Below are 144,179 nucleotides of genomic sequence, written 5' to 3'. Positions count from 1 at the left end.
GCAATGAGATAGGATTCATTGATAACTTTATAGTGAAGACACCCAGAGGTAACGGCAATCATAATATGATTGAATTTGAATTCCGTTTTTAGGAAAGAAAAGTGCATCCAAGTTTAGTATAAGTGCAATTTAAAACAGAGTCAATATGAGGACAGGAAAGAAGAAGCAAAAGGCAGTAAGGGGAAGAATAAAAGGCAGGGGATCAAAAATCAAAAAGGATCACAGTACAGAGTATAGAGACTGTGTAGAACTCAGTGAATGGGGCTAGTAAGGCTCACAGAAATAAAACACAGTTGGTGTGTACAAAATATGACTGGACAAATGATCTGGGAAAGAGAGCAGAGAGCAAGGGAAGTCTAGATTAAACTGCATTTATTTCAATGCAAGAGTCTTGATGGGCAAGGCAGATTGAACTCTTGGTTACAAGGGACTGGGATATTCTTGCTATTACTGTAACAAGGCTAAGGGAGGGGCAGGACTGGCTGCTCAATGTTCCAACACACAAATGCAATAGGAAAGATAGAACAAGAGGTACAAAAGAAGAAGGAATTGTGCTTTTGATTAGGGAGAACGTCACAGCAATACTGAGAGGGGATATTTCTGAGGGTTCGCCAACTGACTCTATATGGATAGAACTGAGAAATAAGAATGGAGAGATTACTTTGATAGGATTGTACTACCAGCCCCAATATAGTCAGCGGAAAATTAAGGAGCAAATATATAAGGAGATTACAGATAACTCCAAGAAAATAGGGTAGTGCAGGCTTTAACTTTCCCAGTGTTGATTGGGGCAGCCATAGCATTAGGGGTTTAAATGGAGAGAAATTTGTTGAGTGTATTCAGGAAGAATTTTTCATTCAGTATGTGGATTGCCCGATTAGAGAGGGGGCAAAACGTATAAGATGATGAATGGGATGGATAGGATAGAGGTGGAGAGACTCTTCCCGCTCAAAAAAGACAGTAGGACTAGGGGGCACAGCCTCAAGATAAAGGGGGGGCGGTTTAGAACGGAGTTGAGGAGGAACTTCTTCACTCAAAGGGTGGTGAATCTCTGGAATTCTCTGCCCGTTGAAGTGGTGGAGGCTGCCTCGCTAAATATTTTTAAGACGCGGGTTGATGGGTTTTTGATAAGAGAGGGGATTAAGGGTTATGGGGAGAGGGCGGGAAGGTGGAACTGAGCCACGACAGATCAGCCATGATCTTATTGAATGGCGGGGCAGGCTCGAAGGGCTAGATGGCCTACTCCTGCTCCTATTTCTTATGTTCTTTCTTATGTTCTTATGTAAAACTTGACCTCCTCTTGGAAAATAAGAAAGGACAGGTGACAAAGTGTTAGTGAGGGATCACTTTAGGACCAGTGACCATAATTCCATTAGTTTTAAGATAGCTATGGAGAATGATAGGTCTGGCCCAAAAGTTAAAATTCTGAGCAGGGACAAGGCCAATTTTGATTGTATCAGGCAGGAACTTTCAAAAATAAATCGGGGGAATCTATTGGCAGGTAAAGAGTGACGTCTGGTAAATGGGAGACTTTCAAAAGTATGTTAACAAAAATTCAGGGTAAGCACATTCCTTTTACAGTGAAGGGCAAGGCTGGTAGAAGCAGGGAACCCTGGATGACTTGGGATATTGAGGTCCTGGGCAAAAAGAAGAAAAAGGCATATGACATATATAGGCAGCTGGAATCAAAGAGAGTTGAGGGAAATCAGGAAGGCAAAAAGCGGCATGAGATTATTTTGGCAAATAAGGCAAAGGAGGATCCAAAGAACTTCTACAAATATATAAAGGGCAAAAGAGTAACAAGGGAGAGAGTAGAGCCTTTTAAGGATCAACAAGGTCATCAATGTGGGGATTTGCAAGAGATGGGTGAGATCCTAAATGAATATTTCTCATCGGTATTTACTGTTGAGAAAGGCATGGATGTTAGGGAACTTGAGAAATAAATAGTGATGTTGTGAGGAGTGTATGCAAAGAATGCAGAGAAGGAGGTTCTGGAAGTCTCAAAGCACATCAAGATAGAAAAATCCCTGGGACCTGAAGAAATGTATCTCAGGATATTGTGGGAGGCTAGGGAGTAAATTGCCAGTCCCCAAGCAGAGATATTTGAATCATTGACAGTCACAGGTGAGGTGCCTTAAGATTGGAGGATAGTAAATGGTGTACCTTTGTTTAAGGAGGGCTGCAGGGAAGAGTCTGAGAACTACAGACCAGTGAGCCTAATGTCTATAGTAGATAAGTTGGTGGAAGGTATTTTGAAAAATAGGATCTACAGGCATTTAGAGAGACTAGGGCTGATTAGGGACAGTCAGCATGGCTTTGTGAGTGGAAAATCATGTCTCACAAATTTGATTGAGTTTTTTGAAGGGGTAACCAAGGAGGTAGATGAGGGCAGTGCAGTTGATATTGTCTACATGGATTTTAGCAAGGCCTTTGACAAGGTACACATTGTACGTTATTGCAAAAGGTTAAATCTCACAGGATCCAGGGTGAGGTAGCCAATTGGATACAAAGTTGGCTTGACAACAGAAAACGGGGAGTGGTTGTAGAGGGTTGTTTTTCAAATTGGAGGCCTGTGATCAGTGGTGTGCCTCAGGGATTGGTGCTGGATCCACTGTTATTTGTTATTTATATTTAGGTGAGAAGTTAGGAGGCACAATTGATAAGGTTGCAGATGATACCAAGATTGGTGGTATAGTGGACAGTGAAGAAGGTTATCTTGGATTGCAACAGGATCTTGATCAATTGGGCCAGTGGGCCGATGAATGGCAGATGCAGCTTAATTTGGATAAATGTGAGCTGATGCATTTTGTTAGATTGAATCAGGGCAGGACTTATTCAATTAATGGTAGAGCATTGGGGAGAGTTATAGAACAAAGAGATCTAGGGGTACAGGTTCATAGCTCCTTGAAAGTGGAGTCACAGGTGGACAGGGTGGTGAAGAAGGTATTCGGCATGCTTGGTTTCATTGGTCAGAACATTGAATACAAGAGTTGGGACGTCTTGTTGAAGTTGTACAAGACATTAGTAAGGCCAAGTTGGAATACTGTGTACAGTTCTGATCATCCCATTTTGGAAAGGATATTCTTAAATTAGAAAGAATGCAGAAAGAATTTACTGGGATGCTACTGGGGCTTGAAGGTTTGAGTTACAAGGAGAGGCTAGAATTTTTTTTCCTAGAGCATAAGAGGCTTAGGGGTGATCTTACAGAGGCCTATAAAATAATGAAGGTCATAGATCAGGTAGATAGTCAACATTTTTTTCCTAAATGTAGGAGAGCCTAAAACTAGAGGGCATAGATTTAAGGTTAGAGGGGAGAGGTACAAAAGGGTAATTTTTTCATGCAGAGGGTGGTGAGTGTCTGGAACAAGCTGCCGGAGGCCGTAATGGAGGCAGTTACAATTTTGCCTCTTAAAAAACATTTAGACAGTTACATGCATAAGGTGTATAGAGAGGGATATGGGCCAAATGCAGACTAGCTTAGTGGTAAAAACTGGATGACATGGACAAACTGGGCCAAAAAGCCTGTTTCCATGCTGTAAACCTCTATAACAAAAGAGTTAGCTAAAGTGAATTGACAAATGGTCTTAAGGGATAGACCACCAGAGAGTCATTGGCAGGAATTTAAAGGATGTTTCAGAAAACACAAAATAACACATTCCAATAGGAAAGAAACATTCCAACGGAAAAGCCCATCATCTGTGGTTAACTAAAAAATTTAAAAATGGTATTAAACTTAAAGAAAAAGCAAATATTTGTGCAAATACAAGTGGCAGGTCAGAAGATTGGAAAGAATATGAAGAACATCAAAGAACAACGAAAAAAATCGATAAGGAGTACTAGAGAAAACTAGCTAGTAATATAAAGATACAAGTAAGAGTTTTTGTAGATATTTAAATAAGAAACGAGTTAACAAAGTGAGCATTGGTCCAAGAGAAAGTGTGTCTGGGAAATTGGTAATAGAAAATAAGGCTTTGGCAAATGAACTTTATCACATATTTTGCATCTATCTTCACTTTGGAGGACACAAGTAACATCCCAGAAACAGCTGTAAATCAGTAAACGGAAGAGAGAGAGGAACTCAGGAAAATTGTAATCACCAGGAAGTGGTAATAATCAAATTGTTGGATCTTAAATCAAAGTGCATGCTATATATTTTGTAATCAGCTTTCCGTTGTGTGAATGAATGGGTGAAGGGTGGACCTGGAAAGCTTACCTTGGGTGGGATTTTCCAGTTTTGTGCGTGAGTGTGGCTGGAAAATCCTCACAGAAATAAACACATTGGACAGAATTTTACCCTCCTCCATTAGTGGGTTTTTAATCAAGGGGGAGCATGAAATTGAAAGGACAGAGTTTCATCTGGCTTACTGCCTGCCTCAATCACACAATGATTTTACATTGGGGTGGTTCAAGTGGGTAACCTTCTCCTAGCTAACTGAAGCTGTAGAGTGGCGAATTTCTGCCCTTTCATTATTAAGGGTTGTTTCCCAACCAAACTCAGGCTCGGACGCTGCGCCCCCACATTTAAAGTCCAGTAGCTCTGGACCTTCTTCCGCCAGCCCCTGGCTACCCTCCTCATTTCCTGCTTCTTAGCCTGAGAACATTGCCAGTCCTTAGTTAAATTTTTAAATAAGGGGTCCAACACACACCTCTGATGCATTTTTCTCATCGCCTGCTATTTTTATTTCAGCATTTTCCCCTGTTTTGAGCTTTCTTTTTACCTGTACACATTCTGGTGGCTTTGTCTCCACCTGTTGGATTATTGCAGGATGTAAATTTTAACCATCTCTGTGTCCACGATCTCTGCAGATTATTCTGGAGTCTCTGGGGACAATACCATGCACCTTATCAGTTCACTCCCAATAATAGATCTACACCTTGCATGGACTCCAATTGCTACCCAATTCCGTAAGTAGCTTACTTTGCAGACACCACCATACATTCCCTTCATCAGTATCTACTCTGCTTTCTGGCGGAAAATCTCCATCTTCTGCCACAAGCAAAGTTTGCAAGCAATGAGTGTCTCAGAATATTTATCACTTTTTCTGGGATTCTGAAAGGAATCTTTAAGCTAAAAGATTTTCTAGCTATCCTGGTCTGTTCCTGTTACTTTGGAACATATACATACAACTTCCATGGCCATAAATATTGTTTTAATTGCAGGGTCGCCTGCTGTTTTACCACTGTAATGTTGGCAGCTGCTGTGACACATCTGGATTTGCCACATTGAAAACAAGTTGAGCAAGTCACTTTTCTTTTCCACACCTCACTTCTTTTTAAAGTTGAAGACTAGTGTTACTATGTCCTTCTCTTTTCAAGCCTATTTTTTGTTCACTTTCTGCCCTTTCATTATAACCACATTTCTTATAATTCTCCCACTTTCTGTCTTTTCTGGACCTCTGAAGGTTATTAGGAAATTAGTTTCCTTGATTTGTATGTCAGTCAATAGACTTCTGCCATTGTAACTGTGTCCTATAACTTCCAACTCTTTGACCCTCAGTATAGGATCTACTATTAGACAGATGGATAGATTCCCTACAATGCAGAAGGAGGCCATTTGACCCATCAAGTCTGCACTGACACATTAGTTGAGATACTGTTTTTAAATTCAGGATTCAGAGATTGGAACACTCCTTTTTAAAGGATGGCCCAATCTCAAAGTTATAGGTCCCCCTCCCCTCCCATGGAGATCGGGACCCCCAGCAGACAAAGGTAATATTCCTCAACCCCCACACACAGATGGATAACGCCCCCTCCCCAAGCATGCAAACATCAGGGCACAGTCTCCCACCCCCCAATACCATAAAGCTGATTGATAATCAATGTGATGCTACAGCAGCACAAATCACAACTGGTTTTCAAAAATGAGAACCAGTCATGATGACCATGCCACGGCACAGAAGTGAGTATAGCACCCAAGTTGCGAGGGACATGGGCTAGGTGGCACCCTGGCGCTGCTCTTGCACTGCCAACCTTACACTGTTAAACTAGCACTGTCGACCTGACACTGCCAATATGGCAGTGCAAGTTGGCACTGCCAGGGTCAGGCCCTCTGGAGCCCTCCATGGTGCAGGTTCCCCATTTGTGTGGGTAGGGTGTGATGGTTGTTGGGGGGGGAGGCATTGGTGGGGGTGGAGATTGTGAAAGGGTGTGGGGGTGATGCCAGTGAGGGGTGGTGCCAGTGACGGGGTGGGAGAGTGCCTTGATGATTGCAAAGGAGTGTGTGGGATAGGAGGCTCATGTCATCCCAATACCCTAATACTCGCATGGTATAGGGGGGTGGGAGACTGTGCCCTGATGCTTGCATGCTTGGGGAGGGGACCTTATCCATCTGTGTGTGGGGGTTGAGGAATATTACCTTTGTCTGCTGGGGGTCCCGATCTCCATGGGAGGGGAGGGGGACCTTTAACTTTGAAATTGGGCCATCCTTTAAGAAGGAGTGTTCCAATCTCTGAATCCTGTCCCACCAAATAATTCCCAACAGAGAGATTGACAAGCACATGAGCAAAAGAGACATACATCCAATTCAGATCACAAGCAGATATTATTGTTATGTTCTTGGTTTTGTCATGATACAAGAAAGCACAGTACAGTAAGAGTAAGATGCTCAAACTACTTATGGGAGTGACCTGTGACTTCTTCTGAGCATGTTCCAGAACTAAGTGGTACGAGCTTCAAATTATAATTAACCTCTATCCCTCAGTATTTTTGCATCTAGCTTATCAGTGATTGAAACATTTTATCGGAAATCAATTTGTGCGCTTTCCTGTCGATATTTTTTAACCAAGTTGGTTCTCTAACTCTGTGTCTTTTTTTTTTAATTTAATCTGAATAAGCTAATAATCCTTAATGCGTCCTAAGTGATATTTCATTACCTCTAATTGCAGCCCATTTTCTCCTTTAAAAAGAAAGAGTGAGTGTGTTCTGCTAACCATTATGCATCAAAGCTGCCAGAAACCATTTCCTTAATGTAGGTGGTTACAGGTGCAGGAAATGTATAACTACATGTTATGAGTTTTCTAAATGTTCTTAGCATGTTTGGCTATGAGTAAATTAATGGCTTCAGGAGCAACATGTGGAAGTGAAGAGTTGTGCTGTACCTCCTCTATATTGCTGGTACAGAGTTGAGGACAAAAGACAAGGTGCTGGAATCAGGGAATACGCTTATTAGATTCTCAACTTGTCCATAACAGTACACATTCTTGGTTAAGTCACTCTAAATCTTCTCATCATTGTTGAATCATCCAGTTCCCAGTACTACAGCGTAGTAATTACTGTATTGTTTTCTCATGGCTTAGAGCTTCTACTTCAGGTTCTGATAAATCTAATTCCAATTCTTCTGATAGGTTTGCCCCATCATCAGGACATGAGGGCTTCCATGGTTTATCAGCACTCCTGCCCCGATTCCAGGGGCGAGTGAGGCTCGGAGAACAGCACCCTCCGTTGGCCTCGGGGGACTTGTACAAACCTCAGGCGGATGTGCCAGTAAAATACCACTCAGGTCAACACAAAACAAACACTATATTACATATGGTGCTAATTTGTTGGACAGTTTTCTGAATTAAACTCATCAAAGTTCTATTCATCTTTTCTCCTGGATTGAGGGTGATTGGCAATATGAAACTTCTGATTGACTGCTAATAGTTTCATAACATTTTGCATAACCAGTGCTGTTAAACTGAGTGTCCTGATCAGGCTCTATGCTTCTTGGGAGGCCAAATTAAATAAACATATGTTGGATTAAAATATTGGCTGTTACTTTGGCAAGTCTACCCTGGACAGGAAAGTTTCCACCTATTTATTAAAGGTGTCTACTCTGATTAGGATATACATATATCCCCCTTGCTTAGTGGCAAAGATCCTTTATAGCCTATCTGGAAATTTGTCCAAAAGCCATTGGCAGCCCTGAATGTCTCAATCCTCCTTTGTTAACATAGCAGTCAGAGTTATCCTGGACACACATTAGGCAATTGTCCACCTAAAGTTTTATATCTTTGTCCATGTTGGGCCACCAACATAGATTTTTGATTCTTTCCGTAGTATTCTCAATTCCTTGATGCCCCTGTAAGTCATGGCATTGGGAGATAATTTCATTTCTATCCTGTGTCGGCCCACATACCTATTATCATTTAGGCCATCATTAATCTGATGTTTTGCTTTCCTCTTATTATACAATAAAGAACAAAGAACAAAAACAGCCCGGGAAACAGGCCCTTCGGCCCAACGAGCCCGCGCCGCCATCTCAACACCACCAGTCCCCCTCTCCACCCACGACCCCTGTCTAATGTTTTATGGCCATCCAGATTGAGGGAAACTAATTTAGGGACAATTTATTCCTGCCAATCAGCCTAACAGCACATCTTTGGGGTGTGGGAGGAAACCGGAGCACCCGGAGAAAACCCACGCAAGCACGGGGAGAATGCGCAAACTCCCACAGACACTGGCCCAAATCCATGTGTCTGCACAGCAATCAGTGATAGTCACTGAGCTGTCGTCTTGCCCAGTATCTGGTCCAGTTTAGGCACACACTAACGACATGAAGCACTAGGCCAATCTTGGACAACCAAGAGCAGCCCCAGTACGACCCATCGCGTGTATGCCCCTCGTTGGACACAAGGCAGACCGACTTAAAACCTGTGAATGAACAGGAAAAAAAAGAATTATTATTGTACCATATCCATTTACCTTACCAGGGACACCCCAATGCTAGTTAAAACAATCTCCTTTATCCACCCATCTCCAACCCACTCATGCGCCTGTCTAAGTTACTCTTAAATGACTCTAGCGTGTTTGCCTCCACCACCTCACTTGGCAGAGCATTCCATATCCCCACTACCCTCTGTGTGAAAAACCTCCCTCTAATATCTGTGTTGTACCTCTCCCCCCTCACCTTAAGTCCATGGCCCCTTGTCCTATGTGTCTCTATCATAGGAAATAGCTTACATCTGTTTACTCTATCTATACCCTTCATAATCTTATATACCTCTATTAGATCCCCCCTCAGTCGGCGTCTTTCAAGGGAAAAGAGCCCCAATTTCTTCAATCTTTCCTCATACCCCAGTCCTTCCATACCAGGCAACATCCTGGTAAAAATTGGCCATGATACTCCCTTTTTAATCTTTTTTAGGTCCTTAAACTTTTGTTTGCTTCTATCAAATCATATGGGTGGCACAGTAGCACAGTGGTTAGCACTGCTGCTTCAGATCCCCAGGGACCTGGGTTTGATTCCCAGCCTGGGTCACTGTCTGTGTGGAGTTTGCATATTCTCCTGGTGTCTGCGTGGGTTTCCTCCGGGTGCTCTAGTTTCCTCTCACAATCCAAAGATGTGTGGGTTAGGTTGATTGGCCATGCTAAAATTGCCCCTTAGTGTCATGAAATGCATAGTTTAGAGGGATTAGCAGGTAAATATGTAGGGATATGGGGTAGGACCTGGGTGGGATTGTGGTCAGTGCAGACTTGAGGGGCCAAATGGCCCCTTTCCGCACTGTAGGGTTTCTATGATTCTATGAAATCCTCAGGTCTAGTCTGACTAACAGTGATGGCGTTATACTGTTCAATTGGTGACTCTTATCCCACTCCATTCTTAGCTCTTAATTTTGTCAATTCATCTGCCTTTTTATTGACCAATGGAGAAGTTTTACTGTGTGATTTAACTTTAACAATCCCATATTGTCTATCTTCAATCAACCTGAAAATGTTTGTCAGCATAGGACCAGGAGGCAGTGATTTACCATCAGATGATACAAAACCTCTAGCTTCCCATAAGGGCAAAAAAATCCATCAACTACTATAGATGTGCATGCTGTCTGTGTAGCTATCAGCTGGGGGTGGAAACCTCCTTTAATGTGCAACCTTCTCTTTTCAATTGCTTACAGATCATAGGAGATGCTTGTTCTATTATTCCTCCTTCAGAGGAAACATTTACTTGGGGACATTTGCAGCATTTCAATGTTAAATAAGTCCTTACCACACGATAATTGCTCAGTAGGCTAGCTTGAAACATGGAATCATGTTTCCTCCACAGCTCTTGTGCTGGTATAATGTTGATTTTTTTTCCCATCATGCTTTAAGATTTTATCAGTTAGCCATATGGCAACACAGATCATTAGCCATCTCGGAGGCATGAAAGGTTGGGAGAACTGAGGAATAAATGATATGTCTGTGGTGGATGAAAGGCAGGGAAGGTTCAATAAACTGTAGTGTTTGCTAGTACCTGCAGTCAAAAAATATGGGTTAATGATTATGATCTGAAATTTTTGAATTCAGCCTTGAGTCCAGAGAATTAAAAAGTGCCTAATTGAAAGGTAAGTTGCCATTTTTTGAACCTCCATTGAGATCCATTGGAACAGTGTAGGAAGCTGAGGACATAAATGTTGAAGTTTAAGTGGGACAGAGAATTAATATAACATGCACTTGGAATCTCAAGTCTGCAGATTGATGTTATCAGCAGTGATGACTTTAACACTCATTGACAAAGCATGCCATCTGCCCAACAAGCAGATGTTACAGTACAACTACAAGATTGGCATCTACCCAACAACGTGAAAAATAGATAAAATAGGTATATGCTCTTCACAGAAAGTAGAACAATTCAACCCCAACCAATTACTTCTCCATCAGTCTACTCAATTATCTGGAGCAGGTGAAAGATGTAGGTTGGCTTGCGGGTACAGCAGGCAAAGAAGAAAGCTAATGGCATGCTGGCCTTCATCGCAAGAGGATTTGATTATAGGAGTAAGAATGCCTTGCCACAGCTCTACAGGGCCACACCTTGAGTATTTTGTGTAGTTTTGGTCTCCTAGTCTGAGGAAGGATATTCTTGCTATTGAGGGAGCCCAGTGAAGGTTCATCAGACTAATCGCTGGAATGTCAGGACTGAAACATGACTGGATCACTGGGCTTGTACTCACTGGAATTTAGAAGAATGAGGGGGGATCTCATAGAAACATATAAAATCCTGATGGGACTGGACAGGCTAGATACAAGAAGAATGTTGCCGATGTTGGGGAAATGCAGAACAAAGGGCCACAGAACTAAGGGGCACAACCTCAGGTTAAAGGGTGATCCTTTAAACAGAGATGAGGAGGAATTTCTTCAGCCAGAGAGCAGTGAATCTGTGGAACTCCCTGCCACAGAAGGCTGTGGAGGCCAGGTCATTGAGTGTCTATAAGACAGAGATAGATGGGGTTCTGATTAATAAGGGGATTAGGAATTATGGGGGAAAGGCAGGAGAATATGGATGAGAAAAATATCAGCCATGATTGAATGGCGACGCAGACTCGATGGGCCGAGTGGCCTAATTCTGCCCCTATGTTTTTATGATCTTATTGTCTAAGAATAAGGGATCATTCAGGACTGAGATGAGGAAGAACTTCTTCACTCAGAGTTGTGACCTGTGGAATTCTCTACCACAGAAAGCTGTTGGGGCCAATTTGTTAGATATGTTCAGGAAGGACATGGATGTGGCCATTGTAGCTAAAGGAATCAAGGGGTATGCAGAGAAAGCAGGAGTGGGATACTGAAAGTGCATGATTAATCATGATCATATTGAATGGTGATGTGGGCTTGGAGGGCCGAATGGCCTACTCTTGCACCTATTTTCTATGTTTCTAAGTCACTGACATTGCTTTGAAGCTCCGCTTACTCAGCAATAGGCTTCCCATTCATGCTTAGTTAGGGTTCTATTAAGACAACTCAGCTCCAGACATTGTTACAGCCTTGGTCCAAACTTTTTTGATTTGATTTTGATTTTTGATTTGATTTGATTTATTTTTGTCACAAGTATTAACATTCAGAGAAAAGTATTGTTTCTTGTGTGCTTTACAGACAAAACATACCTTTCATAGAGAAGGAAACGAGAGAGTGCAGAATGTAGTGTTACAGTCATAGGTAGGGTATAGAGAAATATCAACTTAATGCAAGGTAAGTCCATTCAAAAGTCTGATAGCAGCAAGGAAGATGCTGTTCCTGAGTTGGTTGGTATTTGACCTCAGACTTTTGTATCTTTTTCAAGATGGAAAAAGGTGGAAGAGAGAATGTCCGGGGTGGGTGAGGTCCTTAATTATGCTGGCTGCTTTGCCGAGGCAGTAGGAAGTGTAGACAGAGCCAATGAACGGGAGGCTGATTTGCGAGATGGATTGGGCTACATTCATGACCTTTTGTAGTTCCTTGCGGTCTTGGGAAGAGCAGGAACCATTCCAAGCTGTGATACAACCAGGCAGAATGCTTTCTATGGTGCATCTGTAAAAGTTGGTGAGAGTTGTAAGTGATGTGCCAAATTTCCTTAGTCTTCTGAGAAAGTAGAGGCGCTGATGGACTTTCTTAACTATAGAGTTGGCATGGAGGGACCAGACAGGTTGTTGGTGATTTGAACACCTAAAAATTTGAAGTTCTCGTCCCTTTCTATTTTGTCCCCATTGATGTAGACAGGGGCATGTTCTTCCTGAAGTCAATGACAAACTCCTTCATTTTGTTGACATTGAGGAAGAGATTATTGTTGATGCACCAGTTCACCAGATTCTCACTCTCATTGCTGAACTCTGTCTCATCATTGTTTGAGATCCGACCCACTACGGTGGTGTCATCAGCAAACTTGAAAATCGAATTGGAGGGGAATTTGGCCGCACAGTCATAGGTGTATAAGGAGTATAGTAGGGGACTAAGAATGCAGTTTTGTGGGGCACCAGTGTTGAGGATGATCGTGGAGGAGGTTTTGTTGCCTATCCTTACTGATTGTGGTCTGTGAGTTGGGAACTTCGGGATCCAGTCACAGAGGGAGCTGCCAAGGCCCAAGCCGCGGAGTGTGGAGATGAGTTTTGTGGGAATAATAGTGTTGAAGGCTGAGCTGTAGTCAATAAATAGGAGTCTGGCACGGGTGTCCTTGTTATCTAGGTGTTCCAGGGTTGAGTGCAGGGCCAGGGAGATGGCATCTGCTGTGGACCTGTTGTGGCGGTAGGCAAACTGTAGTGGATCCAGGTAGTCTGGGAGACTGGAATTGATTTGTGCCATGTCTAACCTTTCGAAGCACTTCATAATAATGGGTGTCAGAGCCACCGGCTGATAATCATTAAAGCCTGCTGCTTGATTTTTCTTAGGTACCGGGATGAAGGTCATCTTCTTGAAGCAGATAGGGACTTCAGATTGTTGTAAGGAGTGGTTGAAGATGTCTGTGAATACCCCCACCAGCTGATCAGCTCTGGGTACCCATCCGGGCCAATTGCTTTCCGTGGGTTGACCTTCAAGAAAGCTGCTCTGACATCAGTAAGGGTGAGGTGAGGATACCTATCGTTGACATTATCATTTGACCAAAAGTGGTATCAAGGAGTGATAGAAACATTGAAGTCGATGGAAAAACTTGAAGTCATGCTTCACGTAAAGTAGTTGTGGCTGTTGGAAGAGAATCACTTGAACTGCAATAAGTTGTCACAGAAGATCCTCAGGGTAATGTCTTGCGTCCAATCATCTTGAACTGCCTCATCAATGTCCTAACTTTCCTCATAAGGTCAAAGTGGGGATGTTTGCTGTGGATTGCAATTTTCAGTTCAATTCAAAGCTCCTCAGATACTGAAGCAGTTTGTGCCAGCTTTCATCAAGACCTGGATAACATTTCAGGCTTGGGCTGATAAGTGACAAATTACATTCACACCTTCAAGTGTCAGGCAATGACTGTCTCCAAACAAAGACTGTCTAACCAGACCCTTGGATATTCAAAAACATTACCATCATTGAATCCTGGGGGATAACCAGTGATCAGAAACTTAAATGGAGTAGCCACATAAATACAACCTTCCCTAAAAAATAAGTTTGAAATCTGATGGAATAATTTCCCCATGGCTGGGAGGATGCAGCTTGATTAACAACTAAGAAGGTTGACATCATTCAAGACAAAGAAGCCAGCTTGATAGTCTTGCCCCCCATCTTAACTGTTCACTCCCTCCATCAAAAGTACAATGTAACAACAGTGTTTACCCATCTACAGCTTCTTGACAACACTTTCCAAACCCATAACTATTGCCAGCTTGAAGGAATGGGCAGCAGGTATATGAAAACACCACCCTCTCCAAGTTTCTCTCTGAGTCACACAGCATGCTGACTTGGAAAAATAATGCCGTTCCTTCAGCATTGTCAAAATCCTGGAATGCTCTACCTATTTCACAAACCAGCTTCCCATCCATTGATTCTGTCTACACTTCCCGCTGCCTCAGCAAAGCAGCCAGCATACTTAAGGACCCCATGCAGCCCGGACATTCTCTCTTCTACTTTCTTCCGTCAGGAAAAAGATACAAAAGTCTGAGGTCACAGACAACTGACTGAAGAACAGCTTCTTGCCTGCTGCTGTCAGACTTTTGAATGGACTTACCTTGCATTATGTTGCTCTTTCTCTACACCTCTAGCTATGACTGTAATACTACATACTGCACTCTCTCCTTTCTTTCTCTATGAATGGAATGCTTTGTCTGCATAACACACAAAGAAACAATACTTTTCACTGTATGCTAATACATGTGACAATAATAAAGCAAACAAAAACCACACAAATAGCAGTGGTTCAAGAAGAGTCTCATTTCAAATTCTCAAATGCAATTAAGTATGGGAATTAAACGCTGGTCTTGTCAGTGCTGCGTGCAACCCATAAACAAATACAAATTTAAAAGATTAAAATGCTAGTGAGTTACTCTGGTAGTGAGTTCCAACATGTGAGCAGGCTAAAATTCCTGGACGTTTCTTCAGTGCGTTGATCCTTCATTAGGTTCTCAGGCAGTTCTGGAAATTATTATTTACTCATAGCCCAGGAATGAAATAGAAGTTTGGCAATTCTTTGGTCTATTTAGTATAATAGTTCTGAACAAACAGTTACACAGTTCTGGGCTCTTAGTGGTAATAAATGAATTTGGCAATGGACTTGATAAATTGGGACGGCTTCCTCCTTATTCTCTAGAACAATAGCCACATTTTTTATCAAGACTTCAAAACCTTTTTAATTCTCAGCTATAGGTCATGAACTAGCATGAAATCAGAAGATAAAAGAATCAAAAGCTGGAAAATTGGCCTTCTAGCCCATAAAACAGAGGGCAAGATGAGCCTGCACATATTCATAGAATCCCTACAGTGCCGAAAGAGGCCATTTGGCCATCGAGATTACACCAACTTTCCAAAAGAGCTTCATACTCAGACCTTCCTCTCCGTCCTATGCCCATAACCCCATGCATTTACCATGACTAATCCCACTAAATTACACATCTTTGGACAGGAAGACTAAGGGACAACTGAACATGGCCAATCCATCTAACCAGTACATCTTTGGAGAGTGGGAGGAAGCCAGAACACCAAGAGGAAACCCATATAGACGTGGGGAGAGCATAAAACCGCCACACAGGAGTGAGGCAGCAGTGCTAATGACAGTGCCATCGTACCGCAACCATATCAGGAAAGGACAGAAAGCTATTGCACAGCTCTGCCCTGGTTTTGAGCTTTGTGTGTGTTGGTACAGTCATAGCCATGCAAACAAATGGAGAATGTAACATCAAAAGGGCAGATGGTGTTGTAGTGGTAATGTATCTCAAATAAATAATCTAGAAGCTGAAGCTAATGCCCTGGAGACGTAGATTCAAATTGCAATATGGCAGCTGGTGGAATTTACATTCAATTAATACAATCTGGAACATAAAGCGATTCTCAGTAATAGTGACCATGAAAAAATCATTGATTGTCATAAAAACACAGCTGGTTTACTAATTTCCTCCATTTAGGGAAATTAATCTGCCAATCTTACTTGGTCTGACCTGAACCCGCAGCAATTGGCTTGCTTCTTAACCACCTTCTAAAACAGCCTGGTAAGCTATTCATGTTCCACAATAATTCGGGATGGGTAACAAATGCTGGCTTTACTAATGGCATGCACATTCCATGCAAGAATAAAGACTTGCATCAAATTACATTGAATATACAAGACAGAAAAGGTCATTTGAATTAACTGGTCCATCCAGATTCCATTTGAGCCTCATCAACTCTATCAGTTTAACTCCTAGCTCCTCTCTTTTGTGTGCTTATCTAGCTTCCTCTTAATTGCATCTGTACTGTTTGCCTCACTGACCCACCTGCATGCATCTTGTAGATAGTGACACAGGCATTGGAAAGTCAAGAGCTGGGCCTCTCATTGCAGAATACTCAGCCTCCAGATTAATTCATAGCCACAGCTGGCTGAGCCAGTTGAGTTTTTGGTCAATGATAATCTTTAAGATGTTGATCCTGGACCCTGACAACCTCCCTGCTGTAGCACTGAAGATATTTGCTAAGCTGCTTCTGTACAGCCACAACACTGGCACCTATCCTAAAAAAGCAGAAAATTGCCCACCTATGTCCTGTTCACAAAATAAATCCGATCTGGCCAATTACCACCTATCAGTTATCCATTAATCGTTAACAACATGAAAGAAGATGTCTTTGCCTGTGCTTTCACACAGCGCTTACTCAGCATCAACCTGCCCAACAACGCTCAGCTTCAGTTTAGTCAGGCCCATTAGCTCCAAACCTCATTTGGTCCAAACATGGACAAAAGAATTGAACTCAAGAGATGAGGTGAGAATGACTATCCTTGAAATCAAGGCAGCATTTAATCTGAATGTACCAGCAAGGGTCCTTGGCAAAACTGAAGTCAATGGGAATCAGATGGAAAACTCTCCATTAGGTGGAGCCCTGCCTAACACAAAGGAACATGATTGTGGCTGTTGGAGGCCAATCATTTCAGTCCCAGGGAATTATGCAGGACCTCCCCAAGATAGTGTCCTAAATTCAACAATCTTCACCTTCTTCATCAATTATCTCCCTTCTATCATGAGATCAGATGTGGGAATGCTCATTGATGATTACACGGTGTTCAGTATAATTCACAACTCCTGAGACGCAGAAATGGTCCATGAATGCATGCATCAAGACTTGGACAATGTACAAGTTTGGAATAAGAAAATAACATTTATGCCACATAAGTGCCAAGAAATTACTATTTCCAATAAGGAAGAAAATAGTCATCTTCCCTTGACACTCAATGGCTTTTGCCATTCCTTTCAGCATTAACATTGTGGGAGTTACCATTGATCAGAAACTAAACTTAACTAGTTTAGAAAAGTGAGAAGGGATCTCATAGGAATGTATAAAATTCTAACAGGATTAGACAGGGTAGTTTCAGAAAAAAAATGTTCCAGATAATAGGGGTGTCCAGAACTATGGTTCATTGTTTCAGGATAAGGGTAAACCTTTTAGGACTGAGGTGAGAAGAAATTTCTTCACCCAGAGTGGTGAATCTGTGGAATTCACTACCACAGGAAGCAGTTGAGGCCATAATGTTGCGTGATTTCAAGAATAAATTAGATGTAGCTGTTGGGGCTAAAGGGAATCAAGAAATATGGGGAGGAATGTGGGATCAGGTTATTTGATGATCAGCCATGATCAAAATGAATGATGGAGCAGGTTTGAAGGATTGAATGGCCTATTCCTGCTTCTAGTTTCTATGTTTCTACATAAATATTGTGGCTACAAATGCATGCCACAGGCTGGGAATTCTCTGGCATGTAACATATTCCTTGACTGCTCAAAGTTTGCCCACCATCTTGAAGGCACATTTCAAATGTGTGATGGAATACTTTCGACTTAACCTTGTCGGATACAATTCCAGGAACATTCCAGAAGTTTGTCATCATTCAGGAAAGAACAGCCCACTTGGTAGACACCCCATCCATCACCCTAAACATACTCTTCCTCCACAGTGTGTGCCATTCACCAGAAGCAGTGCAAAAACTCACCAAGTTTCCTTTGACAGCATTTCCCAAACCCATTACTTTACCTAGAAGGACAAGGACATACTAGATACGTGGGGATAGCAGCGCCTCCAAATTACACACCATCCTGACATGGAACTTTATTGTCATTCCTTCATTGTTACTGCAAAACCCTGCAGTCCCCTTCTGATTGGTATTGTGAGTGTACCTACACCACAGGAATTTTAGGGGTTCAAGAAGGTACCTCAGCACTACTTCCACAATAGCAATTCTGATTGAGCAACCAATGTTTGCCTTGCAACACTCACATGAGTCAATATATGTATAAAATAATGTCAATGGTGATGCATTTAAATGTTGTGGGGGGATGATTATGGTTCTCTTGTTTGAGGTAGCTATTGGTTGACACTTGTGTGATATGAATATTACTTGGCATGTACCAGGCTGATCTTTGCTATTGTCTATGAATTGATATGCTGACATGGTTTCAACATAGTGAGCGCTGTGAAGAAACATGGCAGACATTAAACTCTATCGTGTTTTAACTCTCAGATCAACTGGTTTCAATTGAGCCTTATGATCCAAAGTTGCTTTTCCATGCTGAATTTTGAAAATAATTTGTACTGGTTAACCATTATCAATTATATCCACACTCTGCTGACATGTGAAAGAGGTAAGAAGTCTCACAATACCAGGTTAAAGTCTAACAAGTTTATTTGGTAGCAAACGCCACTAACTTTGCTACCAAATAAACCTATTGGACTTTAACCTGGTGTTGTGAAATTTCTAATTGTGTTTACCCCAGTCCAACACCGGCATCTCCACATCATGTGAAAGAAACACAGAGAAAGCATTAGATGAAGCATTGTTTTGAACTTCAGCTGAATCCTCTTCAAGAATCTGGTTAGCATTAAGATTGGTGAGTTTAAGACCGAAAATCTTGACTGTGCTAGCTATAGAAATTTGTGTGCTTAAACACAGATTATGTTGCAGAGGCCAAACATCTGCAAAAGTTCTGAGAGAGAACAATGCCAAAGCCTAGTCAGAAACATTCCCAATGACCTATTATGTGACAAAGGATAACAGGGTCTGATAGTGATTATGTTATATAATTTCTTCATTTTGGAAGTGCGGTCACGCTTCATTGTGAACAAAATAAGTTACTTGGTGTGAGAAGCAATTTCTTCTATAGCTCAGAAATAATTTTGTGTACTAAAAATACTTAATTTGATAAGAAACTGATGAGCGTGCAGTAATGAAAACAAGCGTTCAATGTTGCTTTCAAAAGTCACGTTAGTGAATTAAAATCAGGTGAACTAGATATACTTATTAGATTGTTTGGCAAGGTAACTCTGAATGGCTGAGGTTTTGCCATGGAGAGAGCAGCAGGATCTTCAAACTTTCGGGTAATTGAAAAAAAGGCAGAGTATCAAACACACTCAACCACTCTTGATTTACCAATTGTGCAACGCTTATTGAACAAACGCGAGTGCACTAAAAGCTATACCTATCTCCAATTTACAGTTGAGCTTGCATCATGATCATTAATAAACAACATACATTCATAGACAAAGACATATTTTGCACAAAAAAAGGAATATGTTTAAACTTTGGACTTTTAAAAAATTATTCGGAAAGCCCATTTCTTTCTCCAGGACAACACTTTGGTCAACCAGAGTGGATTTGCCAACTCATCAGCACTCTTTTCTCTTATAGTATAAATTGTTGTGATGATTTGAAATTTGGTGTTCTTGTGTTTGTCCTGATGAGTGCAAGACAAAATGCTTTGGCTTTTCTCTTTTCGTCAATAGTTACTATCATAATACTTACTGTCATAATGGAATTCCTGACAGCCAAAAGCGGGTGAAATAACAGTTTAATTATTTATGGTAAAACAACAACACTATCATAACTATTACAGCATGCTTGTCTAGGCCCCAACTGTGGGATTTAAAACCCAGTCCCCAGCTCCAAATCATGCAAGCTGCCATCCCATTGGACAAGGAATTTTGTGGTTCCCGTTGCCAAAATCTCAGACAAAGCACTTGCCTCATCTTTGAGGTTGCTATGACACTTCCTTTCTCTGATTAAACACATTTTCAGATGTATTAATAAAACTGCACCAGGTCTCCACATTAATGAATATCTTTTGATTCAAGGAATAAAATCCATTATGTTGCCTGATTGCAATGGTTATTGGAAGATTTTGCACTTGTGTTTATGCAAATACACTGAACCAGTAATCTATATCAGAAATCCAATGCAATTTCAAGCACAATCTGCACAGGATTGCTGATTGTGCACCAAGTGAAAACTCTACCTTGTATCTGCACCTTATTAATTGGCTTCTATACAATGACCCAATATTTTCATAATATAAATTGGATTTTGTGGCCTTAAAGGAATTAACTCCATCTCATCTCTAGAATAATATATTGAAGAATACTTTTTCCTGAGGGTTCCACTGTAACGTGGAAAGAAGATCTGGGTGTTATGATTCTTTGATTAAACTTTTACTTAATAATACTGAATGTTTGAAAATTGGATGTTACTGACTGGAAATATGACCAACTATAGACAAAGGAGTTAAATTTCCTTGGAGCTTCTCCTGTTCTATTGCCACAACATTGTGGGTGCAAGCTCTGGTTATGGCACAGTAACAAGTTTTCCACGAGATGTCCAGTGAATTTATGATAGCGGAGCAGAAGAAAGCCGTAAGTGGCCAAGATTTCTTTTGTTGTTGCTGTGTTTCCAGTATCATTTTATCACTGTGTTGTTTTAAGTTAGGAATTTTTCGACTTCTCTGAAATTTCCATCAGTCGAAATCCATAAAACTAATTCGCAGAGGAAAATATTTATTCATCATTTGCACAGAATAAATACCCATTGCCTACTTCATAAAATCTTATTTGGCACAATCTGCCAACAGATTGAAATTACTTAAAAACCTTTCCAAAAGTCATTAGCGTTTTTGACCATTTTTGCATTCACATTTCTCTAAGTGATCATCTGCTTTTAAGTTTCATCGACATTACTATTCACAGTCCACCATCTGGATGAAGTTGAAACTTCAATGAGAGCTGCGAAGAATGATGTCTCAGGACAATAGTATAAAATCGACACTCTGCAGTTGTTGATATCATTAGGATAGAGTAGAGAGGAAAATCAGACAAGAATGATTGTATATTGGTAACAAACTGTCCACTTTAACTTCCATTAAAAATAAAGGCATTAATAATCGTGAGAGTTTTATCGTAAATAGGTGTCCAATCCTTTCTGCCAATTTTGATTTCATTTCATTGATTTGTCCAGATGATGTTTAACCCTGAGGCTGTAATATTCTTGCCATTGGCTTCTTCTGCCTACATGGGTGAAACTGCAAGGCATTGCTATTTTATTATGTGACTGTTTGCCAGTACAAATGTTTCTAATCAAATTATAAAGCATTGTTTGGCAGTAAATTGTAAATCGAAAGCTTGTGATATTAGCTGATAGAATCAGAAAGTAGTTGTTATCAATGCACTGTCTGAAGAGTTTGTGAATGTGAACAGACCAATCATTTTCAAAAATAGATTTAAATTTAAAAAGGAAGAATTTCAAGAGCTGAATGGCCTCTTTCTGTGTCGCACTTTTTGTGTGATTGTCACATGGGGCACGATTTTCTGGCTCCTCATGCTGCAAGATCTTGTGGTCCCGCTGATGGCTCACCCCCACCACGAGTTCCCTGATGGCATGGGGTGGAATCAATGGGAAATTCTATAGATAGCGAGAGAACTAGTAGATCCAGCTACTGGACAACAGTGGGCCACCACTTGCCACCAAAAAGAATGCTGCAGAGAGGCCACAGAACCCCAGCGATGTTAAACTGAGGTAAAATGTCAAATATAATATATATACATAAAAAATATATGTACATACATATATATTTCCTTGCATATTCTTCACAGCATGTGGTTATTACTGACTAGGCTAACATTTGTTGCTCATCCCCAATTTTCCTTGAGAAGTTGATGGTGAACTGCCTTTTTGCATCGTTACAGTCTATGTAGAGTAGGTACACCCACAATGCTGTTAGGAAGTTCCAGAAATTTGAGACAGTGATAGGGAAGAACAGTGATATAATTCCAGGTCAGGATGGTGCGTGACTTGGAGGAGAATGTCTAGGTGGTGGTGTTTGCATGTATCTGTTGCCCTTGTCCTTCTAAATAGTAGAGGTTTTGGATTTGGAATGTGTTGTTAAAAAAGCCTTAATCATGCAATGCATCTTGCAGATGATACATGCTGCTGCAACTGCACATTGGTAATGGAGGGAGTAAATGTAAAAGGTGGTAGATTCCGTGTCAATTATGTGGCTGCTTTGTCCTGTAAATGTCAAGAACTTAGAATGTTGTTGGAGATGCACTCATCAAGGCAAGTGAAAAGTATTCCATCACACACCTGACCTGTTCTTTGTAGCATTGATAAGTACTGCATACTGTCAGTAATGGCAATGGGATCCACAAGGGCAATGAACTGCAGATGGGGAACTGAAACCAAATATCACATCAAGATGTGACAGAGTCACTCAATTCATCAGAACCAGAATATCATTGATCTTTAATGTGGAAGGAGAAACGTTTGTTCTATCAGTGGGGAAAGATTTCAAATGTCAGTGTGACTGGAAAAGCACCGAGACACACACACACCCAAGTGAGAGTGTTCTGGTAAACTGACTGTAGAAAGAGTTTTAACCAATGGGTGGCACGGTGGCACAGTGATTAGTACTGCTGCCTCACAGTTCGATTCTTGGCTTGGGTCACTGTTTGTGTGGAGTTTGCATGTTCTCACCGTGTCTGTGTGGTTTTCCTCCGGGTGCTCTGGTTTCCTCCCACAGCCCGAAAAACGTGCTGGTTAGCTGCATTGACCCGAACAGGTGCAGGAGTGTAGCAACTTGGGGATTTCACAGCAACTTGATTGCAGCATTAATGTAAGCCTTAGCTGTGACTAACAAATAAACTTTAAACATTTTAGATATTGGACAGGCTTTGGGAAGTCAGGAGGTGAGTTTCTCGACACAGAATCCCTGCTCGCTAACATGCGCTTGTAGTCACAAGATTAACATGACTATTCTAGTTCAGTTTCTAGTCAATGGTAACCCCCAGGGAAATTGTTAGTGGGGGGTTCAGCGACAGTAATGATCTTTCATGTTATGGGGAGATGTGTTGATTCTCTTTCATGGGAGTTGACCATTGCCTGGCACTTGTGTGACATGAATGTTACTTGCTACTTATTAGTCCAAGCCTGATAATTGTCCAGGTCTTGTGCATGTGAACATGGTGTCTCTCAGTATCCAAGTCATTGCAATGGTACAGACATTATGCAATCATTTATAAGATGACTTGGGATATTGAGGCCTTGGTCAAGAAGAAGAAGAAGGCAATGACATGCCTAGGCAGCTGGAATCAAGTGGATCCTTTGGAGAGCATAGAAGTTATCAGAGTAGAGTTAAGAGAGAAATCAGGAGGGCGAAAAGGAGACATGAGATTGCTTTGGCAGATAAGGCAAAGGAAAATCCAAAGAGATTCTACAAATACATAAAGGGCATAAGAGTAACGAGGGAAAGGGTAGGGCCTCTTAAGGATCAACAAGGTCATCTATGTGCAGATCGACAGGCGATGCTGAATGAATATTTCTCATTAGTATTTGCTGTTGAGAAAGGCATGGATGTTAGGGAACTTGGGGAAATAAACAGTGATGTCTTGAGAAGTGTACTTATAACAGAAAAGGAGGTGCTGGAAGTCTTAGAGCACACTGAGGTACATAATTCCCTGGAACCTAACGAAGCGTATCCCAAGATATTGTGGGAGGCTAGGGGAGGGAATTGCGGATCCCCTAGCCAAGATATTTGTATCATCGATAGTCACAGGTGAAGTGCCTGAAGGTAGGAGGGTGGCAAATGTTGTGCCTGGGAAAAGTCTGGGAACTAAAGGCCAGTGAGCCTCACATCTGTAGTGGTAAGCTGTTAGAAGGTATTCTGAGAGACAGGATCTACAAGCATTTAGAGAGGCAAGAACTGATTAAGGATAGTCAGCATGACTTTGTGATGGAAAATCATGCCTCACAAATTTGATTTTTTTGAAGGGATAATCAAGAAAGTCAATGAGGGCAGTGCAGTTGATGTTGTCTACATGGACTTTAGCAAGTTCTTTGACAAGGTACAGCATGGTAGGTTGTTGCAAAGGTTAAATCTCATGGGAACCAGACCTAAGTTCTGTAGTCCTTTCACATCCAGTCAAGAATGATGGTGGACAATTAAACAAGTCACTGGGGGAGGAAGCTCCACAAATATCCCCATCCTCAATGATGGAGGAGCCCAGCATATTGGTGCAAAAGGTAAGGTTGAAGTATTCGCAGTAATCTTCAGCCAGAAGTTTTGAGTGGATGATCCATCTCGGCCTCCTCCAGTGGTCCCCAACATCTCAGATGCCAGTCTCCAACCAATTCGATTAATTCCACATGATATCAAGAAATGGTTGGAGACACTGGATATTGCAAAGTCAATGGGCACTAATAACATTCCAGCAATAGTACTGAAGACTTGTGCTCCAGAACTTGCCGCTCCCCTAGCCAAGCTCTTCCAGTACAGTTACAACACTGACATCTACCTGACAATGTGGAAAATTGCCCAGATATGTCCTGTACACAAAAAGCAGGACAAATCCAACCCGGTCAATTACCACCCAATCAGTCTACTCTCAATCATCAGTAAAGTGATGGAAGGGGTCATCAACAGTGCTATCAAGCAGCACCTGCTCAGCAATAACCTGCTCAGTGACGCCCAGTTTGGGTTTTGCCAGAGTTACTCACCTCATTACAGCCTTGGTTCAAACATGGGCAAAAGAGCTGAATTCTAGAGGTGAGGTGAGAGTAACAGCCCTTGACATCAAGGCCACATCAAATGTGGCATCAAGGAGCCCCAGCAAAACTGGAATCAATGTATATTAGGGGACAAACTCTCCGCTGATTAGAGTCATACTTGGTGCATAGGAAGATGGTTGTGGTTGTGGAGGGTCAGTCACCTCAACTCCACAACATCCCTGCAGGAGTCCCTTAGGGGAATATCCTAGGCCCAACAATCTTCAGCTGCTTCATCAATGACCTTCTTTCCATCATAAAGTCATAAGGGGGATGTTCAGCAATGATTGTGCAATGTTCAGCACCATTCACGACTCCTCAGATACTAAAGCAGTCTATGTTCAATCTGGACAATATCCAGGCTTGGGCTGACAAGTGGCATTCACGTCACACAGCAGATAAATGGGGACACCACCACCTGCAAGTTCTCCTCCAAGCCACTCACCATTTTTGTGCATGGAATTTATGCCACCCTTTATGGAGCAATCCAGTCAGTCCCATTCCCCAGCTGTACTCCCGTAGCCCTGAAAGTTCATTTCTGAAAAGTGCCCATCTAATTTTCTTTTTAAATCATTGATCATCTTTATGCAGGTTAGGTTGATTGGCCAATGTAAATTGGGGTAACGCCAGCATCTCCACCTCATGGTAAATTGCCCATTAGTGTCAGAAGGATTAGCAGGGTAAATGCATGGGGTTACAGGGAAAGGGCCTGAGGGGTTGTTGTTAGTGCAGGCTCGATGGGCTGAATGGCCTCCGGTTCTATGATTCTATCTTCACGCCATCACCCTTACGGGCAGTGACTTCCATATTATTGACAGTCACGCTATATAAAAAAAACTCCTCAAATCGCCCCTGCAAGTCTTGCCCTAAACATTAAATCAGTATCCTCTACTCCTTGCCAGATTAGCCAATGGGAACAGTTTATCCCTGCTATCTTAACTAAACCAATCATAAACTACATCACTGCTATCAAATTTCTCCTCATTCCCCTTTGTTCCAAGGAGAATATCCCAGCTTCACCAGTCTAACCTTGTAGCTAAAATTCCTCATCCCTCAAACCATTCTGGTAAATCTTTTTTGCAACACTCAAGGATCCTCCCATCCTTTTTAAAATGTGGTGACAAGATTTGGATGCAATACTGAGTGTCCTAACAGTGTTTTAAAATGGGCCAGCATAACCTCTCTACCTATGTCTTCAAAATCTCTATTTACAAAGCCTGACACTCCATATGCTTTGCTAATTAACCTCTCTTAATATGTCCTGCCACATTCAAAACTTTATGCACATACACCTCTAATACCCCATCCCAGGACAATCTTTATAACGGTGACATTAAATCCTATCATTGCTGACAAAATGCACCACTTCACACTTCTTTGTATAAAATCCCATCTGCCACTTATCTGCCCATCCTGATGACTTATCTATGTTCTGTTGAAGCTGATTTCTATCATCTTCACTGTTTGCCAATCCTCCACATTTGTTATCATAAGCCAAATTATTGCCACTGAGAAGCAAAAGTGCACTATAAGTTCTGCAAGCTCTCAGGACATTCAAGGTAAGAACATATTATTTTTGTTGGCAAGTTTTAAGTTCTGAGTTACGTTACAATATAGACTGATTGTCTTAAATTGCTTGTTGGTATGGCTATTGGCACACTCTCAGAAAATGCTGCCTAATCACAGAAAGACAACTAATAGTTTTGGAGTATTTGTAAATGCAGACTTTGTAATATATTTGTATGAATAGACATTAGAAATAAGGTATCATTTTATATAGGTTTAATTTAATGTTCCTGTGCCTGGAAGGGAGTTGTAGTTAGATTTCACACTGAATAAAGTTTTTGTCTGTTTGGGGGCTTAGTTTCAGTTCCAGCTAAGATTCTCTTGTGATAGAGAGAGCTATGGCATGAAGAAAGATAGTTTCTTAGCAACTGGAGGCTCTGTAAGCTAAAACAAACAATTTTCTTTGTTCTTTAGTTTTTAGCTGAAAACTGGCAGCAGTTGCAGACAGTTGGAACTCGGAAGGAGCTAGAAGACAGCTCTCAGCTCTGCTTAAAACTGGAAAAGCTGTGCAATTGAATAAAATGCAAGAAAGTCAACACTCATGGGATTAGTGGACAGTCCAGAGACCCAGGGAACTGTCACAGAAATAAGGTCTCAGAAAACTGAAGTGAAATCAACAGAAACAAAGGTATGGTTCAGAAGAATTCAAGGAAGAGGGGAACAAGTGCTAAGTTATAGAAGCAATTGTATTGAACTAGATTTAAAGTAAGAAGCAGACCTCCAAAGGTAATGGAAACATGTGAAGTAATTTTAATAAGAATCTGAAAGTTAAGCAATTGAAGCCCTTCAAAACCATGAAAACTGGTCAAGGCAGACAAAACCTAAGGGTTTGTTTGAAATCCTGGCACAAATCTACTGCTAAAAGTAGACTCAAAGTCCTGGTCAAAAAGAGTCCTTTGGAAAATGTGAACTGGATTCTGGAATGCAAATCACCAAGTGAATGTTTCTACAAGAGTATTTGGCAGTGGAAGTTAGAAACACTCATATGACAGTCATCTGGGGTATTCTGAGGAGAAATCTGCAATAACTTTATGTGCAAATAAGACCATTAGAGCTTCTAACTTTGCCATCTATGTTAATCCTTAAAACCTGTGTGTATTGGTTAAAGTAAAGGAGGAGTAAAGGATTATTGCATTATAATTCATTTTTTCATGTTTAATAAATGTTTTTTCATGTTGTCAAATTTAATTTATGGTCTACTGACTTAGTTCCTCTATGTTTGAAAAAAAAAGTAAAAGTTACAGTCCTTTGAGCCGGGGTTGTATTGTGGAAATGCCCATTTAGTTATAACATCTATGGTGCATTTGTGAAAGTTGGTGAGAGTTGTAGCTGACATGTCAAATTTCCTTAGTCTCCTGAGAAAGTAGAGGCGTTGGTGGGCTTTCCTAACTAAAGCATCGCAATGGGGGGACCAGGACAGGTTGTTGATGATCTGGACACCTAAAAGCTTGAAGGTCTCAACCATTTCTTTGTCCCCGTTGATGTAGACAGGGGTATGTTCTCCACTAAGTTTCCTGAATTTGATGACAATCTCCTTCATTTTGTTGACTTTGAGGGAGAGATTATTATCGTCGCACCGATTCAACAGATTCTCTATTTCTTTTCTGTACTATGTTTCGTCATTGTTTGAGGTCTGATCCACAAAGGTGGTGTCACTTGAAAATGGAGTTGGAGGGGAATTTGGCCACACAGTCAAAGGTGTATAAGGAGTATAGTAAGGGGCTGAGGACATAGCCTTGCAGAGCACCAGCGTTGAGGATGATTGTGGATGATCATGAACATTTGATTGACTGTGGCATCAAGGAGCCCTAGCAAAATTACAGTTATTGGGAATCTGTGTGTGGGGGGGGGGGGGGCGGGGGCGGCGGCGGCGGTGCCTGGCCAGAGTAAAGGAAAATGGTAATTGAAGGTCAATCATTTCGGTTCCAGGACATCATTGCAAGAGTTCCACAGGACAATGTCTGACGCCCAACTATTTTCAGCTGCTTTATCAATGATGTCCCTTTCATCATAAGATCAAAAGTGGAGATGTTTGACGGTGATGGCACAATGTTTGGCAGCATCCATTCATTCATGACTCCACAGGTACTGAAGAAGTCCAGGTCCAATTGCAGCAAAACCTGGACAATATCCAAGCTCAGGCTGACAAGTGGCAAGTAAATGTACACCACATAAGCTACAAGAAAGAATCTAATCATTGTTCTTGACATTCGATATCATTACCATCACTGAATCCTCCCACTATCAACATCCTGAGGGTTGCCATTGACCAGAAACTGAACTGGACTAGCCATATAAATACTGTGGCTACAAGGACAGGTCAAAGGGTAGGAATACAGTGATGAGAAACTCATGCCCTGATCTCTGCCAAAACTGTCCACCATTTACAAGGCACAAGTCAGGAGTGGAATGGAACACTCTCCACTTGCCTGCATAAGTGCAGCTCCAACAACACTCAAGAAGCTCAACAGCACAAAGCAGCCCCCTTGATTGCTATGCCTTCCACAAACATTCAATCCCTCCACCAACAATGAACAGGAGCAATAGTGTGTACCATCTACAAAATGCACTGCAGGAACTCACCAAATTTCCATAGGCAACACCTTCCAAACCCATGATCACTATCATCTAGAAAGACAAGGACAACAGGTATCTGGGAACATCACCACCTGGAGATTCCCTTCCAAGTCACTCACCATCCTGACTTGGACACATGTCATCGTTCCAACACTATTGCTGGATCAAAATCCTGGAATTCTCTCTTTAACATCGATGGATGTACCTACACAACATGGACTGCGACAGTTCAAGAAGGCATCAGTTCAAAGGTCACTACAGATGGGCAATAGATGCCAGACTAGCTAACTATACCCACATCCCATAAATGAATTTTTAAAAAATATTACAAACAGCTAGAGGAACAAAATGTTTGATTAGGTTAATCCTTGGGATGTACGGTGAGGTACATCCTCTCACTTTTCAGAGTTAAATTCCATCTGCCACTTACCTGCCCATTTGGCCATTCCATCTATATCTTCTTGCAGCTCAAGACACTAAGTCTCATTGTTAACCACCTGCCCAATCTTCGTGTCATCAATGTCATTTATATAAATGACGAATAATAGGGGGCCCAACACAGATCTCTGTGGTATGCTACTGGACACTGGCTTCCAGTCACAAAAGCAGCCCTCTGCCATCACCTGCTGCCCTTTACAACTGAGCCAATTTTGAATCCACTTTGTCAAAGGACCCTGTATCCCATATGAATTTACCTTCTTCATAAATCTGCCATGTGGGACCTTGTCAAAGGCTTTGCTGAAATCCATATAAACTAGATTGACTGCACTACCCTCATCTACACACCTCAAAAAATTCAATCTGACAAAGTATTTTACCTAGGCCCACTCTGCCTGCCCTATCCCTGTAACCCCATACATTTACCGTGGCTAATCCAGCTAATTCACACATCTTCGGACACTAAGGGGCAATTTAGTGTGGCTGATCCACCTCGGTATAGGTAGGGTGGATTCTCGGAGGCTATTTCCCAGGGCTGAAATGGTCGCTACGAAGGGACACAGGTTTACGGTGCTGGGGAGCAGGTACAGAGGAGCTGTTAGGGGTAAGTTTTTCACTCGGAGGGTAGTGAGTGAGTGGAATCAGCTGCCATCAGTGGTAGTAGAGGCGAGCTCGCTGGGGTCTTTTAAGAGACTTCTGGGTGAGTACATGGGATTTAATGGGATTGAGAGTTATAGATAGGCCTGGTTTGGTATGGATATGATCGGCGCAACTTGTGGGCCGAAGGGCCTGTTTGTGCTGTAGTGTTCTATGTTCTATGTTCTAACCTGCACATTTTTGGATTGTGGGAGGAAGCTGGAGTTCCTGGAAGAAACCCATGCAGCCACAGAGAGAACATGCAAGCTCCACGTGGACAGTCATCCAAAGCCAGAATTAAGCCCGGTTCCCTGAGCCTGTGGGCTAGCAGTGCTAACCACAGTGTAACTGTGTCATTTTTGGGTTATTGCAAAGATGGTATTTGAATATGAAACCTTAAATGATTAAATTAGTTTAAATCTTTAATTTCTTTAACAAGTATCACTACAGTGGTAACTTGATTTGATTTATTATTGTCACATGTATTAGTATCCAGTGAAAAGTATTGTTTCTTGCGCACAAGACAGACAAAGCATTCTATACATTGGGAAGGAAAGGAGAGAGTGCAGAATGTAGTGTTACAATCATAGTTAGGTGTAGGGAAAGATCAACTTAATGCGAGGTAAGTCCACTCAATAGTCTGGTGGCAGCAGGAAAGAAGCTGTATTGAGTTGGTTGGGACTTGACCTCAGACTTCTGCATCTTTTCCCGGTGGAAGAAGGTGGAAGAGAAAATGTCCGAAGTGCATGGGGTCCTTGATCATTTAATTAATGTTATCAAAATGTTTTGACTAATTAAAGGAATAAATTGAAGATGTCTCTTTAGAACATTGTCTTAATTTGGGTGAGGATGTTGTTCTTCCAGAGTTTGCTGCCCATATTAACCAAATTTTCTTCTGATTGCTTTGAGCTCACTGGCCAACACTGGCTTGTAAATGAAGTAAAAAGTCTGACAACACCAGGTTTTAGTCCAACCGATTTATTTGATAATAGACTCACAAGCTTTCGGGGTTAGCCCCTTTGTCCGGTGAATGGAGAGTTCTGGCCTCAGACAGAGCATATAAAGCACAGACAGTTTAGAGATTACTGATTAGAATGCGAATCCTTACACCTAACCTGCTGTTCAAGACCTGAAGTGGCTGACAATGTGAGTGGAAGGAGCACTGATCACAGGTTAAAGAGATGTGTATTGTCTCCAGACAGTACAGTAAGTGAGGTTTTGCAAACCCAGGCAAGTCACGGGGGTTACAGATAGTGCGACATGAACCCAAGATCCCTGTTGAGACCGTCCTCATGTGTGCGGAACTTGGCTATCAGTCTCTGTTCAGCGACTCTGTGCTGTCGTGTGTCGTGAAGGCTGCCTTGGAGAATGCTTACCCGAAGGTCAGAGGCGGAATGCCCGTGACCACTGAAGTGTTCGCCAACAAGAAGGGAACAGTCTTGCCTGGTGATTGTCGAGCGATGTTCATTCACCCGTTGTCGTAGCGTCTGCATGGTCTCCCCAACGTACCATGCTTCGGGACATCCTTTCTTGCAATGTATCAGGTAGACAGACAACAGGGATCTTGGGTTCATGTCACACTATCTGTAACCCCCGTGACTTGCCTGGGTTTGCAAAACCTCACTTACTGTACTGTCTGGAGACAATACACATCTCTTTAACCTGTGATCAGTGCTCCTTCCACTCACATTGTCAGCCACTTCAGGTCTTGAACAGCAGGTTAGGTGTAAGGATTCGCATTCTAATCAGTAATCTCTAAACTGTCTGTGCTTTATATGCTCTGTCTGAGGCCAGAACTCTCCATTCACCGGACAAAGGGGCTAACCCCGAAAGCTTGTGAGTCTATTATCAAATAAATCGGTTGGACTAAAACCTGGTGTTGTCAGACTTTTTACTGTGTTTACGCCAGTCCAACGCCGGCATACCCACATCACTTGTAAATGAAGCACAGCTGCTCTAACCACTTAGACTATTTTGCAGGCTTGGCATCCCAGTGTAACAATTTTAAGCATAAGTCTGCTGAATTGGAGATCCCGTATTTTAATCCTGCAAGTACCGTTGCCAAAGCTTAATAGATATCAAACCTAAGAGATGGTGACATTTGTTGGGCAGCATATTAAGAGTAAAACTACAGAAAGAAAATGATATTGATTTAAATGTATTAACCAGAATCAGGATTAAACTAGAGGCCCTTATTTTCTGGTACTAAATTTAATTAGTGCGCTCGATCAAAAATTTGGTCCGATGCTTACAGATTAATGGAAAAAAGAATTAAGACTTAATACTTTAATACTTATGGGTGACATTGAATCATTGTTGAGATGAGCTGATGTTATTTTCAGTTTTTTAAATTAATTTATTGGATGTGCATGTTGCTGGCTGGGCCAGCATTTATTGCCCATTCCTAACTGCCCTTTACTTCAGAGAGCATTTCTGAGTCAACTACATTGCTGTGGATCAGAAGTAACAGCTAGGACTACTAGTCCAGTGACAATACTGTTGTGCCACCACCTCTCCATAGGGTGTTTGTCTAGGTTAAACATCTGAACATTCAGGCTCTAAATTTGCAGTTTTTGTATGCAGACACTACTTTTGTTGGGTTGTTGATCAGACTGGTAGTGGGTGAGGCATAAAACCATAGAATGATACAGCATCAAAGGAGACCATTCAGCCCCTTGTTACTGTATCAGCCCTTTCGCAGATTTATCTAATTAGTGCGCTCCCTTTCTCTTTCCCCAGAGCTTTGCAAATATTTTCCCTTTAAAAGTTTATCGAATTCATTTTTGGATGTTACTACTGAGTTTTCTTCAGCACCCATTCAGAAAACATATTGCAGATCAGAGCTACTCACTGTTTTAAAAAAAAGTTTCCTCGTGTTCCCCTCGTTCTTTTGCCAATCACCTTAAATCTTTCCCATCTTGACCTTGCAAGGTGACCTTGCATTTTCAACCAGTTTATTCCAGTTCATTTCAGGTTGCAAAATTTCCAATCAATTGAATGAAGTTCATATTTTGAAAATTAAACGAGCATAGTTTTGTGACAAATATAACAATAAGTGATTTTTATCGACAAAGCCATTATTTCTTGCCCATTCATAATTGTTCTTGAGAAGGTGGTGCTGAATTGATGCAGTCCATCTAGCATAGCTACACTTAAAGAGCACTCAAGATTCAGGGACTTATAGGTTTTTGACCCAGTAACAGTGAAGGTGTAGTCATAAAGTTCCAAATCAGCATGGCGTGTGACTTACAGAGGATCTTGCAGATGATGGTGTTCCAGTGCGTCTACTACCCTTGCCCTTCTAGATGGTAGTGATCACAGGTTTGGATGGTTCCATCAAAGGAAGCTTGGCAAGTTGACAGAGTAAACAAGGTATAACTGGTTCCTGTGCCATGAATACCAGAGGTCACAGATTTAAGGGGAAGTTGGGAAGCCTGAGGGGATTCCAGAAAGGGCATGGGAAAAATAGAAAGAGATAAAAGGCAGCTGCAGATTTGTAAAAAATGGAACAAGGAATTAACCTGAGATCCACCAGTCACTGCAGTGTTTCTTATAAACCTGGGCACAGTTTTAAAAGTTAGACAAAGAAATGTAGTGCAGCAGAGCTGACAACTCACAACCTTAAAAAAAAGTACGTCTGCCAAGATTTCAAAAATGTGGGAAGATCAACGACAGAGAAAGTGGACAGAATTCAACATAAACAGGACCTGCAGGGAGAAAAAGGAATTCAATGTCCTTACTTTAAATATTGGCAAAGTGGTCCCACGATCATTGGGAAATCAGCCTAAGTCAGAAAGAAGCATAAAAAGAAGAGACACAACTGGCAGAGACAGGTCTTAAAATAGCAATACTTTAAAAGTGGTAAACACAGGAAAGGGAACATAGTCACCACCTATACAAGCAAAGAAAAAAAGACTTACTGCTCATGCATTATGCAGAAGGAACAACCAGTGCAATGAGGTTGCTGAGGATTGGAATCAATATTTTGAGAAGCTCAGTGTGAATTCAATTATTGATAATGACAAACATGAAGTTATCCTGGTGAGCATATGTGGAAGTATCCAAAACCACCTGTAATTATGCAGTGCTTCATGCTCAACACAAGAGTTCATGCTCCAGGAAAATCTATTGCTACCTTTGTGGTGAACAGCTTACCAAATACTGAGATTTTGGAGATGTCTTGAATGATATGTTGGGGTCAGGCTGGTATGTGTGGTGAATAGTGTCTGCTTGCGTTTCCTCTGGATGCTCCAGTTTCCTCTCACAGTCCAAAATGTGCATGTTAGGTGGATTGGCCATGATAAATTGCCCCTTAGTGTCAGGGAGGTTATCAGGGCAAGTACTTGGGGTGATGGGGATATGGCATGGGTGGGATTGGTGCAGACATGATGGGCCAAATGGCCTCCTTCTGCACTGTTGGGATTCTATGATTCTAATATGTGGTGGCTAGTACCAAAATTGGGAGAACTGTGCCATATTCTCGTCATGCAACAATCTGACAGAGTCCTGCTCGTGAAACCATCCTTTACAATATACAGCGCCCCTGGGAATATACTGTCCTAGCAGAGGTGGCATTGATTATTCAATACTCTTCCATAATGAACACAATTTGGAGGAAGCACTGAGGGTAGCAAGGATGCAAAATGTATTCTGATGGAGAGCTTCAATGTCCATCACCAAGAGTGACTCGACAACACCACTACTGAAGTGAGGATGTTCACTGATAATTGCAAAATGTTCAGCATCATTTGTGACTCCTCAGATACTGAACCAGCCCATGTGAAATGCAACAATTCCTGAGCAATATCCAAATTTGAGCTAAGAAGTGGCAAAAAATATTCATGCCATACAAATGCCATGCAATGACCATCTCCAATAAGAGAGAATCTAACAATTGTTCCTTCATGTTTAATGGCATTAGCATCAATTCAGGGGAATGGTAGAATCATCTCCCCTTGCCTGGATGAGAACAGATCCAACAAAACGCAAAGGACATGACAGTCCAGGACAAGGCAATCAATTTGGCATCCCATTCACACACATTCACTCCAGCCATTACCCGGACACAGTAGCAGCAGTGTATACCATCTACAGGATGGATTGCAGGAGCTCAAGTCTCTTTAGACAGCACCTTCCAAATACATGACCAAAAAAGGAAAGCGGACGCATGAATACACCCCGACAAATCATCATATATCACTTTTCCTTTTCTGTAGATGGGTCAAAATCCTGGAATACTCTCCCCATCAGCACTCTGGGTGTACCTGCTCTACAGAGACTGCAGTGGCTCAAGACGGTAGCTCACTACCACCTTCTCAAGGGCACTTAGGGATGCTTTGTAAATGCTGGCCTAGTAAGAAGTCTCACAGCACCAGGTTAAAGTCCAACAGGTTTATTTGTAGCAAACGCCACCAACTTTCAGAATTGCTTGTTCCTTCGTCAGGTGGACGACCTGATGAAGGAACGGCCAGTTCCGAAAGCTAGTGACATTTGCTACAAACAAACCTATTAGACTTTAGCCTGTTGTTGTGAGACTTCTAACTATGTTTACCCCAGTCCAATGCTGGCATCTCCACATCAATGGTGGCCTAGCTGGCAACACCTTACACCCCCGAAATGAATAAAAAAAACAGTCTCCAAGGCTTTGGCATCCTCCCTGATATGTTATGCCGAGTGGTGAATATAACATCCTAATTCAGTGCTTTGAAGTGGCTTAGCAAAAACGTCATTGCTTATGTACTCTGTGCCTCCACCCATGCTTTTTTCACAGCCTTTTCTGTTTGACTTCTTAAAGATCTGTACTGCCAGATGCATCATCAGCCTTAAGAACATTATTTTAATTCCACTTCATTTTTTAAAGTTTGGTGTCACAGTGTCCCTTTAAGGGTCTTTCAATCAGTTAATTTGTTTATATTTCTTTACTGATTTTAAAAGTGCATATACTGTTGCTTCCTTCCATTCCCTTTAGAATTGTACCATTTATTTTGTATTGCCACTTGCATTCTTCCTGCCAAAGCGTATCCTTTAGTTGCTTTGTAAATTAAATTTCGCTTGCCACATGTCCACCCTTTCCTGTCTACGCGTGGATTGAGGATTGGTTATCTAACAGGAAGCAGAGAGTTGGAATCAGTGGATGCTTTTCTGGTTGGTAGTTGGTGACTAGTGGAGTGCTGCAGGGATCAGTGCTGGGGCCTCAACTGTTTACCATTTACATAGACGATCTGGAGGAGGGGGCTGAGTGTAGGGTAACAAAATTTGCTGATGACACAAAGATGAGTGGAAAAGCGAATTGCATGGAGGGCGCAGAATGTCTGCAGAAAGATCTGGATAGGCTGACTGAGTGGGCGAGGACCTGGCAGATGGAGCATAACATTAGCAAATGTGAGGTTATCCACTTTGGTAGAAATAATAGTAGGAGGGATTATTATTTAAAGGGTGAAAAGCTGCAGCATGCTACAGTGCAGAGGGACCTGGGGGTCCTTGTGCATGAGTCGCAAAAACCCAGTCTGCAGGTGCAGCAGGTGATCAAGAAGGCGAATGGAATGTTGGCCTTTATAGCGAGAGGGATTGAATATAAAAGCAGGGAGGTCTTGCTGCAACTGTACAGGGCACTGGTGAGGCCGCAATTGGAATACTGTGTGCAGTTTTGGGCCCCTTATTTGCAAAAGGATGTATTGGTCTTGGAGGGAGTACAGAGAAGTTTCACCAGGCTAATACCGGAGATGAGGGGGTTAGCTTATGAAAAGAGATTGAATAGACTGGGCCTGTACTCATTAGAGTTTAAAAGGCTGAGGGGGGATCTTATAGAGACTTGCAAGATAATGAAGGGGCTAGATAGGGTAGAGGTAGAGAGATTCTTTCCGCTTAGAAAGGAAAACAGAACTAGAGGGCACAGCCTCAAAGTAAGGGGGGGGGCAGTTTAGAATGGAGTTGAGGAGGAACTTCTTCACTCAAAGGGTGGTGAGTCTCTGGAATTCGTTGCCCATTGAAGTGGTGGAGGCTACCACGTTGAATATATTTAAGTTGCGGGTGGATAGATTTCTGATAGACAAGGGAATTAAGGGTTATGGGGAGAAAGAGGGAAAGTGGAACTGATCCTCTTCAGATCAGCCATGATCTTATTGAATGGCAGGGCAGGCTCGAAGGGCTAGATGGCCTACTCCTGCTCCTATTTCTTATGTTCTTACGTTCTTTAATTCTAGCACAGTTCTCAATAATGCCAAGTTTTGTGTCAACAGTAAATTTTGACAATGTGCCCTGCCCTAGTCTAGGTGATTTATATAGGCCAGGAAAAGCAATCCTAATATCAATCTCCGGGGAACCTCACTATAGACCTTCCTCCAGTTCGATAAATTATTATTCACCATTTCCCGTCAATCAACCAAATTTGTATCCATGCTGCCACTGTTCCTTTAATTCTGTAGCTTTGAACTCTGCTGACAAGCCTGTTTTCAAATCTCTTTTGGAATTATTAACTGCATTTTCTTCATAAGCTATGCCTACCACATCAAAAATCAAATATTTAAACACGATTTCCCCTTAACAAATCCATGTTGGCATTCCTTACTTGATCCACATTTGTCCAAGTGACTTAATTTTGTCCAAGAATATTGTTTCTAAAGGCTGGTCAATCACTAATGTTAAATGGACTGGCCCTTAGTTGCTTAGTTTTCCTCACACCCTTGTTAGAGTGAAGGTGCAACATTGTATGATTATTTTATGGCTGTAATTAAACATGTGATTTAAGCCCACAGGCTGCATTCAGTTTATAAAACAAGGTTTGCTTATTCCATTGTTATCAAATAGGTGTCAAACTTCAAGGGAAAATCTAACAACTATTTACAGAGAATATTCACTGTTGATGCTCCAGATCCCTGTACTATTTGCAGCCTTCATTCCCCAAGTCACTCTTCGCTTGTTCAGGCATGTTCTGCTGCTCAGCTCTAGCCTGTGGTCCTGTTCTCTCACAATGACCCTGATTTTGCCGGCATAGCCACCCAAGGCTCATAAGGTCACACCCGAGGCCATCGGTGAATGCCTCTCTGTGAGCCTTGTCTGCCCCGATTTTGGGGCAGCCATGCTGATAAAATCAGGGCCAATGTCTCTTACAAGGCTTCTCAAAGTCTGTGCACTACCTGTTGGTTTGTCTAAATTTCCAATTTCCTTCCTGGCACCTTAGCCACCCATAGGAGCTTCAAACTAATCTAAGCCCCAGCCACACTGCCACTCATCAGCCCTGGTTTAGTCTTTGCTGCTTTGACCCTCCCCTCATGGCATCTGGCTTCACCCCTTCAGCTTGACAAAGACACTGCTCCCTTCAGGGATTGGCCCCAGGGGTCAACAAGATCCCCTGCTTGGTGCTTTCCCCCAACACTGCCACTAGCTAATACATACTTCTCAATTTGAGAGTTGCAGACCTGGCAAATCGATATATCACACAGTGACTGTTTAAGGAGCAATCACATAATTAACATGTTTGATTGAACTATGACTACTAGCATATTAGAGTCTATGCTGGTAGCAGTGTTCCCTACATGTATTACTGATCTGGGAAAAGGATACATATTGGGATGATTTCCAGCATTGCTTGTGATGATCTTCACAATCTCTCTTCCAATCTGGCACTTTCAGCAGCACCCAGGTTGTGTGATAGATCAGCTGCGTTGGAGTCTAGATCATTCATATCTCACAATCGCAGAACTGTTACAGTGCAGAAAGACCATTTGGCCCATCATATCTGCACTGCCTCCAGATACTGTATGGTTAGCAGTACTGGCTAATCCAGTTACAACCTTCTTGTCTGACAACTTGGCATTAACTGTCTTCTCCAACACGTGGTTCCCCATCTGTTCATGAATCGCAGTCAATACTTGACATCGAGCAAGACCATTTACTTCACCTCTTTCCCATTGTCATGAATCAATGATAGAGAATTCCATCCAATCCCTGATCCTTTTCAAGCACCTCAGCACTTTACATATTTGTTTTGATTGCTTCATTAGGCAGTGTTGGTTCACTTAATCTTCCAGTAGAAGAAAAATCTATTGATTTCTTCATTGACCACTTGAAGTGCCTGGGGTTCTCTTTCAAATGGATAGCAAAGGTGACTTAATCTACTCCTCTGAATCAATTACATCATAAGTGCATCAGTGATACTTTGACAGCCCCCTACTTGTGGTATGGGTACGGCATCAGCAGTAACCATCTCTAAATTAACAATAATGGATTGCCTTCCATATTCAGTCTTCCGGCTGAAGACCTCAGCATTCCATTCCCGAACCTATACCTTCTCTGGTGGTGGTATTGTGCTGGATGGTGTTGCCATACCTGGCATCTACAGGGTCTGTGGCTGTTGACGGTGGTCTCATTGCAAGTGCTCAACCCTATTACAATTTCAGCACGTCGTGGAATATCTCTTAGATGTGCTTGGCCATGAGATTTACTGTTGAGAAAGAACAGCAAGTATTGGATTTATTCCACCTGCCTCTTCAGGCTGAGGTCTACATTCCCATTTGTGCTGACAGTCACCGTGCTGAAGGCAGCCTCTTTGCTGGTCTTTGGAGTTCAGTCTTTCTCCAAGATCTGGATGATGGAACCTCATGCGTCAAAGAAGAAAGGTCAGTGTTTGTCACTGCCAACTCTCCTCAAATCCCTTTGGATGTTTTTATCCCTCACTGATACAGCTAGGCAGTATTTCAGTTGTATGTTCCTGGTCAATCCATAAAGGGGGATCCAGGAGGATGAGGTCAACCAACTTCACTGGGTCCATGGATATGGAGATCAGTTCCTCTCCTTTGGCTTGCTTGTACTCATTAACTTTCTGCTACTGTGCTACTGCTGCTCTCAATATGCATGCATGGACCAGAAAGATCTACCGTAAACTTCTTTGAACATTTGTGCCACTTCCCGGAATTTCCCAATGGCCTTTCCTGCACAGATAGTTTATCACAAACGCTACCTGTTCCCTCTTTCCATGACCAGCTTTGTGTCCTTGATCCAGTACTCAATTGTCAGGTTATTGGACATGGAGTCATAGAGGTTTATAGCATGGAAACAGGACCTTCAGTCCAACTTGTCCATGCCGCCCTTTTCTTTAAACTTCTAAGCTAATCTCAATTGCCCATATTTGGCCCATATCCCGCTATACGTATCTTACCCCTATAACTGTCTAAGTGCTTTTTTAAAGACGAAATTGTACCCGCCTCTACTACTACATCTGGCAGCTTGTTTTAGACACCCACCACCCTCTGTTTGAAAAAATTGCCCCTCTGGAGACTTTTGTATCTCTCCCCTCTCTCATTAAATCAATGCCCTCTAGTTTTAGACTTCCCTACCTTTGGGAAAAGATATTGACTATATAGCTGATCTGTGCCCCTCATTATTTTATAGACCTATATAAGATCACCCCTCAGCCTTCTACACTCCAAAGAAAAAAGTCCCAGTCTATCCAGCCTTTCCTTATAACTCAAACCATCAAGTCCCAGTAGCATCCTAGTAAATCTTTTCTGCACAATTTCTAGTTTAATAATGTCCTTTCCATAATAGGGTGACCAAAACTGCACACACTATTCCTGGTATGGCCTTACCAATGTCTTGTACAACTTCAACAAGATGTCTCAACTCCTGTATTCAGTGTTCTGACCAATGAAACCAAACATGTTGAATGCCTTCTTCACCACTCTATCCAACTGTGACTCCACGTTCAAGGAGCTATGAACATGTACCCCTGGATCTCTTTGTTCTGTAACTCTCCCTAACACCCGAACATTAACTGTAAGTTCTGCTCCTGGTTCAATCTACCAAAATGCATCACCTTGCATTTATCTAAATTAAACTCCATCTGCCATTTGTCAGCCCACTGGCCCAATTGATCACGTTGCAATCGGAGATAACTTTCTTCACTGTCCATATCTGTAGTCTTTCCTTAAATCTGTGCAACTTCTTGTCTCTTGGTAGGTAGAATGTCCATGACATGATATTGTGTCCTTCCCCGTTACAGAAAAAGAGGGCAAACTTGAAGCCACTTTCTAGTCACTGCTTTGATTCATAGTTTTAGCCTCCCTTGCTGACTGGGTATATTTTAGTTCTTTCACCTTCCACTCAATCTTGGCCTGGCACTTTTTCCTTTCACATGCATTAACTTGGACTATGGAATCTTTCCAGCTACGCTAAATGTAAGATGCAATTCAAGCACATGGACTGCGTGGAGGTTAAAGAACAAGATTTGTTTCTTCCAAAAGTGGGATCAACTGTCAAGGGAAAGTGAAACTCCAAGCAACAAACTATTTACAGAGAATAGTCATTGCTGATGCTCTGGATCTCAGTTCTTCTCAGTGCCTTGCTCCTGAACACAGTCACGTACTGAAATTGTTCAGGCTGGCCCTGCTGCTCAATTTATAGCTGCAGTCCTGCTCTTTCACTTTCTCTCTCTTTCATGAAGCTTCTCAAACCAAATGGCAGCACCCCAGGGTCTGAATCAGTTTCCAATTCCTTCCTAGTTCCAGAGCCACCATAGACTCCTGCCACTCACAACACTGGACTAACCTTTGATCTTTTTCCCTCATCTAATGGCACCTAACGTGATCCCTCTTAGCTTGCTAAAGACACTTTTCTCTGCAATAAGGAGACCAGAGAGGCCAAGCAGTTCAAATCCTCGGTACTCTCCACCAGCATCACCACCTGCTGTGTGAGGCGCAGCAATAAAATGAATGTTCCTAAATATTGCTCAGAAATATCTGAGTGAATAGCTCTCAAATTCAATATACTCATTTTGAGATTGTTGTTATATTTGCTTCCAAGATTCATTGTTATATCTGGTTTCCATTTCCAGTTTTACTCTGGTATCATTGACTTTGGCATGGCACATAATAAAAAAGCATGAGATTAAATCAGGTATTGTTATTTTAGCAAAAAATTTATTTGAAAGTAGCTTGTCCAATTTTTATATTGGTGGCTCTTAAAGAACCAATTTTAATAGAATGAAAACCGTGAAACCCTTGAAGTGTTATTTTCTCCACTTGGTCGACATATAAAGTAATGCGCAGTGGCTGAAATTGTGCATTTGCTCTAATAATGATTAAGAGCAGCACTTGTATGAGCTGGTGTGTTGATTCAGAAGTCATGCATACAGCACACCAGATAACTTTTGCCAACACTTACAACTGATTCAAGTTATAAACAAGTTGCAGAACAGAAAAACATTCCAAGAGGCCTAAAGCACTCTGACTTGGTTTATGGAATGGATCTTTTTGACTCTGGAAAAACACACTTTGGAGCAACTTGATTGAAATCTTTAACGTATCTGTATTATTAATGTTACTAATTTTTGAGCATTTGGTATTATTACTCAAGGTTATTTAAATAAGATAAATTATGCAGAATGAGGGCAAACATCCAAGTTATACAAGCATAAAATGATGAACAAATGATTTGGAGCTGAAGTTGGCCATTTGGCCCCTTGCGCTTTAGGATTTAATAAGACCATGTTTGTGTTTCGAGTTCTGCATTCCCATCCACCACCCCCCCCAATAAATTTTGATTCTCTTGCCTAACAAGAATCAATCAACTTCTGTCCTAAAAATAATCAGTGACTCCTACCTCCTTGAGAATTCCAAAGTTGCATAACTCTCAAGAGAAAAAATATCTCCTTATCTCTACCCTATAAGGCCAGCATCTAATTTTAAAACAATGCCCCTTGTTCTGTTCTCACCCACAAGAGGAAACATCTTCTCCACATCCATCTTATCAAGACCATTCAGGGTCTTTTTCTTCAATCAAAACTTACCCCTGACTCTTCTAAACTCCAGTGAAAACAAGTCCTGCCTCTCTGAACTGCCAATCGATAAGTTCCCTGGGCCAGATGGAATACGTCCTAGGATACCTTGGGAGGCAAGGGATGAAATTACAGAGTCTTTATCTTTGATCTTTGGGTCCTCACTGTCCACGAGGATTTTGCCAGAGGACTGGAGATGGTGAATGTTGTTCCTCTCTTCAAGAAAGGAAATAGGAATGACCCTGGTAATTATAGGCCAGTTAGTCTTACTTTGGTGGTCAGTAACTTAATGAAAAAGGTCCTGAGGGATAGGATTTATGACCATTTGGAAAGATGCAGCTTAATCTGGGATAGTCAGCACAGGTTCGTGAGGGGTAAGTCTTGCCTGACAAATTTGATTGAATTCTTTGAGGGGGTAACTAAGTGTGTAGATGAAGGTAGAGCAGTTGATGTATACGTGGATTTTAGTAAGGTGTTTGATAAGGTTCCCCATGGTAAGCTCATGAAGAAAGTAAGGAGGTGTAGGATAGAAGGAAATTTGGCCGATTGGATAAGTAACTGGCTATCTCATAGAAGACAGAGGGTAGTGGTGGAGGGAAAGTTTTCAGACTGGAGGCCAGTTACCAGTGATGTACCACAGGGATCAGTGCTGGGTCCTCTGCTATTTGTGATTTTTATCTATAACTTGGAAGAGGGGGCTGAAGGGTGGGTTAGTAAATTTGCTGATGACACCAACATTAGTGGAGTAGTGGATGAGGTGGAGGACTCTTATAGGCTGCAAAGAACCATCGATAGGATGCAGAGCTGGGCTGAAAAGTGGCAGATGGAGTTTAACACTGACAAGTGTGAAGTGATTCATTTTGGTAGATCAAACTTGAATGCAGATTACAGGGTCAACGGCAGGGTTCTGAGGAATGTGGAGGAACAGAGAGATCTTGGGGTTCATATCCACAGATCTCTGAAGGCTGCCACTCAAGTGGATAGAGCCGTGAAGAAGGCCTATAGTGTGTTCATGTTTACTAACAGGGGGTTTCAGTATAAGAGCCATGGGGTTATGCTGCAACTATACAGGACCTTGGTAAGACCACATTTGGAATATTGTGTGCCGTTCTGGCATCCTCACTATAAGAAGGATGTGGAAGCATTGGAGAGAGTGCAGAGGAGATTTACCAGGATGTTGCCTGGTTTGGAGCGTAGGTCTTATGAGGAAAGGTTGAGGAAGCTGGGGCTTTTCTCTTTGGAGCGGAGGAGGATGAGAGGCGACTTAATAAAAGTTTATAAGATGACGAGGGGGATAGATAGAGTGGACATTCAGAGATTATTTCCTCAGGTGGATGTAACTGTTACTAAGGGGTGTAACTTTAAGGTTCATGGCGGGAGATATAGGAGGGAGAACAGACAGCAGAGAACATTTAGGTGATGCTAAAGTCTTAACGATAGCATCATTAAAGAGGCACAGATGGCGAAAACTCCATGGGAGATTTATAGTGAGTTTATTATTTCCAACTGAACTCCTAATGAAGAGTATTATTTTTAAAAACTTTAATACATATAATACTTGTATATTGTATATTTTTCCACACACTACATGGCATCAGTATCGTCCTGTTTCCAACTCTCTTTGACAGGCATTGTAAAAGTACATAGACAACTGCTTACTTTACTACAGTCATACTAGCCATGGCATAGCAACATCAACATATACTGGGGTTGTCCCTTTTTATTAAATTTCATTAATCAGAATATTTGGTAGCCACAATTGATTTTATCATTCACCAATAAACATTTGCGATTTCTGTTTTTATTGCTTTTATATCCTTTGTAGCCTCCTAGTGTCCTATTCACAACTTACTTTCCTACCTTACTTTCTGTCTATCATCAGCAAATGTGGCAACCATCCCTTTATCCAAGTCATTGTTGAAGTCCCTGCACGGATCCAGGTGGTGCACCACTCATTACATCCTGCCAACCTGAAAAAGACCGTAATCTCTATCTCCTGCCAGCCAGCCATTCTTCTATCCATGCCAATATGTTACCTTCATAACACCAGCTTTTATTTTCCACAATAGCCTTTAATGTGACACTTTATCAAATGCCTTCTGGAAATCTATTGGATGTCCTTTACAGCACACTGATGAGTTGGTTAAACACGATTTCCCTTTCATAGAACCATGTTGACTTTGCCTGTTTACCTTGAACTTAGCCAAGTGCCCTGATATAATAGCTTTCTTAATAATAACTCCTAACATTTTCCTATGACAGATATTAAGCTAACTGGACTGTAGTTACCTGCTTTCTGACGCCCTCCCTTTTTGAATAAAAAGCGACATTTGCTGTCTCTCAGTTTAATAGGCCCTTCGCTGAACCTAGGGAGTTTTGAAAAATTAAAACCGGTGCATCAATGATCTCATTAGATACTTATTTTAAGTCTCTAGGATGAAATCCATCAGGACCTGGGCACTTGTACCTAACAGGAATTAATGGGTCTTTTTTGGGTTGGCCACTTGGAACTGTGCTGGGCTTTAACTATTTACAATTTATTTTCTGGCTGTATTGCGCCTGGTGCAGATCCCGCTGAGTCGAGGGAAAGGGCCTGAGTAACATACTCTTTCAAAGGGTCAGTGCAGAGTCGATGGGCTGAATGGCCTCCTTTTGCACTGTGGGAGTTTTTATGATTCCCTGTGCCACCAACGAGTCTGCCTGAGCAAGGATATAGTGCGGCACCTGTGCCATGTCCTTGTGGACCTGGCACTTTGTGAAGCGTATATCCACTCCTGGTGGCCATGAAGGTCACGGAACACAACTTTTTTTACCACCAGGTCACTCCAGGGCTCAAGCAAGGATTTGTGAGCTAAAGATTGTAAGATGCCACACAAGTACATCCAGGAGGCCACAGATGTTCTGTATGCCCGAAGCAGCTGAAATTGTTTGGGCTGAGGACACTAGCCTGATGAACTCATGCAATGATGTCCTGGAGCTGAAATCGTTAACGTCCAATCACCAGAACCAAATTCCTTTGTTCCAGGTCTGACCAGCGGAGAGTTTTCTCCGATTTCCACTAACTCCAATTTTGCTAGGGCACCCTAATGCCACATTCAGTCAAATGCTGCTTTGGGTCAAGGGCAATCACTCTCACTTCACCTCTGGCACTGGGCTCTTTTCTCCATTTTTGAACCAAGGCTGTACTGTGGTCAGGAGCTGAGTAATACTGGCAGAACCCAAATTAAGCATCATGAGTGAGTGTTGTTTGATAGCACCGTTGATGACCCATTCCATCACTTTTCTGATATGCAAGAGTAAACTGATAGAATGGTATTGGTCATGTTGGATTTGTCCTATTTCTTGTACATGGAACGTACCTGGGACAATTTTCCGCATTGCTGGGCAGATGCCTGCTGTACTGAAAAAGTTTAGCTAGGGGCAAGGCAAGTTCTGGAATATTGTCAGAGCTTATAGCCTTCAGTGCCTTCAAAGATTTTTTGATATCATGTGGAATGAATCAAATTGGCTGAAGACTGACATCTGTGATGCTGGGGACATCGAAAGGAGGCCAAGATGGATCATTCACTTGGCAATTCTGGCTGAAGATTGCTGCAAATGCTTCAGCCTTATCTTTTGCACAAATACATTGGGCTCCTTCAACCCTGAGGGTGGGGATATTTGTGCAGCCTCCTTCTCCATATCTACTCTGTCTACTAGCCCCTTCATGATTTTGAAAATGTCTATCAAATCTCTTCACAAAATTATCTTTGAAAAAGAGAAGCACTAACATATTCACAAAACTGAAGATCCTTATCCCTGGAACTATTCTCATGAATATTTTCTTCACTCTCTGCAAGCTTTCATGTCCTCCCTACGTGCATTCAATTAAGGCTAAACCGATGTTTCGTAAAGGTCCAAGACAACCTTTTGCTTTTATACTCAATTCTTCATTAAAGCTCAGGATGTGACTTGTCAACCGCTTTCTTAATCTGCCCTGCCACCTTCTGTGCAATATACTCCCAGGTATCTCTATTCCTGCCATATCTCCTTTAGAATTGCGTCCTTCAATTTAAGTTGCTGCTCTTCTTCGTATCGACCAAAAGTTATTATGTGGGCAGGCATGTGTGTTACATTGTATGTGCCATATGTCCACCCACTTACCAGATACTCTTGAAGGCAACTACCACCCTCCTCATTATATGGTCTGGTTTTATGTCATCTGCAAATTTTGAAACTGTGTCCTGCACACTCAAGTCTAAAGAGGCGATCTTACCAAAAAAATTTGAAAGTGCTGAATGAGTGTGAGCATGGCAGAGTTTCAGACCCATCTTTCTGGCGAGGGAAACATTAGGTTCCTCACACATGTAGGGGAAAAAAATGAGGCAGGGTGTGATTCTTGCCAGTAGGGAGAGTGGAGGGAGTCTACTCATGCTCATAAACTGGCTGATTGCTGGCTAGAGGGCACTATTGCACATGTGCCTGATTTCCCAATGCACTACATACAATAATACATTGTACATTGGGAGATTGTCACACACCCACATCGCACTCTCATCTCTCCAATTGTCCCCTAATCATGACGCTCTAATCACAACCCCCCAATCATAACCACTCCCTGATTCCCACCCTCCTGCCACTGACTGCCTCCCCCATTCACTGTCCCAGCTGATTGCAGTCCTTTATCATCCACCCCCCTAAGTTAATCACTGCCCCCATTCACCACTGCCCCCCCCCCCCCCGATCAATGGTTGCTCTGGCGATCTCCAGTTGCAGAGTGTGCAGCTTTCCTACCTTCCCATTAATGCCCCACCCGCTCCCATTAGGTTGTACCCCAGAGTGCCAGGCTGTAAGTGTTAAGGTGCCCAGTGGGCAGTGCCCAGGGTCCGAGGCTGGCACTGCACAAGGAACATTCCGCCCCTGCCCCAGATCATCCAAGGGCCTCAATAGCCTCCAGTGCCACTGACAAGACCATCACGTTGCTGGAGACCATGCGTGATCCTCACCAGTGAGGACCTACACCAATGAGGATGTTAAGGCTAGTGAGTCCAGATTCTGTCCCGGGATCACTTATAATAGTCAAATTAGGATTTAAGCATTTAAGTCAGCCTAGTGGCCTTCCCGGGTTCATGACTGATTGTGCTGGCAATTCTGTGCTGGTATTATCACAAAAGTGGGAAACAGGGTGCAATCACGTTTTTTTGCCTATTTTGCAATCTTACCAGCTTGCCATGCCTGATAAGCCAGTAAGATCGTCCCCCATAGTCATTAATATAGATCAACAGTGGTCTTAGCATCAACCTTTTGGGGATCCCAGTGCCTTCTAACCTCTCCAGGCCTAAGCATAACTTTTTGTTTCCTGTCATTCAGCTAATTTCATGTCCATGATACTGTGATTCCTTTAATTCTGGGACTTTAACTTTGTGAAACTTTATCAAATGCCTTTTGGAAGTCTATTTGCAAGACATGAATGGTACTACGCTCTGTCATGTTGCAGTAGAGACTAATAACGTTTTTTTTATAATTCAAAATCCAAGCTACATAGTAAAAGAATGATGCCACCAGATTGATGGTTTAAAGCAAAATAATTTTACAGAAAAGTACTAATAACCAAATATTGTCTTAACTAATCAGTTACATGATAAATATTAAAAGTATAATGAACAAAGTTACTTATTATCAAAACCAAATTTCTTAACTCAAATTTCCGCCACATCCATTTGGCTTACCCCAAAACTCAAGTCAGAAAATATCAAGAAATGAGCAATTAATTATTTGGTTTGAGCATTGCTTCAAAGATTTACAAAGAAAGGGTTGATTTTTTTGGGCCTTCCAATTACTTCTGGCAAGGTCATCCATTAAATCTGTTCAAAATATCCTACTGTTGTAGACTTGAAGTTCAAAAGGGATGTTATTAACATTTTAAGCGCAGACACATCACATCAGAACTCCACTGATTCTAATATTCTTTCACTCTGGAGTTTTCCCATCTACAACTCTTTCTCTCTTGCTTCTCAGCACAGTTTACCCTTGAAGTTCAACTCACTGCTAGGGGTCTTTCAGTTAACAAGAGGTTTAAATTATTGTAGCCAATAAACGAAACTTGAACTGAGCTGTGCTTGAAAGAGATGTTTTCTTCAGCAAGCCTGTCCTAAACTAAAAGAAAAATAAAGTATTTCTTGAGACCGGATATATAACCTGTTACTAACTGTTAGCACCACAACAGCTCAGTGACTATCACTGCTAGCTGTGCAGATACATGGATTTGGCCAGTGTCTGTGGGAGTTTGCGCATTCTCCCTGTGGTTGCGTGGGTTTCCTCCGGGTGCTCCGGTTTTCTCCTACACACCAAAGATGTGCTCTTAGGCTGATTGGTGTACCAAATTGACCCTACACTATTCTCCCCTGAATGTGGCTACAGTAGGGGTACCATTTGCATACACACGGGGCAAGGTAGGTGTAGGAAAATGCTTTAAAATGGCGGCGCGGGCTCGTTGGGCTGAAGGGCCTGTTTCCCGTGCCAGGTTGTTCTTTGTTCTTTGTTCTTGTTGACACATTGCCCTTTGTTTCTCTCCCAGGCAACTTGGTCGCATTATCAGTTACAGGGAACCAGTTTCTTGACCAGAAATCATTTCCTAGAGAAATCAAATTCTTAAAGGAACCATCATCCCAATGTAAAATATAGCTCTTCTTCCCAAATGTACACGAGTCGTTTTGTTTTCCCTCTCAAAACAAGAGAAGTTATATTGAAATATAGATATTTTCACAACCCTTTGAAATCTTACAGCTTTTAACATTTTAAAGATTTTAGTAATTATCTTATTACATACAATACACTCAATAATCCCCCACACAAATTTCCATCCAAAGTCAAGTGTCCAGCATCTTGAGACCCCTGGTCATTGATCAAAATCTTGAAAGCACTTTAACAGATGGAGAGCCCATGTCCAAATTTTTTGCATAGAAATAAAACCTGTAAGTCTCCTTTATGCAGTTCTGAGCTATTTTAGTGACTAGTCTTGATAACTTTTGGTAAAATGTTTTTAGTTACATTGCCCAGAATTTTCCAGTTCACTGCATCAGGAACAGAGCCGAAAAATGCAGAGAATCAGCCAAATGTCCATTGATTTCAGCAGAACTGCTAGATCCTGCTAGCAGACGATACTGGAAGATCCTGCTGGTGATGGGACTGGCAGATCCCATCACTCCCTGTAACAATGGTCGTAGCATCAGACTGAATGAAGATTCTTTATCCGGAATTCCTTCAAAACTACTAATAGATTATTAACACAATCTCTCCAGTATTTTCCAAAATGTTTTTTTTTTGAAAAGCCAAGACAAAGCTTAATGCTTCTTCTTCAATTTTTGGGTGCTTTCCATGACTAGAAATAAGTTTATTTTTGTTATTTGCACATGGGATGTAAGAATCGTTGGCAAAACCAGCATTTATTGCCTAATTCCGAATTGCCCTTATGAATGCAAATAGTTTTTCATGCCCTCTCTTTGATTTCCTTATTTCTTTTTTAACATGATCCCTGGACTTTCTATTCACCTCTAAGCTACCTGTCATGTTTTGTGACTATCATAAGCCTTTTTATCTGTTTAATCTTCCCCTGTATTTTTCTAGGCAACCATTGGGCTCTAGGTTTCGCAATACTATTATTTTTGGAGGGGACTTGTCTGCTTTATCCCCGAAGGATCTCACTCATTAGTGCTTCCCATTGGTTTACCACTGGTTTATCCTTTAGCACGCCGCCTCAATCAAATCACTTTTCAATTTTGTAAGATTTCCCTTCCCCCAGATTAAAATGTATACTCCTGATTTACCTCTGTCCTCTGCAGAACAATACTAAATCTAATTGAATTGTGGTCACTATCCTTGATATGGTCACCCACTGTCACTTCACCCAGTTGCCCATTTTCATTTCCCAAGACAAAATTCAGAATTGCGTCTCCTCTCATTGGGCTTGTCAAGTATTGTTTTAAAAAGAATTCCTGGATGCAGTACATGAATTTTCATCCTCAATGCCATTTGTTTGAAATTCAATTAATATTGGGATAGTTGAAGTCTCCTTCTATTATTGCTCTCTTACTCTTACAAGCAGAAATTTGTCAGCATACACGTTCTTCTATCTCCCTCTCACTATTTGGGGTCTGTAGTATATTGTTAGTAGTCTGACTGCCCCTTTTATATTCCTAAACTCAACCCATAAAAACTTAACCCATTTAGTATATCATCCCTTCTCACAATAAAAATTGATTCTTTAACTAATAATGCCCCTCCTTTTTTGTCACCCACTACATGCTCATGCACAGCTCAGTGAATTAACACCATATATATGTTTTTTTAAACAAATGACCCAGCACATATTTGGGAAATCTACCCTAACAAAGAGGAATGGTGGAAATAAGTCAGAAGGTTTCACATTTGGCTGAGAGAGAATAAAATAGGAAATGAGGAAGATAAAATATTATTTTCCCTCACCATGATGGGATCGGATGCTTTCAATGTGCTGTCTCGCCAGTGCTGCCCTTGAGCCCCCACTATGGATTTGCTGGAAGTAATGAAGCTTTGGACTCCTATAATAGAATGACTAAGAATGAAGTTGCACTGAGAGTTGCATTACATCAAAGGAAATAGTTGACAAATGAGACACTTGCAGATTGCAAGTGAATCAAGTGAAAGAAACTCTCTCACCACCATGGGATATGGAACAAATTAGAAATTAACCTTAGGGATGCTTTCGCAGGAGGACTAAAGAACAAAAGGAATCAGGCCAACTTTGTATAAAGTCAAGAAGCTGACATGGCAGGTGACCTGCGATGAAACCACAGCCATGGGAATGGCAGAAAGATATTTTTGCAAATTACAACTATTATGAGGATGCATTCTAAAAAATATTAACTTATAATGAATGTCACTGGCTGGAGATATCTTACTTTGTAATGTCATGAGCTTGAAAAGAGCTCTTTCCCTAAGCAAAATACAGACTTATACAGCTGTTATATTGTATTTGTATAGGATGCAAGGTGCTTACAGTGTCTGTAGAACTCTCAGACAGAGGTCATGTAATCCAGCTTAGAAAATACTGGATTTTGTGTAGTCAGAGACAGAGACTGTCACAGGGGTAACACCCTTATCCTCTTTTTTCTGAAAACTCAAAGCTCAATTGTTCACGATTTGAAAAAAAACCTTATTGCTACAGACTGAGAGTTCTGAAAGGAGAATTCTTAATCAACACCACTGTCTCCAGTGAGAAACCCCAAGATCCAGCAACTACTATAGACCTGAACCTTTCAGCTGTAATTTCTTTGAGTTTTTTTTCTGATTTGCTACTTGGCCAGGTATTTAGGATTTGGCACTCTGCAGAATTGTATTTCTTTTTGTGCATGCTTCAGGAGATTGTGTATGTGTTGCTTTTGCATTAGTTGGTTGTTGGACATATTTATACATTTATACCTTTTGTATTAATTTCAGTACCTTTACCTGTGTAAGGTTTAGCAATAAACTTAAGGAATCAGGATGGCTTATTCCTTGTACAGAGCTATGCAATTAGATATATAGTAAATTGGCTATACCATCTCCCTTTAAAATTCAAACTGTGTTATAACCAACTTAAGACTGGGACAATGAAAAGTAACTTCTGCTAAATTGGCCAGAACACAGGGAAGTTATTTTCCTGAATTGGTAGAGAAGGACCACAGATTTCACTGAGATCAAGGTCAAAGCAGCCAAGTTTAGAGTCTCAGAGTCAGAAATTCAAATGTTACCATTGCTATGATAGCCATATAGGTGGCCCCATTCCAGTCAAGCTTTGTTTGTGGGAAAGTTGATCATATCAGAATGTCAGGCAATAGGACAAAACTCCTCATCGCAGTCAAACTCTAGGTCAACGTCATGATGGATCTAAAGCTATTTCAAAAGTCTAAAAGTCCTTGAATGTGTAAATGACAGTATATAAACAGAAACCAATGTTATCGAGCAGTATCCTACTCAAAATGAGAGCAATAAAAACAGAATGTAGAATTTACATACAAACATTTTTACATATGAATTAGGATCACAGGTAGGCCACTTGGCCCTTCAAGTTTTCTCTGCCATTCAATAAGATCGTGGCTGATTTGATTGTAGCCTTAATCCCACATTCCTGTCTAGCACCAATAAATTATCATCCACCCCTCAACCCTTACCCCGTTTATCAAGAATCTATCTTGCTCTACACAAAAAAATCAAAGCCTGTGCTTCCATCACCTTTCGAAGAAGAGAATTCCAATGACTCACTACCCTCTGACAGAAGATGTTTCTCCTTATTTCTTGTCTTGAATGGGCAACCCCTTATTTTTAAACAGTGATTTCCTGATCCTAGATATTCCCACAAGAAGAAACATCCTTTTCACATCCAACCTGTCAAAATACCTCAAAATCTTTATATGTTTTAATTGAATGATTTTCTAAACTCTGGTAGATACAAGCCTAACTTATCCAACCTTCCCTCATAAGCCCATTCTTCGTATTAGTCTAATAAACATTCTCCGAACTGCCCCTAAAGCATTTATATCTTTCCTTAAATAAGGAGACAATACTGTACACAATTCTCCAGATGTAGTCTCCCCAATGCCCTGGATAAGTAAGGCATGATCTCCCTACTTTTGTAATTAATTCCCTCATAATAAATGAGAACATTCTGTTCGCTCTTCTAATTATTTGCTGTACCTACACACTAAGGTACCCAGATCCCTTTGAATCTCAGAGATCTGTAATCTCTCAGCATTATATATTTTTTAATTCTTCCTGCCAAAATGTAAAATTTCACGTTGTCGAACATTATACTGCATTTGCCAGATCTTCACCCACCTACTTAATCTATCCATGTGGCTCTTCAGAATGATGTGGGTATGCTGGCGTTGGACTGGCGTAAACACAGTAAAAAGTCTGACAACACCAGGTTTTAGTCCAACCGATTTATTTGATAATAGACTCACAAGCTTTCGGGGTTAGCCCCTTCGTCAGGTGAATGGAGAGTTCTGGCCTCAGAACTCTCCATTCACCTGACGAAGAGGGAAACCTCGAAAGCTTGTGAGTCTATTATCAAATAAATCAGTTGGACTAAAACCTGGTGTTGTCAGACTTTTTACTGCTCTTCAGAATATCAGCCTCAGTATGGTTCAGCGTAGACTGTCCAAATGATACAGATCCTTCTTCTCCAGTACTGATTCCAGTGCCCCATGAACTGGAACCCACTTCTCCTATACAGTTAAACAAGCTATTTCTCCAATGGCTCTAAGTAATTTCTCTAATCTTATTTGTCCTATGACAATTTGCACATGGCTCAGGTAATAATCCAGAAATTATCACCTTACAGTTTCTGCTTCTTAATTTGATACCTAACTCCTTGTACTGACAATGCAGAACCTCCTTCACCATCCTGCACATGTTGTTGGTACCTACTTGGACTGCGGCCATTGGATCCTTCCTCTCCCACTGTAAGTTCCTCTGCAGCCCTGGGCAAATATCCCACATCTTGGCACTATGGTGGGAAAAGAACCATAAAGATGGATACCTGGCATAAAAATAGCTGCCCGGCACATGAAGGGTTAAAAGACATTAAGCAGGCACTGACTTTTAATGCAGATAGCTACTTGAAATTTAAAACATACAGGACAGACAGTTATTTGAATTAAACTTACAGGGAACAAATACTGCAGCAAGCCAGGCACCTTAAAAGATAAAGATAGTCCTGGGACAATGGGGTCTGATAGGGAGATTAGCCACAAGTGGGAACAGGAATACATAAATACAGGAAAACCAATTACTGTATGAATAAACCGAAACTAAGTCATTGATAAAGAGGAAATGTATCCATTCATGGAACAATGCAATATTGAAATGCTCATGTCTGTATTTGTCTGTAACGATGTGTTAAACGATCGTTCACCTATTTGATTACAACAATGTGTTAATGATGTCCGGTCCATCTATTGTGTAAAAGGTATAAAGATGGACCGCTCCTATTGTATCATTGAGAGAAGGTAGCTGCCCAGCACTGCGGAGTGCCAGTGCCTTTTCTCCACGAAGCTTCATTAAATAAAACTGTACTGTTGCAGCCCAGTCTGACTCTGAAGTGGTAATTTCCCACAACAGCACTGAGCAGGCAGTAATGCTGTCTGGTGTCTTGCTCCTTGTTGCAAACATCAGTGTCAATTTGCCTTCCTATGTTGTCCTATATTACATTACATTCTTTTGTGTGTCCCTCACTTGAATAGTATCCTGTACCATAGAGCCACCCACTCTGGTCAAAACAATCTAAAAGAACCTCAGACCTTGTTGGAAAATTGCACAGGCTGACACTCCTGCTCCCTGGGTTCCTTTACCTGCTTCAGCTGCCTCCGGTCCCTCACTACCTTCCAAATCAGAAGACCCTATTGTATTGTATGTGACCACCTCGAGTAGCAAAGTATTCAAGTAACACTTTCCCCCCCTGATATGTTACAGTGACTGCAGTTCATCTCCAGCTCAATAGCTCCTCAAGCCACAAACTTACGGTAGATGTGCTTACCCGGGCTCACACTGGTATCAAAGTGCTCCCAGATACTGCAACAATGATACATCTCCTGTCCTGACATATTGATATGTTTTAGTTAATTACTTAATCAGTTTATTCAATTAATTACTTCATATATTTATTAACCTCATGACAAATTCCTTTACTATTTTAAACTTTCAGAACAGAATAGACTTTGCCCACTTACTACATGCTCACCAGATATGAATCAAGCAGTTCGCTTCTTCCTGTGTAGTGAAGCGAGGATCAAATCCAACATCTCAGAAAAATACATTTGATACTCTAGTCACCACCGCTTCAGAACTATACAAGCAGATATAAACAAAGATCTTCAGACAGACACTCTTCTGTCTGTCGAGAAGATTACCTAAAAGTCCAGAAGACTTTTTATAAGATGGAGTATGGGTAGCACAACATTGCAAAACTAGTGTGAATATGCAGAAGTGATTTGCAATCTATGCAGTAATTAGCATACAGAAGTGTGAGGTGAATGAAGCTGCACTAAAGAATGGATTGCAGACACTTTCAACTACTTGGCCAAGTGCCTGACATTAAAAACCTGTGAGAAAACATTTTAAATCCTCAAGGCATGGATATACACTATGTAGAGAAAGCCACCCTAAGACAATAAGGACTGAATAAAGCACAGTAGTATATTTCAGATGGAATAAAATTAAAGTGTATAATATAAACAGGGCCTAGTTTTAAAACTGATAAAATTGGATATCCTAAATTAAAGAATTGGGCATATTAAAATCATAAGAACTTAAGAAATAGGAGCAGGAGTAGGCCATCTGGCCCTTCGAGCCTGCCCTGCCATTCAATAAGATCATGGCTGATCTGAAGTGGATCAGTTCCACTTTCCCGCTTTCTCCCCATAACCCTTAATTCCCTTGTCTGTCAAAAACCTATCTACCCGTGACTTAAATATATTCAGCGAGGTAGCCTCCACCACTTCAACGGGCTAGATCAAATACAGTCAAACCTCGGGCAGGCCAATTGTACAATACACAAACATATCTGGGCCTGCTTCATCAATCACCCATCAAAGGTCGTTGCACCCGACTGATACCTAGCAGGAGATCATTGCACCCCATTGAAATGCACTGTCCTGTTGTTATAAGCCCAGATCGGGCCAGACTTTCTGTCACCACAAGTTCCTGCAGCTGGCTTAATCTGATAACAGGTTACATGTAAGCAGCAGCATGGAGATGGACACCTGGGGGCGGACCCTGGTGTCCTGTCAGGCAGACATCAAGAAACCCACTGGGTATTGGAACCCCTCCTGGGACCTCATTGACCGGAAGCCAGAGAAGTTTCTGGAAAGGCAAGCAGGCAGGGGATAAAGGAGCACATTTTCAGACACACCAGGAGGGAAGACTCAATGAAGGAATCAACCCTTGACCATTTGTAGACTGACCAGAGAAGGAAGGAAGGAAGGAAGAAGCTACCATCGACGTTCACCTTCATAATGACGGACCAGAGGGACTCAGAGAATCAAGCCTGCAGTTTTAACTAAACCATCTTTGCAGATAGTATATATGAATCTGGGGTATCTTCTTGTTTTATGTGAGTAACTTAAGGGTTAGTAGTGTTATTATTAATAAACTTGTTGAACCTTTACTTGTGTTTGTCCTTTGTCCATCTTGCAAATACAGGCACCGGCATGAAACCTTGGAGTAAGCAAACTGGTCGAAAGTATCTGAGAATTAACAGCTACAACAAGTGAAACATAGAAACATAGAAAATGAGAGCAAAAGTAGGCCATTATGTCCTTCCAGCCTGCTCCACCATTCATTGTGAACATGGCTGATCATCCAACTCAATAGCCTGATCCCAGCTTCCCCCCATACCTTTTGATCCCCTTCACCCTGTGAGCTATATCTAACTCCTTGAAAACATACAACTTTTTGGCTTCACCTGCCTCCTGTGGTAGCAAATTCCACAGGCTTGTCACTCTTAGTGAAGAAATTTCTCCTAATTTCAATGCCAAAAGGTTTACTCCTTATCCTTAGCCAATGGACTCCCCCATCATCTGAAACATCCTTCCTGCATCTACCCACTCTAGTCCTGTTAAAATTTTGTAGGTTTCTATAAGAATGGACTGCACAGTAGCACAGTGGTTAGCACTGCTGCTTCACAGCTCCAGGGACCTGGGTTTGATTCCTGGCTTGGGTTGCTGTCTGTGTGGATTTTACACTGGGTGCTCTGATTTCCTCCTACAGTCCAAAGATGTGCAGGTTAGGTTCATTGGCCATGCTAAAATTGCCCCTTAGTGTCCTGAGATGCATAGGTTAGAGGGATTAGCTGGTGGATATCGAGGTAGGGCCTAGTGGGATTGTGCCAGTGCAGTCTTGATAGGCCAAATGGCCTCTTTCCGCACTGTAGGGTTTCTATGATTTTCTAAGATTCCCCTGCAATCTTCTGAACTCCAGTGAATACTGTCCTAACTGACTCAATATCTCCTCATATATTAGTCCCATCATCCCAGGAATCAGTCTGACTGCATTCCCTTTATAGCAAGAACATCCTTCCTCAAATAAGGAGACCAAAACTGCACACAACATTCCAGGTGAAAGAGAGCAATGGAATCCTCATTTAGAAAATACTCACAAAGTGGATGCAGAGGGCTGGAGAATCTTTAATGTCCATGTGTGACCTTGTGTTTGAATCACATGTATTTGTAACATGACAATAATTTAGAATTTGCTGAGATAATCTGCAAGTGGGGAAGGCAAACCAAATTTGGTGGTTACCTCATTTTACTGCAAAAACTTTTCTATTTATTTGTTTATGTTAATGGTTTTTATAATTCTTGCAACTCAGCATGATATCGGTGTTTGATCAGGAAATCAGGGGAAAAGTTTTGAAATAATCTCGCCACCTCAAAATAAGTTGTGAGAAGGAACTATTTTCTTTGCAAAGGGGACAACACTAAGAAATCACAGTATAATAACTACATAAAATCCTATGCAATGCATTAAATATTATAATAGCTCTCTCTCTGATAAGGAAAACATGCCTTCCTAGGCTGATAAATGCAAGACACAGTAAAGGCCAACACCTCTGTCTTTAGTATGTCTCTAGCCCAAACACTGAAACAAGACATTGCCAATCCTATTGGGGATTGGGAGGTGACTTCATGATCCATATGTAAATCAATTATATAACGATTAAACAGAGCATCCTAACAAGCAATGCACCACAAGATCCCTTCATCGACTGCTTTTAGTGAAGAGGTTAAAAATAAATTTGACAGAAGTATTCAAACTTGTGTGTGGTCAGGACAGGGAGAAATAGTTTCAACTTGTAGATGGATTGAGAACAAAAGGGCACAGTCTTAAAGAGGTAGTGACGGGCAAGTTAATGGGGGCGGGGGGGGGGGTGGTGGCTAAAGGTAGACAAGTCTCCTGGTCCTGATGGAATGCATCCCAGGGTAATAAAAGAGATTGTGGGAGAAATAGTAAATGCACCAGTGGTAATTTACCAAAATTTTTTGGACTCTGGGGTAGTTCCCGCAGATTGGAAAACAGCAAATGTGACGCCATTGTTTAAAAAAGGAGGTATACAAAAGAAAGATAACAACAGGTTGGTTAGCTTAACTTCTGTAGTAGGGAAAATGCTTGGCTCTAATGTCAAAGAAGAAATAGCGAAATATCTGGATATAAATTATCCCATTGGAAAGACACAACATGGGTTCATGAAGGGAAGGTCATTTTTGACTAATTTGGTGGAATTCTTTGAGAACTTTACATGTGCAGTGGACAATGGGGAACCTGTGGATGTGGTGCATCTGGATTTCCAGAAGGCATTTGACAAGGTGCTGCACCAAAGACTGCTACATAAGATAAAGGTGCACAATGTTACGAGTAATGTATTAGCATGAATACAGGATTGGTTAACTATCAGAAAGCAAAGAGTGGGGGTGAATGGATGTTTTTCTGGTTGGCGATCAGTGACTAGTGGTGTGTCTCAGGGATCAGTGTTGGGACTGCAATTGTTTATGACTTACAATGACCAAGTGTAGTGTGTCAAAATTCGCAGGTGACACTAGGATAAGTGGCAGAGCAAAGTGTGAAGAGGATGCTGAATGTCTGCAAAGGGATAGAGATAGTCTACGTGAGTGGGTGAGGGTCTGGCAGATAGAGTACAACGCTGGTAAATTTGAAGTCATCCATTTTGGTAGGAATAACAGCAAAATGGACTTTTATTTAAATGGTAAAAAATTACAGAATGCTGCTGTGCAGAGGGACCTGGGTGTCCTTGTGCAAGATTCTCAAGGAATTAGTTTGCAGATGCAGCAGGTAATTAAGAAGGTAAACGGAATTTTGTCCTTCATTGCTACAGGGATGGAGTTTAAAAACAGTGAGATTATACTATATAAGGTGCTGGTGAAGCCACAGCTGGAATACTGTGTACAGTTTTGGTCTCCTTACTTGCGGAAGGATATACTGGCACTGGAGGGGCTGCAGAGGAGATTCATTAGGTTGATTTCCAGAGTTGAGAGGGTTGGCTTATGAAGACAGACTGAGTAGAATGGGACTATACTCTTTGGAATTCTGAAGAATGAGGGGAGATCTTATAGAAACATGGAAGATTATGAAGGGAATAGATAAGACAGAAGCAGGGAAGTCATTTCCACTGGCAAGTAAAACTAGAACTAGGGGGCGTAGCCTCAAAATAAGGGGAAGTAGATTTAGGATTGAGTTGAGGAGGAACTTCTTCCCACAAAGGGTTGTGAATCTGTGGAATTCCCTGTCCAGTGAAGCAGTTGGGGTTACGTCATTGAATGTCTTTAAGGCAGGGATAGATAAATTTTTGAACAGTAAAGGAATTAAGGGTTATGTTGAGCTGACGGGTAAGTGGAACTGAGTCCACAAAGAGATCAGCTATGATTGCGGATAAATGTGTAGTGGTCCATTTTGGCAGGGCCAATGGGATGAAGGAGTACAATATCAAGGGTAGGGCTCTTAGCAGTGTTGAGGAGCAGAAGGACCTTGGGGTCCGGGTCCATAGGACTCTTAAATCGGCCTTGCAGGTGGAGGATGTGGTAAAGAAGGCGTATGGTGTGCTAGCCTTCATTAATCGAGGGATTGAGTTTAAGAGTCAGGAGGTAATGCTGCAACTTTATAAGACCCTTGTCAGACCCACTTGGAGCTCTGGTCGCCTCACTACAAGAAGGACGTGGAAGCTATTGAGACAGTCCGGAGGAGATTTACAAGCATGTTGCCTGGATTGGGAGGCATGCCTTAGGAGGATAGGTTAAGGGAGCTAGGTCTCTTCTCCCTGGAGAGACAAGGGTTGAGAGGCGACCTGATAGAGGTTTATAAGATGTTGAGAGGTTTTGATAGGGTGGATTCTCGAAGGCTATTTCCCAGGGCTGAAATGGTCGCTATGAGAGGACACAGGTTTAAGCTGCTGGGGAGCAGGTACAGAAGAGATGCCAGGGGTACGTTTTTCACTCAGAGGGTGGTAAGTGAGTGGAATTGGCTGCCATCGGTGGTGGTAGAGGCAAGCTCACTGGGGTCTTTTAAGAGACTTCTGGATGAGTACATGGGATTTAATGGGATTGAGAGTTATAGATAGGCATGATAGGTATGGATATGATCGGCGCATCTTGTGGGCCGAAGGCCCTGTTTGTACTGTAGTCTTCTACGTTCTATGTTATTGAATAGCAGAGTAGGCTCAAGGGGCCAGATGTCCTAGTCCTGCTCCTAGTTCTTATAAATAATTTGCAAAAAGTGCAAAAGCAACACAAGAAAAAGCATTTCCTTTCAGGGAATGATTAAAATCTGAAAAGCACTGCTTGAGTGTGTGGTGGAGGTAGGTTCAATCATGGCATTCAAAAGGGAATTGAATTAGACTGTTACCAGAAAAGGAAGAGGTACAGGGTTACAGGGAAAAGGCAAGAGAATGACACTAGGTAAATTATTCATTTGCAGAGGCAGTGCACACACAGTGGGCTGAAAGGCCTCCTTAAGCACTTCAATAATTCTTTGCTTCTGTGATTGTCATTTGGTTGTACCAAGTGCAATGAATCTGGATGAACTTCTCCTAGGACTTGAAATTGATATCAAAACTTCTAAGAGCAGCATTTGTAATACTTCCTCTGACCACCATGAGAGCACTGTCTTAACCCAAGCTCTCCACCGAAGATTTGCCACAAATATAGAATACCAGAAAGTATTATTCATTATTACTATAATTTATTCCATGAACTGCTCTGTAGTATTCCAGTCTTTTGCATTATCTACATCATTTGCAACATTTTACATAAGTGCCAGTACCTATGGAAATACATAATAACTACAAGATACTATTTTAAAGCATGGTATATTTTGAGCCTAAATTTTCAAGGTGCAGTACATTGTATCAGAACATCAGAACTAAATTATCAAACCAATATTTTGGAAGAATGAGTAAGGGATAATGTTCATTTTACAGCTCCTAAAGAAAGTGAATTGCATTGCATTCAAGATCAGTGCAAATAATGAAAACAAGTCTAAACAAAATTGTAGAGGTATCATACAACGACATACGTCATTGTAAAATAATCACCACATCATATTGGCCCATTTCAAATTGTGAAAAATCTTCAAATTTTATAATACAATAATCAAACACTGACTACCTGTGGTGCAGAATGCTCTCAATCAGCAGCATGAACACATGTCACTGAAAAAGGATAAACTCTTGACACTAACTGGGGAAAATGGAAAGTCTTCATCCAGTGACCTTTTGCTGTGCTAACAACTGTACCTTCATCTCAGTTGACCTCCACAAGTTCTGGGATTCACACAGGTCTCTTTCTTACACAAAAAAAACTGAACAATGATCTATACCTTCAAAAGTACCATGCTTGTTGGCACTTTTGTTAACTAACAGGACTGCTGATATTGGAACTTCACTGCTTTGGTCCATTGCTAGCGTTTTTTTTTAGAAGTCACAACAATAAAATGAGAATCTATAAAGGCTACTGCTTCATATAACAGAGATTTTCTGTATTGTTTACAATAGTTCATCAGTGCAGATCATTATATACAAAGTATTTCAATAAATAATTGGTCTATTTGAATTCTATATGAAATTATAAATCAAAGATATGTTTAATTAACGCAAAAAGTGGAATGTTTCACACACATATGAAAATAAAAAGCATTCAGTAATTAAAACAAACAATGCTGTAAACCAAAACAATATTAGCTATAATTTGGATCCATCTTGGGAAAATTCTCAAGGCACTTTCTAGGCAAATCACATTTCCATCTTCAACGACTTGGGTCTGCAAGAAAATTAAAATTAATATTTAGAGACTAAAATGCAACAAGGTCTGAGCGACATAAAGAACTTATTCACCATATACATTTACTGCAATTTGATTTGTTACAGTTTAACTGAGGTCTGTGAACTCAGGTGGAAACCCCACTGGGGATGAATTTGGACATTTCAATACCCACTACATTTTGCCAATATTTTCTTATTTCCAACCTGCCGCATTTCTATTTTATTGCTTTTACCCTTAGGTTGACTCTCCCATGTAGTTACATCATCTCCTATACTTGCCAGTTCTTTTATTCTTTTCATGGCTTTCCATCCTCTCCCCTTAGGCCTTTCATGTTACCCAATAACTTTTTGGAAAGCAATTTGTCGGTCATTCAACCCATAAACCTGAGCCTGGAGTGCTGACAATCCTTTTTGTGTTCCTCCTTTCCTTACTGTGTTCCAACCTAATTATTCTGATATAGAGCTAAAATAAGTAAATACATATGTGATTCTCATACAGAATAGAGCAACATTGGTGAGGAGAAACTAGATTGACAATGGATGCCGGTGCAGAGTAGCCTGCAGGCCCAGAATGCATGCCAAAGGCAAAAGCCTAAAAGTTCCTCGAAATTGGGCTTTGAATCTAATCAACGTAATACCAATGAATTGCAGAGATACTCAGGGTCATCAGTCACGACCATCACAATATTTGCCAGCTCTAATGCTGAGTAAACCCATAGAGCAGTGCTGGGGAAGCAGAGACAAACCGGATCTGGCCCAGTAGCACAGTGGTTAGAACTGCTGCCTCACAGCGCCAGGGGCCTGGGTTTGATTCCTGGCTTGGGTCACTGTCTGTGTGGAGTTTGCACTTCTCCCCATGTCTGCATGGGTTTCTTCCGGGTACTCCGGTTTTCTCCCACATTCTGATAGATGTGCTGGTTAGGTGCATTGACCCGGACAGGCATCAGACTGTGGCAACTAGGGGAATTTCACAGTAATTTCATTGCAGTGTTGATGTAAGCCTTACTTGTGATTAATAAATAAACTTCACTTTTATTGGTAGCAAACTGGTATTATCACTGGATCGGTCTGTTCAGCCACACAAGGACTACAGAACCCATGATAAATAACACAAAGTTTCTTAAGTGCACAATCATATTTGTTAGCGAATGATTGCTAAAGATTATCTCTGGACTAGTAAACCACAGACCCAAGTTAATGCCCTAGGGACCAGGGTTCAAATCCCGCCAAGGCAGGGGCGGAAATTTGAATCCAGTAAAAAATCTGGTATTAAAAGTCTAACAATGAGTGTTGTTGTTGTAAAAACCCATCTAGTGATTCACTAATGAAGGAAGGAAATCTGTCATCCTAATCAGGCCTGGCCTATATGTAACTCCAGATCACAGCAACATGGTTGACTCTTAACTGCCTCTGAAATGGCTTCACTAGTCACTCAGTTCGAGGGCAATTAGGAATAAGTAATAAATGCTGACCCAACCAGCGACACTCGTATCCCATAAATGAACAAAAACATCTTTGAATTACCAAAAATGTGCCTTTAGCAAAGATCTGTTTGAACATATTCTTAATTTATAAATTGACAACAGGCAGTTTGTAATCCTACGAACATTCTTCTGGAAATATATTAGCTCAAAAAACAGAACACTGCAGGCAGAAACACTTGGGGCCAGGAATCATTTTACAGCAGACATAACTATTAATACAACATTTTTAGGCTGGCCTGTGCTTTTATTACAACAATTACAGTAATCATAGAATCCTTACAGTGCAGGAGGAGGCCATTCAGCCCGCTGAGTCTGCACCGACCACAATCCCACCCAGGCCCTATCTCTGCATCCCCACATGTTTACTCCGCTAATCCCCTGATACTAGGGTCAATTTAGCATGTCAATCAACCTCACCCACACATCTTTGAAGTGTGGGAGCAAACCGGAGCACCTGGAGAAAACTCATACAGACATAGGGAGAATGTGCAAACTCCATACTGTCTGCCAAGACAGGGATTGAACCCAGGTTCTTGGCACTGTGAGGCAGTAGAGCTAACTACTACACCATTGTGCATTGTGCATTAATGCATTACAACAAAGCAGGTGGTGATTTGGGGAGAGAGATCTTACCAGAATTTGGCAAAGTGTCTGTGTTCCAGTGAGAAAAATGGAGTGAATCCTGCTGATAGCTCTGGCGTAATTTCTGACCGGATCTTAAGACTCTCTGACAAAAGCTTTATGGACATAAGACGCCTCCCTCTAATTCGCCTGCCACTTCTAAACTTAATTGCACCAATTATTGTATCGAGTTTCCATTGGTGCTTGCAGCCCTTGCACTGGTGTCATCAGCCACCTCTGAGTGGTTACCCCTCGTTCCCGAAGAGCCATTCCTCCGGCCCCTGCTTTCTCTCAAAGACAGCTGAGATTTACGAGCAGCCCAAAATGTAACTATCATGGGCATTCCCTGGGAAATGGGTACACACCTTCATGAACCATATTGTGTGGTTGCTGATGAGTTCTGGCTTGCCTGCTTCTGGTCAAAGTTGATAAACCCTGGCATAAAAAGCAAATGTCATCTCCCTAATACATTTGTGTCTGTGCCGCCCTGGAATGAGCCGCTAACATAAAAGTTCAGAGAGGCTATGAGTTTAAGGGCCACAGGTATTGGATGTCCTTTAGCTCGTGCAGGATGTGGCAGACACGGCCCAATGTCCCCCAGGGACAGTTGCAATCTTCTCCAGTACTGAAGCTTGGACATCTCAAAGTAGAAATATCAACACCAAGAGATTCTTAGCTAGTACTGTCTCCAACATTGCTCCTCCGTGTGTGACCTGCTCCCTGAACAGCTGTAGGACGCTGGTCCTGGCCACATGCATCAGCATGTCATTTTCTTTACTGCTGGGCAATCCTAATCAGTAGAAAAGACAACTTAACTGAATCATGCATTGACAGAGTGAGAACAGCAGCGTGAGCACTGAATAGTCCTAACAGAGCTCTGACCCTCATCACTCCATGCATCTGTGACTTCCATCCCAGTGCTTCCCATTAGGTGTGTGAATTTCTGCTTTCCTTCACATCACCCATTCTGACACATTTGCCACATCTGCACATAGTTTCTTCTGTATTCCAAAAGGATGAATACTGGTAAGCCTCTATTGTCTCATGACATCTGACCCATACATTCTCCCGCACCGTCAAATGACGTAGGCCCTGGCCTTGCATAGAGCTAAAGTGTATTAGAGAGAATGAATGACAATGAGGTCTGTATTCTGACAGGGCGCATCCAAAATGGTGCTAGACATGATATTGAGCAGGGGTAGTGGTGCTAGCTATCACCATTTTACTTTGTCTGGAGGTTCTCCACAGTGCAAGCTGTGCACTGCTAGACTCAAATTGAAAGACACGTTGACGTTCTTTGGGGTCTTAATGTTCCAAACAGTTAACCTTTGTCCCCAGACTGTGCAACTCGATTTAGCTTTGGATACTAAACCAGCATGTTGGACTATGCAAAAAATCATCAGATGGTCGCTCGACAACAACATTCATCTTGATGAGACGCACCTGAGTCTTAAGAAGTACGCAATTAGCTTTTCAAGCAATTTCCTAGACACAGCCTCATTCGTTGAGGTTTTTAATGCTGCGCAGTTAAACAGCCTTAATTGAGAGCCAGAAATGCCCTCAGGATACTGTTTCTGAGTGTCAGGGTTTGCACAGAAGTGGATTTGAACTTCATTGATACCCCACACTTCCCTTGCAGCCTGGTCTCTTCCAAAGCAGGACTCCAGGACCTCACAGTTGCACCCAGTACTGAACCTTCCACAAGGTTTGCAGTTCCAACAAGGAAGGGCACCCACTCAATTACTGCTTGAAGAGTAACCAGCCTGGAGGAACTGGGCAGCGATGCCTGCTTGGCAGTCAGCACATCCCCTTGGAGCAAGGGGCACCTGATATGAAGGGAAGGTAAGGGCTCTGAGCTGTCCACCTATGCCCCCAACGCTCAACTGCCCATCCCCACCATTCGATGGTGACAGTGACCCTCAGCCCCAGCCCCAGCCCCACTTTTGTGCATCCACAGCCTTCGTCCTGGTGCTCCTTGAGTGTTGGACTGCACAAGAAATAATGGCCACCTGAGCACTCATCTCTGATATCCCCCTCGGAGATGATGGTGCCAGGTTCACACCATGGACAGCTGTTGGAAATGGCACTAACATGATGTCATGCCAGCGGCAACTGAGTATTTACTGCAGTCCCAATATCTGGCATGATTGCTGACTAATACCGGGTATGATTGCTGATACATTCAAATTAGGTTCCCGCTCTTCCTCGGCGTGTTCCACATCATTCCGCTGGCGAGGTTCATTCAAAAGCAAAAGGCACCATGATGCCATTGAGAAACACGTTTTTTGGAACTCTCCACATTTTGAGCCACCATCACCAGACGGAGATGGAGAGAGTGGGCTCAAGATCCCACCCGTTTTTATCATCAGGAAAGTAATGCTTATTTCTGTGAGAATGCAGAAATATAACATTTACCGATATTTGATTTGATTTGATTTGATTTATAAAGTCCTGGCCAGAAATTTCCTCAGAGCTGGTCATGCAACTGCACCTTCAATTTTGCCAGAGGAAGAGCGAAATCCTAGTTTACTGATATACTTTTCCTACTCTTTGGCAAATAAAATATTCCATTAACAATGTGTGAAATAATGGTAAGTTATCCCCTGTTAAATATTCCATGAATAGCTACTTGAATATTCTTGGATATAATCTTCTCAGCACTGAATCAAGTTTACAGCATAAAAACCAAGACCATTTGGCCCAACTAATTTCTGCTATACACAAGCTCCTCCCACCCTACTTCATCTAAGCCCCCCATTAAACTAACTGACGGAGTGATGTTGTGTGAGTGCGTTGAATTCCCATCTACTAACATGGCCAACAATAACAAGCTGCCTCCAAGTAAAATGACAAAAAGATAATGGAGGCAAAATTAGACAATCCCTAAAAACAAGCGCAGGGATTGTGAAGTGGGAATTTAGCCACGGTTGTTACAGACAGTGGGCCAAATTTGGGCTGCCTGCTAATTTGTATGATCATTGCGTGCACTCAGCTCCAATCATGCTGGAGGCCCATTTTCATGTGAGGCTACTACATTTTAGATCAGGCTTGTCCAAAGTATGGCGCACAAAGCCCCTCAATGTAGTTTCTGGAGCCAGTTTTGAAAATGCTGGTCAAAAAGGTAAGTTGGAAAATTAGAGAGTGAGCCTATCAACATCAAACACTGGGATAAACAATCTACATTCAGAAAAACAGTGGACACCAGTGGCACTGAGTTTGGGCCTATGGAAACAATGTGCTGGAGAGTGAGGCTGGGGAGTGGGACAGGGCAGTGGGGCAGAGAGGGTACAAGGGACCTGGGCCAGAGAGTTTAATGTTTGAGGCAGTGAGCAGTGGTGGACTAACTACCACCCGGACCCCCTAGGCTGAACTTTAGTAAGGCCCACTGACCTTGCCCCCCTGCCCCACCCTTCGTTGAATAGAATAAAGTGGCGTTGTGACGTTAGATAACTTATATCATTATACTATGTATAATGTACTACATGTATAATATCATAAAGTTATATAAATCAATTACAGCCCTTTTATTCATTATTTTGTATTTGCATGTAGTACAAGTCTGGGGGTAAGCTCCTCTATTCATAGCTGTTTGTCACATTAATTCATCCACGGGGCATACTTATGAAAATTTATTCACGCTGTAAAAGGTTAAACCATATTTTTTCTCCCCCCACCCCTCCCTTCTGGGCCCCTGGGCTTAAGCCTACTCAACCTAATGGTTAATTCCGCCATTGGCAGTGAGAGTGTGTGTGTGTGTGAGAATGAGTAAGGGGTATAAGTGTATGTATCAGAGTGGGAAGGAGAGAGGGGGTCTACATATGTGTGTGTGTGTGTGTAAGAGAGAGTGAGGGGCTGAGTACCTGTGTCTAAGAGAAGTGTTGAGTGTGTGTGAGAGAAAGAGGGGTGTGTGTGTATGTGAGGATTGGCCTGTTTGTATGTGAAAGAGAGGGTGAGTGTGTCTCTGTATGAGAGAAGACAGTGTGTGATGAGTGTGAGGGAAGTGTGTGTATCTCTGTGTGACAGAAGGCAGTGTAAGTGTGAGGGAGAGAGTAAGTGTATGTGTGTGTGAGAGAAGGCAGTGTGTGCATGAGTGTGAGGAAGAGGGTGAGCATGTGTGTGAGAGGGAGTGAGAGTGAGGGGATTGCTTTTTTTCAATTTTTATTCCAATTCAATCCCTTCAAATCCAATTCAGTCTCAACAAGTTGAGACATTTCCAATCCAAGCTGACAAGACAGGGCTCTCACCTCCTGTCTTGGGCTTGATCTACATGATTCAAGCTGATTGGAGGAGGTGTAGCTCCTCCTCCAAGGCTTGATCTCATTTGCATCTTAGCCAAAAGGCTGAGTTGCCGCTTTTAAAAATTGCTTCAAATGAAGCTAAAATGTAACCTAATGACTTCAACTAAGTACAGCATGTCGATACCACATTTGATCTTAGCTTAAAGGCCGAGGGGATTTTTTTAATATATACTTTATTCCAATTCAATCCAATCAAATCAAATCCAATTCAGAGTCCCAACAAGTTGAGACATTCCCGATCCAAGCTGACAAGACAGGGCTCTCACCTCCTGTCTTGGGCTTGATCTACATAATCCAAGCTGATTGGAGTAGGTGTAGCTCCTCCTCCAAGGCTTGATCTCATTTGCATATTAACCAAAAGGCCAAGATGCCGCTTTAAAAAATTGCTTCAAATGAAGCTAAAATGTAACCCAATGACTTCAACCAAGTACAGCATGTTGAGATTGCACTTGATCTTAGCCAAAAGGCCAAGGGGATTACTTATGCCTACTTTACTCCCAATTGCAGGGTTCTCGTCCACCCACACACCCACAGACATTCTTACTCACTCACACCATGGTGAGGGTGACCACACTGAGACTGGGAATGATCTGGATACATTCTCTCATCATTGAATGGTTGTCTTAATTTAAAAATAGAGTGTTAAGTAGTCGGTTTCCTGTTGTGTTTTTTTTATCCTTGTCATATGTCAGCTTTTAAAATAAAATCATGTTTAATGTTGTGCCAAACCTTATTTTCTTTAAATGTTCACAACATTTCCCCTAAGAATGAAAAAAATTGAAACATGGCTTTCCCATGTGAAAAGGTTTGACAAGCCTGTCTTAAATCTATCCTGTATTAAGTAAAGACAACCTCCTAAAGGGCCAGCACATTCTGGATACTCGACGTGTCTGGGCCACAGAGTGTGAATGGGAACAAGAGTGAATTGTGGTGAAGTAGGAGAGAGAGTATGTTTCCACATTCTCTTATTCAGCACTGGATGCCTTGGTGGAGGAGATATTCTTAACCACAATTGGCCAGTAGGCCTCCAGACAACCTTTCTGTAATATCTTAGAAAGATGACCACGAAGTAGAATAACAAAATAACTATTACCAGAAACAACTATTTACAGAGAATGAGAAAAATACTACCAAATTTTTCAAATCCAGTCTCTAGACTACCTGGGAGAGCACACACTCAACCCCAGTATTCACATGATTTGGTCACATTGGCCAAATCATAGAATGATAGAACCATACAGTACAGAAGGAGGGCATTTGGCACCGAGTCTGCACCAACCAAAATCCCACTCAGGCCCTATCCTTGTAACTCCATGTATTTACCCTACGGGTCCCCCTGACACGAGTGGCAATTTACTATGGCCAATCAACTGCATATCTTTGGACTGTGGGGGGAAACAGGCGCACCCGAAGGAAACTCACACAGACACAGGGAGAATGTGCAAACTCCATACAGACAGTCACCTGAGTCCAGAATTGAACCCGGGTCCCTGATGCTGTGAGGCAGCAGTGCTAACCACTGTGTCACTGTGGGGTCACATGATCCTCCAAAACCTCACCTCCTTAAATGGGCTCACTACTACACTTTCCAAAGGCAATAGGATTAGATAGCCATGGCAATCAATGCTGGAAATCTAGGCCAAATTGCCCAGATGCAGCATTGTGAAATATTTTCAATGATTTCACAAGAGTGGCCGAGGTTAGCGAATACAACTTCAGCTGTCAAATCCTACCAACTGAACCATCAGCCCCACACCACACTCCCAATACTAATCTACATGCACAATTTTTATCAATTGTGATTCACATGCCTCACATTCATAACAGCACAGCACTTTCACACACATAGAATGCTGCAAACCTCACAGACAAATCTCACAGTTTGAGCACACTCAGGTATTCAACCTTTTTTCACTCTTTCATGGGATGTGGGCATTACTGGCTAGACCTGTATTTATTGCCCATAACTAGTTGTCCTGAATGCCTTCTTGAGCTGCTGCAGTCCATGTGTTGCAGGTACATCCACAGTGTTGTTAAGGAGGGATTTCCAGGATTTTGACCCAATGACAGTGAAGGAACTGTGATATATTTCCAATTCAGGATGGGGAGTGGCTTAGAGGGCAACTTGCAGTTGGTGGTGTTCCCATGCATCCGCTGCCCTTGTACTTCTAGGAGGTAGTGGTCATGATTTGGAAGGTGGTGTTGAAGGAGCCTGGGTGAGTTCCTGCAATGCATCTTGTAAATGGTACACACTGTTACTACTGTGTGTCAGTGGTGGAAAGACAGTCGATGGAATGCCAATCGAGCAGGCTACTTTATTCTGGACTCAACAGGCTATACTCAACAGGCAAGTGGAGAGTATTCCACTACGGTCTCAATTTGTGTAGTGTCGATGATGGGCAGGCTTTGGGGAATCAGATAGGGAAGTTACTCACTGCAGAATTTCCAGCCTCTGACCTGCTCTTGTAGGCATCGTAATTATATGGCTAATTCAGTTCGGTTTCTGGCCAATGATAACCTCCAGCATGTTGATAGTGGGAAATGCAGTGCTGGTAATGCCATTGAATGCCAAAGGAAGAAGGTTAGATTCTCCCTTTGTTGGAGATGGTCATTGCCTGGCACTTGTGTGGCACAAATATTACTTGCTTCTTTTCAGCTCAAGCGTGAATGTTGCCAAGGTCCTGTTGCACATGGGCATAAAGTGCTTCAAGATCGAAGGAATCATGAATAGTATTGAACATTGTGGGGTCATCAGTTAACACACCCACTTCTGATATTATCATTGACAGAAGTTAATTGGTAAGCAGCTGAAGATGGTTGAGCCTGAGGAACTCCTGCAGTGATGTCCTGGAACTGAGATAATTGACTTCCAACAACCACATTCATCTTCGTTTGTGCAAGGTATGTCTCCAACCAGTGGAGAGTTTTCTCCCTGATTCCATTGACTGCATTTCTGCTTGGGCTCTTCGATGTCACATTTGGTCAATGTTGCCTTAATGTCAAGCACACGATTATACTCACATCACCCAAATATTTACATCACATTCACTAACAATGGGGAACAGGCATGGCTACATGGTTGAAACTATAAAAAATTATCGTAAATTCATACCTAATCCACCTGGTCACATTCTGCATACCCCTCATTCACAATCTCTCCTGATTTACAAGCTTCAGATGGTGTAAACAAGCACCCATTGTTTCCTCCTTTCTTCTTCACACAACCCAATCCTTGTGCCTTCATCCTTGCACATCTCCAAAAGCACCACTTAGGCAGGCAGTGGTAGAACAGCAAGAGCAGGGAGAACAGAAGGATACCGATGAAGAAGAAATTTTATCATCTACTCCAACACTTGCAGCCAACAGCACTGATATGAGAATGTACATACTTTGGAGGGTTAACCACAGGGGGATCTGTGTAGACTGAGACACCACTAGGCTATAGCCAGAGCAGGAGGAAAGGACAGAGTGGGTACTGCAGGGTGAAATCCCAAATGAGTTGTGTTACTGAGGACACAAATGAGTGGTGGAGTGGTCAACCAAAGACTGATGGGTATGCAAGATGTAATGTTTGGTACATTGGCAGGTATATCTGAAATGCTGTTGTCAATATCAAGAAGCACAGCAGATTCAGCATCAACATTACACAAGGCTTTGGCAGAGTTTGGATTCCATCCTTTCCACCCTGGAAATCCATTAGCCCACTTATCAGGCTGAACCATAAATTCAGAGTCTGATGTCCACTGTCCCAGCATCCAGTGCAGCCGCGGTGAAATCTCAGACTTCTGCAACAACAGGTCAACTTGCTTTTACACTGGCTCTGGCTGCCCACCTGAAGGTTAAACTTGTTGCTGTTCAATCTGCTATTTTTGTCAGAAATCCTGGGTACCAGCAACCTTAGGCACTCTTAGTTGACTCTTTGTACAAAAAATGCTAGACGCCATACATCCAATGCATGGCCTTTAATGGCTTGTGCACAAAGTATGCAAGTGGTTCTGACATTACAGAAAAACAACTTAGCAATTATCATCAATTACAGCAAATGAGAAGCAAGCAATTTTCAAATCCTTCATTGGCATACATATTTGCCAATTAAATCCTGGCTTTTCACCCTTTCTCATTCGTTGACTTTTGCTAATCCCCACATCTCACTTTTGGTATTTGTTATGGAAAAATCTGGTCTTGCTCACTCTCTGGTGAAAGTCGAAAAGCAGAATGTTATGGGGTCTTTGCAAGTTAAGATTAGCCTGTTCAAGCTGAAATTGCAGACACTGACTCCCTTGAAGGTCTGCAACTGCTTAACATTTTTACTAGCTGTTACAGAGCTGTTACAGAGAAGACATGAATTTTTTAATCTGAGCATTTTAACTTCCACACTTTCAAGGCTGCAGGCATAGCAAACAGGGCTCCTCCATCAGATTATTAACAGCTGCCATTCCAGAAAGGGTCAGTGACTTTGTGGAACACAAACCTGCTGCACTCTCTTTGGATCGCAAAATTTGTCCTTTCATCAATGTTACTCTGCCAGCGCTCTTGTTGTTTCTCAGCCAGCCCAGACTGCTCCTTCCCATGCTGGATGGTGCAGTGAGGCCAGGCTGGGCCTCCTCTGGCCAGTGCTGCTCGAGTTCATCCTCAGGCAGCGTGCAAGCTCACCCACTGAAAGTCAGTAGCCATTCACCAGCCAGCTGTGCCACAACCACTGGAGTAGCACTAAATCAGAGCACCAGTGAGACAAAGATACATAGCACACAGGCGCGAAAGGAATTCACAACAGTGATTATTTGACAATTGTATGCAGCACTCGGGAGCTTGGTTTATAGGATTGTTTTGGAATATTTGTGCGTTGGCCTTTATTTTGCATTGTTGTCAAGTAGACACTGTGACGGTATTGACAAGTGGAAGGAAAAATGCACTTCACAGTAATTTTATGTATATTTTAAGTAGAAAAATGATACAACACTGTTGAACAATTAAAAAAAAATTGGGGGATCATCACTGGCAGACATGTCGATACCAGTTATCTATCACAACTGAAAGAACTTAGTTTTTCGGAATTGCCTGCTGCTGCTTATGGTCACAGCTGCAAATAATTGTGAAAGAGCTAAGTGCTTCCAATTTTCTTCTCCAATTCCTCTTGTGGTTTGGAACAATGGTGGGGATAATTGAGATGCATTCAAGTGTGAAGGGAAAGGTAAATAAAAATAGCTGACTGCACGCTGAGTAAAAACCATTAAGCTGTCAAACAAATAAAGTTTATTTATTAGTCTCAAGTATGGCTTACATTAACATTACAATGACATTACTATGAAATTCCCCTAGTCACCACATTCCAGCATCTGTTTAGCTCAATGCACCTAACCAGCATGTCCCTCAGACTGTGGGAGGAAACTGGAGCACCCGGAGGGAAACCCACATGGACATGGGAGGGATGTGCAAACTCCATGCAGAAGTGACCCAAGCCAGAAATTGAACCTGGATCACTGGCACTGTGAGCCAGCACTGCTAACCACTGTGCTGCTGAGTCACCCCACAGCAAATGAGTTAAAAGAACTAGAACCAAAGGGTTTAAAGGTATTTCAAAGGCTCTTGGCATTCAGAATGAGAATCTTAAAATAAATGCTATGTTACAACACCAGGGCTAAGTGAACAGCTGTGGAGAAGGGAATTCCATGTTAAAGTGAATGACTTTTGTCAGTCAGAGGACTTGAAAGAGATCTTTTCACACCTGCAGCTTGCTAAACAGACAAAGGAGAGTCCCTTCTTTAGAATGGAGTGTTGCTGTAATTTGGAAGCCTGCCAGCTGTCCTGAAGGCATGGAGGTTAAAGTGGACAGCAAAGGTCTCAGAGAATATCCACAATAGTGAATATCTTACCCCAGGATGGTATCCACATTAACCATCCTCAAATTGAACATATCTTTTCCAGGACTAGAATGGGCAATCCAGCCATGGGACCACCATCCTGGGGGACAGTGGCAAGGTCAGCCCTTTGCCTCAAGCTCACCCAACCGCCAGGACCCTAACAGCCTGCAGCAGCAGAGCAGCACGTGAGCACAGGAGCTACCTCCTCGCCCTTACTCACTCCCCCTGCCCCTTGAGGTCCAAGGCATCAGACCAAGGTGTCTGCACATTGGCACTGCCAGGGGGCGGGGTCTGAAGGGGGGCCCGAAGATCAGGTAACCTTCATCCCTACGTGATGTGGAGGTGGGGCAGGGGTGACCTGTTATTTGAATGTTGAGGGTGAGGGAGGATATCCCTCTTTTCTGAGGGGTTGGGAGTGCTCTCTTTGGTTGCAGTGGAGGGGGGGAGGGGTCACCATTTCTGTTTTTGGGTGAAGGGGACTTGTCTGCAAACATTATGTTGAGGAGCTGAAGATGTTGGTTAGCTTTTCTGAAAAGTGGGGTTGGCCAATGTGATTCCTGAGATGCATTAATTTGCGATTATCAGGTGGGTGATAATTATCAGGAGCTGCCAGTGCCAGGGGAAACACTCCGCTTTCCCCTCTGGCATGGACACTTTGTGCCGACTCAGGAGAATTGCAGCCAACATCTTCAGCCCCTCATCTCTTTTGAAGGGTGCCTATTTCTAAAGTTAGTTCTAGCTTCAAACAACCTTCCTAACTTTGTTCCCTTCCCAAGAAGTTTCAAGCATCTTCATTCCTCTAGTGCAGCATTATCCTTTAGCCAGAGTTGCAGTTACAGCAAGTCTGTTTTTACCACATCCACTAATTTTAGTAGGACCCATGTTCTGCACACTCAGACAATAGAGACAATCTGAGTGTAGTTTGTCTGCAATTTTTAATTAAAAACTCATACCGCAAGAGAGAGAGTAAACGAGGAAATACAGCACTTGCAAAAATGAAGAAACAGTTGCAACTGTTTGTATATTTTCTTCCCAGCCTTCTGCAAATTTATAAATAAGGTTTAAGTTTATATATATGCACTACATGAACAAGTATTGAGTTTATGAGTAACATGGCTGTGAGTTCTTATTTTGTCAATTCAATTTTCAATTCAATGGTTAACACTACTGCCTCACAGCTCCAGCAACCTGAGTTTGATTCCCAGCTTGGGTCACTGTCTGTGTGGAGTTTGCACATTCTCCTTGTGTCTGTATGGGTTTCCTCTAGGTGCTCTGGTTTCCTCCCACAGTTCAAAGATGTGCTGGTTAGGTTGATTGGCCGTGCTAAAATTGCCCCTTAGTGTCCTGAGATGCATAGGTTAGAGGGATTAGTGGGTAAAATATGTAGGGATATGGGGTACAGCTTGGGTGGGATTGTGGTCGATGCAGACTCAATGGGCTGAATGGCCTCTTTCTGTACTGTAGGGGTTTCTATGATTGTTCTCTGATTTGTTAATCAGAAATCAGTTAATAAGCCATATCTGGATTGCCAACTCACCACGTCTGGCTAATGCTTATCTTTTTGGAGAACATTGTTCCAGTAAACATCCAAAGTGTGACCATGGTAAAGTTGGCACCTCTCAGAATTATTCAAATAAACTGATCTTATGTGACTCCGAATGTTCTGGCATGGTTATCTGTGGGACATCCAGTTCACTGTGCTCACATAACAGAACGAAGGAATTTCATCACATAAAGCTAGGATCATTTTATGCATATACTGTATACTTACATGGCAAATATTTAATGTTGTGTACACAAAGGGCTCACAGCTAATCTTGTTAGCAACCTTGCACATCTTTTATAGTCTGAAACAGAAAGCACACAATGGATTTTTGTAATTAAATATTTAGAGAATAATTACTTCTGTTAACAATTTTATTCAAAATGTGGAGAAAATTCTTGATGATTTTAATAAATTACTAAACTTCATTGTTAAAAACAGAGCCTAGTCCAGAAATTTAAACTCCAAACGAAATTGTGATTGTCCTTCACTGATCTGCCTCCAATAGAATATTCAATAAAGCACCATGATTTAGGAAGCATGCAAAGATTTTGGATAATGCTTGGAAAAGATTGATGGGAATGGTTCTCAGGGATGTGACTTCAGTTGTGAGGCTGAATTAGAGAAGTTGAGATTTTTCTCTGGAGAGAGGAGAAGGTGGAAAGGATATTTGAAGAAGACATCAACATCATCAGGAATCTAGACAGAACAGATATATACTGTTCCCATTGGCATAACAGTCAAAAATTAGAAGATGGATGCAGATAGAACCAAAGGCAGCATTAGGAAAATCTTTTTTACAGAGTGAATGGTTACAATTTAAAATGCTATGACTGAGTGAGTGGTCAAGGCAGATTTAGAAATTGGATAAGCACGCAAAATAAAAAAAATTGCAATGGAACGGAAAAGAGTCAGGGAGTGGAACTAACTAAACTGTTCTTCCAAAGAATCAGCACACGTTTTTCTGATCAAATGGCCTGTTTCTGTGCTTTAGCTATTCCATGATTCTGTGAGGAAATTAAACTAAGATTTCTTATTTTATTGAAATAAGGGGACACAAGTATAAAAAATGAACTTTTTTTTTAGCAAAATCAAGGTTACAAAAAGATTTGGCTTCAAGTTGCAATTTTCACATTCCCAGAATGTCCCAAATGCTTATTTTTGAAGTATTTTTCAGATGTAATAGTGTATCATTAAATTAGCGAGTACAATTCCCCACATTAATTACAATTATACTGCCATGGGAGAAATGCATCTCCCACCAATTTCCAGTGCAAAATGTGTGTCGGCCATAAAGATGCCAGCCTCAAGCTCAACCAGAAAATGGGCCTTAGGTTTCATTTGTAAGAAAGTAGAGAATTTCAGACACTAGTTGTGTGTCTTCTAGCCTTTTGGGACCTGGCCAACTCCAGCCAGCTCAGTTACCAAACTCAGTATGTTTAAGGAGGGGTGAGGAGAGGATGCAGTGGCAAATGGGAAGATATCTGGCAGATGTCAAAGTATTTTGCAAAGCTAGTCTGCGCATTCCTGTTCCTCCTGGCTCCATTCAATGAACATGTTTTAAAACAATTTCCAGGGATAGGATTTTCTGGCCGTGCTCATCCCAAAACCGGAAAATCCCACCCGAGGTCAACAGACCTTTGTAGGGTCTGTGTGTCGCCTGCTATGATTCCCAGACCAGGTGTTTCACAGCGATTCTCACAGCACATTTAGGAAAGACGGGTTAATCCACTGAAAATCTGGATGGAATACCTTAAACCTAAGCTGTGGCCATCTGTTTACCAACTTCAGTCTGCATCCTACATTCTCATTTATGGGGTCCTAATCAGCCAACTCAAGCAACCATGCTGCATTCCCAGAGGTCACCAGCATCCAATTTGGTAGTCAGTGCATTTCTGGGAAGGAATTAGCATGAAGATGATAACCCAAAATTTGACACCCTCATCTTTCAGTTTTGTCCAAAAAATGGAGAAACAGAATTAAAATTCTCTCTTTGTGATTTCAACCCTCACCTCACACTTTCATTTCCAGAAGCTTAATGCTGTTGGACAAAGATTGAAAATGCGATAAGAACATTGAAATTGTAACTTGCTACCTTTGAAAATTGATCATTTTAAATTTTTGATGGAATATTTCATTTTGTTTCTTGATTCAGAGACTACCCAAGGGACAGCAGATGTTAATGAACTTGGCATCCTTGACACAATGACATTCACACAGTGGAATTGGTATCTCAAGATTATAGAAAAATAATTTACAAAACACTCCAATAAAATTATACATTAAAGTATATATTATGAACTGACAGTGGATAATTGTAAAACCCTAAAGAATCAAGAGTGCAGGCATTCACAGAAAGCCACCAGCTAAAATTGGCAGATCAAAAAGTGTACTATTTTCATTATTCAACACCACTAGACTTGTTTTTCTCCTGGGGAAACTCTTTTATTTCAAAACAGATGAAATGTCAACACTGCACAGTGACGGAAAAAAGCAGCTTCAAAATCTGAGGCATTGGGAAAGAATGAGTTGGAGTGGGAGAAAGAGCAATAAATCTTGATTTCAACATTGTGAGGTGTGGTGCATAAGAATGCATGGCAGCAGATTTGGCAAAACACAACAGAGAAGCTCAATGATGCTGTCCCATATTTGACCTGTAAAAGCTCAGAAAGGAAGTGTCTTTCAAAGTTTTTTTGTTCTGTTCAGACTGCAAGTGAAGTATTAAACAATCAGAATTGCATTATCCTTTCTGTTAGTGGTCTAATGAATATTTTGACATGGTGCAAAGATGTGAGTGGCACAGTGCCACAGTGCACTGTGCCACTCATTGTGTCGCACAGTGCGAGGAACCCTGGTTTCAATTCTGGTTTTGGTTGACTGTCTATGTGGAGTTTGCATGTTCTCCCCATGTCTGTGTGGGTTTCCTCCGGTTTCCTTGCACAGTCCAAAGATGTGCAGGTTGGGTGAATTGGCCATGTTAAGTTGCCCCTTAGTACTCTAAAATGTATAAGTGAGGGGGATTGGCTGGATAAATGCATTGGGTTACAGGAATGAAGTGGGCCTAGGTAAGATGCTCTGCTGGAAAGTCAGTGCAGACTCAATGGGTCAAACAGCCTCCTTCTCTACTATAGGGACTCTATGAATGCTGCTGTTACACCACAGGTACTGCTTTGACAGCTGGCACTTTGGCACAATTTCATGGGTCCCTGCTGGCAGTAATCATGAGGGGAGTGGGAAGGAAACCTGGGAGAGGGAGGGTCTTAAGTCTCCAATGGTGTCCAGGGGAACATTCTGACCCCCCAGGAAAACTGCATTATCGCCTCCACCTCCACCATCTCTATCCTCTTTTAAGCTTGTCCATGATGTTAGATTCGCAGGTGACACCAGCATCAGATCTTGTAAGACAAGCGCAAAGTCAAAATTATATCAGGATCTCACTGACATCATCACACCATGACTTTCAAATTTAAAAGGGTCCACGATTGTTCCTGGCCTGCTTAAACAGGTTTCCTAAAATAAGAGTGGAAGAGTGGAATCTTCCATTCCAGAGACTAAGGCCAGGATATCCTGGCTCCGTCATAGCGGGACCCTCATTGGGAGATTTGGCTTTCAAGCCTAAAGTCCATTTGCTTTTGGCGGGACCAGACAATATCAGTGGGGATGGCGCAGGAAAATTCTGCCCTAAGTGTGGGAGTGGGTAGGTTTTGAGGCACATTTCCCAATGGGTGGCATGGTGGGAAATTACGCTCGATTTAATGCTTAGAAGTTCATTAGTTAATCATCAGCAAATAGCTCTCCTAATCACATGATAGGAAGGCACTGATTCATCCACTGGGGTGAAAGGTCCAGAAGCCAATTTCAAATGCCACCTGAACATACACATCGCTCTCAGGAGGCCAGTTGTCTACAGGAAAATTTGTGATGTGGTTCTTCCAAAGGGAGTGATTCCCTTGAGGCCTTCATTCACAAAGTCTGTCAGCTTGAATATTCTCTACTCAAAGGTGACACCAGGAGACCCACCAGCCTTACCTTGCCAATCTGGAAGGGGATTGCAAAGATGGTCAGCAATCAGCAATCTGCCTGAGAAATGCTATGCAGTGGAGAAAGAGGATGAATGATCTCATCTGCTCCGCCAGTGTTGGTCAACTTTAACTCAGTCCAAACTCACATTCATAGTGGCATCATGCATTCAGGGATCACACTGCTCAGGGATTCCACACAGTATTAGCAGGAGACACTTTAACATGACTCTCTCACAGATACTTTCACATCATCAGCTTCTCATTTAACATGCCAAATGATCTCCATCCTCAGCCCTCAGTTCAATCCGTCTATATTATCCACCTTTGTAAATACATTTGCTATTCATGAGAATGGCCTCGTCATTTGAAAACATTGCACATATGCATCTTTGTGCCCCCTTTATGCAAGGGCACTCCATGCTCCCAATTAATGATCCCCCCACCCCCTTGTGAGTCTCACGTTCATTTGAGGTGTAGCTGAGTCATGATAGTTATTCAGCCCTTATGTCAGTTCAGTGAGATGTGTCAAATTCTTCATTGGAGGTGTCTGCTAAATGTGTTACTAATCCCTATTCCTTAGATGGTAACATGGAATTAGGTTGTTCAATAGCCTTGGAGGTATAGCTGTAATTGTTTATCAGAATGAGAAGACTGTCCTCATTGGTAGAGTCAAAGAACAAAACCTGTAGCCTTTGACACAGTGTCTGTGCTGTGCTAACTTTTACTTTCCAGAGGGCACAGATACAGGGTTCATAGCTGACCTTTACAAAGGTTGGGGCCCACTGAAACACGAGGGCTCAAGAAGAAAGTCTAAATGCTGAACCTCCTCTCAATATTACAAGTTGTAAACACATTTCAGAAGACCAGCATGTCTTTAAAGGACCGAAAGAATATGGTTGTGCCCCATTACCAAGACCTTATTCTTCCTGGACTCTTCTGACTATAGTGTGACATCAGCATGCCTTCCACATAGTGTTTCTTTGATGGCATCCTCATCAGAAGCTGACCCTCATCTCTCCCTTTAGGTCAGTGCCTCTCCTGCTCTCCATCATCTGAAGAGCCCTCAGCTGCCTCCATGTTTGGCACTGATCCACCCATTTGGAGGGTCAAGTTGTGACGGATGCAGCAGACCACAATTATGCAGGACACAGTCTGTGGAGATAACTGCAGAACCCTATCTCAGTGATCCAAACATCTCTTTAGGAAGCCAATGATCTGCTCAATGAATGAAGGTGTCAACCAACGCACTGAGAAAGCACTTGAAAGACAATGTATGGGTATCATGAGCCATCATTTGAGGCATTCCCAAGCAACCGCCCCTGTAATTGCTGAAATTCTTTGAATATCTGTTGTTTATCCTTGGTACCTGGGTGTGATTCAGGATATGAGTCATGGGAACTCCCAGGGTACCTGGCACTAAAGTACATAACCAGAATGATAGGGAGTGGGTTAGCTTGATCTTGAGTTTGGCACAACATTGAGGGCTGAAGGACCTGTGCTATGCTGTACTGTTCTATGTTCTATGTTCTACATGATGTGCTTCTGATCACACACTGGTTGAACGTTCAGTGAGTGAAACCCTGACTGTTAATGAATATCAGAGGCTGCCGCCATAGAGCTCTCAAAGCCTCATGTGTGCAACCAATTGTACCCTGAATCCTGGGGACTCCTGAAATATCTGCAAACGCAAGAAATCTACCTGCCTGGCTGGTTTTATTGAATATGGACTTCACATAATGATGAGACTTACTGTAAAGGGCATCCAACACCTCCTTGATACATCTACTGTGTATCCCTGGAATGATCCACGGGCAAAAAAAAATTGAGGTGGCAGTAACCTTTGGGGCACTGATAGGAGATATCCTCCCAGTCCATGTGGTATTTGATCTTCTCACAAAATGTGGCAGATGTGATCTCACTCATCCCAAATAAGAAAATCTTCTTCATTAGATTCCTGATCGTACAAGTCACCTCCAGGGATGGATCTGACTTCCTCATCCTCTCGGTCTTGCTGGGCCTGCCCTGGACTATGGACTTCAGGTTGGACCTCCTTTTGAAGCTCTGCAGGATGATACCAAGCCCTTCTCCTCCTTAATCAGAACACTGCCATCAAGAAGGCAGGACTGAGTGCGGACTCCATTATTCAATCCTCCTTCTCCCTGGAGACTGTTACAGATTAATGATCACTGGGAAAGTATAGTAGATCTCCCACTCGCAAACAGAAAGCAAATGTCATTCCCCGGAGCTGCATCTGCACGATGAGCTGTTTGCAGATGCAGCCTGAATCATAAACTTACAGATCTAAATAACCAAAATGCCCATCCTAGTACTTGATATCTCAACTTCACAGAGGTTGAAACAGGTTTGGACATTTCCATGAAATGTGCCACCCAACCATTGGCAGTTATGTAATGTCTGATCTTGTTTGCTGATCAAACTCAACTTGCACTTCAGCAATGATTGGATATCCTTTGGTTCATTATCCATGGTAATGACAGGAAGCACATTAAAGATTGTCATTGATGATCTGGCTATTGTAGCAGTTGTTTTTCCTTGATACTAGGCTGCATTTTCCATTCTCACATACCTCTCTGTTCATCTTCAAATGGAGCAACTATATTGTGAAGCCAATAAGTGGGAATTTCCGGCTGCACTCGCCCCAAGACCAGAAAGTCACACCCAAGGTCAACGGACCTTTGCACGGTCCTCTCGCGCTCGCTATGATTCCTGTGGCAGGCGGGACAGGAAAATTTCACCCAATGACTCTCACAGTCTCTTGAAAAAGTGCCCCAAAAGGCACAAATGGCTCCAGCTGCACTTTTTCAAGGATGGTTTCCTTTTTTCTCTTAGCTCTGAGTCTATCTCAATGCTGTGACTCTCAGCAGTTTGAAGGTGCTCCCAGTTAGGGTCCCTTAGTCCAGCTGTGGGCTTCTTCCACACAGCCTCAGGCCCCTCCCCTGCAGACTCTGTCCCAATTTTAATTTTAAATTGGGCAATAACTTTGGGGTTTCAGGATTGTCTCTCACATCTCTGTAACCCTCCACTACCATATAAGTATTAAGCTTAATTAAAGATCAAGCCCTTTAAGTACTTGAGCTTTAAATCTATTGATATGTTATCATTTGTAAGTTCAGTATGTTCATATCCTTCTCTCTGCAATAAATTGCATTCCTTTAAAAGTACTCCACAAATGAACCTAGGCAGGCCAAGTACTTTTCTTCATCTGGAGGGCATCGTCTTTAAGAAGCTGAAGCTGCCAAAGATTAAAAAATTTGACAAAATGTGTGCTATTAATATTGGCAGTACAATCTACCCTTCAGGGGTAGTGTCAAATGGCTAGGTTCAGATGCAACCAGAAAGAAACTAGATATGTACTAGGATCTGAAACTATGCAGATCCAAAAAAAAGTAATGTTGCCATCTTCAAAAAGCCCAGCAATAACTGAAAATGGGACAATGTAAGAAACTAATACCAAAATGTAGTGTTACAGTCTAGTTAACCAGAAACTATAAGAAATAATTCACCAATACCAAAAAACATTCTGAGGGCAATTTATGTAATATGTCGAGAAGTTTAAGGCTTCAGGTGTTAGTTGTGTCAAAGGTTTCAATGCAAATGTCTATATTTCATCTTGCAAACTATCATTAGATGTAATTGCAATAGTATTATTATTAGACTGGCAATAATACTATTGCAATCATATCTAATGTCATGCATGCTGTTTTCTTTATTCATTCATTGAGGAGGAACTTCTTCTCTCAGAGGGTAGTGAATCTCTGGAATTCTCTGCCCACTGAAGTGGTGGAGGCTACCTCGTTGAATATGTTTAAGTCACAGGTAGATAGATTTCTGATTGATAAGGGAATTAAGGGTTATGGGGAGCAGGCGAGCAAGTGGAATTGATCCACTTCAGATCAGCCGTGATCTTATTGAATGGCGGGGCAGGCTCGAGGGGCTAGATGGCCTACTCCTGCTCCTATTTCTTATGTTCTTATGTGGTCAATGTTGGCTAAGCCAGCATTTCTTATCCATCCCTAATTGCCCTTGAGAAGGCAGCAGTGAGCTGCTTTCTTGAGCTGCTGCAGCCCATTTGGTTGTGGTACACCAACATTGCTGTTATGGTGAAATTTCCAGATTTTAATCCAATGACAGTGAAGGAACAGTGATATATTTCAACTCAGAGTGATAGGGTGATGCGTGGTTTGGAAATGATCTTACAGGGGGTGATGTTCCCATGCATCTGCTGCCTTTGAACTTCCAGATGGTCGCAGGCCTGGGTTTGGAAACTGGTGTTGAACAAATCTGGGTGAGTTGTTGCAGTGGATCTTGTAGATGGTACACACTGAGGCCACTTTGTCAGAGGTGGAGAGAATGAATATTTATGGATGTTATGCCAATCAAACAGGCTGTTTTGTTCTGAATGGTGCCGAACCTCTTGAGTGTTGTTGGAGCTGCAGCTTTCCAGACAAGTGGAGAGTATTCCATCACATTCCTATCTTGCGCCTTCTGGGACTGAGATGATTGGCTTCCAACCACCTTTCTTTGTGCCAGGTATGACTTCAACCAATGAAAGGTTTTCCCACTCATTCCAATTCACTCAAGTTTTTCTGGGGCTCCTTAATGCCACACTTAGTAAAATGCTACCTTGATGCCAAGGACAGTCACTTTTACCTCGCCTCTGGAGTTCAGCTCTTTGGTCCATGCTTGACCCAAGATTGTATTGAAGTAAGGAGCTGAGTGGCCCTGGTGGAACGCAAACTGAGTGTCAGCAAGCAGTTTATTGCTGAGTCAGATAATTGCCGCTTGATAACACTGTCACCAATCCGTTACATCATTTTACTGATGAATGAGAGTAGACTGATGGGATGGTAATTGGCCGGGTTGGATTTGTCCTGATTTTGTCTACAGGACATGCCTGGGCAATTTTCCACATTGCTGGATTTTATTTCCTGTTGCAAGTTTGTGGAATATTTCAATGTAATATGACTGTAAACCTTTAGTTTTTATCCTCTTCTTTCTACCAGAAATAACAACGGACAGGATAAGTTACTTTTATGAAAAAGTACTTTTCTGGAAAATTCTCAAGACAAGCTGTGGAACAATCCATGTGCAATAAAATGTTGTTTATTCCATACAATTATTTCAAAAGTTGATATTTTTATCTACCAACAATCCATTCTGGTGGATGATTCTTTTATAAGTACAGAAATCCTACCCAGACAAATAATTTGAAATTAAAGTAATCAGTCATATATAATTAGACTTTTACTATTAGTGTCCTGTGTTGTTACTGACATAGAAGAACCCTACATTATTTCCTGTATATACCTATGTCCTTTAGGACTTGGCCGGCTCAGACTGTGACGGTGTTAACGAGCCACTCTTAGTGATGGACACTGATGTCACCCAACAGAGTATATTTATAAACTTTTCACTCTCGGTGCTGCCTCTAAGTGGTATTCAATATGGAGGAAACTGAATCATGAGCCGAAGTGAGGGGTTGATACCTGATAATCAGCTGGAGGTTTCCTTGCCCGGGTTTGGCCTGATGCCAGGAGACTTCATGGGGCCCAATGTCAGCATTGAGGACTCTCAGGAAACTCTCTCTAAACTGTATACCCCAGTGAACAACCAGCTGTGCTGGGACAGAATATACCCAGCTTTGACAAAGGGTCATCTGGATTCAAAATGTCAGCTCTTTTCCCTCCTTACAGGTGCTGCCAGATCTGTTGAGATTTTCCAGCATTTTTTTTTGGTTTCAGATTCCAGCATCCACAGTAATTTGCTTTTATACCCAGGGATAGTGATGGTGATGGCTGGGATATTATCTGTAAGGTCTGGTTTCATCAGGATGACTACGTCAAGCTGTTGCTCAGCTAGTTTGTAGGACAGCTCTTCCAAATTTGGTAGGAACCAAGGGGCTTGCTAGGCCATTTCACATTTAGGAGTCAACCACCTTGTTGTCTCAGGTCGCGTGTAGGCCAGGCCATATGAGGACAACAGATTTCTTGCCCTTAAGGGCATTAGTGAACCAGATGGGTTTTTACACAGCTCAGCAATTGTTTCATGGTCATCATTAAGATTTTTGATTCCAGGTTTTTTTTAACTGAATTCAAATTCCACCATCTTCTGTCATTTAAACGGTTAACCATTCAAACCAGGTCCGCTGAGCATTAGCCTGGGTCTGTAGATTATTAATCCAGTGACAGCAACCCGACAGAAACACGTCCCCATAGGGATAAAGAGAGTTGCGGTAGAGGGAAAGTCCATTTATTTGTAGGCGACAAGCACAGGGTATCAAAAGTTGACTTTGTTCTGCAGATGGAATGAATCAGTGATATGATCTGCATTATCTCTTCCAGTAAATGTGATCAGTGTAAATCTGCCAGTGGTTCAATCCAGCAAAAATATCAGAAGCAAATGCACGGTTTGCACTCACACTGAAATCAGTGGAAATGAAAATCAGTTGGTGTCAGTAACAATTGGCTAATCTGTAATGCGAGCCTCAGTCATTCTCCTGCCTTTGTGGGTGGCTCAGAGAGAATATCTGTGGAGGGAAGCAGGTCAGAGTTCTATTGAAAAGCTATGGATTGAAGGAATACTTAGCAGTTTATGTTTTTTGGAATTGAAGGATAGATTTTTGTCTTTGCCACTCAGATGCTTAGAATCACCTTATTATAGAAAGGCAAGCCGATGGAGAGGATCGCATGCCAGAAAATGAAGCTGCCTGACTTTTCTTCTTTTCGAAGAAAATTTTATTGTGGTTGAGAAGAAAAGCATAGTGATCCTCACTCCTCTCTGCACTTTAGCCGGGTGATACTTTGTACCGAAGCACAAAATCTCCCCCAGAGGTTTATACTGTAGTATTTTGCACTAGACCCAAATTGGTTCTCTTCAAACTGCCATCTTGCCTTGAGACCCAAGGCTGAATTTTAACTGAGTAGGGAGCAGAGTGTAGGAGGTGCCCCAATCCATAATTTTCCCTCAATCAAAAAAAGATTATCTGCTTATTAATGTTTTTATTTGCTAGATCCAGTTGTGCATAAATTGACAGTAGTGCTTTACCAATTCAGGAGAATAGCAAAAGACCAAAAGTAATTAATTGGCCTAGAAATTTGGTCCAGCCTCAGGCAATTGGCTTCTGATGTGTTTCCCAAAATGGGCAAAAACAAATTTCCAACCAGTTTTGCTTAACTTGGACCTTGATCTGCAAGAATAACTTGTGAGTTTATAAGGAATGAATAGTGAACCTCGTATAGTAAAACTGGGGTGCTGTTCAGTGACAGATGCGCAGTGTTGCTGCTTTAATGATGCTCAACATTTTCCACATAGGAATGCAGTCATTTTCCAACATCAAACTTCAAAATCAAGAAGAGATTAAGTCTTTATTTTTAAATTGCATCACAGAATGCTTTGACTGCAAATTACTATTTGCTTTGGCAAAATGCAATCATATCAAGAATTACTTTCCGTGAGGAGCTATTTCAGGCTATTTCAATGCAGCAGGACTTCTGAAATATTTAATTAAGAAGAGCTTACATCTGGTTAAGTGCATCATTCTGAAATATTATTTATTTTCAGAATTTTGTAAATAATATGAGGATCATAGTTCCTCAAGTGGACAGATCAGGGTCTAGGACACACATAAGGACAGGCATGATGGCTGCACAGGAACTTCAGTCACCATTTCATTGTAAACCATAAACCCACATCAAGGAATCTCATTGGGAGTGTTGACTTTGATTTGAATCATCAATATATGCGCTCAACACAGCAAATTAGTGGACACTTAACAAGTTAAATACGAGCACTAACCTCACTAATAACTCAGTTCTTTTCACCTGCTTAAGTTTAGTTCAAAATGGAATAAAACAAGGGGCTGGTTACAGAACAGGTCTGTTAAAGGAGTCTTCTGTATGTTAACAGCAAGTCTTTATTAACTACTTGTATCTATATGGTAAAGGGAACAGGAGTATATCTGTCTTCAGTCTTAGTGTGTCTCTGAACAACAGCACACTAACTCTAAGTCTAGGTCACATGCTTTCTTACATCATTGTGTGGACAGTACTGTGCTCCTTCCCACATTAACCCTGTGTGCACTGGTTTGTTTACAGAATTAAGAACCAACGTGAATCTGCCCTCAGGCCTTATCTAAAATCTATAATGAGCTACCAACATCTCACAGCAAGCTGACACAATGAGAGAAACACTATTTAGGCTGCTGGCAACAATACATTCTGGGATGAGAATTAGAACAGATTTTGGCTTTTGAGGCAATTGTGAAACCCTGTAGAGTCAAGGGGAGCTATCACTGAGAGGCAAGAAGGGCCGGTGAACAGTGCAGGCCCTTCACCTGTCTTGTTCATTGATAATTAATTTTGCAAAAGCGTCCTTGAACAGTGCTTAAGCCCCTCGTAGCATCTCAGAAGGTGTAATGTCAGTTATAGGTGCATGTTGGGAAGGCTAATAAAAAGGGGCTCCATGAAATTAGCAATGGGACCAGTGCCTGTGAAGTCTGGGCACTGCTAAATTTTCAGGCTTTAAATCACTTAAGCTTGAGGAATAAGCACATTTGTTAGTAACTGCTATTTAAATGTGTACGTGTACATGTTTTCTTTTCAAAACACTGTCACAAGCATAACTGGCAACTCTGTAGCTATATAAGAATGATGGATAGATTTTTTAAAAGTTATATTTCTTTATGCCTTACATTTTGTTTTATTTTACACAGTAACATGTTCCTACTGAGCTGCATCGAATAACACAAGATTCATAAGGACAGATGCAGCTGGCACGCAGGCTTAAATTAATCTGGTTATCTACTCAGACAAAGCTGCTGGGATGCATTTAGTGCAATTCTTCAGTATAAAACAGCTGCATTACAGCAACTGGATATGTCGTAGGATTCAGACTAACCTATTACTAGATCCTAAGTTCCAAACCAACTCAGGTTGGTGGCCTGAAAATCTCCACTGGCTTTAAGATTTCTGTGTTGTATAAATTTGGGTGTCTCAGTCCAATTGTTAGTAACACAAATTACTTTAATCACACACCGAGCTGTCAACTTCATTCTTTTCTAAATTGACTTTGAGGCAGATTGCTGGGCCTTTACAATCTATATTACAGCAGAGGGGTAAATGATTGATGCTGATCCTGTGTGACCAAAAAATATTTCTTATATTTCTCAGCCTTAAATTTATATTAGAATAAAGGGAAAGCTTTAAAGATGATTCTTCAAATGCTAGATATGATTTTTTTCCCCACATTATCCATTTGTGATTTCATCAAGTTTATGGTTGTCAAATGCTCCATCTGAGAGGAAGATAAAAAGACATTCTAGAAGCAAAAGCTTAGAATCTGAGCACTGCTGCAACATAAAATTAGCTTCCTCATAACTTATTTAATCGGGACAGAAGTCCCAGCCGTAAATGCAGCTCAGAAAACATGTTTCATTTTATTTTTGGGATGTAGGCAACAACATTAAGAAGGGAGATAAAAACAAAATACTGTGGATGCTGGAATCTGAAACAAGAACAGTAGATACTGGAAAATCTCAGCAGGTCTGACAGCATCTGTAGAGAGAGAATAGAGCCAGGATGACCCTTCGTCAGTGTAGGAAGACAGCATTGATTTTAAAAAAATCTCTTGCTGTCAGAACATTATTTTATTAAACAATGTGATCTCTAATTCAAGACAGATTTTGTGGCCCAGATTTCAATGTAAATGAGAAATTGAACAGCGAGAGAGGTTCTGCAGTTTTCCTGTCTGCATGGTTGCACAGAGACCTATTTTCATAGGCAGCTGGAGATGTACCGAGGCTGCTTTTTCTCAGTGGTGTTGTAACCATCCAATTTGCTGCAGGTGGGACAGGGAGACACTTTTCAAAAATGCGTTCTTAGGATGTGGGTGTCGCTGGCAAGATCGTCATTTATGCCTCATCCCAAGTTGCCCTTGAAAAGGTGGTGGCAAACTATCATCATGAACTGCTGCTGCCCATATAATTTGGGTTCACCCACAGTGCTGTTAGTAAAGGAGTTCCAGGTTTTAAACACAGCAACAATGAAGGAGCTGTGATCAAAGTGTGTGTGGCTCAGAGAAGAACCTGCAGGTGGTAATCCCATACGTCCCTGCCTTTATCCTCCTATAAATGATAGGGATTGTGAATTTGGAAGGTCTATCAAGACAGCCTTGGCAAGTTGCTGAAGCATATCCTGTAGATTGTACACACTGCTTCCACAGTGTGTTAAAGGTAAGTAATGAATGTTTAGGATGATGGTTTAGGATGAAAGCAGGACTAGAGGGCACAGCCTCGAGATAAAGGGGGGCAGTTTAGAACGGAGTTGAGGAGGAACTTCTTCACTCAAAGGGTGGCGAATCTCTGGAATTCTCTGCCCGTTGAAGTGGTGGAGGCTGCCTCGCTAAATATTTTTAAGACACGGGTTGATAGGTTTTTGGTAGGCAAGGGAATTAAGGGTTATGGGGAGAAAGCGGGAAAGTGGAACTGCGCCACTTCAGATCAGCCATGATCTTATTGAATGGCGGGGCAGGCTTGAGGGGCTAGATGGCCTACTCCTGCTCCTATTTCTTATGTTCTTATGGTTGGAATACCGATCAAGCTGGCTTGGACAATGTCAAGTTTCTTGAGTGGTATTAGTACTGCATATCCAGGCAAGTGGAGAGCACTCCATCATATTTCTAACTTGTGCCTTGAAGGTGGTTAACAGGCTTAAAGGAAAGAGGAGGTGACCTCCTCTATATGGCCACTGTACATATCTGGCTGGTCCATTTAAATTTATGGTCAATTTTCAAGATGTTCATAGTGGGGCCAAGTCAGGCTCTATTAGGCATAATGTAGAGATGCCGGACTGGGGCAAACACAGTAAGACGTCTCACAACACCAGGTTAGAGTACAACCAATTTATTTGATAGTAATCCCACAAGCTTTCGGAAACAGTGTTCCTTCGTCAGGTGTGTGGAAGGTTCTGATCAGAGAAGGGCATATAAAGGGCATTTATATACCCTTCTCTGATCAGAACCTTCCACACACCTGACAAAGGAACACCATTTCCGAAAGCTTGTGGGATTACTATCAAATAAACTGGTTGGGCTCTAACCTGGTGTTGTGAGACTTCTTACTCTATCAGGCATAGACTGCTTCAACATCTGAATTATTGAGAATAGTAATGAACACTGCAATCATCAATGAACAGCCCCAGTGATGACCTTATGTTGGAGGGAAGACCATTGACAAATATTTGTGTCAATTTGTCTCAGTAGGTTTCATTAGTACTTTTTGAATCTTAAGATTATAGCTCAGGTTTCCATCAAGGGCCCTTCACTCTTATGCACTTTCAAGGAAATATACTCTGTAACCTTAAGTTGAAACTCTGCCTGTCCTGTTGAAGCAGTTCAGCAGATGTTAAGTATTCAAGCACACTAATTACCTTGTCAAAGCTTACATGTCAGAGCAGGCAGAGGTTTAATCTCCACAGATCAGTAAATGATTATTAGTTATTGATGACTTTACTCACTGTTGACTCATCTGTATTGTAGAATGGTATTGAACAGCTATAGTTTAGCCAATAATGTGGCACAATTAACTTGCTAAGCTGGTTGGTCACCATTGAGCCCTATAAATGCAACGTTTGTTATCTGTTTTTTTTCCTGACAATGGTAGTGTTCTGGCCAACCTTTCTCCATCAACCAACAAAATCAGGTAACTGATCATCTTGCTCTGTGTAGAATAGTGAGAGGTTAAATTAAAGTTTAATTTATCTATTAGTGTCACAAGTAAGCTTAGATTAACACTGCAATGAAGTTACTGTGAAAACCCCCTAGTTGCCACTCTCCGGCACCTATTCAAGTACACTGAGGGAGAATTTAGCATGGCCAATGCACCTAACCAGAACATATTTCAGACTGTAGGAGGAAACTGGAGCACCTGGAGGAAACCCACTGGTTAAGTATAGAGTATAGAAGGGACCTAGCCATTGTGCCTATGCCAATTTGATAGCAAAGATATCCAATTAATCTACTCACTAGCTCCACATTTTCCCTTCAAATGTTTATCTAATTTTTTCTTGAAAGTTGCGATTGGACATAATTTTATCACCCTTTCAAACAATGCATTCCAGATCAGAACAACATACTGTATAAAATATGTTTTCTCATGTTGCCTCTGGTTCTTTGACCAGTTCTTTCCAATCTTTGTCCTTTGTCTATTGATGCCTCTCTGTCTTTATTTATTGTGTGTGATTCTAAACAACTCTTATCAAATTTCGGTGGCTAAGTTGGCAGCATTCTTGCATCCAATATTGTGACTTTGAGTTCCACCCTGCGGCCAGAATTTTCCATCTCCTAATTCCATGAGAAAACACGCGCTGGGGCCAGTGAGCCATTAAAACCTCTGCTAACATTGGCAGGACTGAAAAATTCCACAGGCGTGAAAAGCTATTTTGACCTATGCCTTGGGTACTGAAATCCATGTTGAGGGAGTTCTCTACAGTTGAACATCTGCCTTGCAGATAAAATATTAAACCAAGGCCCCATCTGCCAGCTCAAATGGACGTAAGTACTCATGGCATTAATGCAAAGATGAAGAGAGATTATCCCTGGTGTCTTGATAAACATTTGTCCCTTTCTCAACATTACTGAAGCAGAAAATTGGGTATTATCAACTACTGTTTGTAGGAGCTTGCTGTGTATAAATTGACTGCTGTGTTTCCTACATTATAATAGTGGTTATTGGCTATGAAATGCTCTGAGACAATCTGTGATCACGAAAGGTGCTACGCAAATGCCATTTTTAAAATTTTCCGTTTCCCGGATCGCCTTGAGGGAGAACTCCAGCAGCATCTGAAATTTTACCACAATTGAAGTTATGGAGAGATATTAGTGTAGTATTACTGTCAATGGATTAGTAATCCAAAAGCCCTGATGGCCTTGGTTTGAATCCAACCATGGCAGCTAGTGGAATTCAAATTCAATAAGAATCTGAAATTAAAAATCTGATGGTGATTGTCATAAATACCCATCCGATTCACTAATGTCCTTGACAGAAGAAAATCTGCTATCCCCTCCTAATCTGGCCTACATGTGACTCCAGAGCTTGAAATGACCGAGAAAATCACTCAGTTGTCAACACTATCATGGACAGATACATCTGCAACAGGTAAGATGGTGAAAATGAGGTCAAGTATGTTTTTTCCCTCTTGTTGGTTCCATCATGCTCTGCCATAGACCCAGTCTAGTAGCTACCTCCTTCACGACAATAAACAGGAATGAAACCGGAGCAACCATTCCTGGGCAGTGGAAATGACAATGATTAACTCAGTCCTGCTGACCCTTCAAAGTCCTTCTTACTAACACCCAAGGGCTTGTGCTAAACGTGGGAGAGCGGTGTCACACACAGGTCAAGTAACAGCCTGACATAGCCATGCTCACAGAATTATACCTTACAGATAATGTGTCAGACACCAGCATCACCATCCCCAGGGATATCCTTTCCCAGGTGAAATGGCAGCACAGTGATATACAGTTGGGAGGACATAATGACCAACTTTGGGTGGACAGTACATGCTGACCTAACCAGTGATTCTGAAACATCATAAATAAGTAAAAAGTTCCACATCCCCAGTGTGATTCTAGGAAATATCTTCCCCTTAAAACTTAGCACTGATCCTAATACATGCTGCTCAGAAGTAAACAAGATATTCCAGCTAAGGCATAACCAGTTCGTTGAAAAGAATTAGCACACCCTCATTGTTTTCCTATGCTATCTCTTTATTAATAAAACTAAGAATCCGCTTTAAAGACCTTTTCAATGTGTGCCACCACCTTCAAGGATTTGTGTACATATACACTCAGATCCCTTACAAACATTGGGTGGGCTTTTCCAGCCTCGCGCAGCCCAAGACCACAAAGTCCTGCCTGAGGTCAACAGACCTTTGAATGATCTGCCAAATTTTCTGCCTTGCCCACTACAATTCCTGAAGCGGATGGGATGGGAAAATTCTGCGCAGTGTATCACTTTGTTTATTCTATTTATCTTCCTTACCAAAATTTATCACCTCAAAATTCACTGTGTTGTCATGTGTCTGCCCATTTCACCAATGTATGCCTGGAAATCTGTTTCTATCCTTCTTACTGTTTATATTATTTCCGAGTTCTCTGTTATCGGCAAATTTTGGAATTAAATCCTCTATACCAAGTTCAGGTTATTGATATATATTAAAGAGCAATGCAATATACTTTCCTCCAATCTGAAAAATTATTCATTACTACCTTCTGCTTTCCTTTAGTCAATTTTTATACAACCTTTCATCATGTGAGCTTTAGTTTTGTTGACAAACCTATTCTGCAATACTTCATCAAACATATCTGCAAATTCCAGGTACACAACTGGGGAATACAACTTTTCCATTCCTTCATCAAAGAATTTATTCAAAATAGTAAAACACTTTGGGCAGGATTTTCCAGTCACGCTTGCCCCAAGAACGGAAAATCTCGACCAAGGTCAACAGACCATTGATTGGTCCTGTCCCGTCTGCCACGATTCCCATCGGGAAAATTCTGCCTTTTGTTTCTAAAAAAAAAACCATGCTGACTTTCATTTGTTAGCTCACATTTAATATTGTTGTCTCAGATAATCGTTTTCAAAAGTTTCCCCACCATCATGTTAATGTGATTGCCCTGTGGTTGCAATTTTTTTTCCTCTGCCCTTCTTTAAAACAGGGTGTAACCTTTGCAATCCCCCAGTCCTCTGGCACCACTGTAGGTCCGAAAAAGGACTGGAGAATTTGGCCAGGCCTCCACGATTTCCACCCTTACTTCCCTCATTTGGAAGCTGCCGATATACTTCTCTACTTTGAGGACATTGCCAAGTTTAAACATTTCCTCAGTAGTAAAGATGCAGTCTAAGAGAACAGTGTTTCCCTCATTGGCAACAATTTCATGATCATAAAATAGTTGAAGGTAATTGGCTCACCAAATTCATTGCTCCAGAGAGATCATAAAGACCCTTGCAACATCCAATATTTTTGTCAATGTGTCCATTGTTTTCACCTCTACTCGCCCAACTGGAAGATTATTTTGTATATCAACTACTTTATTTGAATCAATCTTCTTGGTATTGATCTGAATTTGCTATTCATTAAATTGTAACCTCCCAATCTGAAATGCTTGGCACCAAGTCATTTCTAGATTTCAGATTTCCTGGATTATGGGATAATTATAGATTATAGAATCAAATCAAATCAAAAGTGAAACACAAAACACAGTTGATAAAATTATATGCTGCAGTATAAAACATTCTAAAGCAGTAATAAAAATATTTATCCAAACACTATATTTTCCTTGTTTTTGCTCCCAAAGTACTGCACTAAAATGATCCTAAGGGTTGTTTACAAATGCCTTAAAGATTTCTGGACAACTGGTGTTTCCAAATAATCTATTTCCAGGCTGGAGAGTTTGCTGGCACTTTGATATTGCTTCCGAATGTCTTAATTTACGATAATATACCATTGAAGCAAAATTCACAACAGAATGCCTATGTTAGATGTGATTCTGCAATGAGGCAACATTTTCTAAGTAATCCCAAATACTCTAAGAATTACAGTAGCAAACATTTTAAGATTGTCAATTGGGCTCACAACGTAGTTCACTTGTGCACGCTAAAAGCTACATATATTTAGGGATCTCTCTTTTGCGGGTGGCACAGTGGCATAATGGTTAGCACTGCTGCCTCACAGCACCAGGGACCTGGGTTCAATTCCAGCCTTAGTCACTGTCAGTATAGAGTTTGCACATTCTCCCTGCATCTGTGTGGGTTTCCTTCGGGTGCTCTGGTTTCCTCGCTCAGTCCAAAGGTGGGTGTTTAGGTAGATTTGCCGCGCTGGATTGCCCCTTAGTGAGACGTCTCACAACACTAGGTTAAAGTCCAACAGGTTTATTTGGTAGCAAAAGCAACTAGCTTTCAGAGCACTGCATCTTTATCAGGTACGTAGGAGTTCTGATCACAAACAGGCATATAAAAACACAAACTCAATAATGGTTGGAATGTGAGTCTTTACGGTAATCAAGTCCTAAAGGTACAGACAATGTGAGTGGAGAGAATGTTAAGCACAGGTTAAAGAGATGTATATTGTCTTCAGACAGGACAGTTATTGAGATTTTGCAAGCCCAGGCAAGTTGTGGGGGTTACAGATAGTGTGACATGAACCCAAGATCCCGGTTGAGGCCGTCCTCATGTGTGTGGAACTTGGCTATCAGTCTCTGCTCAGCAACTTTGTGTTGTCGTGTGTCGGGAAAATCATGTGTCCAATAAAATCGAGCATATTGACACACATCAAGTTTCTACAAAGATGCAAGAAAGCAGACAAGATATTGAATCTTCACAACACATGACAACGCAGAATTGCTGAGCAAAGACTGATAGCCAAGTTCCGCACACATAACGATGGCCTCAACTGGGATCTTGGGTTCATATCACACTATCTGTAACCCGCATGACTTGCCAGGGCTTGCAACATCTCACTAACTGTCCTGGCTGGAGACAATTCACACCTCTTCAACCTGTGCTTAATCCTCTGTCCACTCACATCGTCTGTATCTTTAGGACTTGATTACCTGTGAAGACTCGCATTCCAACGATTATTTCATAAACTGAGTTTGTGTCTTTATATGCCCTGTTTGTGAACAGAACTCCCACTTACCTGATGAAAGAGCAGCGATCCAAAAGCTAGTTGCTTTTGCTACCAAATAAACCTGTTGGACTTTAACCTGGTGTTGTGAGACTTCTTACTGTGTTTACCCCCGTCCAACACTGGCATCTCCACATCATTGCCCCTTAGCGTCAGGGGGATTAGCAGAGGTTGTGAGGATAGGACCTGGATGGGATTGTTGTCATGCAGGCTCTATGGGCTGACTGGCCTCTTTCTGCACTGTAGGGATTCTATGATTCTAAAAAGAATATGTCCCCATATTATATTTTTTTAATAACCAAAAACATGGAGGACATTAACTCTCTGGTGCATTTGCCATGGCAAAAGTTGAGACAAATCAGATCCCACTTGCCAATCAATCAGCATCCCTTTTATCATGCAGTATAAATTGTTGTTCCTCTTAAAATTAGACATTCTTGTCTCTGTCCTGGTAAGTACAAGACAAAAAGCTTCAACAGCAACACTTCTTTCAGCAAGTTCTTTACTAATAAGTGACTATTTAAAGTAATATGTTGGTTTTTATCTATCTCATTCCTTTAACTTCCCTGTACAATCACTTCTCAAATGCCTCCACTTCTGTAATCATTCCATGTATTTCAGCGCTTTGACACTTCTGATAATCAGCCTTGTTGCTCTTGAATGTCTATCTCTTGATTCAGTGATAGGAATTGGTACAGGATTCAAGGTGCAGTTTGAATGAATGCTGCACAACTTGACCTTGACTTCCCTTGATTTATATTCTACTTTTTTGGCTACTATTCTACACGGCTTTGTCGACTGCTACCAGGTATTGGTTGGGCATATTTAGTGTTGAGTCTGCTAAGACATCCACATTTATTTCACCTTCATTCCTAGCTATTTCAAATTATGTATTCCACTTATTTTTCCTTCCTAAGTACAGTACATTTCATTTTGATGGCACTAAGTTATCTTTGTTAATGTTTTGTCCACATGTTTATTTTGTTCAACTTACTGCAGTTCTGAGTCACTGATAATTAAAATAAATCACTGTATTTTAAACACTTTCCACTATTACTCAGAAATCATTCACATATTCAATTCTCTGACAATCTAATATTCCTTTAGCTAAGTATTGTTGATGTGGCCATATAAATTGACTTTTTAAGCCTTGAAAAATCCTTCCATAATGGGAATCAGTTTCTATGCTGATTAATAAAGTGAACCGCTGTCATGGTTTTGGATAGTTACCATTTTAAAATGTCACCACAAACCAATGGAAAGAATGAATGCATTCAGCAAAATTTAATCAAATCTCCGGTCACTGCAGCAGGATGGGAAAACCCTGCCAGCATGAATGGTGGTAAGATTCCGGCCTTGATCTTAGCTGAAAGTCCAAGATCAGTTAATTTATGTGCCATGTTTTACAGTAGGTTTTCCATGAGCTTTTACTACTTACATAGTGAATGAGAATTCCATACAATGTTTGCTGTTGGAAAATAACAGGATTTGTTTTTTTTTAAAGTTCAGTAAGAAGTCTCACAACAGCAGGTTAAAATCCAACAGGTTTAGTTGGTAACTTGAGCTTTCAGAGCGCTGTCCTTTCATCAAGTGAGAATTTAAAGTTGACATGCATGCAACTATGATGTATTAAAAACGAAACACACCTAGCTTGCAGTTCCTGTTTGCTCAAATGAACTTCCCGTTGTTAGATTTCTGAGTCAGCTTTTTCCCATCAAAACACTTCTGAATGCAATTTTGGCCAAATACTTTCAATGTCAAAGATCCTCTGAAGTAACCAATTGGGGTCAGAAACTGAAACCACTGTTTAGACTATGTGTGGTGGAAAACATCCTCTTGGTAAAGGAGTTAACATCAGTATTAGGAACAATCATCTGGGTGCTTGACAACAGCAAATTACCATTTAAATACATATAGCACTAATTCCACAGACAATGGCACTTTTGATTTTTGTACCTAATTCTTGCCCTCTCCAAACAGTGACCAATGTTCACCACCCCACCTCCCCCCACCCACACACACAACACACACTCACACACACACTCACACACGCACACTCATTCACACACACACACACTCACACACACACACAGAGGAGGGGTGGGGCGGGGTGGTGGTAGAAAAGATGAGGATTTACAACTATGGTCAGCAACAAGACTAGAACCAGAGGAATGAGTTCATGTGATTTGCAAAGTCTGAGAAGTCAATGTCCAGAGGGTGTTTCCTTTATGATAGAGTTCAGTCCAGTTGAGCTTTTGATTCGAAACAAGAGCATGAAAATCTTTGAAACATGTGATGATTGCAGCACAATGGGTTTTCTATGCTTAGACCACTTGGCAGACTATTTAAGGTCAGAGACTTTTAAAATCGAACAGGCTTTGAGAAGTTGAGAGATGGTGGCCAGCTGTTTGGTCAGCCAGGAGACGCTGGAGTTTTTTCCAGTTGATGTTAAATCAACAGTCTGAGCTGTGAGGGCAGAAATGTAATATTAAAATGATCCAAAAGGCATGGGGTCATATGGCATGACCCATTTATTAGCTAACTGCAGCCTCAAAAGCAGTTTCTGTGCTCCTGGCTATAATCTACTGTTTCCCTAGTGGCTGTTAACACATTTTCAGGTATAATGAGTTTCAATGTCTCTGTCTTTGTTATCATCCTGGTTGGCAGAGTCAATTCTTCTACCTTTGTGGGTATGATATGGTCTTACAATGGGGTGTAGATTCCACAGGTATGGGAGTAGAACTCTTTTGTTCTTGTAGCTTCTACTGGAACCTTCCAGAACAGATAGACAATCATGTGTGTCATGTGACTTGCAGTAGCCATTTTGTTCAAAAGAGATCCATTTAAAAATAGCAAAAAAGAATAAAGTTTTCATACATACAGTTTTGATTGCTTTTCATGTCATATTGGCACAACAGTATTCATCGTATAGAGTTCATTTCAACAACAGACTACAGAATTCATGGATCACTTCATCAGTAAACGCAGGGAAAATGGTATATACTATGATTTTTCAAAAGCGGAGCTAGCAGACAGAATTGTTGAGTTGTTGATAACATCCATGGCCATAGAAGAATTCCAGAAAGATCGGCTATACCAGCCCAAACCATCTAGCATTGAAGAGCTGCTCAAGGATGGAGGTAAGTATGAAGAAATTCTCATAGCTGATGAAGTTTAAAGGTCCTAAGTACAATTCAATTGTTGATGCACTCACTTGAACACCCAAACCCAGCAAGACATATAGAAGTTTTGACCTCCTGAACAGACCAAGGAACTGCTCAGATTCCCAGCTATTCTGAAAGGCATGTGCCTATAAAGGGCCATTAACAATGACAGTGCACTAGAGCAAAGAGTCGTGTACTGATCTAAACAGATTGTACACAATCCAACAGGAAAAAGATACAAAAGTCTGAGGACACATACCAACCGACTCAAGAACAGCTTCTTCCCTGCTGTCATCAGACTTCTGAATGGACTTACCTTGCGTTAAGGTGATCTTTCCCTACACCCTAGCTATGACTGTAACACTACATTCAGCACTCTCTCCTTCCCTTCTCTCTGAACAGTATGTTTTGTCTGTATAACACGCAAGAAACAATACTTTTCACTAATATATGTGACAATAATAAATCAAATCAAATCAATGGTTGCCTTCCAGCAATAAGAATGATCATCTTATATTTCTTCTGAAACTTATACAGGAGTTGAATAACAAACTGGAAAATGCTGATGATGAGCTGAATAAGACAAACAGCAATGAGTATATCTCATGGAAAACACAGACCATGTCACAGAACTAAATCTTACAAAAAATATGTTGGTTCTGGTGAGAAAACTAACATGTTTCGCTCCAGAGAAACCAATCAATTTTCTCTCCAGATATGACACTCCGCCAAAAAAAGGGTGTGTTTTTTTGTGCCTTCATCCAGGAGGACAGGGCCTCAACACGCCGGCAAAACCCAGCTGCACAGAGATCAAGGCACCATCTTTAAAGGGTGCCTCAATCATAACTTGTATAAACTCCCCCAAGATCACCACTGAGATGTCAGGTTCATGAATATTCAGTATATTGAGTGTGCCTAGAGAGAACATTACAGATAATAATCTGCAATTTGTTTGCAAGTTATTTCAGGGTATGTGTGAGAAGTGGATCACACTACTTCTCCTCTATACCCTAGATTTAAGAACATAAGAACATAAGAAATAGGAGCAGGAGTAGGCCATCTAGCCCCTCAAGCCTGTCCCGCCATTCAATAAGATCATGGCTGATCTGTCGTGGCTCAGTTCCACATTCCCGCCCTCTCCCCATAACCCTTAATCCCCTCTCTTATCAAAAACCCATCAACCCGCGTCTTAAAAATATTTAGCGAGGTAGCCTCCACCACTTCAACGGGCAGAGAATTCCAGAGATTCACCACCCTTTGAGTGAAGAAGTTCCTCCTCAACTCCGTTCTAAACCGCCTCCCCTTTATCTTGAGGCTGTGCCCCCTAGTCCTATTATCCTTTCTGAGCGGGAAGAGTCTCTCCACCTCCATCCTATCCATCCCATTCATCATCTTATACGTCTCAATGAGATCTCCCCTCATTCTTCTAAACTCTAACGAGTACAAGCCTAGTTTATTCAGCCTCTCCTCATAGCTCAACCCCCTCAACTCCGGCATCAGCCTAGTAAACCTCCTCTGCACTCCCTCCAAGGCCAAAATATCCTTGCGTAAGTACGGCGACCAAAACTGCACACAGTACTCCAGCTGCGGCCTCACCAATGCCCTATATAGCTGCAGCAAGACCTCCCTGCTTTTATATTCAATCCCCCTCGCTATGAAGGCCAGCATCCTATTCGCCTTCCTGATCACCTGCTGCACCTGCAAGCTGGGTTTTTGCGACTCATGCACAAGGACCCCAAGGTCCCTCTGCACCGTCGCCTGCTGCAGTTTTTCGCCACGTAAGTGATAATCCTTCCTACCATTATCCCTACCAAAGTGGACCACCTCGCACTTGCCAACACTAAATTCCATTTGCCATTTCCTGGCCCATTCGCCCAGCCTATCTAGATCCTTCTGTAGACTCTCCACACCCTCCGCACAATTTGCCTTTCCTCCAATCTTGGTGTCATCAGCAAATTTCGACACCATACACTCGGTTCCCTCCTCCAGATCATCTATATAAATGGTAAATAGCTGAGGCCCCAGCACCGACCCCTGAGGCACTCCACTAGTCACCATCCGCCAATCCGAATAGCACCCATTGACCCCCACTCTCTGCCTCCTATTTGACAGCCAATCCTTTATCCACGCTAACACCCTACCCCCAACTCCATGCCCCCTTACCTTCTGCAATAACCTCTTGTGAGGTACCTTGTCAAACGCCTTCTGAAAATCTAGAAAGACCACATCCACCGGCTCTCCTCTATCCACCGCCCTAGACACATCCTCATAGAACTCCAGTAAATTTGTCAGGCATGAGAAGATGGTCAACATGCATGATAAAAATGCAGGTACAGAATTATCAAGTTTATAGTTTGGACAAAAACTTCACCTCCAGGACTGCACAGAAGATACATGGCAACTTGTAGAGCTGTCAAGGATTTGCTCAGAACCAAGATCCAATGAAGTTATTATGCATAAAGGCACAATGGTGAGGTACAACAGACAACAAATCGGATTTATTCCAGCTCCTCAACCACGATACTGTCCCACTGCATCTAGGGCAAGATCCCAAATGCAACCAGGAACAGGGCCATTTTGAGCCTGCACTTTGTCTGTGGGAATGGCAGCGCATGGTCAAAATCCAGAGAACATGAGTCATACTGGCGAGTTTCCAAATTCCAATCTTACCAGCATTTTGCCACTAGTGGAGTGGCATGAAATATGCTGAGGACTGCAGAAAGCTCATTTTAATACATTAACATGTCATTAGCAAGCACAGTCTCTGGGATCTACCCCTGAATATCCAGTAGGCGCCAGGGTGATGTCACGCTGGCCCCATTTACAACAGGTCAACATAAACTATGTAAAGATGGTGCCTCGATCTCTGCAGCTGGGTTTTGCTGACGTGTTGAGGCCCTGTCCCCCTGTTTGATGAACCTGGAGCTTTCATCTCTGAGGGAGATTTTGGAGGTGAGCACTCAGGCAGCCAGCACCCTCTGCGAAAATGACTCAGGGGACACCGATAAGTTCAACATTGGACCAGTGACAGTGGTCCCAGAATTGCAATTTTGGCAGAGGGATCAGGAGTGGTCACATGCAGGCTTTACCTTCTCTTGCTGTTGGAGCCCTCTTGTTTTAAAGGAGTTGTGAAGGCTGGTATGCCTGCAGCACTTCCCATGTCCTCCTTCCTGAGTTCCTGTCCAAATTGCAGCCAAAGGAGTGCCCTTCCTTAATAGGGGCTGGCCAGAGGGTGGGAGGGGTGAAGCACTGTCATTCCCACACTCCACAGAGATGAGGCACCAGGTGAACGCAGTGGATCTCCCCAGGCTTTGTGACATGAACTGACAGGGTAATGGCTCTATGGATGAATGAAGTGAAATTTATTGCCTAACATTCAAAACAAAATGATGACCTATCTGCCTATATTCACCCACGCCCACTGAGTGCCCATGGTATCTTAATCTTCCTGATCCTCCCACTACATCTAGGTGTAACCCCAGGATCCACAGCCGAGGTTGGGATGGCCTGCTGACTTCCACAACTTTTTGCCAAAGATGACCTTGGCAGGTGTCCCATGGGGGCAGCGGGAATTTGAGAGTCCAGGCGTGCTATCAGGCAGCACGGATTGCTTCTTTCCTCAATGTCAAGGGCAGGAGGTGCATTGCTCACAAGGAGTTGGTTTTCAGATGGGCTGGAAATACTTGGGTCCCCTGGCCAGAGGGCCCCAGGCTGTGCATCTGCTGATCCTCCTCCCTTCGAGTTTCTGGGATGCAGAGGCAGCTGGAGTGAGAACCAGAAGCTCAGCTGTCCTCCTGCAATGACACTCGTTGGTTCCCACCAGTGCCGGCAGCATGGAGTCGAAGCCCTGCACCATGATGTGGATATCTCCTGCCATGGAGTGCTCATTATGTGTGAAGGTCTCCACTGCAGATGCCAACCTCAATGTTGGCCTCCGTGGGCCGCATATCTGTGGACAGACAGTGATGGGACTTCTCCAATCGGCCTTGCACTTTGAGGAGAGCTGCTGTTATACCTTCCTAATAGTCGGGGTTCTGCCTTTGCAGCTCCAGGCTCAGGAGCACATCATCAGCAAGGGGCTCAGCAGAGTCCTGGCCACTGACACCCCTTTCAGTGTCAGTCTGCTGAGACGTCTCTACCTCTGCCTGCTGTGGATCTTCAGCCATGAGGTGCTCACCAGTGAGTGCCCCAGGAGCCTGCCTGAGGTTTGGACCCACCAAGGTGAGAGTAACTGCTGTGCTAGGTGCAGGTAACAGCTATGACACCTCTTCAATGGTGGGACTGGAATCCCCCTCTGACTTTCTCTGATGACTCCAGGAGGTGTGAGGATGGTCTGGCCTATTCCAGTGGTCAGCCGTTAGGGAACACAGAGGGAACAGTGCTCACTCACTTGAAACCTGAGGAATGACAGCATATGCATTGAGGATTCTCACGTTTCTCTGCTGCCCCCACTTCACCAGCAGCGCATGCATGGTCTCCCTTCTCCCCAGCTAGGTTGAGGGCTCGCTCCTCAAAGCATGAGAGTGTTCTCAGATTGGGCATGACTCCAGCTGACTGCACTCACTTGTGGTTGAGTTTGTCCTCAATTACACAAATATAGAAAATGTAGCATTGACATTTAGATGGTGACATTTAGATGGCAGGTATGGGGCTTGGGAGGGTGTTGGAGTCTGAGGAGCATAGCAGCTATGGGGGAATGTGGTGATTGTAGGAGGGAGGGGTGAATCAGGTTCCTGGCGTTGGTAAAGACTAAAGTGGCTGAGTGAGAGAAAGGGTTAGGGATGCGAGGGATGAGTGAGGGGGTACGGTGGGACATTGGGGATTGTTCTCTTACCCTGGCTGAGCGAAGGTCATTCATCATCATCTGACACTGTGGCCCCATTCGTTTCAGGAGTGTGCTTGCATGAACCAGGGCAGCCACTGCATCCCAGATGGATCTGGTCACCCTGCTAGACAGCCATCTCCTGGAATGGGGATTTATTGTTTCCCGCCTCTGCACCACTCCATTTAGCAGTCTGGTGAAGGCCCCCTCTGAAAAGTGCAGTGCTGTCTTCTCACCTGCCATCTCCTGCAGTCGCTGTGGAACAAGTGCTGGGGAGCTATTAATATGGGAGTCCCCGGTGTTTACAGCAGTTAAATCATTGTGAGGTAGGTGAATCAGAGGGAATGGAGCAGCGTGAAACTCATGGGAATAGAAATTAATTCCAATGAGTGCATTTGGACCAAAAATATACCGGTGCCCTCGACAGGAAACACTCTGGGTACAATCTTACTGGACACCACACTCCTGCTGTAGTGTAGTCAGAGAATTTGAAGCCCAGCCAAATCTTCACGGCAGCAAGATGCAAAAATCCCACTGATGTGAACATTGGTAACATTCTGGACTCTGTTTTTTAAACCATAACCAACATGTTGCCATTTTTTGATAAGATTTCACATCCAAGAATTACTTTGTGGACCTTAAAAAATCCTCCAGCCAAGGGGGGCAATCTTGAGCTCATGCTCTCTGTCTGCGGGAACAGTGGCAGAGGCTCAAAAATCTGCATAACCTGAAAATTGTGAATCTTGCCGGCAATATTGCAATTTCCAATTTTTGCCATCCCTCACCAGCGATGTAATCAGGTTCGTGGCCACAAATTGCAAGAAACTCAATTTAATATATTTTAATAAAGTTAAATATCATTAACAGCCTCTCCCCTTGCTACATATTGACCCCTAGCCGTGTCTTCAAACTTCATGACATGACGTTTACAACAGGTTCACCCAGATGTGAACCTGTCATGGGGATTCCCTGGGGGCTGTAACGATGAGCATAGTACCTGGGGAAGAGGGACATGGCCAGGAAGTGCCCTGACAGTACCCCTGGCACCCTGGCAACTATGGACTCTAATGGAGTCTCATGGCAGGGGGAGCTCGAGCTGTGGGGATGCCTGCATTGAATGTTTCGAGTTCGGGGGTGGGGGGGGATTGAAGGGATCTGGTGCCAGCAATGACATGACTGTGGTTGGGCGGGGAGATGGGAAGGGGTCTGATGCCAGCGCTAAATGCTTGTGGGAGAGGGAAAGGATCTGGTGCTGACAATGTCTGTTTGCGGAGACGGGGAGGGAGCTGTGTGTGGGAAGGAACCCCCTGAATCCCTCCATGGTGGTGTTGGAGTGTTAAGATTTTGTCCATTCTTACCACTACAAGATCTGGGCAAACCAGCAGATAAATTCAATGCTTTAAAGTTCATAATTTATCGGTTCTAAACACTTAGGTAATGGCAATTAAACATGAGCATCTACTGTAAATCAGTATATTTCTTTGTTAGAGGGAAAAATATATTTTTCAAATAAAGGGAGATGTTGTAACACGCCTTTAAGAGATATGTCGCCATCAGAAGGGAAGTGTGTCATGTGATCCAGTCTCAGTTTTGTTTTTGCCTGTGAGCAGAACACAGCACAACTCTGACATCTTCAAGTTTTCTATCTCATGTGTTAGTTTAAACAAAATGAACCCGAAACATGTTTACATAATCCTTTGGAAGTGAATGGTGCCGTTATATCATTATCGATTATGAGGGCAGAGTAGACAGTTCGGCTGCTCCACCAACAATAAAATGCCCAAAGCTGGGCCTGAATGAATGCAAATTGGCTGCTCGCTCTATGGAAGGGGACAGCTGACCTCCCTCACACAATTAACTAACCAGTAGTAAAAATTCCCCAGTGCCAGGTCTGTGATGGGTTGCCATCCCAAAATGGAATTCTGCTGTCCTATGCTCCTGTCATCTTGGGGCCAGTAATATTTAATCCATTAATTCTGCTTTTCTGTCTCAACAGATGCTGCCTAGCCTGCTGAGTATTTCTCACATTGTTGGTTTATGTTTCAGATTTCCAGCATCTGCAGTATTTTGCTTTTGTGTAAGGGAAAGCCGTGCACTTAATTTTACTATGAAGAGTCACCGGGGCTGAAGTAGAAATGGTTGAGAGCTTTAAGTTTCTGGGTGTCCAGATCACCAACAATTCTGGTCCCTCCATGTTGACGCTACAGAAAAGGAAGCCCACCAACGCCTCTACTTTTGCAGGGGGCTAAGGAAATTTGACATTTCCTCTATAGCTGTCACCAACTTTTATAGGGGCACCATAGAAAGCATCCTTTCTGGTTGTATCACAGCTTGGTATGGCTTCTGCTCTGACCAAGACCACAAGAAACTATAAAGAGTTGTGAACGAAGCCCAGTCCATCATGTAAACTAGACTCCCATCCATTGATTCTATCTACACTCCTCACTGCTCAGAAAAGCAGTCAGGAGCCACATGCACAGTGGACATTCTCTCTTCCACCTTCTTCCACCAGGAAAAAGATACAAAGCTCTGAAATCATGTACTAACCAACTCAAAAACCCAAGTTTCTTCCTTGCTGCCATCAAACTTTTTGAGTGGACCTACCTCATATTAAGTTGATCTTTCTCTACATTCTAGCTGTGATTGTTACACTACATTCTGCACCCTCTCCTTTCCTTCTCTGTGAATGGTATGCTTTATCTGTATACTGCAAGAAACAATACTTTTCAAAATATACTAATATATATGCCAATAATAAATCAAATCAAACTAACAGGCCATTCCTGAAGCCAGTGTCCAATTGATAACAGCACCAGCACATCCCCAGGATGATCAGAATTTGAAAGGCTAGTGGGAGAGCACCTCACTTGCACAGGGTCGGAGGACAAAAGTACCACTTTTCTTGCATGTTTGGTGTTCATCTGTAGCATATGCCAAGGATGCTTATGACTGCGGAAGTTGCTTAGGACATCTGACCTTGCTACCATTGTAATCAACCTCCAAAGAAGGAGGCTGTGGTGGAAATGTTTTTTTATAAATGTTCCTCTGTATAGGTTCCAGTATATTTTCTTGGATAACATTTTGACACTGCTGTAATCTTGATAGGAACCATGAGCACAAAGAGCATCAGTTGCAGAGAGAGAGAGAAGTACAACAATATTAAATCTCTCTTACATTTATTCCATGGAAGTTGAATTCCTGCTGGATATGGAAGAGAATGGAATTACACCCATGTATTAATTTCTATTTTAAACTCTGGCATGGGCACTAGAAAGCAGTGGTGGATTGAATTAATTGAAAAGGTAGAGGATGGTGCATAACAGGGGACCAATCTACTAACATCTATTCTGCTGAATTCCACCCCATATGATCTGTGTGCAATACAGAGCTCACCTTCATATCAAGGCAGATTTTCTCAGAGAAAAGTTTTTCAATAATTCTTCAGAAATTTTGGAAAAATGGCTGATATGTAACAAATCAAGCAGACTCCTTAATATATTACTGATGTATTTTTACCGCTGGGGTAATGATCCTAACACTTGTCTATGCTGTTGCACTTTTGAAATCCAATATAAAATCACAAATCTGCATCCAATCTACATTACTGTGCTGTCTCTATTTTAGTCAAGAATGCTCACCCAAACTTTAAACTATTCGAAGGTGTTGGATAAGAATGCCATATCAAATTTGTTCACATCTGCTTAATATGATGTGTATTTTGAATACGAATATCTAATTTTTAAAATATACACATAGCTGGATCAATCCATTCTAATTCACTGAAGATGCAGCTTATAAATCGACAAGAAGTATGGAACCATGGAGCACAGAAGGAAATAATTCATTCAGTCCATCATGGCTTTGCCAAAAACTACAATTTACATTAAACAGAATATTTTTAACCATGGTAAGAAGATAAAGGAATGAACACTTTCCTGCCCCAGATCATGATGCCAACAATTCAAAAGCACACATAAAGCACTTTAGGATAACGTGAGGTGTGCAACATATTACGTTAAGGCAGTCTTTATTTTCTTTCTAACTACAAATTCACACATTGGTGAATCATAAGGAATCATAGAATACCTATAGTGCAAAAGGAGGCCATTCAGCTGACCAAGTCTGAACTGATTCAGGTCCACACCCAGAGGAAACCCATGCAGACATGGGGAAAACATGCAAGCTCCACACTTGCAGTCACTCAAGGCTGGAATTGAACCCAAGTCAAAAAAAAAGCAGAAGTAGGTAGCTTAGCTCTGCCAAATGAGGACAGTATAGTCGTCAGAAATCTTGATCTTGGCTCAGAAGATCAAGATATGGAATAAGGTTGGGCGGAGATAAGAAATAACAAGGAAAGGAAGTCATTGGTGGGAGTAGTTTATAGGCACCCTATATCAAATGATGGAAGATGTTGTCAACAGTGGTATCAAGTGGTACTTACTCACTTAAAACTGTTCACCAATGCTCAGTTTAGGTTCTCCCAGGACCACTCAGTTCCACACCTCTTTATAGCTTTGGTACACACAGGGACAAAATATGCGAATGCCTTCAGCATTAAGGTATGGTAAGTATGGTAACACTGAGTCTGAATAAAACTGTAAACAATAGGAATCGGGGAATCATAACTTACAGAAAGGAAGGTGGTTGTGGTTGTTGGGAGGTCCGCCACCTCAGCCAAGGTCATTGCTAAAGCAGCTTCTCAGGGAAGTGTCCTAGATTCAACTATCTTCAATTGTTTCATTAATGAACTTCCCTCCATCTTAAGATCAGAAGTGGGGATGTTCGCTGATGATTGCTGGGTGTTCAATTCAATTTACAACTCATTCAAAGCACACAGATAATGACCATTTCTAACAAGAGATGGTCTGATCATATCCCCTTAATAAAAATGGCTGAAAGGGGTAGATTTTTCAGATACTGACCTATTGATCCCTCTCCATCAGACAAATGGCTACTTGGGTGTGTAATCAACATAGTCATGTGTAAAATGTGGCAATGGAGCTGGGTGCCAATTTTCAATTATCAAACTAATCAACTAATGCAAGAAAATGTCACCTTGGTAGACATGGCAAGAGACGAGGGATTGTCAATTTTTGCTCAGGCATCATGGGACACACTCATCACATAAATGGAATAACATGTTTGTTCACAATACACTCCAAAATATCCCTGCCACTTCCACCTGATCTCATCTTCCATAAAGTCTCTTGCAACTCCAAACTTTCATACGACACAGTCCTTCCTCTATTACCCGCTCCCAACAGATAGCCCCTCTGGTTGTTGCCATCATAGAAAGTCCCTTCAGCTACCTGGTTTCATTTTCAGCTATTAACATTGCTCCACCAGAAGTGGCTTACAATATCCAGGAAAGACCGGCTACTAGTAGCAGTTCACAGAACCAAGGGAATTGGCACATTTAAAGGTCCAAGATATTGGAATCCTATGAACACAATGCTGTTAGTTTCTAACAATTGCAAACTTGGTGGGCTAGTGCCACATGCAGGTGGTTGATTGATAAGGAAAACCTGCACCTAAGAGTGAAAATCACTTAAATTTCTTAACAATAAGGTCATATCACAACCCATTAGACCCCATCACTCTTGACTTTGTGTGACATTTGTGTCTACACTTTGTCTGTTATGATGAACATCTCATTAACTTTCTCCTTGAACCCACTGTACATTTCATTTTAAACACTCCTTAAATAAACAAGTTAACTTTTGTCCTTGTTGTTGCTGTCAATAGTATCTTTTTAAAACAGGAAACCCGATTGAACTCAAATGTCTTTGTTTAGTCAATTACGAAAAGTAGCATCTTGTATTAAAAAATCCTATCTTCTGATTATTACTGTCCAATCATCTTATATTTTTTAAACCTTATTTTGGGATATTTTCAGCAGTTTTAATCTTTTTTTTGCCCAACAGAGTCAATGTAAACTGAGAACAATGCAGAAAATTTCCACATTTTAGTTCATCAATCAACGGAATATTTTGTTTCAATGTTTGAAAGCAAAATCTTAGTTGAATTGACTTCAAAAACAATGGGTGGCATGGTGGCACAGTGTTTAGCACTGCTGCCTCACAGTGCCAGGAGCCTAGGTTCGATTCCCAGCTTGGGTCACTGTCTGTGTGGAGTTTGCATGTTCTCCCTCTGCGTGCATGTGTTTCCTCCGTGTGCTCCAGTTTCCTCCCACACTCCAAAGATGTGTAGGTTGATTAGCCTGCTAACTTGTCCCTTAGTGCCAGGGTGATTAGCAGGGTAAATATGTGGTGGTTACAGGGTTAGGGTCTGGCGGGATTGTGGTTAGTGTAGATTTGATGGGCCACAGGACTTCTTCTGCACTATGGGCATTCTATGATTCTGTGAAAATCAACACAATGTAAATTCTGATCTGCTGTGTTTCACAGCTCATTTTACAGGCCACTGACTGACTCGCTGAAACACAGCCATACAATATAATGAAAAATAAAATATATTTCTCCTGTGATTTCAATAGTAGTCGAATCATTTCCCCCCAACCCCCAATTTCTAAAAAAGTTTAATTTCTCCTTAACACTTAGAAAGTTAAAACGCAAGTCACTTTCTCAATAGTTAAAAGCCATTTTATTTGTGGTGCTGGGTTAATCACTGTACTTCATTCAAAGCTGGCGGAACTTTAAGCCTTAGTTTGGAGGAGAAACAATTTCCAAAACAAATGCAAAACTAAAGGTTGTCTTATTAGCATTAGCTATTTTCCCAATTTGTAATGACTGCTTGGGCTAGGTTCCTACCAGTACACCAGACTGTACCATACCCATTTATTTTATCCTTTTTTCTTTTTTTTAACACTACAGCACAAACAGGCCCTTTAGCCCACAAGTTGCGCCGATCACATCTAAACCTACCAAGCCATAGAATATCTGTAACTCCCAATCCCATTAGATCCCATATACTCATCCAGAAGTCTTTTAAAAGACCCCAGCGAGTTCACCTCTACCACCACCAACCGCAGCTGATTCCACTCACTCACCACCCTCTGAGTGAAAAACTTACCCCTAACATCTCCTCTGTACTTGCTTCCCAGCACCTTAAACGTGTGTCCTCTCGTAGCGACCATTTCAGCCCTGGGAAATAGCCTCCGAGAATCCACCCTGTCTATTCCTCTCAACATTTTATAAACCTCTATCAGGTCGCCTCTTAACCTTCGTCTCTCCAGAGAGAAGAGCCCTAGCTCCCTCAACGTATCTTCATAAGGCATGCCTCCCAATCCAGGCAACATCGTTGTACTTAAACATCCTGTTTACTTTCACCTCTGCCTACCACAGCTGCAACATTTTATTGAACTTCTTGTTGTCTTTATCTCATTACTTTCTGGGTGCTGCATAATAAGAATTGCTTCAATTCCATCATGAGTGTCCCATCACACAGGGAGAGAGACAAAAGAAGAAGAAAGTAAGGATGATGATGAGGGCCATGATGTTTGATTTGTTCTGGATAAGAGTATCAAGAGTCAGGGCAGGATGAAATATATCAGTTATGATTTAATTGAATGGTAGAGAAAATTAATGAGCTGAATAGTCTGCGTCTGTTTCTCTGATGTCGAGGTGGCAAACATTTTTACATCTTGCTAGATGATGGCAATAACACTTCAATGATGATCTGAAGAAAAGGATGAGGATGATCTTCCTATTTCTTGTCCCCCTGCTGTCCCTGTCTTGACTCCCATTAATTTAATATCTTTGCCACCCACCTGATTTATCACTTGCATTAACTCAGACTGTCACTGGCTGGATTCAAATAGCAAGAATAAATATATTTCATCAGCTGACTTATGGAGCGTGAAGGAGCTGGAAGAACAAGATGTTAGCAGAGCATAATGAGATACCTTCCTTTAGCTAAGGAGACAGTGAGCTCAGATTTCACAGATCTTTCTAAAGAGAGATGTGTGGTAGACAAATATCAAAATTATGCTCACTTTCTAACTTGGATTTTGAGTAGGTCAACTGGCTCTCATGCATCTAGATCAGGGAATGTTTTCCTTTCTACAGCTATTGGTGAAGGATGTAGCAATTTTATTCCCGTCTTTAGGCATTCTTCCGTTCCACACCTCATCCCCAACCCTTTACAACAGTGTCTCAAAACAAATGGTGCTTGTCCTCATGAAAAATATAGACTTCAGCCTTGGAGGAATCTGCTCATGGATCTTGCTTTTCTATATTATGTTGTAATAAATTACATTAAATCGGATTATGGTGATCAACTTTTTCATTAACACAAGACTTTCAGATGTCATTGATAATGTGAAACATCCTGACTATGGATATTTGCCATAAAACTGGCCACTATCAAAGCAACATAGATAACATAAAGTGCTTGAACAAAGCACAATGGGGGGGGGGGTTGCGATTCTCCCAGAACTGAAGTCTCTGGGCCTGCTAGCCTAGGATGGACAGCAACTGAGGCTAGCCATTGGGATGGGGGCGGTGGGGGGGTTCATGTCAGGACTGCAGGGGGAAGGGAGAAGGGAAATCAGGAGACCAAGGCTCCCAGAGGAGAAGGGGACAGAGATCGAGGCGGCCCGAGTGTGGGGGGAGATCGGGGCTGGCCCAGAGATGTCCAGAAGGCCAGTGATCGGGTCATGGGGGGATCAGAAGGACAGTAATGTGGGTCGTGGGGCTGACCAGTGATTGAGCTGGCCAGCAAATCAGGAGGCCAGCAGTGTGGAGATACTGTGCGTGTGCTGATCTCCGCTGAGACATTTTGAGCATGTGCAGTGACCCACTCAGCACTATGCTGCTGGCCTCTCCAGCAGGAATAGGCCCCCACCCATAGACCTTTTTTTTGTGATTTACACTAGTGTACTCTGCAGTGCTCAGGCGGGAGATTCATTTTTCAAATCCCACTATAAAAACCAGCAGGATTTTCTCCAGTTTCTATGCAAATTCGGCATTTAGAATATTTTTGGGTGAATCTTGGCCAATGTGTTTGTCACAACATTTCTTATGACTGTTGTGACCATTATCTCTATCTTGAGCATCAATTGTACCTCATTTCTTCCTGTACAACGTGCTTCAGAAAATAACTGGTCATTTTATACATTTGTTATCCTTAAATTAACAGACAGAAAACCATGAAGCACACAAACCCACAATCAAATTCCCAACATGTGGCTCTAACATGGAACAACAATAAGTAAAATCTATCCTTATATGTTTAACATTGCTTGGATTAAACATTGTTTCTAACTAAAAAAAAGAAGCAAAATAGTTAAACAAGCTTGTTTGACTATTAGCACAATAGCGATATTAAAAATGAATAAGATTCTCAAAAACCATCAGTTTTGATCAGAATTTTGTAATAAAATTGCTTGTATTCAAATCTTGAAAACAGATGAAGTCAATTCAAGTAAAATCTATAGCCAGGATTTTTTGGATGGTGAAGTTTTCTTTCCTGCCATCTGAAAAATCAGTGAAAATGCATCAATGGACATAAATTGACTGAAGGTGAGATGTCTGCCCATCACTCAGAAGAAGGTCCTGCCTCAGAGTGCTGCAGGCCAATCTATTTGGTGGCAGCTCTTTGTCCTAGCAGTGCCACTAACTCCAGTGGACACAACTAGGACTAAGCTCCAGAGTCTACGGCTGGAATTTTACTGCCTCATTCACCCGAGCTCGTAACATTCCAGCAGATGCCAATGGAGAATGTCGTTCTGCAAGCCTCACCCACCCTGGAATCAGGGCAGACCTGCCCGAAAATTTCTAGTCTTGGGATCCAGGACCAGATTCGTTTTGGGTGTCTCAGAAAGAAGAGGGAGGCAAGTGCTGGAAATGAGCAGAGGGAGATACAATGTGGGGAAGAGGTCAGGAATGGAAGAAACAGCCTCAAAAGTCAGACACTGTAGGGGAAAGGGTGGGAGGGGTGGGATGAATGCCTGATGTTGAAAGAAGGCTGCCAATGGATATGCCCACACCTTCCTGCCAAGGTCTGAGGGTCACTTTGCAGGTTTTCCCCTGCCCCTGAGCTCTGAGGCTGCACAGGATATGGCCATTAGGTGGCCATTAATTGACCAAAAAAGGCCTCAGTTGGTCAAGGGCTCGGGTGCTAGCCTAGTCTCATTTGTCCCAATACAAAATGTGGAGAGGCAAGCAGGCCAGGCAATAGTCCAGTGAAAATGTCATCCAAAGGATTTTATGGCCACTCACCTGCCTACAAACCTGTTGGCAGGGGATATAATATTCTGTCCTAGGTTCCAAAGCTAAAAACTAAGGTCATTAATGGTATCTGAGTAGGGTTATATGATATCAGTCATTATTGTTATCTGAGTGGAGTTCTATGATATCAGCTGTAAAGATACCCAATTTTATCTTGGTGTTAGAATGTAGTGAACAACAAGCCATTTGGTCCTCTTGGAAGCAACACCTGGGCAATTTTTTCAGCATTGACTCCTGCCTGATTGACACCACCCACAACAAATTTGATGGAGACATCATGCCATAACTGAGGGCCCAGATAAAGCACCCAGCAAGATAAATAAGGACTTGTGGACTGGGGGATGAATGACAATCTTCATAATCAGGGTAGGAGGGAAAGCCTTTAACAGGAGAAGCCCAAATTGTCCTTTAGGGGCAGATGGAGCATTCTTTTTAATTCTTCAGAAAAATATAATTATTTCTCTAGGCTTCATGTAGCCAATGTCTTTGGATACATTGCTGGAGGGTTTGAGACCTTATAATACTTGGCCAAACCTACAAGCCTATAGTTAAAATGGTACATATGCCTGGTGATATCACTGGGTCATGACTTTGCAATTTAAATTAGGTTCCTGATCTGTCAAGGCTGAAAGTGCTCACAAGCCTAATTTCAGGTTTGTTAAAATGTTGAGAATTGAAGCACCAACAGGAGGTTAAAATTTCCTAATGGTTTTGAATGAAAGTTGAAAACAACAGCCATTATTATCTTCATAAAGTAACCTTGGAACAGCATTTAACCATTTTGGATCACATACTGAGTGACATCTGCAAACAATGTTCTGTTGTCAATTATTCACTCACTGAGAACTACAGTCCAGAAGTATCAAATGGAAAACTATTTGTTCACATTTAACCAAAAGTAAGTTTCCACAAAATCGGATTTAGCAATTCAATTCAAATTCAAAATGGTACGTTATAAAGCAAGGAAAATAAATAAGAAAATAATTTCATAAGAAATAAATTATGGATAAATAAAATGTGATTAGTACTTACAAGCTGGTGTAGAACAATCCCTTGTGTTATAGTAGAGACGCTGAAATTGCTTACTACATTCTGATGAGAATGAGATTGGTCCTGTTTGATAATTAGTAAGAGGTTTATAAAAATGCTTCTGTCACATGAAAATGTATTATTTCAATAAATCATGATTCATTTAGTACAGTATGAGTGGTTCCTACCTGCAAAATGTTTTATGAACTTTTCTTTCGCACTGGGGTCTCTATGGACAACCTCTGTAGGAGAAAGCAAAGATGTTTTCAGATATTCTTTTAGATTCTTCAGGTTTGCTAATCCTTATCCATTTAATCTGACTGGCAAAATCAATATATTTTGTATTGGCATACATGGATGACAAAATGCAGGGAGTACATTTTAATTACCTCAAATTCTAAATGCTTAAGTTTGGGAAAAAAATCAGTTGTTTTTCACACTAACACATGAGGCTGTTGTCTCAGGAATGTGATATTTTTCTACTTATTTTACAGAAGTGTCACCATGCAAATTCAGAACCTCTGGAGATTGGGTTACAAAGAAGAAATTTTAAATGCTGAAAATTTGAAACATACATACATAGGAAGCCCATCAGTTCTGACACAGGATTTGCACCAAAAATATTAGCTTGTCTTCTTTATGAACAGTGTTGGATGACTTGTGTATTTACAGCATTTTAGCAATATTCTCAGTATGTGTTCTAACTTTAAAGTGAACCCATTATCAATTTGAGTTTTTTTTTGCAATTGTGAACATGTGAACAAGGAAGGGGCATAGTATCCCACTACATGGTTGTTAATGCTTTTATTTTGGACACACCATCTAACCCTACAGAGGAACAAGTCCATTTAGGTTCCTTGCCCATCTAACAGTTGAAAAATAAGAATTTCTGATGAGCTGCAGAATGTGAAGACCGTGAATAGCAAGTCTCTTGTGTAGTCAGTCCTGTCCGTGAACCTACAAGTGGATTGATAAGAGGTGGGTAAATACATGACGTTTCATTATTATTTTCAAGATCTTGGTATCAAAGCAAACATACATATCAGTCTAAAGAAAAGCATGATTTTTTAGCCTTGACATTATTGGATATAAATCATATATTTTCTTGCCATGGTACTGCAGTTCATTATATTGAAGGAGGAGAGGTGCAAAGAATACACGAGGTGGAAGAGATAAACGGGATAATTAAGTAAGCTGAAGTCACTCAAGAATTTCAAAAGTTAGTAGTTTCTTCTTAGTAATGGGATGTTTGAAACATCCCTTACATACTTATTGGAAATACAGTCAATAAATGCCACAGTGCAACACTTTCCTAACTTGTCATTACAACAATTCCAGTCTGCCTGAAGTGAAAACTTAAGAATGAATGCAGAATCAGTTGCGTTCATCTGCAAGCTTCTCTTATGATTCAAAATACTATCATGACATTTGCAGAGGATGCACAGACCAGACGCATGCTTTTAGCAGACCAGTACCAAAGGAAAATTGCAAAACTCTAAAAACATAGAGATTGATATCATCAGAGTTCTGTAAAATTCACATAGTTCCAGATGTCCATAGGCTGCTTGCTGCTTTGAGGGGGAGAGCTAACTGGTGCTCACAAGGGTCACAACATCTCAGGTGAGAGGCAAGATTAAGCAGACTGGCCTTCATGAATAACCTTAGTCAATACAGGGATTGAACCCACACTGTCAATACCACCCTGCATTACTAATCAGCTACCCAGGCAATTGAGCTAACTGACTCTCACATTCCAGCCAGTCAATGTCATCACTCTTTCAAAGGAACTCATTGATATCAATGGCAGCAGTCTTAATGACTAAATTTAGAAGACAATGGAACAGATTTATTTCCAGCTGAAGTTATAAACATAGATATTAGTTTCTAAAAAACAATCACAATTTTGCACGATTTTTGCTTGATTTGATTGTTATGTTTTTATAGGTCACACAGCGGATGGAGTTGCTTTTCTGAAACATGAGTCAGTAGAGGGCACTATTGTTGCAAATCAAAGTTTTGAATCATAACTTTCAAGTTTTTTATCCTTATGATAATGAATCCTTATTCATGAGAATACTTGATAAGTTGGCTGAAGAAAGTAATCTCTGTTCTTAAAAAGCTCATGTTTAAACATGTAGAACTGTCCTGACAACATAGTTTGATTACATCAAGTTCAAAAGCTGCGTGAAGACATGGGTAGCTGTAATCCACAATTAAATCATGAAGCGTGCTCTATGTGGGTGCAAGTGGAGAGGAATTGACTGGGTTTCCAACAGATGATGCCATCCCCACCTGCCTCCTCTCTGACTCTGAAATAAAAGGGGGCAGGTCACAGAGAGTAGAAATATGCATAGAAAATAGAAACAGCAATTCAGTCTTTCGAGCCTGCTCCATCATTCATTATGATCATGACAGATCATCAAATTCGATAATCACTTTCCCCCCACATCCTTTGATCTCTTTAGCACCAAGAACTATATCTAATTCCTTCATGAAAATCACACAATGTTTTGTCCTCAACTACTTTCTGTGATAGTGAATTCCACAAATTCACCACTTTCTGGATGAAGAGATTTCTCCTCACCTCAATCCTAATCCTCAAACAATGATGCTTAGTTCTAGACTCCCCCACCATCGGGAACATTTACTCTGAATCTACCCTGTCTAATCCTGTTAGAAGTTTATAAGTTTCTATGAGATTCCCTCCCTCTAAACTCCAATGAATATAATTCTAACCAACTTAGCGTCTCCTCATAGGACAGTCCTGCCTTCCCAGGAATCAACCTAGTTAATCTTTGCTGCACTCCCTCTATAGCAAGAATATCCTTCCTCAGATAAGGACACCAAAACTTCACACAATACTCCGATGCGGCCTCAATTTCAGTGAAACATCCCTACTCCTATACTCAAATCCTCTTGCTATGAAGGCCAACATACCATTTGTCTTCTTTACTGCCTGCTGTAGCTGCATGCTTACTTTCAGTGACTGATGCATGAGGACACCAAGGTCTCATTGAGTATTCATACGTCTCAAGCTACACCCACTCAAATAATAATAATTCCTAATTTTGCTACCAAAGTTGATAACTTCACATTTACCCACACCATACTGCATCTACCATGGTTATGTCCACTCATGATGTAGAGATGCCGGCGTCCACTCACTCAGCCTGTTCCAATCACGCTGAAGCGTTTCTGCATCCTTATCACAGCTCACCCTCCCGCCCAATTTGGTATCATCTGCAAATTTGGAGATAATACATTTAGTTTCCTTGTCCAAATCATTTAATGTGAACAGTTGGGTCCTGGCACAAATCTGCACTAGTCACTGCCAGTCAATTGGAAAAAGACCCATTAATTCCGACTCTGCTTCCTATCATCTAACCAGCTTTCTATCCATCTCAGGACACTACCGCAATCCCATGTGCTTTAACTTTACACAGAAATCTGTTATCTGAGGCCTTGTCAAAAGTCTTCTGAAAGTATAAATGAACCAAATTCACCGATTCTCCCTGGTCAACTCATATTTGTTATATCCTCAAAGAATTCCAGTAGATTTGACAAGCCTGATTTCCCTTTCATAAATCCATGCTGGCTTTGTCTGATTATACCACTACTTTTGAAGTGCTGTGCTATGAAATCCTTGATAATAGACTCTAGCAACTTCCCTACTACCTAAGTTAGGCTCACTGATCTGTAGTTCGCTTTTCTCTCTATCTTCCTTTTTGAATAGCTGTCTTACATTAGCTATCCTCCAATCTGCAGCAACCATTCCAGCGTCCAAAAATTTTGGAAAATGACCACCAATGGATTTACTATTTCCTTGGCCACTTCCTTACATACTCTGGGATGAAGATTATCAGGTCCTGGAAAATCATTCCCCTTCATTCCCACTAAATTCCCCAAAACCATTTATCTATTAATATTGATTTCCTTCAGCTCCTCACAAAAACTTGTGCCTCTCTGAACTTCCTGTATATTATTCATGTTTTCCTTTCTGAACATAGAAGCAAAGTATAAATTTAGTTCCTCACCCATTTGTTTGCTTCCCATTATGAATTAACCCATTCCTGACTGTAACATTTGTTTTTGTCAATCTCTTTCTCTTTACATAACTATATAAAAATTTACAGTCAGTTCTTATGCTCCCCACTAGCTTATTTTCATATTCTAATTTGCTCCTTCTTAAATCAATCCCTTGGTCTGCCTTTGCTGAATTTTGAACTGCTCCAAACCTCAGGTCTGTTGCTTTATCTGCCCATTTGTATGCTTCTTCTTTGAAACTAATATTATCTCTGATTTCCCTTGTAAGCCATGGTTTTGTCATAGTGTCCTTTCCACTCTTGAGCTAAATACAAATAAACAACTTTTGGAGTTAATCTATTTGGGCCTTGAATGCTTACCATTGCCTATACATTGTCCTTCCTTTCAATAATGTTTCCCAGTAAATCATAGCTAACTCAATTGAGGTAACTATGATAGGATGAAGAATATTTGTGATATCCTCAAAAAATTCCAGTAGATTTGACAAGCCTGATTTCCCTTTCATAAATCCATGCTGGCTTTGTCTGATTATACCACTACTGCTGCAGGAATCTGAAACTCTCCCCCCCAGACCACCTTTTCAGCCAGGGTATCCTATATGTCCTGCTGTTTTCTACTCCAACTAGCACATGGCGCAGGTAGTAATCCTGAGATAACTATCTTTAAGGTCCTATTTTTCAACTTGCTTCCTAATCCCTTATATCCTGGTTTTAGGCCTCATCCTTTTTTTTAACTTTGTCGTTTGTACCAATGTGTTCCATGACAACTAGTTGTTCACCCTCTCCTTCACAATGTCCTGCAACCGCTTTGAGACATCCTTGGCCCTCACACCAAGGAAGCAACATGCCATCCTGGAATTTCTTTTGTGAGTGCAGAAATATCTATCTATTCCCCTCACAGTTGAATCCCCTATGACTATTACGCTTCTACACCTTTTGCTCCTCCCTTTTGCAGCAAAGCCAACCATGGTGTAACTGTTACCTCCCAAGAGACCATTCTCCTCAACAGTATCCAAAATGGTATATCTGGTTTGTAAAAGATAGTTATCTCAGGATTACTACCTGCGCCATGTGCTAGTCGGAGTAGAAAACAGCAGGACATATAGGATACCCTGGCTGAAAAGATGGTCTGGGGGGGAGAGTTTCAGATTCCTGCAGCAGTAGTGGTATAATCAGACAAAGCCAGCATGGATTTATGAATAGCTACAGAATGTTCCAACACTGCCTGCCTAGTCCTTTTGTTTTACCTGTTGGTCACCCACTCCCTTCCTGCCTGTGGGGTCTGAGCTTGCTGTGTGACCACATCTCTGTACATGCTATCCATGATACTCTCACCCTTGCAGATGCTCCGCAGTGCCCCCAGAAGCTGCTTCAGCTCCTAAATCTGGGCTTTCAGAAGCTGTAGCTGGAGGTACTTCCTGCATGCATGCTGGTCTCGGGAACTGAAAATATTTCTGGTCTCCCACATGGAGCAAGAAGAATGGGCCACTGCTTGGAGCTCTCCTGCCATGTCTTACCTCTTTAAGTTAAATTAATCCTTTTATTATCAAACAATATCAACTAGGGCCCTTCTTCTCTACTCTTTGTTGCTATAGAATATATTTCTTACAAACAATGAATCACAGAATGGCATCTTAACAAGTGTAACCACTAACACTGCTGCCAGGCATTTCCATTGTGAGGGGGAAAAGGAACATAAAATTATGTCCATCATGTTTTACTATTATTGTCACCAGTAGGCTTACATTAACACTGTGATGAAGTTGTTCTGAAAATCCCCAAGTCACCACATTTCAGCACCTGTTCAGTTACACTAAGGGACAATTTAGCATGACCAATGCACCTAACCAACTTATCTTTCAGACTGTGGGAGGAAACTGGAGCACCAGAGGAAACCTATACAGACAAAGGGAGAATGTACAGACTCTGCACAGATTGTGACCCAAGCCAAAATCGAACCCAGGTCCTTGGCGTTGTGAGACAGCAGTGCTAACAATTGTGTTACGTGCTATAAATCATTCCTTTCGTCCCATCCCAGTATACACTCAGATAGTTTCCTTCAGGTGCAAGGATTTCAGGTTAAAATCTGAGGCCACATTTATTGTATTCATGCCATTCTACTTTCAACATTATTACCACCTGATGGCATTTGCCAATTACCTTAAATAGGCAAATGTATCTATGGAAATGGCAGATTAATTGATTTCATGCAATATCAAGGCCTTCATTTTTCTTGTTGTGACCAAACCTGCTGTTAGATTGCACTATTAATCTGGGAGCTCGAACTACACTGCCAAGCATTCATTAAGATGTACATCTGATCAGGAACACTACTCTGCCTAACAGGAGACAATTCTGCTCCCTAGTTGGTGAACTTGGTTGGAAAATCCTGGGTGATCTGGGACAAATAGAATCCCAGGGATCTCTGGGTCAGGGGGCCACAACATGAAGCAGAACCATGGTTCTACCATTAGACCACATATTTTCTTTCCCTAACTAAAATGCCTATAGTGGATCTGTTGTGTACACAACCCCTCCCCAAATCAAGGAGGCATTTCTGGGGAGGAGTCCTGAGCTACCCAAGGAATTTAGCTAAACACACTTAAAATGCCTTTGTAACATATGTCTTAGTCCCTTTAAGGCAAAGCATAATGGAAAACCTGTATTTGAAAAGTTTCAGTCAATCTGAATTTGAAGAAAAACCAAATTTCCATTCAACATAACAGGCACATTGCAGCATTATTACTGTGACTCCACATTCGAAATGGAGTACGTTTGACTCTAAGTTGCAGTTCTTTAACATACCTTTTTTTATTTACTGAGACTTCATATTGTGCAGCAAGTTTCTTTTCCGGACTGTACTGCACATATGTTAGCTGGAGAATTAAACTGAAAAGTCCAAAAATCACCACAACATTTTAAATCGACAGATTTCTAAACAAGTTCAAGGGTTTGATTATCTGCACCCTATTTCACCTCCTGCTGAGGATCACAACCCGAAAAGCGAGGCGCGCTCAGATGAAATAATTTGTCCTGTGGGTACGTGGAGCACATGATTCTGCGATGGGTCTCGACAGCTTCACAAGCTAAACAGGGGCAGCTTTCATTTTATTTCCTCTCATTCTTGACAAAGAACCCGCCCCCCGCACACAGACACACTAATTTGCAATAAAGCCCAAAATGGTAGTGGGCAAAGCCCTAACATGGAAATGACAAACGACAAAAATAAGAAAAAAAATTAAACCGTCGATTTCATGCTAAATGGGTTTTGTTTAGAAATTGCCATTCACTTCTTGCGGAATGTATGGATACATTTAGACATTGACATATGAATTCTACAGACAAAGAAAAACATCTGATTTAAGATCAGACATGACCTGGCGGCTAGGAACTGTAACGCTCTGGGCTGTCCCAAACCCTTGTATTACTTCAAGAGGATTTATATTTGCACTACAATTGTTCCTTTCAGACATCGCACGAACACAATGAAGGATCATCCTATCGTGCTCCAAATGCCATTCCTAATAACCAAAGTACGTGGTATTTCTGTCCCCATTATTATGGGTGGACCGATCCATACTTCTCCACGTCCTCACATATGATATAACCCGGGATTAAAGTCTGTTGTGGCCAGATTAGTGTTGGGAAGTGGAGGAGGACACCGCGTGTAACAGACACACACACCCACTCAAGCACCTATCCGCCTTCACTTCTTACCTATTGGCTTGTCCGACCTTGGGACAAGCGCGGCTTTTTCCTTGAAGTGTTTGTAGTTTTGGTCCAAGGCATTTAAAGTGCTGTATCGCTTGGCTATGTGCCTGGCCCCGTGATTGCTGTCTCCCACGCCTTTTAAAATGAGGTCTAGAGGTGACTGTCTGGTTGTCTGCCTCGGTTCTGCCCTGCTTTCACAGTGTCCCACAGTCACCAACAAAAGGACGATGCTCAGCAAAGTGTGCCATTTCTTTCTTCGGACCATCTCTAGGTAAAAGAGAGAGTGAAAGAAGATGAACATTCCTTTCAGAAGCTTTTGGGACCACGATTTCTCTCCTGATGCTGCCAGACAGCTTGCAGACCGAAAAAAAAGTCCTTCAATCCCGCCTGGGGAACTTGCGAGGCGGGGGGTGGGGGCTGTTGTTAGATCAGACCCGGGGAGCGATCCCAGCGCTATCGCAGAGTGAACCGGGTTTTATTTTTTACATAAGGCTCGTTGGATCAAATCTAAACCTTCTCATCACGGGATGAGGTGGTGTCACAAGGACAACTCAATCTCCACATTCCTGAGTTTTTATCCTGCTCGACATCATGCGAGCTCTGGCCCTCCCCCTTAACACTTGTTTCGTCCCAGATATAATATCTCGTTAGGTCACATTTATAGACATGGATTAAGAAAGGTATTGCCAAAGCAGCACATTGCAATCCTGGCTTTAATTTAGATCTACTTTGCACACATCACTGCATCGATCCGTTCAGTAAGCTGCGGGGGTTAGGAATAAATGAGCAAACCGCATTCAGACGGGAAATTACTGTGTAACTTTGTCTGCTGACAATTGTTGCCTAAAGTAAATGTGCGCCCCTCTATTGATAACCGTTGTTAAGCCACTTTGGCAATTCGCTCCAAAATGATGCATTCAGTTCAAAATATTTTAGGGATGAAATTTAAAAATCAACCCATGGAAGTTTTATCGAAATATTTTCCTCTAGTTCTGCAATATTAGCTGCTACTCCAGCATTTCCCACTTACCTGAATGTCAAATATCTTTCAGATTTCTTCTGGGCAAGAATGAAGTGACTTTTTAAAAGAAATACAAGATGTTGCTGTATTTTCTAAATTTCTCTTTCGCACCAAGTAGATCCAGTGGTTCTAGGTAAAAAGCACAATGCTCTGTATTCATCCATCCATACACCAGGCTTTTATACAGCGGGCAGGTGTTAGTTCAATATGACACTATCGACTTTAGGTGGGTGGAAGGCAATGGTAACATCTCCTGGTATTAATCTTCCTTCACAAGTCCCCGCTGGCATACGTCCTCCTCGCTCTCCCGGTGGACTGAGACTCAGGGCCATCAATTAGGATCGAGCTAAAGTTTTCTGAAAGCGGAGATTTCCCCAAGTGCAGGCATTGCCTGTCGAGTTACTTGCAAATCTGATCATCAGCGGCTGTGCCATGTTGTGTAAGGATTATGTTCACAATTTTGGGATTCCCTCAAAGCCGCTGACGTCAGAAGTGTCTAGTGGAGCCGGCAGAGCTCAGTAACTTAAAACACAGTGAGAGAGAAATCTACAAACAATAAACCATGCTGCATTGCAAGCCATCGAGTGGGATCCCTGATAAGCCGCATTCACTTCAATTTGAATCTTTAGTGTGTGGAATTCCTCCATTCAAATAAAGCGAGCATCCCTCCCCCGCCACCCATCCCCTAACACTTCCTCAATAAATGTGTCTGGCAAACAATTGTAAAAGTTGATGGATTAAATTGTTAATGGCTTGGGCGGGGGGCACAGTTCTGTCTGCCTGCTGCCGAAATGTAGAGCCTTCCACGCACTAACAAGTTCAATATAAATAATAAAGCAAAACTACTACTGCAAACATGTATTATAAACAAAAAATGCTGGAACTACTCAGCATCCTTGGAGGGTGAAATCATTTTGGGCCGGGTTTTCAATCGCTGGAGGGGTAGGCTTTGAAAGCCCGGGGTCCTGCAGGGTTGGGCTGCATTTACACCTCGGAGGCGGATAGGTTGAGTTGGGAAATTTCTCTGCTGGGCACTGGGACAAGGCGGGCTGTGGACAGAGGCTCACAGTTACCTCTGCCACGGGTGTCAGCAGCCTGACACATCAGCTGGGAAGCACTTGGCCTGCACTTCCCCTTCAATTAAATGACAAATGAATGGACACGGTCGCCTTGTATGCCCACGGTGTAATGGGGTGGCATCAGAATGCCGACATGACGCACCACCAAATTGATGAGGTTCATGTTAGGTCGCTGGATGTATAAAATAACTTTTAGAATCCCTCCAGTGCAGAAGGGTCCATTCGGATCATCAAGTCTGCACCGAATCTCTGACAGAACATCTTACCCAGGCCTCCTCTGCCACTCTATTCCCATAACCACACACATTTACCATGGCTAATCGGTCTAGCTTACACATTTTGATACACTAAGGGGTAATTTAGCATGGCTAGTCCATTGAATCTGCATATCTTTGGAGTGTGGGAAGAAACCGGAGCGCCCAGAGGAAATCCACACAAACGGGGAGAATGTGCAAACTCAAGTCATGCAAGGCTGGAATTAAACCTGGGTCCCTGGAGATATGAGGCAGCAGTGCTAACAACTGTGCTGCTGTGCTGTTCTTTACACCCCTCTGTATGGTTTACTTGCAAGAAAAGATAACTTAGAATGCCAAAGAGATGACTGGACTGGGGGAATGTGTCTGTGAGCCTCAGAGTGATTTGTCCCATTGAAGAGAGGGACATGGAGATGCCAGGGTGCTCTCTGAGGTCAGTATCCAAAATGGTGAACCTCACCTTTCAGGTAATAGAGGCAGTGTTATAAATGTCTCCAAACGTGACTTCATTGTTGGGGGTATACAAAGCACATAGTAGAATAGAGGGAAGAGTTGTGGGTCCAAGATTCTGGTAGTGTGGTTTTTCACAAGGACCAGGAGCCTCATGTGCACTCACCCTGATCAAGGCTTACACTAATGATCTCCTTTTTCAAAAAGATTCCATCAATATACTCTCTACCTCCCCTCTGCCCACCCCCATCTCCCCTCACCATGCATTAGTTCATCCCTTGGATATCAGGAGGAGGAAGAGATATCCAAGGATGCATCGTCAGTTTTAGCCAGCCCAAAGTCAGCCAACACAAATACTAGCATTCAACACATGCTTGGAGTGAGTGGAATGTGTGATGAAGGGTAGAGATGCCTGAGTCAGAGGCATCTATGCCCAGTCTCCCTCAGAAAAGGGGCAGCAATCACAAAGATACCCCACTAGGCATTGAGGTAGGATCCGTATAAATCTGACAGTGGCATCCTTTTAGGCGGAGTATTTGGATCAGCAGCAGCAGATGTACAGACATCTGGTGAGGCTCCCTGAGGCCATGCAAACTCACACATGGCGATTGAAGCAGTTCATCCTGGTGGTGAACTCTACATTGTCTCGGTGTCTCAAATTAATGAAAGAATGGTCAATCTCATGGAGAAACACATACAGCATCACATGGAGTGCATACAAGAGCAGCATGACGTCTTGCATATGGTTCATGGCAATCTGCTCAGAGTCTGAGTGTTGATCTCCATGGAGTACATGAGGTGCTACGTAGCAGTAACAAGCTGTCCCAGTACAGCTAGAACACTGTCATCTACTTGGCAAGATGAAAGTTTGCCCACATATGTCCTCTAAAGAAAAAAGCAGAACAAATCAACCAAGGAAAACTGTCCCACCATGTTTACTCTCAGTCCTCAGCAAAATGATGAAAGGTGTCATCAACAGCACTATCAAACGACAGTCACAGAGCAATAGCCTGCTCGCTAAAGCTCCTAGTCTCAATGCAGCCTTGGTTTAAGCATGGACAAAAGAGCCGAAATCAAGAGATGAAGTGAAACTCACTGCCCTTGATATCAAGGCATCAAAGGTCCCTGGCAAAACTCAATGGGAATCAGAGGAAAACGCTTCATAGTTGGAGTCATACCTTGCACAAAGGAAGATGGTTGTGGTTGTTGGATGTCATCCTCCTCAGTTCCAGGGCATCCTTGTGGGAGCTATATAATCTTACAGTGTAGAAGGAGGCATTTCAGCCTATTGAATCCAGCCAACAACAAACCCATCCAGACCTTATCTCCACAACCCCATGCATAGTACCCCTGACACTAAGGGGTAATTTAGCATGGTCAATCCACTTAACTGCACGTCTTTGGAATGGTGAGACTCCCTTCTTCAGGCTAGAAACCTAGACCCAAACTTCTTCAGCTGCTTCATCAATGATTTTCCCTCTATTGTAAGGTCAGACGTGAGGATGTTTGCTGCACAATATTCAGCATCATTCCAAATCCTCAGATTCTGAATCAGTCTGTGTCCATATGCAGCAAGATGAGGACAATATTCAATCTTGGGCTGATAAATGTCAAGTAACATTCATGCCACATAAGCGCCAGCCAATGACAATCTCCAACAAGAAGAAATCTCGTCTTGACATTCAATGGCATTATCATCATTGAATCCCCTATAATAATCATCCTGGCAGTTACCATTGACCAGAAACTGAACCGGTCAAAAGCAGGTCAGAGGCTCGGAATCCTGCAGCAAGTAACTCACCTCTTGATCCCCCAAAGCCTGTCCACCATCTACAAGGCATGTATCAGGAGTGTGATGGAATACGCCCTACTTTTCTCACAGGGTTCAACACCATCCAGGATAAAGTAACCCACTTAATTGGCACCCCGTCTATCACCGTCACAAGATTCTAAATTAAAATCCCCACCCTCAGCGACATCAATCATCCTAAGGAGAGGCAGCTGAAAAAAGCAAGCCGGGGGATACATTTTTAATGGAAAGTAAAGGCTGACAATGACCCGCATGTCCCACGATCAGTGCATGATTCTGGCAAAGTGTGCTTAGCATAGAAAGACCCTATTATAATAAACATCCTCAGAAGGACAAATAGAAAACCACACAGAGGCATCTTAGATTTGGAGAGCTGGTGTAAGCATGATGGGTCGAATGGCTTCCTCTTGCTCCACAACAATTCAGTGATTCGATGATTTAAATATAGACTAAGATATAGCAGAACAGGTTATGTGTCTGGAATGCAGTACTTGGGAGTTTGTGGACAGTGAGACTATTCAGAGTGAATACATCTGTGATAGATGTCTCTGTCTCGATCTCTCTTGATGTGGATATGCCGGCGTTGAACTGGGGTAAACACAGTAAAAAGTCTGACAACACCAGGTTTAAGTCCAACCGATTTTTTTGAGAGTAAACTCACAAGCTTTCGGGGTTTGTCCCTTCGTCAGGCAAATGGTCAGTCTGTCTGAGGCCAGAGCTCTCCATTCGCCTGACAAAGGGACAAAACCCGAAAGCTTGTGAGTTTAATATCAAATAAATCGGTTGGACTTAAACCTGGTGTTGTCAGACTTTTCACTGTGTCGATCTCTCTTGCCCAGAGTCATTGAGCAACAATGTAATTAGAGACAATCCAACACATCAAAGCGAAGAAGCCTTTTCAAGACAGTTTGCTTCAAAGTTAAGTCATGCTCAGCAGTGAGCTGCAGGTTCAGAACTGGGTTGATATGACTACTAGTTTACAGACTAAGTGGAACTCAAGTGAATCAGTGAACAAATATCTGCAGAAACTGTTCTTATCCAACAGGTTCATGTATAAGGAAGGATGGCCAGCATGCAGACCATGGTACCTTAAAGTATGGTACCAGGCAACTGAAAGTTTCATGACTCTCTCTGATTCTTTTGATGTGTGGAGGATTGGAAGTCCCAATTTGAATTTCTTTGTAGTATTTAGTATTTTGTTGGTTTGAGGTTCAGCACTTGATTCTTTTCTCCCTCTTCTTGCTGTTGTACTTTTCCCTGTCAACAGTTTCCCTTGTATGGTCATATGTCATGGGTTTATCTCTTTACACAAGAACACAAGAAATAGAAGCAAGAGCAGGCCAACATCTCGTGTTGTTGCCAATTGCAACAAATCCTCCCTAATTTTAAACTCCAACCCCTTTGCAATAAAGGCCAAAATGCCAATTGCCTTCTTAACTACTTTTGGACCTGCTTGCTAGCTTTTTACAATTCAGGCTCTAGAACACCTATGTATCTCTATACTTCACTTGCCTGCAGTTTCTCTCCATTTCAATGATAATCTGCCTTTTGATTCCTTCTACCAAAATGAATGACCTCACATTTCCCCATATTAAACTCTATTTGGCAGGCTTTCATCCAGTCACCCAATCTATCTATAACCCATTGCAGAACCACAATAGCCTCATTACAACCTGCCCTTACACTTATCTTCATATCCTCGGCAAATTTGGAAACCTTACATTCTGTTTCTTCCTCCTGGTCATTAATGTAAATAGTGAACAATTGCAGGCGAAGAACTGATCCCTGCAGCACTCCACTAGTTATACCTTTCCACGCTAAAAAAACGACCCATTTATTCCAACTCTGTTTTTTATCTTTCAGTCAGTTTTCAATGCATGTTAACACACTTCCTCCTATTCCCTGGCTTTTTACTTTATGCACTAACCTCTTATACGCACTTTGCCAAATGTCTTTGGGAAATCTAAATACACTACATCTACAGTTTCACTCTATCTACTCCCCATGTTAAATCCTCAAAGAATTTGAGCAAATTTGTCAAACATGATTTACTTTTCATAAAACCACGTTGACTAGCTTTGATTATATTCAGCTTTCCGAAATGATTACCCTCTTTGATTATTGATTCCAGCATCTTGACAATAGATGTTAAACCAACTGAATCATAGGATCCCCACAGTGCAGAAAGAGGGCATTTGGCTTATTGAGTCTGCACAGACCACGAACCCACCCAGGCCCTATTCCCAAAACCCCACATATTTACCCTGCTAATCCCCTGACACCGAAGGTCAATTTAGAATGGCCAATCAACCTAACCTGCATATCATTAGACTGTGGAAGGAAACTGGAACACCCAGAAGAAATTCATGCAGGCGTGAGGAGAATATGCAAACTCCACACAAACAGTGATTCGAAACTGGAAATTTTAACTTGAACACTTTATTTACATTGACTGTGTTCCCTATCTTATTCAATGAATTGACACTAGCTCTTCTTAATTGTTTTGTCCACCATGATTCTGAGTTGACTTTGCATACTCCCTCATTCCTGAAGATTTGGGGAATCTAAGACTGTGGCCTGAGGTGAAGAAGATGTTTGATTATTGTCTTGCTATCTCTCCAACTGCAATAACCCCGATGTATTAGGAAGAACAGTATTCTCAAATGTTGAAGAGATGGACCTCATTTAATTTGGTTTTGCTTCTAGCTCTGAAACCATTTTCATTATTTGAACCCTGAGTCACCAGTTCTGTTGGATGGATTGGTGTGGATGCATTTACTAAGGGGTCAATATTGACAGATGAATGTGGGATTGTAACAGAATCTCCTATCACCTGAGTTTCCAATTTGATCCTTTCTGATGATGCACTGAGTGATGAAAAGTCATGCTCCACTCAGGTACTCATTGATCCAGCAGGTCCATTTCCTCTTCTGGCTGAATAAAATTACCTTCATCTGTTGTGAGAGGAGTTAGATTATTGGCCTCAGCAGAATGTGTCAAAAATTCTGCACTGAAGTCCCAGTCAAGGTTATCAGCACTGTTTTAGGGTCCTCAGCTGTATATACTCAATGATTGTCTGGTCCTTGATGTTTTGCTCTGTTTTAATGGGAACAAATCAGATGTTTTGGCTTAGCAGAGTGAAGCCTGATTGTGAATCACATGTAGCGTCTCTAGTTTTTGCCTGTTCCCGGTTTGGAGCGGTTCTAGAAGCATGCCTATAACTACTAGCCTCATTCCTCCCAGACCATATAATGGTGTGTCTTGTCCCCAGCCAGAGGTTGGCTTACCATAGTTCGCTATTGGGTAGGCTTGTCACACCTGCTGCTGTACCTAACTTAAAATTAGTAATGCATTCATTGACACACATGCCTGCATTCCAGGAGGTGTATCTGAAATCTTTAATCTCACCTAGGAAACATTGTTGTATTTCGTTTTGGTCTAGCTCTTCTATTGTGTTGATGAATTTTTGTGCAGGTTGCAGATCAACTATGATATGATGGGCTGGTGGTGGGAAAGCCTTGTTCCAATGTCCTTCTGTCTATTAAAACGAATCAGAAATGACTTTGTAACTTCTTCAACTTTATTTTCCACCAATGATGCTGACATTAAAAAAGATATGAGGAATGGCCAATGCTATTAACTGCTGAAACAGGCCTGAGATCAAAAATTCAGCTTAGAAATATCATCTTGCAGCAATTCTGTGTGTGTGTAATTGATTTTGTACTGGAAAATAAAATGTGAGACATGAGCATATATGAGGCTGGTTTGGGTGTCCCTTTTCTCAGCTATTTTAATTTGGGTAATTGGAGTCACCTCCCTTCTGGGTTCCATTGTAGCCATGTTACTTGGAATGAGAGTGGAGGAGAATGAGAAAAAATGCTAGCTTGCCAGGAAAGTGAAGAAGGACCCCTCCCCAGCCAATTCCAATATAATTATCTCACAGAGGGTTAATGGTTTGATTCATAATATAGGAATTGACAGGGTTGTCCATCATGCTGCAGGATGACCTTCGGCTGATTACCAAAGCAGGCATGGGACTGTTGAAGCAATGAAGATGAAAACTTCTGCAAGGATCTTTGCCTAAGGGTCCTTTCAGAGGGAACATCAACAGTGTGAAACAGTACGCCTGATTCATGAGATCAAACAAGTAAGAAACAGGGGAGACAACAGGACTTCTTCACAATGCCAAGATTCTTGAAAACAGAGGGTGACACTGATAACACACTACCACATTTCTGAATACATTGGCTACACTACTACAAGATAGCTTTATATTTATACAATATGAAATGTTGTTTGAATTTAAATTTGCTTTAGAAGGACACAGATCTCAAAATAACCCCAAATTGGATTGTGAATTTAAAGTTGGATGAAAGGTAATTAACATACTCATAACATATACTTTCCCACAAAATAACCAGTAAGCAAATTAGTGGCTTGTCTCCATAAATGATAAACTTTATACATTCATTGTGAACAATTAAAAATGAAGCTCAATCTTATAAGCCTTAAAAAGCTATTCAGAGTTTGAAAACAGCACAACATAGGCTGGCAGTGAAGTGTTCAGAGAAAGTTAAACAGAGGAGACTGTCAGAAGCAAGATTCAACCCTGGATTATAGGATAGGAAGCTGAATCACTTTTTCATTCAAGTTAATTAAGATGTCCCAGAAGAGTAGGGTAAGTTGTCTGTTCATTATTTCATAGCATTACTTGCAAATTCAACTTAGCAACTTAACGATAACTATTGAGCTGTATATTTCACCTTGAATTTATCTGATCCAATGTTAATTCAGTCTACCATTTGAAATACTGAAAAAAAAAATCAAAAACTGCAAGATCCAGTGCATTTGGCCAATATGAACTATATGGCTTACATCCTTGTGTCTTAAAGAAAGAATGGTTAGAGATAGTGGATTTATTGGTTGCAATATTCCAAAATTAACTGGATCCAGGAATTGTTCCAGTGATTGGAAAAGTGCTAACCATCTGCACTGCTAACCAATGCTAACCATTGCACCATCTGCCATGGTGAAATTCAAACCCAAGTCTCCAGAACATTCCCTAGCTGATTTCTTTTTCACTACTTGCAGATAGATATTCATTCCCTCAAACCGTCCTCTTAATCATAATTTAACTAATTTCCACAAATAATAAAGCACCATTTCAGTGCAAAGTCATTTTAATCAATAAGTACATTGTGCAAACAAACATTTCCTGTACTCTTTCCTAACATTGTCCTCCCTACATACGTACTTTGCCATCACCCATTCTTTGGGGATGGATTGTGTGAGCTAGTTGTCTCCTCATGCTGTGCAGAATGGTTGCAAGACAATTGGCTCCTGGAGAGTGTAGATGGTCAGCCATCCAATGGTCTAATACTATGTGGTGAAAGACTGAACATTGCTGTATGGGGAGAAAGCTGTATCCAGCAGGTAGACAGAAGCCGTCAGCATTCCACTTGACCCTGAATTCATATCTTCATCAAGCAGCAAGATGGCTATCCTGATGGCTAGTAGATTTTAAAAGCCCTGAGGACAGTTGCTGCCACAGCCTGGGAGCACAAATTCATGTTGCACTCCAATCTGCCGGATTCTAGAGCTGCAGACTGTGCTTCCATTAAATTGACGATAACCCTCCTTCTCACTTCATAGTTACCGCCAGACCTGCTGAGTGCATCCACACTTCCTGTTTACATTTCAGATTTTTAGCATTCGCATATTTTACTTCTGTATTCTGTTAAACTGAGGAAGTATGTGCTCTCTTGGGTCAATGTAACTCATTTTACTATTTCGAATAGTAAGTTACAATTAATACTCAATTGAAATCATGCAAACAGATCATGTGGTCATTGTTACATTGCAGTTTGTGAGAGCTTTCTGCGTGCAAATTAGCTGCCATATTTCCTCAATACAACTGTGACTACACTTCAATAGTACTTTTTTGGCTATAAAGTTTTTTGGGATGTCAGGTGGTTGTTAATGATGGGGAGGCAATGGCCTAGTTGTATTATTGCTAGACTATTAATCCAGAAACTCAGTTAATGTTCTGGGGATGCCAGGTTTGAATCCCGCCAATGCAGATGGTGAAATTTGAATTCAATAGAACATATCTAGAATTAAGAGTCTACTGATGACCATGAAACCGTTTTTGATTGATGGAAAAACCCATCTCGTTCTCTAATGTCCTTTACAGAAAGAAATTTGTCATCCTTATCTGGTTTAGGCTACTCCAGAGACACAGCAATGTGGTTGATTCTCTTTTGCCCTCTGAAATGGCCTAGCAAACTATTCAATTCAAGGGATCGGCAACAAATGCTGGCCCAGCCAGTGATGCCCATGTCCCATGAATGTATAAAAAAAATGCAAGTGTTTCTTTTTCATTTTTGTTGGACTTAGGAAGATGGCACACGCTTATCAATCCTCATCCTCCTTTGCTTCAGATATCTGTAAATAATCCAATGCCATATTCTCGCTACAACTGTTTGAATCTTCCCAGGAAAAATGATGATTTAGTAGCTGGTGGCCAGGGGTAATCATGGTAGCGTTCTTTCTTTGGGATACTGGAGGAGGTTTAGACATGAGATTTTCAAATCAAACATTTCAAAAGGAGAATTTTTCAAACAGGACATTTATAACCTGCTCAAATAGAAATATTATCCCTTACATTAATATATCCATTCATATAATCCAAATTAAAATAATAAAATAGGTCTTTTGGACAACCATTCTAAAGCATAACGTCTAAAGAGCAATTATGTATTGTTAATCTACCAAAAACTATGATGTTATTCACTGCATTATCTCAATGAAGATTTAGGAGCCCAAGCCTATGTAATTGGTTTTCACTTAGATACGGACAGGGTGGTGCTGGAGAATCATAAATGTTAAAACCTTGTTCAAAAAATGGTGTCAGGATAAGTTCAGCATCTTACAAGTCAGTCAGTTTAACTTTGATGGTGGGAATGCTTTGAGAAATGATAATCTGAGACAAAGTTATCTGTCCATGGACTAAGTAAGGAAAGCCAGCATGAATTTGTTAAGAACAAATTATATTTAAATAATTGCATTGAATTATTTTGGTGAGGTAACAGGAACAGTTGATGGCAGCGAGGCAACATGGACTTCAAAAATTCATTTGTTAAAGTGCCACCACTATGTTTGTCAGCAAGGCTGAAGCCTGTGGAATAAAACAAACAGTTGCAGCATTGCTACAAATTTGGCTGAATGACAGGAAGCTGAGAATAATGGTGAACGGTTGTTTTTTGCATTGATGGAATGTCTATAGTGAGGTTTCCCATGGGCCAGTATTAGGATGGTTGCTTTTCTTAATCTATATTAATGGCATAGGGCAGGCAGGTTTTGTGAGGACTTAGAAAGTTCCACAAATCTTCAAAAATGGCACACATAACCAGGATGCGGAAGTCCCACTCCCATTTCCAATAGATCCAATTTTTGCTGGCAGGTGTGGACCATGATTCACACATGAGGGAAACACAAAGTTAGTGATGCAGAGTTTAAACAGACCCCAGTCTGGCTGCTGGAAGGGCCTTAACTTGCAGTGTGGAAATAATGGATTTATGGAGTAGATGTAAACACTCTTGGAGGGTAGACAAGGCCCATTTAACTACCATAATTTGAAGGGATATTTTTTAATCCCCTGTTCTTTAACCTATAAGAAAAATGGTTGCATGTACCAGTGAGAATTAAAAAAAACTCTCTTCTTTGCTTGGATTGATGGGCCAGTTAGTTTAATATCTGTTTTGGTAGTTTCAAGGGTTCTTTGTTGGTATTTCCCTCAGCACTCTTTAAGAATGCTGTTCCAAAATCTGAAATGATTTCGGGAGGGAAGCTCTGAGTCCACAATTTTATTAACATGTTGAAGAGCCTATTAAAGGATCAGCTGCCTTGTACTCACTTGCCTCCACATTCATTTAGGATCTACTTCCAAAGTTGGCAGATCAGGTTCTATCCTGCACCCACCACCCTGGTGTGAAAATTTTGTGATTTGATGTCCTTTGTATTGAGGCAGGTCCAACAAGCCTGGAATTTCCCAACTTGAATTATCCAATTAAGTAGCAAAATTCTACCTTCTAGACTTGGTATGGAAAGCACAACTTCAGAAATTGCAAATGACATAAAGTATTGTGGGGAGGATAGTGTTACACTTCAAATGGGCATAAACAGGCTTGTAGAATGGATGGCCACCTAACAAATCAAATTTAATGCAGTAAAGTAACATATGTTAATGGAAATTAAGGAAAACCTTAATTTTAAAGGGATGTGGGAGCAGGAAAGTTTGGAAGCATGTGTAAACAAATTGTTAGAGATGGCAGGGTTGATTGAGGAAGCGATTCGTAAAGCATACAGGATGCTGGGCTGAGGCATGAAGTACAAAAGTAAGAAAGTTATGATTTACCTTTGTAAAACATTAGGGGTCTCAGTGGAATATGGTATCCAACACTTTAGAAAAGATAAGAAGACCTCATTGAGTGTGCAGAAAGGATATACAGAAATTATTCCAGGGATGATTCAGTTGTGTGCATAGTTTGTAGATTATGCCAAGTAATATGAGAGAGGTGAAGTAAGAGATGTGAGTCACAAGTGTTTTAAAATGCTGTAGAAGAAGCTGGCACAATGTTGCAAAGGGAGATCAACAATAGCATGCACCTGAGCAATTGCTAACAAATAAAGTTTACTTCAGACAAATACAATGTACTGTGTCTAAGAAGAAAGGAATTTTATGTACTTCACTGAACTTGTCAAGAAATAAATCAAAATAGACATAAGAATGTAAATTGATTCATTGCCCACAATGTCTGGACAATGAGAGGCAACAATAAACAAAGTAAATAGTACCCTGGTATATACTGCCGAATTAGATTAATTCAGATCCTCACACGTTATACTGAAGCTGCGCAATGCATGGCCAGGCTTTACCTCAACTATCGTATTCTAATTTGATCACTGTGACATGAGGGGTATATCCAGATCATAGGAGAACAATGAAGCTATTTCATGGTATCAAAGAAATGAGCCATGAAGACTTGATAAACTAAGACTAATCAGCCTTAAAGAGACAGATCTCAGAGGGAACCTTACAAAGCTATATAATAAAGTATCTTTCTGATTGTGTGCCCCTGGGTGTGCATATTGTTCTGATATTGAATGCATGCCAGTACAATCACAATGCTCCTTTAAGACGCTGCATAGTGACATCACTATGATATTATCATGTGTCATGCTGGAGGATAAAAGGTACGGCCTCCATTTAGATGTTTCTATGCCCATTATCCAGAGTGCAGATGTTCACTACTCTCTGTGACTCTATCAGTAAGACTTTGAGCAGGATTTTCCAGCCATGCTTGCCCCAACACCAGAAAATCCCACCCAAGGTCAACTGATTTGCATGGCTGCCCTCCCCATTCCATACAAATAATTCCCGTGGCAAGGTTGAGAATGCAGAGCCTTCATGAATAACCACAGCTGTTACAGGGATTGAAGTTGGTATCATACCGCATCACAAACTAGCCGTTGAGTCAACTGAGCTGATTATGTATATACCTGTTGCTAGTAATAAACTTAACTTAATTAGGTTCAATCGGAACCCTTGTCATTCTCAATATCTTGCTGAGCATAAACAGCAGAGAGAGAGATCCCTTGAGGCCTACATTGAGATCCTCAATATGTATGGTAGCAGCAGACCACAAGCGACCATGATATATATCACACATGGATAGTTGTGAATTTCCATCAATTTACTTTAATTAAGTATATTGAGTCATGTAACATCTTCTTTCAATTTGAATTGTCAGAGAACATAATCTTAAAACGATACTTCCAAATTCATCAGGGCAGTGGGATAAAGATTCATATTGAATGTTATGAAGGCTAAGGTAGTTTAGGAAATATATCTTTACACAGAAAAGCCACCTTGAGTCACTTTGGCATTAAACCAAGATCCATCATGGCACAAGTCACTGGGAAGAGTAGTTGGTCCCAAAACTTTGCAATCCTGTCATCTCAAGGCTAATGTTGATCTTACACTATTATGGAACTCTGCCACTAATCCTGATTAACTTTTTGGGATGTGAGGGAGATCTGCTAATTTCCCTGATAATGGAAGATAACTTTGTCACCAGTACTATATCTTGGTATTTGGCATGTCTGAGTCCCTGAGCAATCCAACTGAGAACTGCCAGGTTACAAGGAAGTAACACTGGTGCGGTAGCCCTAGAAGAACTTTCCAAAAGATCACTGCAGTCTCTAGTGTAAGTTATCAACTTAAAATCTGTCAAGAGAAAATCCAAAAATACAGCTATGGACTTCTTCCTTATGTCCTTTGTGATCGAGATCTTCAACATATATGGTAGCAGCAGACCACAAGTGACCATGACACCTATCACATGTGCATAGCTATGAATTTCCATCTATTTATTTTAGTTAAGTACACTGAGTCATGCAATCCTGGACTGATACACAGACACGCATAAACCACTCTCAAACTATTTCAAGTGATTAATTAAGCCTTGAACTTGTCACAGTTTTAAACCCCATTTCTTCCTGTTCACTACAAGGTCCAGTCCAATACTTTTGTGAGTTTTCTTGTCAATAAAATTATTCAATATTGAATTATCATCACTTCAACAGTAAAGTTTCTCTACAGAGACCTTGGCCAGAATTTTCCAATCTTGGACCACCCCTACCAGTGAGAATGGAGAATTTAATACTCAGCCAAGTCTCCATTCACAGCAGCAAGACCAGAGAATTCCAGCCATGGGCGAGAGTGGCGAATTCTGGGCCTTATCATAAAAAATATTCCATCATGGTCTGTGCAAGTTTCTTTACTTCGAGACCATGAGTAATTTCTTATTTGCCCATTGGCGGCACAGTGGCACAGTGGTTAGCACTGATACCTCACAGCACCAGGGGCCCGGGTTCAATTCCAGTCTCAGGTGACTGTGTGGAGTATACACATTCTACACATTCATGGGTTTCCTCCGGGTGCATCACTTTCCTCCCATAGTCTAAAGATGTGCCAGCTAGGTTGATTGGCCATGCGAAATTGCCCCTTAATCTCAGTGGGATAAATACGTGGTGTTATGGGGATAAGGCCTTAGTATGATTATTGTCAGTACAAGCTCGATGGGCTGAATGGCCTCCTTCTGCACTGTAAGGATTCTATAATAATATGATAGCACTGCTGCCTTTAAATGCAGAATCTAGGGAATTTATATAATTACCAGATGGTACCCAAACTTTTCACTCTGGCAGGAGGTAAAGTCTAACAGAGGAGGGAGAAAAAGTTCTGACGGAATAATTCATAACCATCAATGTGAAGGGTGCCACCTAGTGGGCAGCATCGACATATAGGACAATGTAACTCGGATCACATTAAGCAAATATCAGAAACACCTGTGGTCTAACATTCAAACAAGGATGAATGCTTGCAAAGTTGAAGCTGCAAGTTTTTGTCAACCAGAGATGGATGGGACAGCATTGAGTAGTGGTTTCTGTCATCCGGCTATTCAAACAGTTGTCAGTGTTTCATGGATGAGAAGATGGTGATAGCTATATGAGTGGCTTGCATCAAGAATAAACTCATATCATCGGCTGTTTTGTAACCATACAGGCTATTTTTTTCCCATTGTGTCTGTGCTAGTTGTATAAGAGTTATCCAGCTTAATCCCACCTTCCAGTGCTTGATCAGTTGCCCTGTAGGTTACAGTATACCAAATGGATATCCAAGTGTTTTTTGAATGCAATGAAGATTTCTGTCTCTACCATCCTTTCAGATGGTGAGGTCCAGGTCTTCACCATCCTCTGGGTGAAAATGATTCTATCTCAATTCCTCCCTCACCCTTCAACCAATTAATTGACGTCTATGCCTTGCAGTTATAGACTTTACTAATAGAAATGTGTCCTTTCAACTATTACGTCTAGGCCCCTCATAATTTTATACACCTCAATTAAATCTCCTATAAGTTTATCTAGTCTTTCCTAACAGCTAAAGTTCCTTTTTCTTGACAACATCCTCATAAATCTCCTTTATACCCTCTTTCATGGATAATGTTCTTCCTGCAATGTGGTGACCGTGTTCTAACTACTGTTTTATACAATTCTAGTATAACTTTCTCATAGCTAGGAATATTGTGATGGAATCCATTCAAGAAACCCAAGCCATTGGAAATAGGAGTGGGTGTAGACCATACAGTAAGCCCTCACTATAAGTTATGATTGTGTTCCTGAAGAAAACACTACTTTAAGTGAACCAACTTTGCGTGAATCATGGGTTTCCACAGGAATCAATGTTAAAACTGGAGTAAGATTCTGTCTGAAATTTCTTGCTCAGAAAAAGACAATGTAAAAGCTGAAATGCTGCAGCATGCGTGTGCAGATTGTGTATTCCTAGCTGAAAAGCTTGCAAAATAAAATGGACCAGTAAATATAAATGTCATGTGGATAAGACATGAAAAGGAATCAAAACCGTGTATATCAAAACTTTAATCTTTTGCCATTTTAAAAATAGACTTTTGCTAAGCCACAAGATGGCTGCTACTAGTCATGTGACTCATGATTAGCCATCTGTTCTCGAAGTTGTCAACATAAATTACAAGAACTAGAAGAGTTTCCATCACATATGCCAGTGTAAGGCCACATTATAATCATGAAACTAAATGATAAACACACAAACTGATATCCTCAGGTGGGGCAATAATAAAGACAGATACATCAAACTTGTCAAACTTGAAGAGGTGTTAACACCCACAATTTTGCTCCTAAGAGAAACAATGGATTTTGGCCAGAAACACAGAAATGCTTGTGAGACTGCAATCAACTCGCTAATGGGGCATGCTACATGAACCCATGCGTCTAGCCCTTTGGACCACTTGAATATTGCTTTTCTAGTCTCACAGCGCAGACTGCTGACTTAACACTGACCGAAAGAACTCCAGCGGCCCTCCTGCTGATTAAGCAGCCAGCCAAAATCTCTCTCCTCCTCAAAGTCTGTTTGATTTTAAAAAGCCTCTGACTATTGCCTGCCTAACATCTAAACACAGAAATCCCATTATACAACATTGTCATTTGTTTCAAGGAATTTCATGTTACTGACTTCAACCAAAAATTCATGTAGATTGAACTTTGTTATGAAGGAAACACCCTCTGGACTTGCACATTTTCCAATCGTGTGAACTAATGGTAATTTCTGTGGTGTTTTTTCCCTTTTGTCTTTCCTGTCCCCCCTCCTAGTTATGATCAAATAGGTTCTGTCAATGCATGTTAAATGCCTTTGTATTTAGAGTCAGATAAACAGAGTTTTCCCTTGATTATAGACTCGAGTTTTGCTAGGACTCCCTGATGCCACACTTGGTCAAATGCTGCCTTGATGTCAATAGCAGTGAAATTTATCGCACTTCTTTTGTCTATGTCTGAAACAACTAAGGCTGTAATGAGGTCAGGTGCTGAGTGAATATGACAGAACTAAAACTGAGCATCAATGAGGAGGTTATTGCAAAGCAAGTGCTACTTGATGGCACAGTTGATGATCCATTCCATACTTCACTGATGAGCAAGAGTAGGCTAATAAGTTGATAATTAATTGCGTTGGATTTGTCTTGATTTTTGTGTAGAGGATATATGTGGGCAGATTTCCACATTGCCAAGAACATGCAAATGTTGCAGCCGTACTTGAACAGCTTGGCCAGAGCCCATTGCAATATCCAATATCTTTAGTTGTTTCTTGATATTGCATGGAGTGAAAAATTGGCTGTAGATTGACATCTGTGATGCTGGGGATCACTGGAGGAGGCCAAGATGGATCATCCATCTGTACTGATGGCAGGTGAATTCTTCCTCATCTTTCACACTGGGCTTCCCCATCACTGAGGATAGGAATATTTATGGAGCCTCCTCCTCCAGTGAGTTTACTTGTGCACCAATGTTCATGGTAGAATGTGACTGGACTGCAGAGCTTAGACCTGATCTATTATTGTGGAATTGCTTAGCTCTGTTTATTGCTTCGTCTTTATGTTGTTTGGAAATTACAGAGGGGCTTCCCTACTCTCTGCCATGGGAAAGGTCATCATGAGAATCCTCATCAACTGCCTGTTCCCAGTTGCTGAAGAGCTCCTCCCTGAATCTATAACTTCTGCCCATCAAGAGGCACAACGGATATGATCTTCAGCACGTAATAAAATGCAGGAAAAATGCAGGGAGCGGCATCAACTTCTGAACATGGCCTTCTTCAATCATGGAAAGGCTGTTGACTTTGTCAATCGTGAGAGATTGTGGCACATTCTCCTCAAATTGGGTTGCCTGTAGAAAATGGTCACAATTCTCCACCTGCACAATGATGGCATGCAGGTCATGATCCTCAGCAACAGAAGCACCACAGACCAAATACATGTGCCCATGTCATGTCACCAACATCCTTCTCCGTCTTTCTCGCAGCAAAACTCCACCCCATCACCCTGAAGTTCCCTACTAGAGTGGAGCTAATCTACTGGATAAGCACCGTCTCCAGGCCAGAACTAACGCCACCCCAACATCAATTAATGAGCTGCAGTATGCAGACAGTGCCTAAGTGTGCGCACACTCAGATGCCAAGCTACAAACCATCACTGACACATTCGCCGAGGCATACAAGAGAACAGGCCTCAGAATAATCACCTGGAAAACAAAATTTCTCTACCAGGCCACTCCTGCTACATGAAACTGACCCAGCCATCAAAATTAACAATTAGATACCAGAAAATGTAAATCATTTCCCAAACCTCCAGAGCCTCCACTTGACATGAGCAGACATTAACGATGAAACCCAACATAGACTCCAATGTGCTAGTGCAATATTCAGCTGCCTGAGGAAGAGAGTATTCAGTGCCTGAGACCTCAAGTCCAGTACCAAGCTCATGATTTGGCCCATGGTTAGAAACATGGACAATATACAGCAGACATTTCAAATCCTTGGAGAGATATCATCAACATTGTCTTCGCAAAATCCTACAAATTCACTAGCAGGAGAGGCATATAAAGGTGAGCCTCCTCTCCTGGGCCAATATCCCCAGCATCAAGGCACCAGTCACAGTCAACCAGCTGCGATGGGTGGACAACATTGATCACACGCCTGATACAAGAGTCTTGAAACAAGTGCTCTACTCAGAGTTCTGCAAAAGAAAGCAATCACTAGGGAGGCAGAGGAAACACATCAAGGACACTCTGAAAGTCTCCCTAACTTGCTTACCTTAGATCACACAAACCGAAGAAGAAACATCCTTGAAGGCACAAATCACCTCAAGTGTCATCAGGTGGAGTATGCAGAGACCAAGCGTAAATAATGGAAAGAGATCACAGAATCCAAAAGTCCCACCCACCACTCTCATCAAATACCACCTGCTAAACCTGTGGCAGAGTCTGCAGCTTCAGGATTGGACCATTCAGCCACCGCAGGACCCACCTCCCCGAAGTGGAAGCAAGTCATCCTCAACACTGAGGAAATGCCAAAGAAGAAGAAGATGTTGTGTGGCATGCAAGTCATTCTATGCTGTGGTTTCACCAGGCTGACATTACGGACGAGTTCTCCAGTTCCGCTGCTGCAAATGGA

General features: G+C 41.7%; 1 protein-coding gene across 2 annotated transcripts; it reads right to left on the bottom strand.

Moving 5' to 3' along the window:
* Window positions 1-61,379: 61,379 nt before the first annotated feature.
* alkal1 (ALK and LTK ligand 1) lies at window positions 61,380-125,412 on the bottom strand. Of its 2 annotated transcripts, XM_080194931.1 has the most exons (6): window positions 124,998-125,412; window positions 123,974-124,234; window positions 116,402-116,455; window positions 116,217-116,297; window positions 76,515-76,590; window positions 61,380-62,477 (listed from the first exon to the last, which is right to left on the bottom strand). In XM_080194931.1, exons 2-5 carry the CDS (start codon window positions 124,230-124,232, stop codon window positions 76,526-76,528), a joined length of 459 nt encoding a protein of 152 aa, XP_080051057.1. In that variant the 5' UTR covers window positions 124,233-124,234; window positions 124,998-125,412; the 3' UTR covers window positions 61,380-62,477; window positions 76,515-76,525. The 2 variants fall into 2 exon arrangements, with proteins under 2 accessions (XP_080051057.1, XP_080051056.1); XM_080194930.1 differs by lacking the exon at window positions 124,998-125,412 and having other exon boundaries at window positions 123,974-124,572.
* Between the last annotated feature and the right edge of the window lie 18,767 nt (window positions 125,413-144,179).

The sequence above is a fragment of the Carcharhinus amblyrhynchos genome, chromosome 8, assembly GCF_965287045.1.
Source record: "Carcharhinus amblyrhynchos chromosome 8, sCarAmb.v2.hapA, whole genome shotgun sequence".
Classification (NCBI taxonomy): Eukaryota; Metazoa; Chordata; class Chondrichthyes; order Carcharhiniformes; family Carcharhinidae; genus Carcharhinus; species Carcharhinus amblyrhynchos.
Note: the sequence above shows the minus strand (reverse complement) of the source record. Positions and strands in the feature narration are given on the sequence as shown.

Bases quoted from the DNA above. Each gene is read 5' to 3' on its own strand.
- alkal1 (XM_080194930.1), bottom strand. From the start codon at position 124,268: ATGTTCATCTTCTTTCACTCTCTCTTTTACCTAGAGATGGTCCGAAGA. The intron at 116,298-116,401 runs GTAGGAACCACT...ATTATCAAACAG, and splicing joins GTTCATAAAACATTTTGCAG to GACCAATCTCATTCTCATCA. The intron at 76,591-116,216 runs GTAAGTACTAAT...TTTCTGTTTCAG, and splicing joins GGATTGTTCTACACCAGCTT to ACTATAAAAGATGTGCAAGG.